The 127181-nt window shown below is 51.1% G+C and overlaps 3 protein-coding genes and 1 non-coding gene across 6 annotated transcripts; 2 read left to right on the plus strand and 2 right to left on the minus strand.

Annotated features, from left to right (window-relative positions):
• Positions 1-7525: 7525 nt before the first annotated feature.
• LOC144950558 (uncharacterized) lies at positions 7526-10987 on the plus strand. The gene is made up of 2 exons (XM_078880694.1): positions 7526-8065; positions 10904-10987. Exon 1 carries the CDS (start codon positions 7539-7541, stop codon positions 8031-8033), a length of 495 nt encoding a protein of 164 aa, XP_078736820.1. The 5' UTR covers positions 7526-7538; the 3' UTR covers positions 8034-8065; positions 10904-10987.
• Positions 10988-27820: 16833 nt separating this feature from the next.
• Positions 27821-67397, minus strand: LOC144950450 (zinc finger CCCH domain-containing protein 7A-like). 3 transcript variants are annotated; one of them, XM_078880565.1, is made up of 23 exons: positions 66878-67397; positions 65345-65384; positions 58397-58597; positions 54182-54340; positions 53878-53958; positions 52654-52710; positions 49786-49834; positions 48552-49159; positions 47920-48125; positions 46745-47118; positions 46175-46296; positions 44518-44839; positions 42899-43039; positions 39870-40150; positions 37829-37926; positions 35637-35818; positions 33905-33987; positions 33329-33462; positions 31310-31415; positions 30995-31103; positions 29735-29868; positions 29446-29606; positions 27821-28300 (listed from the first exon to the last, which is right to left on the minus strand). In XM_078880565.1, the coding sequence occupies exons 1-23, from the start codon at positions 66946-66948 to the stop codon at positions 28120-28122; spliced, it is 3900 nt and encodes a 1299-aa protein (XP_078736691.1). In that variant the 5' UTR covers positions 66949-67397; the 3' UTR covers positions 27821-28119. The 3 variants fall into 3 exon arrangements, with proteins under 3 accessions (XP_078736691.1, XP_078736690.1, XP_078736692.1); XM_078880564.1 differs by having other exon boundaries at positions 46175-46299; XM_078880566.1 differs by lacking the exon at positions 53878-53958 and having other exon boundaries at positions 46175-46299.
• A 16752-nt stretch (positions 67398-84149) lies between these two features.
• On the plus strand, positions 84150-110410 carry LOC144950525 (monocarboxylate transporter 6-like; the record flags this gene model as incomplete). Its single annotated transcript, XM_078880662.1, has 6 exons — positions 84150-84297; positions 90006-90269; positions 96904-97044; positions 99585-100518; positions 105901-106151; positions 108403-110410. Coding segments are annotated over 6 exons (1959 nt in total), but the record flags the coding sequence as incomplete, so codon positions are not given.
• A 9177-nt stretch (positions 110411-119587) lies between these two features.
• On the minus strand, positions 119588-119669 carry TRNAL-UAG (transfer RNA leucine (anticodon UAG)). The gene has a single exon. It is a non-coding gene; the product is annotated as a tRNA-Leu (tRNA).
• Between the last annotated feature and the right edge of the window lie 7512 nt (positions 119670-127181).

A 127181-nucleotide genomic window follows, 5' to 3' on the forward strand; every position in this document is an offset into this window, starting at 1 on the left:
TTGGGGTGCGACAGGGATGTCCTCTGGCTCCAACATTATTTCACATTTATTTCGACCATGTAGTCCGTGAAGCCTTTGACGGCTGTACCAGAGGAATTTCCATCTGGTACAGATACAATGGGAGGCTGATTGATGCCCGGGTGCGGTCAAGGGATAGCTCCCTATTGGTCAACCACGTTATGTATGCCAATGATCTGGTAATTGCCGCTCACTCAGAGGAGGAGTTGGGGGCGATGGGGCAGTTGTGGAGAGAGTGGAGAGTTTCCCATACCTGGGCAGTGTGCTTATGACTGGCTCCAGTTTAACAGCAGAGGTCTCACTCCGAATCAGTCGAGCGGCAATATCTTTTCATCGGTTGCGTGACGCTGTGTGAAAGCTACCTGGTCTGTCGCTCAGCACGAAGCTTCAAGTCTTCTCGGCCACGGTCATTCCCTCCCTTCTTAGGCGAGCCTGCCTACGATCCATCCTGGGTTTAACCAGGCTGGATTGTGTGAGGAGCTCACAAATCCTTTAAAGATCTGGGCAAAGTCCCATTGGCGAGCTCCTCTGGCAGGCAAGGCTGTGTTGGCTGGGTCATGTAGCCCGCATACCCAGTCACCGCATGCCTAAACAGTTTTTGTTCGGCCGGATTGAGGGGGCTAAACGGGCGCGGCACGGGCTAGAGAAGAGATGGAGTGATGTTGTACAGGAGGACGTGGAGCTGAGTGGACTTGCCGATGACTGGTACCAGCGGTGTCAAGGGTGGCCTCTGTGGAGGAGGCTCGTGAAGGACGCTGCTGCTGGGCAGTTGGAGGCAGTCGCCCTCCAACAACAACAGAGGGTGGAGCAGCGACGCTCACAACAACGAGCAGAGCGCCGGGTGGCTAAAGCACAGCAAGTTGGCATAGTAGGGGGCACAGGTGGTGCATCAGCCAGTCATCTCGGTCATCTTAGTCAGTCGACCCGTGGCACCTGCTGGGTCTGCCCCGTGACCTCCTGTCAGCGGGCGTTCGACACTTCACGTGGCCTCAAAGTGCACATAGCCTGGCACAAGCGTCGTGGTGACGTCACCGCCACTTAGTGGCGAATGGCGGTTGTTGTTGTTGTGAGTGTGTGTGTCAGTAGGAAGTGGTGGCGTAGCAGTTAGCGCGTTGAACTCCGAACCGAGCGACCACAGTTCGATTCCCGCTCATGGCCAACATCAGTGACGATTATCTGGGGCTCCCCTAGGTCGACTCAGCCTCAAATGAGCACCACCGGGGAGACAAAAGCGGCCGGGCGTGGTGCTGGCCACCGACCCCCCGCGTGTACTCGCAAAGAGCACTTGCTAAGGCTATACGGGGGATGTTTGTCTTGTGTTTGAGTGTGCGTTTGTTGCTGGTGTGCGGTCGTGTTGCCAGGGTGTGTGTGTGGCTTTGTGTGGGTGGCTTCGTGTGCGTGTGTGGCTTTGTGTGTGTGTGTACTCTTAGTTCTTTCGGTAAAGTCACGTAGGTAAAAAATTAAATTAAAGTTAATAAAAATAAAACAATAAAAATCACACAAGCTTGTGTTGCCTCCGAAACGTCGTAATTTTTATTGTTTTATTTTTGTTAATTTTTATTTCATTTTTTACCTAAGTGACTTTACCGAAAGAACTAAGAGTACACACATACAAGCTTGTGTTGCCTCCGAAACGTCGTGATTTTAATTGTTTTATTTTTATTAATTTTAATTTCATTTTTTACCTACGTGACTTTACCGAAAGAACTAAGAGTATGAATCCTTGCAGTCACGAAAGCTTCAAATCTAGAATTTGTGTGTGTGGCTTTGTGTGCGTGTGTGGCTTCGTGTGTGTGGCTTTGTGTGCGTGTGGCTTTGTGTGCGTGTGTGGCTTTGTGCGTGTGGCTTCGTGCGTGTGGCTTTGTGTGCGTGTGTGGCTTTGTGCGTGTGGCTGTGGCTCTGGTGCAGTGGTTTTCGTACCGCGCGCCACAAACACGAAGTTCAATCCCTGCTCAGGGCCAGCGTCAGTGAGCCGAGCCCCGACTTCCTGGTGGGGTGCAGAAAACATCATCCCTGGGGAGACAAAGGTGGCCGGGCGTGGTTCTGTCCACCCCACACCAACCCCCGTGTCTCTGTCTCCCCGTGTCTCCGTCTCCCCATGTCTCTGTCCGCGTGTCTCTCTGTCCCCGTGTCTCTCTCTCCCCCGTGTCTCTCTCTCCCCGTGTCTCTCTCTCCCCGTGTCTCTCTCTCCCCGTGTCTCTCTGTCCCCGTGTCTCTCTCTCCCCGTGTCTCTGTCTCCCCGTGTCTCTGTCTCCCCGTGTCTCTGTCTCCCCGTGTCTCTGTCTCCCCGTGTCTCTCTCTCCCCGTGTCTCTCTCTCCCCGTGTCTCTGTCTCCCCGTGTCTCTCTCTCCCTGTGTCTCTGTCCCCCCGTGTCTCTCTCTCCCCGTGTCTCTCTCTCCCCGTGTCTCTCTCTCTCCCCGTGTCTCTCCCAGTGTCTCCCCGTGTCCCCTTTATTCGCACACATCGCCACGAATGACGAAGTTGTGGGACTGCCAAAGACAAAGGTCGACCGTGTAGCCTCGCAAAGGCTGTTGGGACAAGTGCTCTCGGCCGTGCAGAAATCACGCCCGGCCGCGTGTGTCTCCCGAGTGCCCGACGTTTCGCACACCGCCGTGGCCAGGAATACAACTCGAGTGATAGCGCAGTGCGCCAATTGCAGCGCCACCGCTCCCCACAACCACCTCGATTCTCCACCACAGCAAGGCGCTCTCCACAAAGACAAAGATCCCCCACCCCCAGTGTAGCCTTCACAGACTTTTGGGACAAGTGTTTTAAGCGAGTAGCACCTGTTCACGGGGGGACAGAGACACAGGGAGAGAGAGAGACACGGGGAAACACGGGGAGAAAGAGACAGGGGGAGAGAGACACGGGGAGAGAGACACGGGGAGATAGAGACACGGGGAGAGAGAGACACGGGGAGAGAGAGACACGGGGAGACAGAGACACGGGGAGAGAGACATGGGGAGAGAGAGACACGGGGAGAGAGAGACACGGGGAGAGAGAGACACGGGGAGACAGAGACACGGGGAGAGAGAGACACGGGGAGAGAGAGACACGGGGAGACAGAGACACGGGGAGAGAGACATGGGGAGACAGAGACACGGGGAGAGAGAGACACGGGGAGACAGAGACACGGGGACACGAGGTGGATTGTTTGCCGTGTGATTAAGAACAGGTTCCCGCACTTACAGTTAAATAAATACACAACAAAGACAAATATCCCCCATATAGTCTCAACAGACTGTTGGGGCAAGCGCAGTTAGCGAGTAGCACCTATGAAGGCTGTAACGGCCACACGAGGGAGTGGGTGGCCAGCACCACGCCCGGCCGCCTTTGTCTCCCCCAGTGTTGTTTTTTTTACACACCGCACCTGGTATTCATTTTAAGGCTGAGTCGACCTAGGTTAAACAAATCGACACCGATGTTGCCTGTGAATGGGAAATGAATTCGAGCCTTGAATGGTTTCGTAGCGCAGTGGAGCGCTAACCACTGCGCCACCGCTCCCTCCCCCCACACAAAGATCCCCTATATAGCCGAAATAGACTTTTGGGACAAGTCTTGTTAGCGAGCTCCGATAAAGGGCCAACACGGCACACGAGGGGGTGGGTGGCCAGCACACAAACAGACAGGTACACACACACGTACACACACGTATACACACACACACGTATATACACACACACACGTATACACACACTCACGCGCACACACGTAGACACACACACACATGTAGACACGCACACGTACACACACACGTAGACACACACACATGTACACACACACTCACGCACGTACACACACACACGTACACACACACGTACACACACACACACGTATACACACACGTACACACACACACACACGTAGAAACACACACACGTAGACACACACACACATATAGACACACACACGTAAAAACACACACACAAGGAGACACACACACGTAGAAAATACACACACACACGTAGACACACACACACGTAGAAACACACACACGTAGACACACACACACGTAGACACACACACACGTAGACACACATACATAGACACACACACATACATAGACACACACACGTAGACACACACACACGTACACACACACGTAGACACACACACGTAGACACACACACACACACACGTAAAAACACACACACACACGTACACACACACGTACACACACACACACGTCGGCACACACACACGTAAAAACACACACACACACGTAGACACACACACACACGTAGAAACACACACAACATATAGACACACACGTAAAAACACACACACAGACACACACACGTAGAAACACACACAACATATAGACACACACACACACAGGTAGACACGCACGCTGCAGGGAGGCGTGTAACCGGTTTGGGTTGAATGCGCATCGCAGGGGCGTCATCACCGCCTCCAATTGCGCAAAAACACAACAAAGTTGTCAGCGCGGTACAGCGCGGAGCTCCAAGGATCCACCTCCACCGAGAGTGTGCCGGGACCTCTGGGATCTGGTCGAGCGGAACCTCTGGGAGTTGACCAGTTCATCTGGGAGTCGATCGGAACCTCTGGGAGTCGGCCAGTTCATCTGGGAGTCGATCGGAACCTCTGGGAGTCGACCAGTTCATCTGTGAGTCGATCGGAACCTCTGGGAGTCGACCAGTTCATCTGTGAGTCGATCGGAACCTCTGGGAGTTGACCAGTTCATCTGGAAGTCGATCGGAACCTCTGGGAGTCCACGAGTTCATCTGGGAGTCGATCGGAACCTCTGGGAGTCGACCAGTTAATCTGGGAGTCGATCGGAACCTCTGGGAGTCCACGAGTTCATCTGGGAGTGATCAAGGAACAGATCCCCGCCAGCATTGAGAGTCCACCACCATCGCCACTGAGGGTCCACCACCAGCAAGCACGGAAAGTCCACCGGTACGTAGAGACCAGCAGTACCTGCAAGGGTCCACCACCAGTGCCGAAAGTCCACCACCTCCACCACCGGTAGGTGCCCCAGCTCTCCCCTCTCACCGTCTCTCTTCTCTCCCCATCTCTCCCCCCTCACCATCACTCCCCCCTCACCATCTCTCTCCTCTCACCATCACTCCCCCCTCACCATCTCTCCCCTCTCACCATCTCTCCCCTCTCACCATCTCTCCCCTCTCACCATCACTCCCCCCTCATCATCTCTCCCCTCTCACCATCACTCCCCTCTCACCATCTCTCCCCTCTCACCATCACACCCCCCTCACCATCTCTCCCCTCTCACCATCACTCCCCTCTCACCATCTCTCCCCTCTCACCATCTCTCCCCTCTCACCATCACTCCCCCCTCACCATCTCTCCCCATCTCTCCCCCCTCACGATCACTCCCCCCTCACCATCTCTCTCCTCTCACCATCTCTCCCCTCTCACCATCACTCCCCCCTCATCATCTCTCCCCTCTCACCATCACTCCCCTCTCACCATCTCTCCCCTCTCACCATCTCACCCCTCTCACCATCTCTCCCCTCTCACCATCTCTCCCCTCTCACCATCTCTCCCCCCTCACCATCTCTCCCCCCTCACCATCACTCCCCTCTCACCATCTCCCCCCTCACCATCTCTCCCCTCTCACCATCTCACCCCTCTAACAATCTCTCCCCTCTCACCATCTCTCCCCCCTCACCATCTCTCCCCCCTCACCATCTCTCCCCCCTCACCATCACTCCCCTCTCACCATCTCTCCCCTCACCATCTCTCCCCTCTCATCACCCCCTCTCCCCCCTCTCACCATCACTTTCCTCTCACCATCTCTCCCCCCTCACCATCTCTCCCCCCTCACCATCTCTCCCCCCTCACCATCACTCCCCTCTCACCATCTCCCCCCTCACCATCACTCCCCTCTCACCATCTCTCCCCCCTCACCATCACTCCCCCCTCATCACCCCCTCTCCCCCCTCTCACCATCACTTTCCTCTCACCATCTCTCCCCTCTCACCATCTCTCCCCCCTCACCATCACTCCCCCCTCACCATCACTCCCCCCTCACCATCTCTCCCCCCTCACCATCACTCCCCTCTCACCATCTCCCCCCTCACCATCACTCCCCTCTCACCATCTCTCTCCTCACCATCTCTCCCCTCTCATCACCCCCTCTCCCCCCTCTCACCATCACTTTCCTCTCACCATCTCTCCCCTCTCACCATCTCTCCCCCCTCACCATCTCTCCCCCCTCACCATCTCTCCCCCCTCACCATCACTCCCCTCTCACCATCTCTCCCCCCTCACCATCACTCCCCTCTCACCATCTCTCCCCTCTCATCACCCCCTCTCCCCCCTTTCACCATCACTTTCCTCTCACCATCTCTCCCCTCTCACCATCTCTCCCCCCTCACCATCTCTCCCCCCTCACCATCTCTCCCCTCTCACCATCACTCCCATCTCACCATCTCTCCCCTCTCACCATCTCTCCCCTCTCACCATCTCTCCCCCCTCACCATCTCTCCCCCCTCACCATCTCACCCCTCTCACCATCTCTCCCCTCTCACCATCACTCCCATCTCACCATCTCTCCCCCCTCACCATCTCTTCCCCTCACCATCACTCCCCCCTCACCATCTCACCCCTCTCACCATCTCTCCCCTCTCACCATCTCTCCCCCCTCACCATCTCTCCCCCCTCACCATCACTCCCCTCTCACCATCTCTCCCCTCACCATCTCTCCCCTCTCATCACCCCCTCTCCCCCCTCTCACCATCTCTCCCCCCTCACCATCTCTCCCCCCTCACCATCTCTCCCCCCTCACCATCTCTCCCCTCTCACCATCTCTCCCCCCTCACCATCTCTCCCTTCTCATCACCCCCTCTCCCCCCTCTCACCATCTCTCCCCTCTCACCATCTCTCCCCCCTCACCATCTCTCCCCCCTCACCATCACTCCCCCCTCACCATCACTCCCCTCTCACCATCACTCCCCTCTCACCATCTCTCCCCTCTCATCACCCCCTCTCCCCCCTCTCACCATCTCTCCCCTCTCACCATCTCTCCCCTCTCACCATCTCTCCCCTCTCACCATCTCTCCCCTCTCACCATCTCTCCCCCCTCACCATCTCTCCCCCCTCACCATCTCTCCCCCCTCACCATCTCTCCCCCGTCACCATCACTCCCCTCACCATCACTCCCCTCACCATCTCTCCCCTCTCACCATCACTCCCCTCTCACCATCACTCCCCCCTCACCATCACTCCCCTCTCACCATCACTCCCCTCTCACCATCTCTCCCCTCTCACCATCTCTCCCCCCCTCACCATCACTACCCTCTCACCATCTCTCCCCCCTCACCATCACTCCCCTCTCATCACCCCCTCTCACTCCTCTCGTTAATTTCCAGGGAATCCGACGAATCTGGAAGCAGGCGAGTCGGTGGCCCTCCCAGATAGCGACTCGGAGAAGACGCCGGACAAACAACAACAAGACCCACCACCACCTCCACCACCACCAGTAGCAGCAGCCTGCCTCATTCTCCAGGAGTCGAACCGGGGTTGGCCAAGGTTCGATGGCCGAGTGTTCCAACCGCTCCTTGGGCCGTTGTGCCTGGGCCTTCGTGTTGGCCCTGGTGTTCGACGTGGTGGGCCTGGTGATGATCTTGGTGGGCATCTTCGCCAACACGGTCGCCTACTACGACTTCCTCATCTACACGGGGGCCATCATCGTCTTCCTGAGCATCATCTGGTGGCTCTTCTGGTTCATGGGCAACATCACGGCGACTGAGAGCAAATACGACCGCGTGGCCGTCACGTCCCGGTCGTTCTCGAGACCGTGGGTGCGCTCCAGCCGCAACCAGACCCACCAGCACAGCAAGCGCGCCCCCCCCAACCACCACCACGACGGCGGCCCCCCCAACGGGAGCCACCACAACCAAAGCTTCAGCAACGACGTCGCGGGCGTCAAGAACGGCGCGTTGCCCGCCGCGGTCGTGGCCAGCGGCGGGGGGCCGGTGCGTGGCTGGCAGCCGTGCGGGCAGGACGACACGGCGGCTACGGCGTTCTGAAGCGCCTGGCGCGGTGTGGTGGTGGGAGCAAGGTGAGAGATGGGGGGGGATGTGGAACGGGGGAGATGGGGGGATGGGGGGGTGGGGGACATGGGGGGAGATGGGGGGGGGAGACGGGTGGTGGGAGCAAGGTGAGCGAGATGGGGGGGGGGGCGGGGGAGATGGGGGGGGGGAATGGGGCGGGGATGGGGGGTGGGAGCAAGGTGAGCGAGATGGGGGGGGGCGGGGGAGATGGGGGGGGGAGATGGGGTGGGAGCAAGGTGAGCGAGATGGGGGGGACGGGGGAGATGGGGGGGAGATGGGGGCGAGGGGAGAGATGGGGGAGATGAGAGGGGAGAGAGATGGGGGTGGGAGATTGGGGGGGGGGGAGATGGGGGGGTGAAAGAGATATGGGGGGTGTGGAACGGGGGAGTTGGGGGGGGTGGGAGATGGCGGGGGGATATGGGGGGGGGGAGATGGGGGAGGGTGGGAGATGGAGGGTGGGAGACGGGGAGGGGGGAGATGGGGGCGAGGGGAGAGATGGGGGGAGATGGGAAACAGGGGAGATGGGGGGGGGAGATTTGTGGGGGGGGAGATTGGGGGGGGGGGGGGAGATTGGGGAGGGGTGTGGGGGGGATATGGGGGGGGGGCAACAGACCTCGCCACGCAACCCACCACGTGCCCAAATGTGTCAATCCGTGATTGATGGGCGAGGCGTCGTCCCTGCGCCTTGGGCAGACTGTCTCGTTCATCTCGGCTGTGTGAATTGAGTGATGTCGTCTTACAAAGGAGTGTTGTCGTATTGTGAGTGGAAGTTAATGGGCAATGAATCGGGGGGAAGGGGAGACATCCAGGGGGCTACGTGGAGCCCCAGAGATGTTCAGAGGAGGCTGAACGGGAGCCAAAAAATTAACCCGTAAAAACAAAGTTTTTCACTATAAATCCTTTATATGCGTGGCGGCTAGAGTCCTCTCGTCCTCTGGCTTGAGATGGCTGCCACCTATGGGTCAGATGATTGCCTGCCACCATTAAGCAATTGGTAGTTAAATATAATTTTTTTTTTCCTACAAAGTGTAACATTTTGGAAAAAAAAATTCACGAAAAGAAATTGTCACGCACAACGAGTCTGTGTGGAAAATGTCAGCTCGATTGGATCACGGGAAGTGGGTTAAAAAACGACCGAAAGATTTGCACGGTCGTAAGCAAGCAAGCGAACTTAATATAAAGGATTTAAAAATACAATTCTCACGACGTTTCGGCCACAACGCAAGCAGCCTTGTTTTGTGTTTCGTTTCTTGTCCTTCCCACGCACCTTCGACAAGCACGGTTGGCTACAAACGGTGCGAAAGAAATTCAACATTCATACACACACGTGACCCGGATGAGCACCCCATTTCCATCAATTATTTTCTACAGAGCAATTGGAGCATAAACCATCACGCAAACTCCGGTCACCCTTGCATTGGTAGCTTTTGGCTGGCCATGGAACAAAGACGGTCACTCTATCGCGCGCTTTCAGATGCGCTTCTGCGGCCGTCTGGAACGCGCTCTTCCTTACGATATTCGGAAGCCACTGGAGCTATGCACTTTTGAATCGCGTAGATTGACAAGTCATTTCTTTAGAACTTTAGTAGTGGGTTAAAAACGACCGAAAGATTTGCACGGTCGTAAGCGCGCAAGCAAGCACGCAAGCAAGTGAACTTAATATAAAGGATTTAAAAAGACTCGGGGGGGGGGGGGGGGAATACAGGGGCCGAGTGGGGGACACGTGGAGGGGGGAGATACAAGGGTGAGGGGTGGTGAGTTGGGGGAGATCCAGGAGACACGGGGAGACGTGGGTAGCCACTGACAAGGCCCTTGGGAACCACGGGGGGAGATTTATGTGGGACGCAGTGATTTTGGATTGCGTCAGAGGCGATGGGGAGTTCGGGAGGACACGGGGAGATTTGTCGATTGCGAAGACTGAGGGCGAGACACGGAGACACGGGGTGACTCGGGAAACACGGAGACACAGGGAGACACAGGGAGACACGGGGAGACTTGGGAAGCACGGGGAGACACGGGGAGACACAAAGACACGGGGAGATACGGTGAGACACGGGGATACACGTGTAAACACGGAAAGACACGGGGAGACACGAGGAGACATAGGGAGACACGGGGAGATGGGTGGAACCATGGAGACACGGGTTGAGACACAGGGGAGACTCGGGGTGAGACACGGGGAGACACGGGGAGACGGAGAGACACGGGGAGACACGGGGAGATGGGTGGAACCCTGGAGACACGGGGTGAGACACGGGGTGAGACACGGGGAGACACGGGGAGACACGGGTAAACACGGGGAGACACGGGGAGACAGGGGGAGACACGGTGAGACACGGTGAGACACGGGGATACACGTGGAAACACGGGGATACACGGGGAGACACGGGTAGATGGGTAGAACCATGGAGACACGGGGTGAGACACAGGGGAGACACGGGGAGACACGGGGAGACACGGGGAGACACGGTGAGACACGGGGAGACACGGAGAGACACAGGGAGACACGGGGAGACACGGGGAGACACAGGGAGACTCGGGGTGAGACACAGGGAGACACGGGGTGAGACACAGGGGAGACACAGGGAGACACAGGGATACACAGGGAGACACTGGAAGACTCGGGGTGAGACACAGGGAGACACGGGGTGAGACACAGGGGAGACACAGGGAGACACAGGGAGACACAGGGAGACACTGGAAGACTCGGGGTGAGACACAGGGAGACACGGGGTGAGACACAGGGAGACACGGAGACCCGTTCAGGTAGAGGGGCGCGGGTAGCGTGGAGCAGCAGCTCAGCGTCGTGAGCGGTTCGGCAGTGAAGGCGCGTGTCTCTTGTGCAGGGCTCGCTGCTCACCACGGAGCCAAGGACGACCAAGACACCTCACCCCTGCCACTCACCCCTGCCACTCACCCCTACCACTCACCCCTCCCACTCACACAAGACACTCACCCCTACCACTCACCCCTGCCACTCACCCCTACCACTCACCCCTACCACTCACCCTGCCACTCATCCCTACCACTCACCCCTGCCACTCACCCCTACCACTCACCCCTCCCACTCACACAAGACACTCACCCCTACCACTCACCCCTACCACTCACACAAGCCACTCACCCTTACCACTCACTCTTACCACTCACCCTTACCACTCACCCCTGCCACTCACCCCAGACACTCACCCCTACCACTCACACAAGCCACTCATCCCTGCCACTCACCCCTACCACTCACCCCTACCATTCAGCCTTACCACTCACCCCTGCCACTCACCCCTACCACTCACCCCTACCACTCACCCCTACCACTCACCCCTACCACTCATCCCTGCCACTCACCCCTACCACTCACCCCTACTACTCACCCCTACCACTTACCCCTACCACTCACCCCTACCACTCACCCCTACCACTCACCCCTACCACTCCCCCCTACCACTCACACAAGCCACTCACCTCAACCACTCACCCCACCCACACTCACCCCTACCACTCACCCCAACCACTCACCCCTACCACTCACCCCTACCACTCACCCCTACCACTCACCCCTACCACTCACCCCTACCACTCACCCCTACCACTCACCCCTACCACTCACCCCTACCACTCAGCCCCCTACTGCTCACCCCTACCACTCACACAAGCCACTCACACAAGCCACTCTCACAAGCCACTCATCCCTGCCACTTACTCTTGCCAACCATACCACTCACCCCTACCACTCACCCCTACCACTCACCTCTACCACTCACCCCTACCACTCACCCCCCTACTGCTCACCCCTACCACTCACCCCTACCACTCACCCCCCTACTGCTCACCCCCCTACTGCTCACCCCTGCTGCACACGTGGCCACTGGACACCGCCAAGGAGACAGGCTGATGATGAAGCTGCTGCTGCGAAAACGGCGGAGTGGGGGGGGGGGGCTACTGCCCCCCACACTCTCGGGGGGGGGCGGGGGGGGGGGGCTAGTGCCCCCCACACTCTCGGAGGGGTGGGGGGGGCGCCGTGGGTGTCGTCACCGGTTCGGATTCACTCCGGCGCGCTCGGTTATTTAAACTCGCGTCTCCTCGTGTTTGCGTGCTCCGTGAACCGCGCGGTGCCATTGACTCTGCTGTCCTCCACCTCGTGGTCATTGTGGTGAGGGTGATGATGATGACGACGGTGACAGCGGTGGAGGATGTTGCTGTTGTGGTCGTGGTGGAGCGGTAGGCGAAATGGTGGAGTGGTAGACGAAGTGGTAGAGGGGTGGAGTGGTGTAGGAGTGGTGGAGTGGTGGTGGAGTGGTAGGCGCGGTGGTGGAGTGGTAGACGAAGTGGTGGAGTGGTAGATTAAGTGGTGGAGTGGTGGGCGTGGTGGTGGAGTGATAGGCATAGTGATGGTGGAGTGGTAGGCGTGGTGGTGGCGGAGTGGTGGTGGAGTGGTGGTGGAGTGATAGGCGTAGTGGTGGTGGAGTGCTAGGCGTGGTGGTGGTGGAGTGGTGGTGGAGTGGTGGAGGAGTCGTGGAGTGGTGGGCATGGTGGTGGAGTGGTGGGCGTAGTGGTGGTGGAGTGGTAGGCGTGGTGGTGGCGTAGTGGTGGTGGAGTGGTGGTGGAGTGGTAGGCGTAGTGGTGGTGGAGTGGTAGGCGTAGTGGTGGTGGAGTGGTAGGCGTAGTGGTGGTGGAGTGGTGGTGGAGTGGTGGAGGAGTCGTGGAGTGGTGGGCATGGTGGTGGAGTGGTGGGCGTAGTGGTGGTGGAGTGGTAGGCGTAGTGGTGGTGGAGTGGTAGGCGTGGTGGTGGCGTAGTGGTGGTGGAGTGGTGGTGGAGTGGTAGGCGTAGTGGTGGTGGAGTGGTAGGCGTAGTGGTGGTGGAGTGGTGGAGGAGTCGTGGAGTGGTGGGCGTGGTGGTGGAGTGGTAGGCGTAGTGGTGGTGGAGTGATAGGCGTAGTGGTGGTGGAGTGGTGGGCGTAGTGGTAGACGCGACTCACCACACGAGTTTACAGGATAATGGCAATAGGCGCGATGCGCTACGGTTTTTTATGGGAGAGGGGGGGGGCTGGGGTGTTTATATTTGTGAGAGGGGGAGGTGGAGGGTCAGAGTTGACCGGACGGATCTCCGTGGGGCTCTGTGAAAAGTGGGGGGCGCCAGGGGGGGGGGCACTTTTGGGGTCCATGGCCAAACCCTCTGAGGTCGATCATCATCAATTGAGGGACATCCGATCAGAGATTTCATTTGAGCCGGAAATGTCCAGGGCTGAGTTCCGGAAAATATGCAACCGACCTCCATTCCCCCCACCCCCCGTTCCTATTCTAGAGCCCCCCCCCCCCCACTTCCCTAACCCCCTCTGTGCCCCTTTCCCAGCTCTCGGGTCCCCCAGGGGTAAGGGGCCGTCCATAAATGACGTCACGCACCTAGGGGGGGAGGGGGGGTCAGACATTTGTGACGATGTGTGACGAGAGGGGGGGGGGGGTTTGAGAAATGTGACGTCACATCAAAATGCGCAACTTTAAATAAATATAGACGACACGTTCTTACTTAATTAAATAGACTTTTTAATAAACGTTTTCTCCTACAACATCAGAGTGCAGCGCCACATTAAATACTCATTACAATGACAATAGTTTAAAGCGATTTGAAGCATGTTTTATTTTGGGGGGGGGGGCAAAGCTTTGTGACGTCATATTTGAGGGGGGGGGGGGCTGACTTCTGTGACGCCGTGTGACGAAAGATGCGTGACGTCATTTATGGACGGGCCCCTAAGGGGGTTCTGTTCGAGTCCCCGCCAGTGAAATGTATCTCGAGCCAAATGTGCATATTTTTTGTAGATATATTATTGTATGAATGCGCCCGTGTGTGTTTGTATGTATATATATGTTCGTGCACGCGGTTGTTTTAGCTCGTTGTGTAGGCGTTCTACTGACTGTGATGAGGAATTGTGAAAAGTTGCAAATCCAGCGACGGAATGCGAGTGACAACCCATCCACCCTGCTTGCCAGCTTCCTTGAGTCATCGGCCTAAATATAGACTTCTCTCTTGGGTACCCGCCCGGGGTGGCGACTGCTATCAGTGCTTTTCCGAAGTCCGCTTATCTCCAGATCTGATTTCTGTATGATAGCAAGGTGACCGTCGCAGCTTTTTGCACGAGAAATGATGTTTGCCGCGTCAAGGGCGGGCAGCCGAAGGGGGGGCTACACGCTTGATCGCGAATGTTAGAGCTGAAACGCACTTTGGGAATTATTTCCCCCGTGGTGGACAGACGTCTCTCTCTCTCTCTGTCTCTTCGTGTTACAAAGGGGAGAATGTGGCACACCTGTACACTGGCACACCTGTACATTGGCACACCTGTACACTGGCACACCTGTACACTGACACACCTGTACATTGGCACACCTGTACACTGGCACACCTGTACACTGGCACACCTGTACACTGACACACCTGTACACTGACACACCTGTACACTGACACACCTGTACATTGGCACACCTGTACACTGGCACACCTGTACACTGGCACACCTGTACACTGACACACCTGTACACTGACACACCTGTACATTGGCACACCTGTACACTGGCACACCTGTACACTGGCACACCTGTACACTGGCACACCTGTACACTGACACACCTGTACACTGACACACCTGTACACTGACACACCTGTACATTGGCACACCTGTACACTGGCACACCTGTACACTGGCACACCTGTACATTGGCACACCTGGACGATAACCCCAATTGTATAAGGACGATTATAAACGCACGGACGCGAAGCCGCATACGCACACCCCAACCGCCTACACTGCAGCTCCCCCACCCACCTGTACACACACTCGCGGACAATGACACACGCTGACACAGTGACACAATGGCGAGCGACACACACGCGCATGACGCGTTATAGACACAGGCTCGCACGGACCACACAGACACACGGACACACGGACCACACACACACATCACACAGACACACGGACCACACAGACACAGACACACACAGACAGACACACGGACCACACAGACACACAGACACACGGACCACACAGACACAGACACACACAGACACACACAGACAGACACACACAGACACACAGACACAGACACACACAGACACACAGACACACACAGACAGACACACGGATCACACACACACAGGCACACACACAGACACACACACAGACAGACACACGGACAGACACACGGACCACACAGACACAGACACACACAGACACACACACACAGACACACAGACACACACAGACAGACACACGGATCACACAGACACACACAGACACACACACAGACAGACACACGGATCACACAGACACACATACACACACAGACACACACACAGACCACACAGACACACAGACACACACACAGACACACAGACCACACAGACACACAGAGACACACACGCACGGAATGTCACCGGACCGGGCGGCCGGGGTGAACGGCTTCGTTTGCGCAAGCGTCACCCGGACCTTGGCCATGACAAACACGGCAAAGGCAAAGGTCCCCCGGGTAGCCTCGACCCGAATGTTGGGGGCAAAGTGCCGTTCGCGAGCAGCCCCGCGCCTTTTGAAGGCCAGGCGGCACGTCGCCACGTGGGTCAGCAAAGCACGCCCGGCCGCCTTTGTCTCCCTAGCTACTCGTTTGAAGCTTGGTGCAGGAGACCCCTTTGTGTGCAGGAGACCCCCTCGTGTGCAGGAGACCCCCTCGTGTGCAGGAGACCCCCCTCGTGTGCAGGAGACCCCCTCGTGTGCAGGAGACCCCCTGGTGTGGTGCTGGGTGGCCGTGAGCGGGACTCAAACTCGGGTGGCCAACCTCGTGGGGGCAGTGCACTAACCACTAGACCACCGCTCCCAAAACACCGCACACAGCTGCACTTTCTCATCCACCCCCCCTCACTCACTACCCACTAGACCCCCACCCCCATCGGGGGAACTGAGTCGTGGCTAATGGGGGGGGGTGGGGGGCTCTCATCACCCATTAAGCGCGTTCATTACTCGCGCTGCTGCGATGGGTTTACGGCGGCACGCGTGGCTGGAGAAGGATGCCCTCGTGTGCAGGAGACCCCCTCGTGTGCAGGAGACCCCCTCGTGTGCAGGAGATCCCTGGTGTGCAGGAGACCCCTCGTGTGCAGGAGACCCCTGGTGTGCAGGAGACCCCCTCGTGTGCAGGAGACGCCTGGTGTGCAGGAGACCCCTGGTGTGCAGGAGACCCCCTCGTGTGCAGGAGAGCCCTGGTGTGAAGGAGACCCCTGGTGTGCAGGAGACCCCTGGTGTGCAGGAGACCCCTGGTGTGCAGGAGGGGGCCTCACGTGCTCATTCGGTATAAACTTTGTGAGTGCGCTCCACGTGGTGTACCGAAATGCGCTGTGCGTCAAATCGCGAGTGTGCACTGCGTGGTGGGACCCCGATTGCCGCTCAAGACCAAATAACTTTGACGGCGATCGTCTCGAAACCGATCCTGAGCCCCTCCTTTAGGTCGACTCAACCTCATGCAATGTTTATATTTAAAGCTTTCGTGACTGCAGGGATTCATCTTCTTGGTTCTTTCGGTAAAGTCACGTAGAAGGGAAATAATAAAATAATACAAATTAAACATAATAAAATAATTCTCACGACGTTTCGGCCACAACGCAAGCAGCCGTCTTCAGGTGAAGAACAGGTCTGTCATGAAGACTCATTCAGACTGTCTTCTCGACAGACCTGTTCTTCACCTGAGGACGGCTGCTTGCGTTGTGGCCGAAACGTCGTGAGAATTATTTTATTATGTTTTATTTTTATCATTTTATTATTTCCCTTCTACGTGACTTTACCGAAAGAACCAATAAGACTCGTGCAATGTGTTAAACACCGCCACTCGGGGAGATAAAAGCGGCTCGGGCGTGGTGCTGCTGGCCACCCACCCCCTCGTGCGCCGTGCCGGCCTTCGTAGCTGCTACACGCGAACAGCACTTGCCCCAACGGCCCGTTAAAGGCTATACGGGGGGAGGAATCTTTGTCTTTGTGCTGCAATTACAAAGAGGTCGATGGAAAAACCAACAGGCGTGGGTGGCTACGGTGCCGGGCGACATGCAAATGCCGGGTGAGCTGTGGCGCTGTGTGAGCACGTGGGTTCTTGTTTACCCGTGGACCCCGTGGACCCCGTGGGCCCCGTGGGCCCCGCGGCTGACGAGACGGAGGGCGGAGTGGGTGGTCAGCTGAGTCGACCTGGCTTCACTGCTGCCGGCAGAGCGGTCAAGCGGCTCGATCGATGGCTCGATCGCTCGCTCGATCGATGGCTCGATCGCTCGCTCGATCGATGGCTCGCTCGATCGATGGCTCGATCGATCGCTCGATCGCTGGCTCAATCGCTCACTCGATCGATGGATCGCTCGCTGGATCGATCGATGGCTCGATCGGTTGATGGCTCGATCGCTCGATCGATCGATCGATGGCTCGATCGATCGAGCCATCAACCGATCGATCGCTCCACCCCCAACGAGCGAGCAGAGGTGGCCGAGGCGGTGATGAAAACCGAGAGACATCGACTCCGCTGACCTTCAACCCCCCCTCCCCAGCGTGACCCTCAACCCCCCCCCCCCCGCGTGACCCTAAACCCCCCCCCCCCGCGTGACCCTAAACCCCCCCCCCGCGTGACCCCTGTCACTGTCCGGCTGGGCGCGTCGATGGCGCGTGCACCCCACTCACCCCGTGTAGCCTCAACAGACTGTTGGGGAAAGTGCTGTTAGCGAGTTGCCACCTTTGAAGGCCGGCACCGTGACACACGACGGCGTGGGTGGCCAAGCACCACGCCCGGCAACCTTTGTCTCCCCCAGTAGCGATGTTTTTACGCACCTGGTACACATTTGAGGCCGAGTCGACCTAGGGGATGCGCAGGTTACCGGTTCAGATAATCGTCGGTGCTGTTGACCGTGAGCAGGAATCGCACACATGTATTGTCGGTGTGTGTATATATGTTGGACTTCTTTCGCACACGGTGAACATGAAGCTCGCGCAGTTACACGGGTCAACACAGCACGCGTGAACACACACACAGCACGCGTGAACACAGCACGCGTGAACACAGCACGCGTGAACACAGCACGCGTGAACACTTACACAGCACGCGTGAACACAGCACGCGTGAACACAGCACGCGTGAACACAGCACGCGTGAACACACACAGCGCGCGTGAACACACACAGCGCGCGTGAGCACTTACACAGCACGCGCGAACACTTGCACAGCACGCGTGAACACACAGCACGCGTGAACACTTACACAGCACGCGTGAACACACACACACAGCACGCGTGAACACACAGCACGCGTGAACACTTACACAGCACGCGTGAACACACACACACAGCACGCGTGAACACACATGCACGCACACAACACGCGTGAACACGCCTACAGGTGTTTATTCGGGTTTTTTTTAAACAACAGCTGGTTCGCCAGGATGGTCACATTTCTCTGCGTCTGTATCGTCGTGACGGGTCACGCGTATAGAGACCGCGCCTGCGTGCGTGGTGTCAGGGTCATGTTAAATAAAATAAAAAAAATTAGCCCTTAAAAACAACGTTTTTCACTATAAATCCTTTATATGCGTGGCATCGGTTTTATTTTATTATTCATTTCTGTTTTTCTTGAGTAAGAGTTTCATTTTTATCACATTGGTATTTTAAATTAAATATGAAAAAAAAAATTCCTAAAAAGTGGAAAATTTTGGAACAAACATTTTCACGAAAATAAATTGTCACGCACAACGAGTCTGTGTGGAAAATGTCAGCTCGATTGGATCACGGGAAGTGGGCTAAAAAACGACCGAAAGATTTGCACGGTCGTAAGCGCGCAAGCAAGCAAGTGAACTTAATATAAAGGATTTAACAAGTGAACTTAATATAAAGGATTTAAAAAAGCGAAGACCGCTCACGCGTCTGTGAGGTGTGCTGCTGCTGCTGTGTTCTCGGTTACCAATGTCCCAGCTACCGATGCAAAGTTCCCGACATTGACAGCAGCGACTCTGCACACGCGCTTGTACAGCCTTGGACAGACCTGTAGGGGCAAGTGCTGTTAGCGAGCACCTCTTACACACACACACACACACGAACAAAGACAAAGATCCCCCATATAGCTTTAACAAACTGTTGGGGCAAGTGCTGTTAGCGAGCAGCACCTATGAAGGCCGGAACGGCACACGAGGGGGTAGGTGGCCAACACCACGCCCGACCGCCTTTGTCTCCCTAGTGGCGATGTCAACACTTCGCACCGGGCTACTCGTTTGAAGCTTGGTGCAGGAGACCCCCAGAATGCAGGAGACCCCCTCGTGTGCAGGAGACCCCCTCGTGTGGTGCTGGGTGGCCGTGAGCGGGAATCGAACTCTGGTTGCCAACCTCGTGGGGCGGGCAGTGCACTAACCACTATACCACCGCTCCCCAAACACCGCACACAGCTGTACTTTCTCATCCCCCCTCCCTCACCCCCCACTAGACCCCCACCCCCATCGGGGGAACTGAGTCGTGGCTAATGGGGGGGGGGGGCTCTCAGCACCCATGAGACGCGTTCATTACTCGCGCTGCTGCGATGGGGATACGGTGTCACGCGTGGCTGGAGAAGGAGAGTTTCGTGTGCAGGAGTTCAAGTTCAAGTTCATTGATTAGGTGTAGCCATGTGAGCCATTCGGCTCTTGAATCGGGTGCAACCGCAACAAACAAAAAACTAAAACATGAACAAGAAAACATCTTAAAGTGAATATGTAACTGAGTGCAAACAGAAAATCCAAGAAAAGACAGCAAAATATTGCAGAAAAAAACACCGTACACCAACGCTGTGTGCAAAAATCCCAGTGGGATGCAAGTCAAACAACCAACAACCACAAGACAACTTAGATTAAGGCCCAGAGGTGGGACAAAGTCATTGTTATGCAAGTCCAAGTCGAGTCGCAAGTCATCAAATTCATGACTCGAGTCTGACTCGAGTCCAAGTCACATGACTCGAGTCCACATCTCATAGGTGGGACAAAGTCATTGTTATGCAAGTCCAAGTCGAGTCGCCAGTCATCAAATTCATGACTCGAGTCTGACTCGAGTCCAAGTCACATGACTCGAGTCCACACCTCTGTTAAGGCCATCAGTCTAACTCTGTACTACAACAAACAAACATGGCTAAACCAATACACTTTTCTAAATCACCTAAATAAAGCCACGAAACCAATGAAACAGTGATCATAGGAACTGTGACGGAATGTTCACAATACATGGCATATAAACAACATGTACCACCAAAACCCTGCAGCCATAGGGCCTCACGTACTCATTGGGCAGAGACTTTGTGAGTGTGCCCCACGTGTGCCGAGTGCGCTGTGCGGAACATCGCGAGTGTGCACTGCGTGGTGGGGAGTGGTGGCGCAGTGGTTAGCGCGCCGCAGCGCTCCGACACCGGCTACCCGCATTCGATTCCCGCTCAATACCAAATCACTTTGACGGCGATCGTCCGAAACCGATCCTGAGCCTCACCCTTTAGGTCGACTCAACCTTAAACGAGTACGCTATTTGTCGCGAAAACTCTTTGCGTGTTACGCTCCAAAAAACATTCTCGTTTTTCACAATAGCTAAAGGGATGGGGGGGGAGATCTTGATTTAAAGTTTTCGTGACTGCAGGAATCCATACTCTTTGGTTCTTTCGGTAAAGTGACGTCGGTAGAAAAAACAATAAAAGATCACGACGTTTCGATCGCCACACAAGCGATCTCTCCCAATCTCTCCCAACCGAAGACGATCGCTTGTGTGACGATCAAAACGTCGTGATTCATTTTTCTTTCTACCTACGTGACTTTATCGAAAGAACCAAAGAAGGTGGGTGGGGGGGGAGATTTTTTTTTCCTGAGTGACATCGCCACCTCGTGGAGGAGACTGATTGCCCCACGCCTCCGCTGATCAGGGAAGTAAGTCGGCCTCCTCTCGGCACTCGGGCTACGTACGACGAACGCGTGCATGAGCATTCATAGTTCTAGATTTGAAGCTCTCGTGACTGCAAGGATTCATAGTCTTAGGTTTTTTTCGGTAAAGTCACGTAGGTAAAAAATTAAAATTAATAAAAGTTAAATAAAATAAAAATCACGACGTTTCGGAGGCAACACAAGCTTCCGTCTTCAGGTGGAACCGTCACAGCCACGACAGCTGTATCAAGTAAATGAGAGATTGCAAGAGATACCACTCCGTATATATAATGGTTTATTTTACTTTGATTAATTTTAATTTTTTACCTACGTGACTTTACCGAAAAAACCTAAGAGTATGAACATTCATAGCTCTCAACCCCTGATCAGTACTTGCCCACCTCATTCCAGACCAGGCCAGGCCGTACAGGTCACCCCGTGCCCCTTAACACGTTCCTTCGGAGTGGGCAGGTAGGAACTTGGTTGGACAGCGCATTCGTGCACGACAGACAGACAAATAATCCCTGCTGGGCAGTGTGGAACCTGTTGTTCTTACCTGTATCAGTGTAGTGTGTCGTGTCGTGTATAGTGTAGTGTGTAGGTTAAGCGTTGAGTTTTATAAGGGCACCACGGGGTGACGGGCCCCTCCCCACCCCCTCCCCACCCCCTCCCCACCCCCTCCGTATTAAACATTAAACATTTGTATGTATGCTGAACTTCTTTTGCACAATACGTAGCCAACCGTGCTAATTGGAGGTGCGGGAGGTCAACAAACTAAACACACGAAGCAGTTCTAAAGAAACTTGTCAATCTACGCGATTCAAAAGTGCACAGCTCCAGTGGCTTCCGAATATCGTAAGGAAGAGCGCGTTACAGACGGCCGCAGAAGCGCATCTGAAAGCGCGCGATAGAGTAACCGTCTTTGTTCCATGGCCAGCCAAAAGCTGCCACTGCAAGGGTGATCCGGAGTTTGCGTGATGGTTTATGCTCCAATTGCTCTGTAGAAAATAATTGATGGAAATGGGGTGCTCATCCGGGTCACGTGTGTGTATGAATGTTGAATTTCTTTCGCACCGTTTGTAGCCAGCCGTGCTTGTCGAAGGTGCGTGGGAAGGACAAGAAACTAAACACAAAACAAGGCTGCTTGCGTTGTGGCCGAAACGTCGTGAGAATTGTATTTTTATATCCTTTATATTAAGTTCGCTTGCTTGCTTACGACCGTGCACATCTTTCGGTCGTTTTTTAACCCACTTCCCGTGATCCAATCGAGCTGACATTTTCCACACAGACTCGTTGTGCGTGACAATTAATGTTCGTGAAATTTTTTTTTCAAAATGTTACACTTTTTAGGACAAAAATAGTGTATATTTAATTACCAATTGCTTAATGGTGCAATGCAATCAGCCATCTCAAGCCAGAGGACGAGAGGACTCTAGCCGCCACGCATATAAAGGATTTATAGTGAAAAACTTTGTTTTTACGGGTTATATTTGTATTGTTTTATTTTTATTATTTTATTATGTCCCTTCTACGTGACTTTACCAAAAGAACCAAGAAGATGAATCCCCTGCAGTCACGAAAGCTTTGAATCGAAACAATACAAGAACACAAGCTTTCGCCATCAGCTTGTGTTGCCTCCGAAATGTCGCGATTTAATTTAGTTATTTTCATTTTATGTTTTCTGTATTTTTTTCACCTACGTGACTTTACCGAAATAACCAAAGAGTATGGATCCTTGCAGTCACGAAAACTTCAAATCTAGAACAAAACAAGAAACTGAACACGTGTGCCACTTTGGACCCATACTACAAACGGCACAAGCCAAAGTACCCAAGCACATTGCCCCTGGAAAGAGAGCAACCTTTAAAGAAGGGCAAATTCAAACGCATTTAATACAACTTGTATTTGTACAGATCTCAAAATTAAAAACACAAAAGATCCAACCACGAAGACGTCGCCTCCAGGTGTTGAGCGCGCGTAAAAACACAAGAGCTAACGAGATCGAATTAGAACCATCGTGTCGGCTTGACGTGTTTGCCGATGAGATGAATTTTCGTTTCAAATCGACGCTCACCCACCGCTCGCGTACAAAGAATTACGGAACCGACGACGACGAAGACGACGCGACATTACACGGTGACACCAAGTCTCATCGAAACCACCGCGCATCAGCTTGCGAACCATGCCCCCAAAAAATGCGAGCTAATAGTGGCCAAGCAAAAAAAGTGGACAGATACCTTTCGATTTAAAGCTTTCGTGACTGCAGGGATTCATCTTCTTGGTTCTTTCGGTAAAGTCACGTAGAAGGAAAATAATAAAATAATAAAAAGAAAACATAATAAAATACAATTCTCACGACGTTTCGGCCACAACGCAAGCAGCCGTCCTCAGGTGGAGAACAGGTCTGTCAAGTAGACAGAGTCTGAAGAGAACAGGTCTGTCAAGTAGACAGAGTCTGAAGACTGTCTACTTGACAGACCTGTTCTCCACCTGAGGACGGCTGCTTGCGTTGTGGCCGAAACATCGTGAGAATTATTTTATTATGTTTTATTTTTATTATTTTGTTATTTTCCTTCTACGTGACTTTACCGAAAGAACCAAGAAGATGGACAGACACCCTTTTGGAAATAAAGAGAAAAACAGCCCACGGGGAGCGCTCCCACACACACACACACCCCGATTCTCACGGGGCCAAACAAAAAAAACCTGCCCTCGACGTCGAGACATTTCAACCTCGCGCTCTCGCCGGGACCCCGTCGCGAACGAGACGTTCGATCACGCGGCGCGCGACGACGCAAATCGACGGCCACGCGTCTCAAGTTGGAAAGCACGAGGCCGGAAAGCAAAGGACGCGAACGTTTCGTGGAGTGCGACCATCGCCCACCGATGGACTTTCCGAAGTCCGTCGTAGTTTCTTTATTTATTTTTCGGACAGCAGCAAAGGGGTAAGTGGTGGAATTGGCTACACATTTACAAGACCACTTTTTTTAATAAAACAAATCCATGGCATCCGACGCGTTAACGGGTTGTTACCGCGTGTGGTTCGGCAAGTCTTGACGTCTTAAGCCCCCCCCCCCCCCGTGTTTTGCCGGGTGCTTCTGAAGAATTCGAACCAAAAAAAACTCAAATAGCTCCCCATCACATGGGGCCAAACGCAAGACGTCAAAAGCTTCACATTAGAGGTCGCAACCGGGTACCCGATACCCGTACCCTACCCGATACCGTATGCGACCCTGGTGCGGCCGGGTACGGGTAGGCCGTGAGTCACTGGTGAGTAACCGTTTGTCACTCATTTCGGGTAGGGTACGGGTAGGGAAACGGGTACCCGTACCCTGGTGCGGCCGGGTACGGGTAAGGAATCAAAACCCGTTTGCGACCTCTGCTTCACATGCTGCGAGCAGCCTTATTCAGTTCGCGGAGAAGCTCCCGGCATGTGGAGGAGATGCACAAACAAGGTGAGACATCGGAGTCTGGCTCAGAGCCAAGCAGGACCTGGGGGTGGGGGTGGCTACCGACACGTTCATTGTCACACCACAAGGGCCGCAGTGTCGCCACGTCACCCACACGATGCCCCCGTGCGTTGAAAACGAATTTCCTGCCATTTCCTGCCTAAAATAAAAAAAAATGCACTAACACATAGGATGGACTTTTTTTTACAATGTCTAATAGTGTATTGTATTACATTGCTGTTTTATTTTTTGACATTTTCGTTGTTTCATTGTATGTAATGGCAGAGATTAGGGATGAATGAAGTACAACCATAACCACAGTCATATAAACAGAAATCTATTTTATATCAATATATTGGGGGGGGGGGCATTTTGAGCATATTTGAATATGGGGGGGGGGGGTGTCGCCCCCAATATATATTATAATTACGGCCTTGCTGTAATTCCACAAACTGTGAAATTGACCCTTCATAATAATAAGTGTCTAGGAAAGCCCTGCAAAGTCGTAGGCCTTTCACGCAGGCTCGCTGCTGAGGACACGTTACCAAATTGTTTACCGGGTAACTTGCAGAGCGAGCTTGATGTAATGCAAGGGAATTGTTCGATGATATTGCATTGGCAGTGGTGCAGAAGCACAACAAAAAAACAAGAACATATTCGTCAATGACACTGTGGCCTTACAATCATATATGTAGGTCAAATGGGTGGAATTTTAGGCATGGCTCTTCTTCATAGCACATATCAATTATGGCCATTTCTCCTGTTGCTAGCTTTTTTTTAAAGGCCCGCATAATTATTGAAGAATGTTGAGAGGAGTGTAGGACGTGAGATAATCACACTTACACACGTGCCATACGACATTATACTGGTAGGAACCCACTGGTTCCACCAGCCCACAGGGGATTATTGTGTCCGTCCATCGTGCAGGGAGGGGCTGGGTGGGGAGGGGCTGGATGGGCTGGGTGGGGAGGGGTGGGGCTGGGTGGGGAGGGGTGGGGCTGGGTGGGGAGGGGCTGGTCACCCCGTGGTGCCCTTATAAAACTCAACGTTTAACCTACTCACGCCGGCTTGTGCCCGCCCTCACAGTCGGGCATATTTGCGGAATACACCACGCCGCCGTTGACCCTGCAGGCCATTGACCGAGCAACCCAACGTTCCTACCAGCGCAAAAGTGAAGCAATGCGTCGACTGAGTAAATGGAACAAACGTTTTAATGCGATGTTACCAGTAAAATTTACAAGCATGAAAAAAAACAGGAATAAAAAATATGCAACATCCGCCATCCCATATTTTTTTTTATGATATTAGACTTTTTTTTTTAACCTTCGACAGAATATTGTGTCGCCCCCATCTGTACGTTGCTTCTCCGGCACTTACACCAAAACAACAATGTTAAGGATAAGCAGAAGAAACCCAGAAATGTAGAGGGTTTTAATTAAAAGTTTGACCAAAACCCCCAACTTAAAAATGTATATTCGTGGATATTAACCACAAATAATAATGGCTCTTCACAAATCGCCCACAGTGCCTAACATGGTTTTCTCATATCGATGTGTATTTTGATGCAAATCAGATTTATACATTTAAGTGCACGTTCATATGAACTTGTCAGTTACGTGAAATCAGTGGTCTCATGGTAACAATTTCAAATGCTGACAAATTTGACATATGATACTTCCAAACCTGTCACAAACTTATTACAATTATGCAACAAAAATTTTCATAATTTAAAATAAACCCACACCACGGCACGGGAAGAAAAAGATGTTGTAACTTTGTCAGAAATACTGAACTGCACGCGTATTTCTTACGCTAATAACACGCACGCGTCATGCCGTGCGTACAGAGAACATCGTCGTCGGTACGTGGGCCAATATGCTCCAACGTTGCCGTTAAACACCCACGGCCCATAAAGCTGATGCACCCCCAATACACAATATAGGTGGAAATAAGAACACCTTAACAATGAGAAGAACGACGACAACAACCACCCAGACTACCGGCAACGAACTCTCGCAATGCACCTCACAGCTCGGTGGACACGTGAACGCCCAAGCGAAATGAGTGATGGGGATTTCTTTTTCTGCCCCCCCCCCCCCCCCCATTGCCAAGTTAGGAAAAAGCTGACAGCACGTACATTGCTGATAATCCACATTACGAGATATCAACATCAACAGTTGTTCAGATTTAAACAAAAATAGATCCCCTCCCCAAGAGACCTGACAATTTTTTTTTTCTTCCGGTGACATCAGTGAAGTGGCCACCCCCGCCCCCCACCCCACCTAGGCTAGAGGCCTGTCAACTACCGCCCACCAAAGCAGCGTGTGGTGCCAGGCATTTCATCCGAATGCCAGCTCTCTCTTTTTTTCTTTGCTCACCGACAGCAGCCTTCTTATTATCCGAAACTGCTCCGTCGACAAAGGCGGCTTTCTCCTCCTTCTGCTTGTCCGACTGGTGTCACGAGCAAGCGGAACGTGCACATATATGTCAACGCATATAATTCCCTGCACTTTGCTCAAGCGGTAATCTTTCAAACACGACAGCAAAGCCCGACAATAAACCTTTCGCGCAAAAAACTTGCCAGCTGAACGACCACCATCGACACGGAGCCTGTGCCATCGCCGTTCCGAACCTTAACCACCACAATTCCAACTGATTAGTCACCTGAAGTCAAAATATTTTTTTAATATTATTATATTTATTTTTTTACGAGCAAAAACGGTGCTCAATAACGGACTCATTGCGCAACTGCCCTGCAGAACCACTGTAATAACCCAGTTTTAATTCCCTTCTTGGGCTGGAGTCCCAACTGGGATTCAGAAATAAAACTGGAACAAAACAATTGTGAAAAATGTCTGCTTACGTAATGATTTTTTCTCTTGTTATCTGAAAATTAAACTAATCAGACGCGCCACCACCACCACCACCACCAATATCATCATCACCACCAACAACAATAACGACCACCTCGGTTGGAAAATAATAACACTGCCAATAATTGTGGTGCCACCACCACAACGTAGCAATGGGGTTACATTGGCCAGCGAACACCAACCCCTCAAGTTAATCAACAGGGTTCCACCCCCTCCCCCTTCCGGCAACCTTCCGCAATTTCCTGGTGTGGCTTTTCTCACGTTTAAGGACATCAAAGCTGTCCACCAGAATACCGATCGGCAGGACCACCGCGCGACAAAGCGCCACGCCATCGGCGGGCCCCGGGGCCTTTTGCCAACGCAAGCCGGCGAGACTCCCGGAACCCGCCCGCCAGTTTCGCAGATGGGACACGTACGCGCCTGCCAACAGGCGTGGGAAACCGGGTGGCTTTGGTGTTTTTTTTACGCCGCCTTCCACCCCACCCACCGCTCGCCTGCCCACTCGCCCACCCGCCCGCTCGCCCTCGTGGTTCCCCCGTTTCTCCAGCGCCGAGAGAATTGCCGGTGACACGGAGGGGGGGGCTCCTGCACGACGCGAGCGCGTCGCGATCGCCGCCGGACGTCCCCCGACACCAACGCGGGTTTTTCTCGTTCGTCTCCCAACGTGTTTGTCTCAACTTTTAAGTCAGTTAATAGTTTAACATTTTTTTGTTTTGCTTAAATTTTTTTTTTTCTTCCGCTTTTGTTATCGAACCATACATTAGCAAATAGCAACATTAATGTTGTACCACTGTTTGCGACAGGGACAGGAGGGTCTATTTAATGAGACAGGTGTACTTCCCAAAGTTGCTTTCGTTCAGGGGCAAGAGCCCCTGCTGGCGAGCCTCTTCCAGTTTTGCGCGGATCGCATCGCGACGCTCAATCCACTCGTCAAGTTCCTTGTCGCCGTGCGCGTACGCGCAACCGTCGTCTTTGCAGCCGCCGGCACTGCCGAGCCTGCCGGGAAAAAACAGAAACGCCGCGTCAGAATGTCACGCGACGCGCTTGGAAAAGGTGCCCCTAAGAAAACCCTCTCTCTTGGACCCGGTGTGAAGCTGAAATGGTTCGAAAGGAGGGCACGTGAACGAAGCATCGATTCATAGTAGTAGGTTTTTACCCTTTAAACTGGTACAAAACTGACACCTTTATACAAGGCATCATGTTTGCAATAACCGCAACACAAGCAGTCAAAATGCAAACAAAAAGAAAAGAATACTCTTAGTTCTTTCGGTAAAGTCACGTAGGTAAAAAATGAAATAAAAATTTATAAAAATACAAATAATTTTTGTTTCATTTTTTACCTACGTGACTTTACCGAAAGAACTAAGAGTATGCATCCTTGCAGTCACGAAAGCTTCAAATCTAAAAAAATAAAAGAACTCTGATAATGATATGCACTGTTTCTTTTTGTTTGCATTTTAACTGCTTGTGTTGTGGTTATTGCAAACATGATGCCTTGTATAAAAGTGTCAGTTTTGTACCAGTTTTAAAGGGTAAAAACCTACTACTATATTTTGCCACTGGTAAAGGAGGTCTCATAGTGAAGCATCGATTCCTCTGCTGAAAGCGAGATGCCGCGCTAACAAAACATGCTTTGTATCACACGTGTAAAAGTCACTTGCTCCTAATTTTTGCAACTGACATGCGAGCGGTTACACCTAAACAAACGGAGAGGAATTGTCCATCTAGCCACCTGCCTTATCTGCACGTCTGCCTGTTCGTCTAGCCATTTGTCTCGCCATTTAGCCGTATGTCTGCCTTACTGTCTTGCATGTACAGCCATCCGCCTAGCCGCCAATCTGTCTGTCCATCTCCCCACCTGCCCCGTCTATCCCAGGGGTCCCGGCAACCAAAAAACGACAACCATCAGAGAAGCCGTTTACTCCCCCGAATTCGGTAACAGACTCCACATTTCAAGAGCCGCAACGCACGCGCGAATAACGCCATGAAGCGGGCCCCACCCCCCCCCCCCCCCCTTTTTAAAGAGCCGCACGCGCCTCCGGAGGAGCAGGTCGCGGGGGCCGACCCCCCCCGGCCTAGCCGTCATGTCCGTCACCGCCCCCATCCAGCCCACCCGTCCATCCCCGTTGTTAGACACGTACCACCTCTCGCAGACAGCGAACTGTCCGGTGGGGAATCGGAACTTCCAGCGCTGCTCGTCCTCGAACACCTTCTCGCGGTGCTTCTCCGACGACATGTGCTGCCTCCACTGCTTGTCGCTGTTGCAGTTGCGCCCGCAGAGGCTGCAGTACTTGCCCGAGTTCTGCGCGATGTCACGCACACAGAGGTCACGGAGATTAACCCCGCCCGATGGGCCAACAGGCCGAGTCTCGGCGGAGTTGAGACACGAACGCGCGATCGCGGGGGGGGGGGGGAACTTGCGGCGTTCACCTCGGCATAGTCCGTGGGCATGCAGATGCGGGAGCTGCTCTCCTTGCCAGCGGGCGAAGTTCCATCCTCGGGGTCCTTGGCCGGCGTGCGGTTTCCCTCCAGCCACATCTTGTACACCTCGTCAATGTCGGTCACTGACACGGCGGGCACGCAAACCGAGACGCGGCCGTTGCTTCGGGAAAACTCGCTGGTTCACACTGGCCGATTCGTTGCCCGATCGATTGACTGGCCCACTGGTTTACTGGCTAACTTGCCTGGATGACTGACTGGTTCACTGGGTGATTAATTGCCCTGTTGGCCGACTCGTTCACTAGTTCACTGGCTAACTGCCTGGATGATTGACCGGTTCACTGGGTGATTAATTGCCCTGTTGACTGACTTGTCCACTGGTTCACTGGCTAACTGCCTGGATGACTGACCGGTTCACTGGCCGATTAATTGTCCTGTCGACTGACCGGAGCTGCCACCATAGGCTGGTACTCAGATACATCGTACGATTCTAAGGATCCATGATAATGCTATCGTCCTTTTTGCTAAATGACGTTATATTGTGATTTTTGTCGGTCACTTTTGATCTCTCAAATAATTCACTCATCAAATGAACAGCTATTATTCTCCACTCAAACAACGCTTTGCTGTTTGCCGGAGTAATTGACATGGTGATAATAATACCGTATCATCTCTCGCAATCACTGTTTAAAAACTTATTGCAATAAAGGACAGAGCGTGTGCGCGATAAGCCTTGGAGATTGTAAAGATCCGAAGGCTCACAGCAGGCTCGTGCCAAGTTAGCTAAAAGCCAAAAAAACTATGTCATCTTAACAGAAGTTTTTGGGTTAGACCACGTAAATATAAATGTGCAATCTGCGCAATAACAGCTTAACAGCTCATCGGATTCCTCCGGTGTCAATAAATATTCCCACCGTGACAATAAAGAAATAAGAACGCGGCAATGCACGGACGACGCTCTCGACAAAGGGTCATGAGACCGAGTTAAGTCTTACGAGGAGTCATGTTTGCATATGCAAACATGACTCCTCGTAAAAAAGGTGTCAGTTTTGTTGCCAGATAAAAGGGTAAAAAACCAATTATCATATTTTTTTACTGGCAAATGAGGTACCAATGGAGTTAAGTCTTCTCTGGGTGAACGCACCGCGTCGGCATTCGCTGCGTATAGTCGTACGGTGCGCCCCGGATGCTTCCTCGAGAGAGAGATGCGCGCGCGAGCGTGCGTCTCTCGTTGAGAGCGAGGATACTCACGGCAGTTGCTCTTCATGTACATCCACACCTCGCGCTCTTCCTCGCTGTGCGCAAAGTTGCAGTTGCCAATGTAGAAGCACTTTTTCCCATTGAGCACGTGCGCACAGACCTACGCCGAGGGCAACGCACGGAGGAGGGGAAGGGGGGGGGCACAATTCACACATTTTCAGCGTCCACCACCGAGTGACGGCATGCCTCTTGCCCCAAGTCCACCCGGCGACGACGTGAACCCACGCGCACATTCTCCGATCCAACGTGTTAACCCCTTCCCTCCTCCTCCCGCGCTGCGTACGCACGTGCGCACGTCCAACAAACCTCGTAGTGTGTTGGGGCGACACGCATGGAGGGCGGCGCTCGCACGGAGATCCACTTTTTGCGCTGCGGGGACATCGCCAGCAGAGCCCTGCGATCCTTCGTCCAGCTGGGCGAGGCACAGTTCACACAGGATCACAACATTTGTTTCTATACACTGCAGGAGGAGGAATCCGATGAGCTATGAAGAAGCTCTTTTGTCGCAGATGTCAAGTAGGGGGCACGGGGGGGGTCCAGGAAGTTGCAACCAAACAATGCAAAAGCCGACAGGAGTGCAAAATACAGGAGCGGTAAGAGAGTCACGAACATTTTAAAAATAAAAATGTAAGTATACAAGTCCAAATTTCAAAAGTAAATCAATTCCTGGCGATTTTTCAACAATAAATGCAAGCTTGGGCAAGGCTTCTAGATTTTAAGCTTTCGTGACTGCAAGGATTCATATTCTTAGGTTTTTTCGGTGAAGTCACGTAGGTAAAAAATTAAAATTAATAAAAGTAAAATAAAATAAAAATCACGACGTTTCGGAGGCAACACAAGCTTCCGTCTTCAGGTGGAACCGTCACAGCCACGACAGCTGTATCAAGTAAATGAGAGATTACAAGAGCTACCACTCCGTATATATAATGGTTGAAGAGGGGAAGGCAGCAAAAAAACTACAACAGTCCCAGACCACAGCAAGACAACAACACACAGTCCCCCCCCAATAAAATTGCTCTTTCAAATTGAACTATCGATACACAGGTAAGGTATTCAACTCACCCCAACCACCAGCAACAAACAATAACAAGAACACGGCAGGAGTACCAAGTACGGGAAAGGTAAGCAAAAATCACTAGAAAAATATACAGAAGCAAACTATTTTATTTTACTCGGTAAAGCCCGATAATAGTTTTTTTACCCTTCTATCTGGCAACAAAAATGACACAATTTTTTACAAGGAGTCATGTTTGCATAGACCACAATACCTGCAGTCGTAATGCAAACAAAAAACACAACTCTGATAATGTATGCACTGTCCTTGAAGTTGATTGGTCCACACCCGAGACAGCTTTCCTTAGAGCCTAGTCTCACATTATCAGAGTTGTGTTTTTTGTTTGCATTACGACTGCAGGTATTGTGGTCTATGCAAACATGACTCCTTGTAAAAAAAAGGTGTCAGTTTTGTTGCCAGATAAAAGGGTAAAAAAACTATTATCATATTTTTTCTTCTGGCAAATGAGGTTCCAATAGGTAAAGCCCACCGACCTATTCGCTTATTTTTCAAAACTGACCTGACCAGGCCCCCCCCTCTCGTCCCCAGAGCCTCCCACATTCACCCCACACCATCTCCTAAGCAGCACGGTGGCTGGGGCAACGATTGACAAATAGGCGAGTTGAAATGCCCACATGTGCAGCCCTGTTGTCAATTCACTGTCGAATGACAAGCCTCGCCACACCGTGCGCCGTTTCGTGACGGTTATTCTGTCTTTAATCTGGCAACAAAACGGACACCTTTTTTACGAGGAGTCATGTTTGCATAGACCACAATACCTGCAGTCATAATGCAAACAAAAAACATAACTGATAATGTATGCACTGTGAACAGTGCATACATTATCAGAGTTATGTGATGTTTTTTGTTTATGTTTTTTTTGCATTATGACTGCAGGTATTGTGGTCTATGGAAACATGACTCCTCGTAAAAAAAGGTGTCAGTTTTGTTGCCAGATAAAAAGTTAAAAAACAATTATCATATTTTTTACTGGCAAATGAGGTACCAATGGTGGTTATTCCGTCATTCGCTACCAAACTTGCCAGCGCGGGTTGGTTGGAAGAAGGGCAGCATAGAGACTGGAGCATAGTGCAGTATAATAATGGATTCTAATGGATTAACCCTCTGCTGAAAAGGTAGCCCCCCATCAGCCTATAACACACTTGCAAAATGCATCGATCCACACGGGCCAAGTGGCTTGCTGTTAGAAAAAACAAGCGCACAAATCTCAGCGATGAACGAGATACCAAATAAACAACGACGCTCGTCACCTGTGCCGTGCTTTGGCTTCGCAATATCTCAGGTTACGGTCTGCCTCCGAGACCTGGCCATTCTTCCAGCACTGGCTGCACACAAACTTCAGCTTGAGTTGCAGCTTTGTGGATGCAGGGGGCTTAGACATGCCCTGGAAAGATGGAACAGAACAGCACACAGGCCAAGGTGGTCAAGCGGAGCTTCAGCATGGCTTCACAAGAAGAGCATAGCCAAAAAAACACAATCTTTAAACTATAAACTTTTTTTTTTATTTTACCAGGTAAGCCACCCGGAGCTTATGTAGCTCTTTTCAGAAGTGACCTGGCCACAATTGATCGCACAACCAAGCGGCGGCTTATCGTCACGTGGAAATTTATAGCGGCCAAATACTCCAAACGCGTGTTGATGAACGGGGAGGGAAAAACCGGAGGACCCGTAGAAAAATACACGTGACCATGGGGAGAGGGACACGCAAACTCCAAATATACAGGCGTCAGGGTTGGGATGGAACTCACGACCTCCTGCATACGAGGCGAGGTAGTTAACATCTCCTAGCCACCGTGGCACCCCCTGCTTGTCCGCATGCTGCTTACCTGGTTGCCTGCATTGGGTCCTGGCGAGTCGAGCGACTGCAGGTATCGTTTTGACTCCTGAGTGATGTCCTCTTGACTCAAACCTGTGGGCAAACCAAACCACGGCTTCACGACGACGATGCAGAACAATGACGGCTTCTGGGCAGGAACATAATGTCCAATTAACTACAAGTTTCAAGTTACATACTTTTTACTGGTAGGAACCTCCTGGTTACACCAGCCCACAGGGGATTATTGTGTCTGTCCGTCCGTCGTGCATCCAAAAATGGGAGGGGTGGGCTGGGTGGAGAGGGGAGGGTGGGGAGGGGCTGGGTGGGGAGGGTGGGGCTGGGTGGGGGGTGGGAGGGGTGGGGCTGGGTGGAGAGGGGCTGGTCACCCCGTGGTGCCCTTATAAAACTCAACGTTTAACCTACTCACGCCGGCTTGTGCCCGCCCTCAGGTCGGGCATATTTGCGGAATACACCACGCCGCCATTGACCCTGGCCATTGACCGAGCAACCCAACGTTCCTACCAGCTCCCTCCGCAGGAATGTGTTTTTTACCACGTGACAACTCAAGAAACCAGGATTAGTATTCAGTTTAACACGTAGGCTTTCGCGACCAATATCATCCGTTATATAGGTTTTCATTTGGCGACAGACTGATTAAGCTAGTTGGAATTTCTGGCGAAACGTCGTACTCACATTCTAAATGTTGTGAAAAAGATTAATGTTGCGTCTTTGCTCTCCAATACACTGGTGTGCTGAACTAGTAACGAAATGGCCACTTTCTGTTTACGTGACAAACCTTACTAATTGGCTGTGTCGGGTGGTGGCGGGTTTAACGACACATTCATATTTACACGATCTAACCCAAAAAACCTCCATTAAGGAGGATGATTTTTTGCAAAGAGCGATTCGGACCATCAGTCTGCCAAGGGGGGAGTAGAGGGGGTTAAGGGTTTGTTGTTGCAACTTTCTTCAGCCCCGTGCCCTGACTGGTCACCCATGAGAAAGAGCTTCACAGCTCATCGGATTCCTCCTTCAATTTAAATGAAGATTCCGATTCTGGTTGACGACTGCTTAAGCGTGAGACCAAGTCAGTAATTCGCGGGCAGTTAAAAAATTTGGACAATCCACGACAGCCCATCGAACCGCACCGGGCACGAACCCGTCGCGCGCCCTACAAACTACAGAAACTTCGATAATTGGTTTTTTACCCTTTTATCTGGCAACAAAACTGACACCTTTTTTACGAGGAGTCATGTTTGCATAGACCGCAATACCTGCAGTCATAATGCAAACAAAAAACATAACTCTGATAATGTATGCACTGTCCTTGAAGTTGAAGGTGTCAGTTTTGTTGCCAGATGCATTTCCCATAAATATGCTAAATTCCTCTTGATATGCAAATTATTTTGTCAAGGCGCTCTTCCCCCCTCCATCCCAGCTTAAATAGACGCTCCAAGCGTGGTGGCGTTTCATTCAGACTTTCTTCTCGACAGACCTGTTCTCCACCTGAGGACGGCTGCTTGCGTTGTGGCCGAAACGTCGTGAGAATTATTTTATTATGTTATATTTTTATTTTTTTATTATTTCCCTTCTACGTGACTTTACCTAAAGAACCAAGAAGAAGGTAAAAAACCAATCATCATATTTTTCTACTGGCAAATGAGGTTCCAATGGTACAGAAACTTCGTCGTCAGTCCGGCGGTGCGCCACGGACGTCCCTCCCTCTCGCGGGCCACACCCACCGTTCTTGCTCTGCAGCACCCAAATCTTGAGCTCGATGATGTCGTGCGCGAAGTAGCAGCTGTCCTGCCGGTTGCAGCCAAAGCGCGTCTCGTGCCGGCACAGGTCAAACTGGCACATCTCGTGCAGCGGCCGGATCTTGAGGTGGCGAACCGACGTGCCACGCAGAATGTGCACCAGGCACCTGCGCACGCGAAATGGGGCGGGTGGGTTGGAGCACAGGGCAGTGTGACCACAACGGAGGCGAGTTCAACACCCGGTAGACTTTCGCGGCAAAAATTATCCATAGTAAAGCTTTTTTTTTGGTTAGATCGCATAAACATAAAGTGTCTTTAAACCCGCCACCATCCGACACAGCCAATTACATCTCCAATGTTGTGGGTTTACTCTCCAACACACCGGTGTGCTGAACTAGTAACGAAGTGGCATGTTTTAGTTACGTGGCAAACCTTACTAATTTGGTTGTGTCGGGTGGCAGCGGGTTTAACGACAAATTTATATTTACGGGATCTAACCCATAAACCTCTATTATGGGGGTGGCTTCAGTGACCAGAGTGCATAGTGCGTTTCACCTTCTGGCCCGATTATTTTTATTATTATTAAAGACCGCGATTGCCGGCGTTCACGCTTACAATTATTTCCAGATTACAAAATATCGCCCGGCAAATTACTTGCACGGAAAAAACACAAACACGGCGGCTTAAAGGGGGTTAAACAAATAACACGTGCGTTATGATCTCTACACCTGCATCTTATACATAACAGCTCCCGCAAAATCAGAGGACTTCCTGTGGGCCAACCCCACTCCGAATGCGCCACGGTGTCGAAGATGTTAACCGCCGCGCCTGGTATGCAGGAGGTCATAGATTAGATCTCGACACCCGCTGTATATTTGAAGTTTGCGTGTTCTCCCCGTGGCCGCCTGGACTTTTCTCCGGGTCCTCTGGTTTTTCCTTCCATGTTTAGAATCAACGTCACGCGTTGAGTATTTGGTTGCTATACATCTCCACGCGATGATGAGCCACTTCGTCGAGCTAGCATTTGCGATGGCTAGGCCGCTTCTGATAAAAAAAGCTAAGTAGCTCAGTGGAGCCTTCCCTGGTAAAATAACAAATTGTTTAATGAATGCCTCGCCTCTCCCCCCACCCGCCTTCCCGTGAAAACCGATGCCGCTGGTCCGTGTAGCTGCGTCAGGGATCTTCATCCCGATCATCACCTTCCCTCACCGTTTTGCCCTCCCCCCTCCCCTGTTGCTTTCCCATCCTTTCGTTGCTCATTTGCCATTCTTTCCTTTCCTATAAATCTTTTCTCTTTTTCCACACATCGTATATCGTTCAACAACAAAGATAGATAACTAATGCAAGGGCATCAAAAGTCTGCAATCAACCACACAAAGTACTTGTGGCAAAATATCCAAACAAATACGCTCTGATAATACGCATTGTTAATTTGACTGGCCTACACCAGAGCCAGCCTTCTTTATGACCTCGTCTCACTAGCGTTAGAATCAGAATACTTATTTATACTGGAGGAATCCGATGAGCTATGAAGCTCTTTTTCACAGATGTCCAGTAGACAACACCAAAAGTCAAACAGTACAGTATTGCCAGAGAGGGTGAAGCCTATTATTATTTTTGATTTTCTACTGGCAAAAAGGTCCCGTAGATGTCACATCTTTCGCTCTACTCCCGACATGCTAACCCTACTCCCTCCCTTTGATGCTGCTAATCCTGCATACTGCATAATGCACGGGCATAATATGACTTTGAAACCCCCCCCCCACCTCCTACGCATTCCACAAGTAGTGACTAATCCCATATCTGCATTTCCCATAAATATGCTAAATTCCTATTGATATGCAAATTCCTTTGTCAAGGCGCCCCTTCCCCCCTCCAACCCAGCTTAAATATACGCTGCCAAGCCTGGTGGTGCCCATTCAGACGCTGTCTTTCCGACAGACCTGTTCTTCACCTGAGGACGGCTGCTTGCATTGTGGCCGAAACGTCGTGAGAATTATTTCATTATGTTAAAATTTTATTATTTTATTATTTCCCTTCTACGTGACTTTACCGAAAGAACCAAGAAGACTACTCCCGACAGTTCGCCACGGGAACGAAAGTTGCCAGGCGATGACCGCGGCAAAGACTGTACAGGGCAGCAGGCTGTGTACGAGGGCGCGAGGAAAGCGACGTACTTTTTTTCATCGAAGATATGCGGCGGGTTGTGGGTGCAGTACTTGAGCGCTTCCTTGTTTCGCTTGCTTATCACCCGGGGCCTCTTGTCAAAGCATTCCTGGGAGAGGGGGTGTGCGGGTAGTGCAGGGCAGGCAGTGCGAGAGGTTAGAGGTCTTCGTGGATGGCCACGAATAAACTGGGTCGACATCGTCGCGCGTTCCGCCGCTCGACCAAACCCTGGAGCGAGGCGATACGGTGGTGGCGGTGGTGGCGGCGGCGGCACTGTTGAAAACAAACTTAATTTTCCCGGCGTCATTCACCATCGGCCAAGACAGAAGTGAAAACATTTGCACACGCAGGTAAAACTCGGTAGGAAACCCATTTCGGTGACTATGTACGTGTCGATGTATAACTTCTTCCGCACCGTACGTAGCCAACCATGCTAAGCGGAGGTGCAGGGGTAGGACAACAAACTAAACACAAAAAGCTGTTTTGAGGAATTGAGTTGTCGATTTAGATTGAAAAGTTGCATAGCTCCAGTGGCTTCCAAATATCGGAAGGAAGAGCGTTCCAGACGGTAGCAGAAATGCATCCGAAAGCATGCGATGCTGTGACCGCCTTTGTTCGATAGCACTGGTCAACAAAAAAAATATTTTTTTTTGGCCTGGACTTTTGCAGCTGTTTTAGACTAATTTCAGGGTGCCGATTCCAAATCTGATCTCAGATTTGCTCTATCACATCTCATTTTTATGCTACCGGCATACCCCATTTTCATTGATTTTACCCGAAATTAACTCCGTCACATTTGATTGTAAGTTGTTGCAAGTCAGTGACTGCTTTAGTGTTAAAATATGGTGCTGCATTTTTAGGATAGTGTGTTTATAATATCATTTTATGTAGATATCCACATTTATTTCATATTTTTCTTCTGCAGTTTTTATTGAAAATGCAATATTTGATATCTCAAAAACCTGATGTGATAGACAAAAACTGATGCTAGATTTGGAATCAACACCCCAAAATTACCTTAAAACCGTTGGAATACCTTATGCCAGAAAAAGTGTGTTGACCAGTGTAGTTAACCAAAAATAATCCGCAACAGGAGGGGGGGTGTTGTCATGGACTCACCCCACCCGTGATTCGATGAATTGTTGCGCCTGAAGGTCGTGGTTTAAATCAACAAATAAATTATCTTTCAATTGTGTTAACCATCTCGTTCGCATCATTTCCTTTTTCATGTCCAGATTTAGTTTTTAAAAATCGCGTCATTCATGCCGATTGCATCTCACAATCGCCGGGGGACCACTCACGGCAGCAGCGAGGCAGTGAAACGGCGCCAACAAGTACCCAAAAAGCTTTGCAAGGCCTCTACAGATTACAATGTCGTCAGTCAATGAATGAGCGTGTACATGTGGGAGGTAACCACAGCACCTGGTGATAACAAGGGGGCAATGCTGTACAAGTAACATGAGAATATTTATTTTCATGTTACCAAGTAAGGCCCACTGACCAAGCCAAAAATGATAGCTCAAGCCTTTGTGGTTGTCACGCGATGGACATTACTCTACGCATACTCTTAGGTTATTCGAGAAAAAATACGGAGGTAAAAAATAAATAATAAAAAATAATAATAGAAATAATAATAGAAATAGCTGTGACGGTCCCACCTGATGACGGAGACTTGTCTTGCCTCCGAAACGTCGTGATTTTTTATTTTATTTCTATTATTATTTATATGCTTTTTTACCTGCGTGACTTTACCAAAAAACCTAAGAGTATGAATCCTTGCAGTCACGAAAGCTTCAAATCTAGAATTACTCTCCGCATAGCAGGACGGCTGAAAATGCGCTGCTCCCTACTGCGTGAACCGCAAGAGGGGTTCACACACTTGAAGGAGATCTCCGCGGTAGCTCCGCACTCGCCAGTTCCGAGGGCCGTTCTCTCCAACACGACAACAACAAGACTCTCGGCGCGAGAGTTCCCAGCGGATCGTCTTTGGCGCGACACGACACTCAAGAGCCCAAAAAAAGCCCCCAAAACGCACCCCCTACACGCACTCACCTCACAGTAGAACATGAACATGCCACCGTGAGCACGCAGGAGTCCGGCCACCGAGAAGTCGCCGCCCTCACTGCCCTGAAGCGAGTTCTCTCCGCCGAAACCGCCGGTGCCACCGCCGGTGCCGCAGCCGGTGCCGCCGCCGCCGCCCCCGCCAAACGGGTCAAAGAGCAGGTTGCGGTTGAGCGTGCCCTTGCGCTCCTGCGTCCACACGTCAATCTCCTCCTGGCTGTACGCGAAGGTGCAGTGTCCCGCGAATCGGCACTCCTCCCCTTGCACGATGTCTGCGTGCGTGCGGCGGTGGGGGAGATGGAGAGGAGGGGTGTGAACGTACGGCGAGGAGAAGATGACGGTGGCGAGATGTTAGCTCCGTCGCCCGGTATTTAGGAGGTGGTGAGAGTTCGATCCTGACGCTAGTGACGCCGAATGTATATTTGGAGTTTGCGTGTCTCTCTATCTCTCTCTGTGGTCACGTGGACTTTTCTCCGGGTCCTACGGGTTTTCCCTCCACATTTAGAATGAACGTCGCGGGTTGAGAGTATTTGGCTGCTATGAATTTCCACACGCCAAGCCATTTCGTTGAGCTATCATTTGTGATAGCCATGTCACTTTTGGAAAAAAAGACCTAAATAGCTCAGTGGTAAAATAAAATTAGTTAATAGTTTTAGAGTTTTCAGTGCCCCGCCATGGAGTGCTGAACAAGCTGCGCGTTTAACCAAAGAGGTGAAGATGATGTTTCGGAGTAGCAGCTAATGTGCATCTTATGTTTTGACCACACATCAATAACAAAGTACAAAAGCTGCGTGTTGTTCAGACTTTCAACGAATTGAAGCTTCGTCAACTTAAATCACCAACGGTCCAAACTCAATTTGCCAAAATCACACGCGCCGAGCGTTTAACCAGGACGTTTCCCGCTTCCACATTTTTCTCGGTTGAAGTCGTTACTTCACAGGCGAGCTTGTTGAACGAGAACACTCGTTGCTGCACTGCCCGGCGCCGACCCCACACAGCACTGCCTCGCCGCCTATGACAACCTTAGTTGTGGTTCACCCATCCCAGGACTATGCAGGCTCATTCCAACTTATCTTCTGCGACCCGATGAGATCAAGCGTGTACTCCAGGGTGATTGGGACGGAGGTTAAGGGCGTTCAAGCCAGTCCCATTATTCGATGGGGTCAATTGGCTCAGATTTTCTCTCCCCATGTGCTTCTATTCTGAGCCTCTTCTCGAGTTACATCAATTATCCTTACACAAAGGACTCACATTCAAAGACACCCCCCTCCCCCGTATAGCCCTAATAGACTTTTAGGGCAAGTGCTATTAGAGAGTAGCACCTAAAAAGGGCAGTATGGCACACGAGGGGGTAGGGTGTGGCCAGCACCACGCTCGGCCACCTTCATCTCCATAGTGGCGATGTTTACGCACTGTACCAAGTACTCATTTTCAGGCTGAGTCGACCTAGGGGAGGCTCAAGACCAGTTCAGATAATTGTCACTGGTGTTGACCACGAGCGGGAATTGAACTCGGATCACCGGGTTTGTAGCGCAAAGCGCAAACCACTACACTGCCACTACGCACGTACAGACCCCATGGACCCACATACACTTACAAGATCAATTCTACTTCAAAAGATAACCACGGACTTCCTTAAGGATCCATAGTCTCACATACACTTCTATGATTCATGCACAGAGACCTGTAGACTTAAAACATTTTTCTAAGCCAGAAATCCCATAATTGGATGGGGTAGGGCTGCTCGGATTTTTGCTCTCAATTTACTTCCTCTCTGTCTCTTCACTACTCACATCCACTGTCGTCATATTACATTCCACCACATCCTTCCCTCTGACCCTGCGTCTCCCCCTATACCCCTTCTGCCCTGCATGAGCATAACAATTAAAACAAGAGCAAGTGAAGGCCCTTTTTGGCATCGCATACCACTGATGGCTTCAGGTCCTTGTAAATTGACGTGCGGGCCAATGCGTGTGTAAAATACTGGGGAGCGGCAGTGCAGCGGTTAGCGTGCGCAGCCCTACGAACCCGGCGACCCGAGTTCGATTCCCGCTCACGGCCACCAAACACCACTGACGATTATCTGAACTGGTCCTGAGCCTCCCTTAGGTCGACTCAGAACTCATCCGCTGCTGGCCTCTTCAACAAGGCCAGGGGCTCATACTGACTTTAATGCTCAAACTGATTTTAACACAATATCTGCACAATGACACCCTGCCATATTTGCACTATGTTACCCTATTTGCATTTTTGTAATTTTATATTATATATTATAGCTATTGTATATTATAGATTTTATTTTATTAAATTTTTACATACTTTAGCTCCTTAGTATTAGTTAGACTTGTACCTTTAGCATAGTTAGACTTGTAAACCCCGTTTAATTAAGATTACTATATGTTGAATGTATGCACCTTCCGGCCAAAGTAAATTCCTTGTCTGTGCGAACTTTCATGGTAAATAAAACCCTTTCTGATTCTGAAAATGAGGACCTGGTACGGTGTGTAAACATCGCCACAGGGGAGACAAAGGCGGCCGGGCGTGGTGCTGACCACCCAGACACTTCGCATGCCGTGCCGGGCCTTCATAAAGTGGTGCTACTCGTTAACAGCATTTGCCCCAACAGTCTGTTAAGGCTACACGAGGGGGGGGCGGGGAGATATTTTTTAATCCTTTATATTAAGTTCACTTGCTTACTTGCTTGCGCGCTTACGACTGTGCAAATCTTTCGGTCGTTTTTTAACCCACTTCCCGTGATCCAATCGAGCTGACATTTTGCACACAGACTCGTTGTGCGTGACAATTTATTTTCGTGAATTTTTTTCCCCAAAATTTTACACTTTTTAGGAATTTTTTTTTAAAATATTTAATTTAAAATCCCAATGTGATAAAAATGAAACTCTTACTCAAGAAAAACAGAAATGAATAATAAAATAAAACCGATGCCATGCATATAAAGGATTTATAGTGAAAAACTTAGTTTTTACGGGTTAATTTTTCCTTTGTGTAAAATGCACCACCTTTGCAAAGCATGTAGACTCCACTGTAGCTTTTCATGGGCCTAGGCCTCACTTTCTGCCACTGTCTGTTGGGCATGGACTTGAGTCGACACAGGAGGAAGTCCTTCTTGCACTTGTGCTCCGTGTTGCATGCCGAGCGATCTGCGTCACGCAAAGACAGGGCAAAACATTGTCGTCTGCAGTGGGTGTGCAAGCGTCAAATCACGAAAACGCTCGTGACGGTGAATTAACGATGCCCCAAATCGGGTGCCCATCGTTAAGCGGAAATTTCCATTGCTCGCTGCATTGTTCTTTCTGCTCTGCAGAAGGAAAACATTGCCATTATATATTCTGAAATTTAATATTGTTGTCAGTTTTAGGGCACTTGTTCGTGACGTATGTATGTTGAGTTTTACAAATTTGAGTTTAGAGTGTGTCCCTGGGATACGGAGCTAATACAGGATTTGAGTGCCCAGGCAAGTCCATTTTATGAACGGAAACTGGTTATTTCCATGAGGACAACATTTATTTCCATGACAACTTGCATTTCAATGTAATTCAATTGTCAATTTTACGTCATGAAAATAGATATACATGGAATAGGGAAAAAAATACACCAATGGAACCATCGAAAATCATGATGCACAATCCGATGCTCAAGCATTGGATTGTGCATAGTACAGCACTAGACCGGGAGACTGCCTGGAACGTGACCTTTCTGTTCGGCACGAGACACCGACGTTACGTTTTTGAGATTTGGGAGTGAGATTTACATTTTTTTGTCCAATTATTCTTATTATTTTTGGGGACTCCACCAAAATTCCATGATCTATGTGGGTCTCCACACACAACAACAACCGCCGTTCACCACGAAGTGGCGGTGACGTCACCACGGCACTTGTGCCACGCTAGGTGCACACTTTCAGGGCACGTGAAGTGTCGAAGGCCCGCTGACAGACCTAGCTGGTGCCATTGGCGGACTGAGATGATTGGCACATGCACCACCTCTGCTCCCCACCGTGCCAGTATGCTGAGTTTTAGCCGCACTGCGCTCAGCTCATTGCTGTGAACATTGCTCCTCTACCCTCTGTTGTTGCAGGAGAGCGACTGCCTCCAACTAACTTCCCAGCAGCGTCCTCCAGAGGCCGCTTTTGACAGTACCGGTAGGTATCAGGTGTCATCGGCAAGTCTAATCAACTCTACATCATTCATCTCTTCTCTCGACCGTGATGCACCCATTTAGCCCCATCTACCAGGCTGCACAGAAGCTGCTTGGGCATGCGGTAGTTGGGCATGCGGGTACAAGAGACAAAGATCTCCCGTATAGCCTTCACAGACTGTAGGGGAAAGTGCTATTAGCGAGCAACTATGAAAGCCGGAATGGCGCACGAGGGGGTGGGTGGCCAGCACCACGCCCGGTCACCTTCATCTCCCCTACAGCAATGTTTACACACCATACCAGGTACTCATTTTAAGGCTGAGTCAACCTCAAAGAGGCCCAGTACCAGTTCAGAAAGTTGTAACTGTCAGTTTCGTAGCGCAGCGCGCTAACCGCTACTCTCCCACTTCCCAGGCGCACACACACAAGCGCGCGCACACGGACACGCAGCACGGGGACTTGTTGGGACCGTTCTCTGTACCTGCTCCCAGGATGCACAGGTGGCAGGCCTGCCTGAACTCGTGCGTGCTCTCCAACGGGTTCCGAACGAGCGACAGAATCGACCCGTCCACCGCCGCCATCGATCCGTGGACGTCTGCCACCGCCGCCGCGTTCCTCTTCATGTGGGCACCGTCGGCCGCCGTCTCGGCCGGCTTCCTCTGCGGGCGGAAGGCGTCCCCGGGGGGGGCAGCCCCATCGGCCCGCTTGATCTTCGGGAAGAGTTCCGACGACGGTTCCGACTTCTTGGGCTGAGCGACGAGCGACGCAGGAGACCCCGCCGCGCTCGTTGGCCTCGCCAAGCCCTGCCGAGTCGCCGCCACCACCGTCACGCGGGGCGATTCAAAACGTTACGGACGCGGCCACGAAGGTGAGGCGGCGCGCACATTGGGTCGCTCGTTTTGGGTTTTAGATTTCGAAACCGTTTGCCGTTGTTCGGCTCAATGATAAAATCTCCCGTGGCCAAAATAGTACCAGGTGTTCGCTAAATGAATGGGCTCCAGGTTTTACGTAAAATTGTCTTGGTAATAACATCAAACAACCTAGCAGCAGGTTTTTTTTACAGAGCTGACTCTGATGATGAGCCCGTCAGTCAAAATTGGGCCAAAGTTTACCAGCTAAACCAATGGCTATCGAAAATATTTTGGTCGGAAAGTGAAAAAAATGTTACCTGGGCACAGTGGTTCACGCCTGCGATCCGACGAATCGGAAGCAAGGATCGTTGGATCAGACACAATTGTGAAATTCCCAAATCTGCTGGGCTGCGGTCAAGAATAGAACCCGGCATGGTGCGCAAAACCGCGGCGCCGCCGCTGCACCCAATCAACAATCTGGAAGGCTTCAAATGCTACTTCTCATCAGCAACGAGCGTGACCTCCCATTGACCCGTCTGGCACAGATTTGCCCCGATAAAACTTGCGTAATAATGTCTTGCACTGGTCTCGGCGGCAGCGTGTTCATTGTCAGCAGCTGTTGGGCCACTGGAGCTATGCACCATTGGAACCTCATTTGCCAGTAAAAAATATGATAATTGGTTTTTTACCCTTCTATCTGGCAACAAAACTGACACCTTTTTTACAAGGAGTCATGTTTGCATAGACCACAATACCTGCAGCCATAATGCAACAAAAAACATAACTCTGATAATATATGCACTGTCCTTGAAGTTGATTGGTCCACACCCGAGACAGCTTTCCTTAGAGCCTATTCTCACATGGGTTGGACCAGATGACGCCAAAAGGCGCACAACTCAAAGACAATGCACCATCAGAATATGAGAGCTCGGGGTAAGCATCTACACCATTGGAACCTCATTTGCCAGTAAAATATATAATTGGTTTATTACCCTTCTATCTGGCAACAAAACTGACACCTTTTTTACAAGGAGTCATGTTTGCATAGACCACAATACCTGCAGCCATAATGCAAACAAAAAACACAACTCTGATAATATATGCACTGTCCTTGGAGCTATGCACTTTAAAATCATCTAGATTGAAAACTAATTTTCTTTAGAACTGCTTATTGTGTTCAGTTTGTTGTCCTTCACCCGCAGCTGGCTACGTACGGCGCGTACGAAGTTCAACATATACGCAAAGACAAAATGTGAGGAGTGCAAACAGGGGAAGAATTGTCCTTACGCCGACGTTAATGGGTGGGTGCTTGGCACCAACGCTCGCTGCGCCAAAGGACGTTGCGGATCCCTGCACGCCAAACTCCTTTGGCAACTCCTTTGCCCGAGTTGCGGTCAGAGGATATGCACCTGCTGAAGAGAGACAAGAAAAATAACCCCCATTGTTGTGACCATCAACGCCAGCAAACAATCCGCAAGAGGTTTATTTGTGGGTTAGATCTCAGAAATAGAAAACGTGTCGTTAAACTCGCCACCACCCGACACAGCCAATTAGTAAGGTGTTTCACGTAAACAGAACGTGCCAATTCATTACTAGTACAGCAACATTAATCTTTTTTGTGAGTTTACTCTCCAACACACAACCGGTTTGGAATGACATCACTTCACTTTTCTACAACATATTCTTGGTTCTTTCGGTAAAGTCACGTAGAAGGGAAAGAATAAAATAATAAAAATATAAAACAATAATATTCTCACGACGTTTCGCATTAGGTGATGCGACGCCAACAGAACGATTTGAATAAAATTGGAAACAAAGGGAAAAATAAAATAAAAATAAAGCGGCACGCTCGCTCACCGTCCGTGAATGCATCCAGGGAATCAAGGCCTTGCTTGGGAACCCGCACTTCGTACACACTCCCCGCGTGCAGCATCGGCACGGCGGGCGTCGCCGCTGCCACCCCCGCCGCCGAGGCAACAGGGGAGCCTTTCGAAAGTGCCGCCCCCTCGTGACCACCGCCGGTGCCCGCAGCAGTAGCAGCAGCGACAGAAGCGGCGGCAGCAGCGGCACTCGCGCTGGGAGGGCCGTTGGTCATGAGCGGAACAGGACCCGCTGCGTGCATGGAGGACAGCCGAGTGGCGCCGGCGACGGTCGACGGCCGGACGCTGAACCCAGGGGGCACGCTGATCCCGGAGAGGCCCATCGCGTGGGGCAGCATCTGGAGACAAGCCCTGGTTCCACACACGCAAGCGGTGAAGAAACAACACGCTAACAAAGCCTCCGCAGGCTCTGGGATGAGTGCTGTTAGCGAGCGCCTATTAAGACCAGCACGACAATTGGTTTTTTACCCTTCTATCTGGCAACAAAACTGACACCTTTTTTTACAAGGAGTCATGTTTACATAGACCACAATACCTGCAGTCATAATGCAAACAAAAAACATAACTCTGATAACGTGCACATTATCAGAGTTATGTTTTTTGTTTGCATTATAATGTGCACATTATCAGAGTTATGTTTTTTGTTTGCATTATGACTGCAGGTATTGCGGTCTATGTAAACATGACTCCTTGTAAAAAAAAAGGTATCAGTTTTGTTGCCAGATAGAAGGGTAAAAAACCAATTATCATATTTTTACTGGCAAATGAGGTTCCAATGGTGTAAAACCAGCACGACACTCGAGTCGGTGATGTAGCAAGCACACTACCCCAGCCACCTTTGTCTCCCCATTGATGACGTTTCCACACCACACCCGGTACTCGTTTGATATTTGAACTGCCAGGAGCGGGGTTCAGATATTCGGCACCATTGACGTGCGTCCGGGAATCGAAGCGAGATCATCGGGTTAGGTATCGGTGCACTAATCACAGCACCACCACTTCCGATTTTGACAACACACCAAACAAAGATTCCTTTTGTAGCCAGCACAGGCTGGTGCCATTGGCGGGCAACTACACGCACCACTGAAAGTTTTATACGCTCACTCCGCGCTTAGAATTCCACGTGCACACGCGTCCCGAGACGGAGCCTACCCGTGCTGCAGAAACGGCAGCTGATTGCTGGACACGTGGAATGACGGCATGACCAGGATGGGCCGCTGGGGCCTATGAACGGCGCCCAGGGCGGACGGCCTGGCCTGCTGCAGCTCTGCGCCCGGCGGGAGCATTGGCGACACCACGCCGAGGCTCTGTTGGAAGGCGGGCGGAAGAGTCTGGTGCAGGATCGGCGCGGGATGCATCTGTTGGGTGAAAAGCGATGGTACCGCCGCCGCCACCACCACCGACAGGCAAGTGTTTGACGCGCCGGTGCCGAATCCCAACTCAAGTGGGAACCGTGTGGGCTCTCGTTGGTCGAGCTGTATTGGGTTTCTTAAGTGTCACTGGGTTGATTGGCACGATCTCAACGTCAGAATCAGAATCTTTATTTAGACCGTAGGAAAAATCCGAAGTGGCTACGAAGCTCTTTTTCACAGATGTCCCGGAGGCGCATGAGGTCAGCAAGTCACAACAACAACAAAAAATACAAAAAAAAGTTTGGAAGTCTCCAAGAAGCTTCCTGTACGCGGATCGAAACAACGGTTATCTGTGCCGAGCGAGATGCAGCACAACCCAAAGGCACATCGGCAGAGTTGCCGAGGATGGGAGGCCCGTCGTGTGAAGCCCACCTGCATCGCGTGCTGCGTCACGTAGGGCTCCTTCCCCATGAACCCGTCCGAGTTGTCCACGCCGCATCCGTCGCCGTGCAGCTGCATGGTGGAACCAGCCGCCGCCGCCTGCTGCTGCTGCTGCCGGTGCTCGGCCGGTGCTTCCGGCGCGACCGCGGCAAAAGCCGCCCTCTCCTCGGCGGCGCCACACGCCACCGCCGGCTCGGCCGCCAGGGACCCGGCCGGCAGCTCGTCTTCGGCGTGGGACAACTCGGAGCGCGGGTGGGCGCCGTTACCGTCGCCGTTACCGTCGCCGACGCTGCGGTCGCTGTCACCCTCGCTTTCGGCCGCGTCGCCAAACCGCTCGGCGGAGCCCTCCTCCGAGCCGTCCCCGAGCGAGGCGCCGTCGTACGGCTCGCACGCCGGCGCCTTGACGCCCTCGGCCGTGTCGGCGTACGCGCCGGCCACGCCGTTGGCAGCCGGGTGGGCGTCGTTGGCGGGCGCGTAGTCGGCGTAGGGGGACAGGCCCGACGAGACGGGCTCGGTCTGCGACGTGGCCTCAGTGTAGCCCGCGTCGGCGTGCCCTCTCTCGGCGACGTCGTCTTCATCCGTGTAGATGAGCGGGACATCTGGCGGGGGCGAGGGCAGGCTTAACGTGAAGCTGCGCTCGTTCGCGTGACGGTAAACTGTCGCATGTGAGCTTGCTTTGTTTAATATTAAAATATCATCATCATCACAATCATCATCCCCATACATGCCCTCTGTGTGTAGCTCAATTGTTTGCTTGATAAAATACTTTTGGAAATGAAAGAAAGATCATTATCATCATCATAAGCCATGATCAATCTCTTTGGGTCATCAATAAAGAGACCTTTTGTTGAACACCGCGTGTAAGCCAATCAGTTTCAAAGACAAGGCGTATATTATCAGAGCGCGTTTGTTTGCATGTTCACCACAAGTACTGTGTGGTTAATGCAGACTTGATTCCTTGCAAAAGGTATCTATTTAGTATTTGAACATCTTAACACTTCCTGTTGTATTTCTAGAAAGAGTAAAACCTAATCTTATTTTTCATACTATACTAAAAATTCCCATTTGTAAGGCCCATTTCATTCCAAGGATCCTAATGCCAGGCTTTTTATGGCAGACGGTCCTTCGGAAAACCATCAATCGCGTACCGCCACGCGCGGTGGCAAACCGGAAGAGCCGGAACAGCCAGAGCCGGAGAAGCGAGCACGGGGCGCCGAGGACTTACCCATGTCTATGTCATCTATCGTTCCCTCCTGAGGCATCTTGCTGGAAACCTGCGAAGGGGGGGGGCGGGCAACACGTGATCAGAGTGCCACCTTGTCAGATCTCATGAGCTGAGCAGAGCAGGGCTGGGGCCTGGTTTGTATTTCTATGTGTTCACGGTTGGCGAGCTTTGGCAAGGAAAGGTTTAAAAAATTAACCCGTTTAAACAAAGTTTTTCACTATAAATCCTTTATATGCGTGGCGGCTAGAGTCCTCTCGTCCTCTGGCTTGAGATGGCTGCCACCTATGGGTCAGATGATTGCCTGCCACCATTAAGCAATTGGTAATTAAATATATATTTTTTTCTCTAGAAAGTGTAAAGTTACGGAAATTTTTTTCACGAAAATAAATTGTCACGCACAACGAGTCTGTGTGCAAAATGTCAGCTCGATTGGATCACGGGAAGTGGGTTAAAAAACGACTGAAAGATTTGCACGGTCGTAAGCGCGCAAGCAAGCAAGCAAGTGAACTTAATATAAAGGATTTTAAAAAAAAAAGAATAAATGCCGGGCGACCGGCAACAAACGGCACTCACTGAAGGGTCTAAACGTTTCTTGAATCGAGCAAAGGGTGACGGGAACTCCGGGAGAGGGACAAATGGAACGGTGAAAGAAAAGGGGCAGAACAACAAAGTGTAGTGAACTTGCAAGAAGTGTGGTGGCCGGCCAGAGTGTGGCCGAACAGTATCAGTCTGTCTGGCAGGTTGAGTCCTCAACATGAAGGACTAAATATCGATTTAAAGCTTTCGTGACTGCAGGGATTCATATTCTTGGTTCTTTCGGTAAAGTCACGTAGAAGGGAAATAATAAAATAATAAAACAACAAAATTCTCACGACGTTTCGATTGCAACACAAGCAATCATCATCAGGTGTGATTGCTTGTGTTGCAATCGAAACGTCGTGAGAACTTTATTGTTTTATTATTTCCCATCTACGTGACTTTACCGAAAGAAGCAAGAATATGAAGGACTAAATTATTCAAGTTTACGGGTACGGTAACCTAAACACGATAAGTCGCCACGACAGGAAAGCGACTGACCACTTCAATACATGAATGGGAGGCTACCTTGGAACACCAGGAGTTGCAAAGTTTGGCAATGCGGTGACCAGGAGAAAGCATCGGAGCAATGAAACACATTCCTGCGGAGGGAGCTGGTAGTAACGTTGGGTTGTACGGTCAATGGCCAGGGTCAACGGCGGCGTGGTGTATTCCGCAAATATGCCCGACTGTGAGGGCGGGCACAAGCCGGCGTGAGTAGGTTAAACGTTGAGTTTTATAAGGGCACCACGGGGTGACCAGCCCCTCCCCAGCCAGCCCCAACCCTCCCATCCCCCACCCAGCCCCCACCCAGCCCCTCCCCACCCAGCCCCTCCCCATCCTCCCCACCCAGCCCCTCCCTGCACGACGGACACAATAATCCTCTGTAGGCTGGTGTAACCAGGAGGTTCCTACCAGTATTAACTATTAAATATATCTGTGGGAATCTCTAACAGCTGTGCACTTAGTGGGTTTTCTCCGTGTACACTCATTATTGGAATTGCCCAAAATATGTAAATAAATGCAGAAAGCCTCCTGAAGAAAAGGCTCGAGGAATCCGGTGAGCTACAAAGCTATTTTTTCAACATCCAGTAGGGATGGGTCAGAAAGTTACAACTTATGAACCCACGAGTAGATTTGGAGTTCGCACAATTCCTACAGCGCTAAGTTATCAAGAAGGTGGCTATGTTTCACAGATTCGCAGTCTGGAACGGGGATATGTGTTCCTGACGCAAAAACCGGAAGTGACGTCACTAAAATTACATCACTTCCGCCCTTATTCATATTCTTGGTTCTTTCGGTAAAGTCACGTAGAAGGGAAATAATAAAATAATAAAAATTTTACATTCTACGTGACTTTACCGAAAGAACCAAGAATTTGAATCCCTGCAGTCACGAAAGCTTTAAATTGAAATTTAACCGCCTCTATGGGGAGGGTTTCCACATAACTTTGAGCCTCCTCCCATCCAGCATATAAAATACGCTGCCAGGCTTAGCAGTGTTCATTAGGATGCTGTCTTTCCGACAGCTCTGTTCTTCACCTGAGGACGGCTGCATACGTTGTGGCCGAAACGTCGTGAGAATTATTTTATTGTTCTATTTTCATTATTTTATTATTTCCCTTCTACGTGACTTTACCGAAAAAACCAAGAAGATAAATCTCTGCAGTCACGAAAGCTTTGAATTGAAACTTCTGCCCTTTTCGCACCAAAAGTTGAGTCACGCGGCAAAGTGCGGCATCACATGGCCGTTAGCCCAAATAAATGTGAAATAAATAAATACGTAACAGAAAGGATTCAGAACCCCCGAAAGTGATCTAATCGCCTGGTATATAGGAGGTCGTGGGTTCGATCTCGACCCTGATGCCTTTATATTTGGACTTTGCACGTTCTCCCCGTGGTCGTGTGGCTTCTGCTCCGGGACCTCCGGTTTTTCGCTCCACATTTAGCAACATGCATTTACGAGTTTTTGGTAGCTATACATTTCCTCGTGATAAGCTACTTCGTTGAGCTAACATTTTGGGTCAGGTCGCTTCTGAAAAAGACCTAAATAGCTCAGTGGGACCTTCCCTGCTAAAATAAAAGTAATTAAGCGTAGCAAAGTAGATTAGGAATACCTGAAAATTTGACATCGGAAAATGTTCAATCCGAAAACTCATCCTCCGTCTGCAGCAGCTCTCTAAGTATGCTATGGGGAAAGGGAAATTCTTGGCACGCGTATGTGGCGGTGTCACTCGGTGAGGGTCGAGCGCTTTGGACCACCGTTCATTGTGAAAAATCCGAACTGCAATACCTCGCTGATGCTCCCGTTTCCAACGGTCGTGCTGATTCCATTGACAGGCGCAGTGTTCTGCAAGGGGGAAACAAAAAATAACGGGCACAATTCTTTGCACAGTCTCACGAAAATCCAACACCCAATCAAAGTGAGAACTCACGGGACCAGGATCGTCGCACGTGCAAGTGACCTGGGGCATTAGTCTGCCAGAAGGGGGCGATGATTGCTGCTGCTGTGTGTGTGTAATCTGTGGGGAGCGGTAGTGCGCTGTGCGCCACAAACCCGGCAACAGGAGTTCGATTCCCGCTCGCGGCCAACAGCAGTGACGATTATCTGAACCGGTTCTGGGCCTCCCCTAGGTCGACTCAGCCTCAACTGAGTACCTGGTGCGGTGTGTAAACATCGCCACTGGAAAGCCAAAGGCGGCCGGGCATGGTGCTGGCCATCCACCCACTCGTGTGCCGTTACGGCCCTCATAGGTGCTACTCGCTAACAGCACTTTCCCCAACAGTGTGTGAAGGCGAAATGGGGGGTGTTTGTGTGTAATCGCAATTGAGTAATCTGCTGTGTAATTTTCTAACTTGCTACGTTTCAGTCCACAATTACGGGAATACCCCGGTTCACGACGGGGGGATGGCGTCCCGTGAAAGGTGCGACCACGAATATGGAAATGATGCGAATCAAAGCGGTTTTCTCGCCCTACGAGACCTAAACAAAGACAACGGAGGATGTACGGGTGGACGCGCCGTGTTGACGCTCGCTTCCTCATCCGAGATGTGCCCACAACGTTCCATTAAAATGAAAAAAAAAATACTGTACTCAACACGAGTGTACAGCAGTAAACTTTAACACTGATTATACAGGGTACAATAAGATACAGAACACTATATAAAAAAAATCACCAAAATACTGCACGTAAATAATATATCGTATTCGACAGTAGGGTACACGTTACTTCATGCGCGACGCAAAGTGGTTTGTGTACAACACAGTCTTCCAATAAAATTGCACGTCCCAATTGAACTATTGATACACGGGTAAGGTACACACAACTTAACCGCCACCAGCGGCTAGGCTGCTGGCTACGTGCGACTTTCACGTGGTATTGTGCTGGCAGATCACCCTCGAATGTGAACCGACAAGACCGAATCACGCAGCAACCCCGGCCTAGGGCTACGTTGCCCAAGCGAGGCAAGGGTGCAGTGATGTTCCCAGCAAGCACGCGCGCAAGCACGCGCATACCTGCGTGCGGACGTAAGCCTTCCGCACCCGCAGTCCCAAAGAGACGGCGAGTTCTTGCACCAGCTTAAACACCTCCTGGTCCTGACGACGACAGCAGATGAGACCATCCACTCGGGTGAAACGTGCACACGCCCCCCGCGCGCCACTCGCTGTGGGCACGTGGTGGCGCACGCAAATCTACGCGGCTAAGCCCAACCCCCCTTGCCGCCAAAAGGCGCCGAATCGCAGGCGTCGCGACAACACACAAACACACAAACAGCTCCCGTGGTTTGTCATCGGCTACGCCGGCGCCATCGTCACTCACGTTGGAGATGATGCAGGAGCACTGCACGGCCACCTCGTAGGCCTCCTTGGGCTTGCCGATGGCCTTCAACGCCTTAGCTTTGCGGTACAGCGCCTTGTGGCTCATCTTGTTGCGGTGCAGCGCTTCCTCGCAGTCCAACAGGGCATCGTTGTACTGGGACTGCGGTGGAAATGAGACGGCGCTGGTTAGAACAAGCACTGGCAATAACAGCCGCTATTGTGCAGAGGTGTTTTTTCCCACGCCGTCTAGCAAGCGTATTAAGCAGTGGTCCTTGATCTTGACTGCAGCCTTGCACCCGTTTGGTTCTCAATCGTTAAAAAAAATGTATGTTAATCAATACAGGTTTGATTAAACAAAGTCGTTGAAATATAATACGACGTTTCGATTGCAACACAAGCAATCGTCATTAGGTAGAAAACAAACCTAGTAAACTTAGAAATACAATGCAATACAACACAAAGAGTCGGCTAACACAACAGTCAACACCCTACCTGGTTGATTACCCTCTTCCAAAGATTGCAAAATTTAAGAGACAAAACACAGACACCAAGACACGTAGACACACAAGCAGAGATAGACAACACAGAGGCACAGAAAGAGACACACAACCTAGACACACAGAGACTGAGTCTATTAAGTTTAAGAGGTTTTTTTTCTACATGATGACGACAGTTGAGTGAATCATTGGCAGGGGAGAATCGTACTTGTCCAGTGCTGTGCCAGGCACGGTGCACTATTTGGCTACGTGGAGTGACAATAGGTCATCACGTTGGGCACAATAAAATGAAGACCGTTTATAGCCTTGAAGAGTTCGCAGTAGGGGAAAGTCCTGACAAGACACCTATTTTGTCTGGCACAAGACACAATGTGATTTTGTGTGCACAGGACACACACACAGCCTTTAACTCAAACAATCATTATTATAATTTATTCCACTCATTTAACCAGGAAAGCACGAGACTCAGGACTCTTCTTCGAGAGGTTCAAGCCAAGTTTTGACACTGCGGTGCGACGATTGCCATGAATAGTCCAACAGAGTAATTTGCGGCATTTGTTTTTTATTTGGACCACGACCCCAGCACACAACGGCGCTTAATCTTATCGAAACGACGTCACCGTCCACTGAAAAGCAGTTAACACTCTCGCTGCCCCCCCCCCGAGCATTCATCGAAGAGGCCGCCCGATTGCGTCAGCAAACTGCCCCCCCCCCCCCGATAAAAAGGAGACCCCGGCCAGATTCATAGATCAGCTGGCACGAGTTGGCCGCACAACAGCCACAGCCGGGCACGTAGGCATCACGAGCTGGAACACGGAGGCGGTGGCACGGAATGCTAACCAAACGACACACCATGCACCGTCGGTCGGTCAGTTTATTTCGGGGTAAGGCCCATTGGATTTGAGAAACTCTTTAACAATGGCGACCCGGACAAAATGGCAAGCGCGTTGATACACGGGAAGGCTAGGGGGAAGATTTACAGGGATTTTATCCATACGAACAAAAGCTGGGACATTTTATTAACATGACCAATAAAGAACTGCTACCCAACGAGGAAAGCACACATACAAGCCTACATTACCCTGGACGGCACCTTTGGCTTCGCACATCTGGAATGTGGTTACGAGTTACACAGCCATACGTTTCCATTTTTAACAAGACTAGAGTTAATTTTTCCTTACAATTTTTTTTAACAAAAAAGGGGGCATTCGTAATTGGAAAGCTGCCCAGGTAGCGCCATTGTCAAGAGCGAGAAACTCATCAATGTGGTTCTCACGAATTGGAATCTAACTCGGCACAACTCCAGAAGAAAGGTGGGCAGGTGGGCACTGTATTTGGTCTGCAAGAGCTTTGATCATTCAGCGATTCTCTCGTTATTATTTAAACTACTGATTTCATTCTGGCACCATGAGACATACGGCATTGGAGACGCTGTATGAATAAAAATGCACGGCCTTCGCTCGCTAAATCACAAAATTGCTATCCGTAAAGTGACGAGAGATAAAGTGACGAGAGACAAAGTGACGAGAGAAAGTGACGAGAGACAAAGTGACGAGAGATAAAGTGACGAGAGATAAAGTGACGAGAGATAGTGACGAGAGATAAAGTGACGAGAGATAAAGTGACGGGAGATAAAATGACGAGAGATAAAGTTGTGAGAGATAAAGTGACGAGAAATAAAGTGATGAGAGATAAAGTTAATTTATAAAGTATTAATACGTAATAAAAACATTTTTATTTACTTTAAGTTTATTATAACCAATTTCTTCTCGAGTTATTATGATCATTGGTCATGTATTCAACAGCTTATTCACGGACAGCGTATCCGTGAACTTTGCCGTTCATGAGCAACTGTGGAACGCGTCCCTCGCGAACAACGGCCGAACGCCGAAATGCCCATCGAGTAATTCTCTGGTAACTTTTCAGCATTGGCATGTTTTCCCAACGCCAATTTAAACTATTTTAACTATTTTTTTTATTTCACCAGACTGTTAAAACAAGTACCCCCCCCCCCCACCGCGGCAAGCCAACAGTGGCCATCCCCGCTCACGGAAAAAGTGTGGCCTCCGCCAAGAGAATACGACTGTCGACCACTCGTTTATAGAGCCGCTTAAAGCGAGCACCCCCCCCCCCGCACGGACATTTCAGCAGGGAGAGGGGGGAGACAGTGCCACGAATACTGTTACATTTGATAAGCAACGAGCAAAGGGCACCTGCCGTTAGACTGTACCAAGGCAATACTGATATCCATCCTCGCTTGTTTGGACCCACAGACCAGCAGAGAAACCCGTAGACTAACCCGGAGACACGAACATTTGTTGACCCCCCCCCCTACCCCGCACCTCAGATTAAGCACGGTTGGCTACGTACGGTGCGAAATAAGTTCAACATACGTGCATATGTACAGTCACCGCAATGGGTTCCCTGCAGAGTTTCACCTGCGTGCACAAATGTTTTCACTTCCACTTTTCCAAGATCAGTATCGCTCGTGACGCCGGGGAAAAATCCGTTTCGTCTCAACAACGGCGCCACCGCCGTATCGACCCAGTTTATTATTTTTGGCCGCACCCGAAGACGTTTAATCTTAATTTGGAGCTTTCGTGACTGCAGGAATTACTCTGGTTCTTTCGGTAAAGTCACGTATAAAGATAAAATAATAAATTAAATACTAGCATACGACGTTTCGATTGCAACACAAGCAATCGTCATCAGGTATAAATGAAATAGAAACACAAATCTAGTATACTCAGAAATGGAATGTAATACAACAAAGAGTCGGATAACATAACGGTCAACAGAGAGTCGGATAACATAACAGTAAGTACATAAGTACGTACGCAAGCACGTACCCCGCTTCGATGAATCGTCACTTTCCTCGATCGCACAAATCGATTCGTGAATCGTTTTCGGTCTCGTTCGCGGTTGCCCGACTCGCGTGTTCTGCTCCCGTTTGTATTTGCCCGCGCCGTTTATATTTCACGCCCGTCTCGTGTGTAGCCTCATTCAATTGATCACCACATGCCAGATGTGCGAACCCAAGGGTGCCATCCACGGCTGAAGTAGGTTGCATGTGTGCTTTCCACGTTGGGTTAAAGTAGTAACTAATCGGCGCTTTGTTTACAAGACAAATCCCTTACTAATTGGCTGTCGGGTGGTGAAGGGATACGACACATTTATACTTGATTAGAAGCTTTCGTGACTGCAGGAATCCATACTCTTTGGTTCTTTCGGTAAAGTCTCGTGGGTAGAAATAAAATAAAAACAAATCACGACGTTTCGATCGCAACCTCTTGCCACAGTAGCTCTCGCCTGCTTCAGCATTTTTTCTTGCTGTGGCTGTTCCACCTGATGAAGATTGCTTGTGTTGCGATCGAAACGTCGTGATTTGTTTTATTTTATTTTATTTCTACCTACGTGACTTTACCGAAAGAACCAAAGAGTATACATTTATACTTACGCGATCTAACCCAAAAACCATTCATTCAATTTGCCTTAATAGAATATTATCCTACACGGTCGACAACCAACATCATAAATAATCGATTCTTAGGCGCAGGCCGTTGCAGGCACGCACACACACACGGCGAGCGTAAACGTTTGTGCCCCCCCCCCCCCCCTTACCGGAACATCTCTGCAAAATTAAAACGAAAAAAGGGCTTTATAACACAGCTCAATGGATACCTCCGGTGTAAAACAAAGTTCCACAAACGATCCCGCACCATTCCGAGGAGGCACGTGGCTCGGTTGACGTAGAGCTTCTCCACGACGCCCGATTCGCTGGGAAAGCCCTCGATGTCGTGCATGTAGGCGCACACGCCCAGCGCCTCCGAGTACATCTCGTGCGCGCGCAGCGCCTGCCCCTCGCGGTACAGCTGATTTCCCTCGTCCCGCAGGCCGCACACCAACCGGTGCAGGTAGCCCTGTGCAGCAGACGGGAAGAACGGGGAGGGGACAAGCGTTAGGACGGGTCGCGTGCATTCGCCCGTCAAATCCGCCGCCTGGCGATGCCCGAAAAGAGACCGGGGGGGGGGGGGGGGGGATATTAAATATTAATGAGAACCGACCGCCGTGCAGGATTTTTTTCGCGGGGGCTGAAGGCTGCGCGCCGTTTTTCGCCCAACTTTCTGGGCTACTGCAGGAAGTCCCATTTTCGAACACGCATCGAGCGGCAGGTCGGACATCGTACCGAACAACGCCTGGTACCACCCCTGAAAGCACGTGAGGAGGCTTTTGAGAGCCAACACTTACCAATTGTAGCCTTAGATTAATAGTTCAAGCATTGCCCTGCAACAGTTTTCGCCCTACGAATCACCTTCAATGCAGTACAGGGCATTTTTATTAGAGGCCTTTTTCAGTTGGCAGCTGGATGAGGGCCTGTTAAGACACGGGGGTTATTTGGCTAAACGTCCAGTACCATGCTGGTCACTGTGGGTTTGTGATGGACCGATTCAGATATAACGTGGAATTGATGTTATCAGTGGCTGGGGAACAAAAAGACTCGGGCTGCATAGCACTGTGCACGAACCACTGCGCCGCCTTGCACCGCCACTTGCCCAACTCCGCGAGCGATCTAACACAGTTTATTTCAAGATTATGTGATGGCAGGTAAAGCAGTAAATATATGGCCATGCTACAGACCCTATAATGGCTATAAACTCCAAACCAAGGGATCAATTGTTTAAAAAAATAAATTGAAGGTTAAACTTCATTTGCAAGGGAAGAAAAAAAATGTAACTGGCTTTGAACCGGTTGGCAACGACCTCTGAGAAGAAGATGACCTCTGAGGAGCCCAAATAGGTGAACAGTCCGTACTTCTCAATTTTATTTCTCTCATTCCGTGTGGGCAGTGCGGCTAAAAAACTGCAGGAGACGCAAGATGCGCTGGCAGTTCTGACCTGTGCTGGTGAAGACGTGCCCCCATTTTAATCCGCGCCCGAAAGCAGCGCGTCCTAAAGCAACGCGCCGTGACACCACTGGGTGCCCTACGCTGAATATTTATGAGTGGAAAGGCTTTTGAAAAAATTAAAATCTGCACGACGGAGTCTCTACAACCCAGAAATCTTCACAGGATAAACATATTATTCATATTTATTGGGGGGGGGGGGGGGGCAAAGAGAGGGGGGCGGGGTTAACCTCAGCAATATTTCTCAGTGGTCTTCAAAAATGAGGCCCGACCAAAGTTTACAATTCAATCACATGCATCACTGAGCGTTATACAGCCGTTATGTACTGTAGTTTGTCCCCGGTTTAATGTCGTCGCATTGTTCAAATCAACAGCAGCTCACACACTAATCTGCAGATGGCCTTGTGGCTTATTAGACAGGTACACTTACAGAAGTCTGAATGAGTGCAAGCGTATTTGCATTCATGCACGCGATCATTCATAAGATTCATAGGTTCAATCCATATTCAACACTTCACTGCGATGCAAAACTCAATGCAGCCGCCACAGAGAGGTATTGCGCTCTGGATCTTTTAAAATTTTCAAAAAGGATGGGTGCTTTTATTCCCATGCAGAATACAACAGATGCCCAAGGCTTTAAATAGCAAAGTCTGTGGATTTCACAGACATACTGCGGGTGCCACACGGAATACCGTACACATTAAGAAGATATCGATTTTTCTCAATGGGATTCCACCTGCTCCTTAATAATGAAAGAGAAAACCGATGCAATGATTGCAATCCAACGGTGACTTCACACTCACTCGCCAGAAATTAAACACAATGCCTTGATGGAGCATAAACCATCGTGCAAACTACGATGACTCTCGCAGCGGCTTTTGGCCAACCATCGAACAAAGACGGTCACCGCATCACGTGCTTTCAGATGCGCATCTGCGGCCGTCTGGAATGCTCTTCCTTGCGATATCAGTAAGCCACTGGGAGTTGTGTACTTTTAAACCTAGATTGAAAATGCATTTTTTTATAATTGCTTTTTGTGTTTAGTTTGTTGACCTTCCCACGCACCTCCGATTATCACGGTTGCCTACGTCCGGTGCGAAAGAAGTTCAACGTACATACATACACAAGAGGGCCACAGTCCAACATGGTTTCACGGTAAACACTGCTGCATTGCAATTTAAACGCATCAAATCACCTGCCTCCCATAAAAACAAGAGCTCATAACCAAAACGGCAAGGAGACGACAGAAGATAAAGGCGTTGATATTAAACATTGCCAAGGCATTTCATGAAACAAAACACCCTCCCACCCCCTGTTGCTGCAGCCTGTTCAACGATTCTCAGAACCGCAACAAAGGAACTGTGAGCCTGATGTCACAGGAGTCGAAAACCGATTACGCTAGACACCCGATTCATTCCAGCGAACCAATTTTTTAAATCTATTTCTCAGAGATCATAGCCAATTCCAGATGACACGAGAAGAGAAATCCAATGAAATCTGCTCGAGGATAAGGAAATCAACGCGCGTTCAACGCTAACGTTCGCCAAGAGCCACCAGCAGAGCAGACTGCATCAGCTGGTACTGACTGAAGATTAATTCCATTAGAGGTTTTTTTTGGGTTAGATCGCGTAAATATGAATGTGTCGTTAAACCTGCTACCACCCGACATAGCCAAATAGTAAGGGTTGTCACCTTATTAATTGGCTGTGTCGGGTGGTGGCGGGTTTAACGACACATTTATATTTACGCGATCTAACCCAAAATAAAACCTCTATTATGGATACTATTAGTCGCGAAAACCCAAGTGTTAAACTGAAGATAAATTAACGCAATGATGCACAGCCGCGTCCCGTAAGGACCGTAGGCGGGTGGTGGCGTGGTAACTTCACGGATTCCGAGGATTCCCGTGCCGTGGGTCGGCGCGAGCCGGTGGTCGCCGTCCACAAGCGCGGCTGTGGTGTCGGTGCAAGTTCACACAGGCGCGGCTCGAACGTTCGAAAAACCGACGCCGCTTGCGAAATGCTCTCGCATTGTCACGGCTATCTGCCAATATGATTTGCGCGCACAGAGCACGCATCCGTGCAGGCGTTTAGTGTAAATATATTTGCGAGCCGTGTCCCTCCAAAGCTCAGAGATCTTCCCACAAAGTTTAGAGGGACAGGTCCCAGAGATGCTTGCGAATAGCACATTTCGCCGATAATGATATTGGCCTACGGAAACCTATCTTTTGAATGAATTACCTGAAATAAATACATTAATAATCTATTAAATACATGGATATTACTATAAAAACACATCTATTTATCTCATCACTTTATCTCTCATCACTTTATCAAATCACTTTCTCTCTCTCTCGATGATGCAGCAGTCGTGCAGAGCTCCAGATGCGATTCACGGATAGCCAAATATCGCGGATAAGAAGTTTGTGAATAACGAGAGATTACTGCGTATCAAATCCCAAGAAGCACTGTGTGATTAAGCATTTCTAGAACGAACATTGTTTGAATCACAGTTTCTGAGTAGAGGCAAAACGGACACGAATTCCCAGTGGCCACCAACAAAAAAAGCACCCACGAAGGAGTAACGGATGAGAGTCACCACATTTATGAAAATAAATTAGGATAAGGTTTTCTCCTTTCCGGCAATAAAACAGGTGTTAAGATGTTCAAACACCAAATAGAAGCGTTTTTTCAGGGAATCAAGCCTGCATTAACCACACATACTGGTGGTGAACATGCAAACAAAAACATGCTCTGATAATATACGTGCATTGTCTTTGAAACCGATTGATCTACACCAAAGACAGACTTCTTTGGGGCCCAGTCTCACCAGTGTCAGACCAGAGAACGTCGAAAGGCGACCAGTACAAAGACAATGCCACTATCAGGGCATTCTTAGCTCTGGGTGAGCAGCTACAAAATGGGACCTATTTGCCATTATCAAAGTGTGAAAAAAAATAACAAGAATAGGTTTTACCCTTTCTGGCAATAAAACAGAGGACGACTGCTTGCGTTGTGGCCGAAACGTCGTGAGAATTTTATCTTATTATGTTTTATTATTTTATTATTTCCCTTCTACGTGACTTTACCGAAAGAACCAAGAAGATGAATCCATGCAGTCACGAAAGCTTTAAATCGAAAAATAAAACAGGTGTTAAAATGTTCAAGCTGTCTCTGTTAACACTAGAAGGCTTTCTCTGGTGTAGGCCAATTAGTTTCAAAGACAATGCATATATTATCAGAACATGTTTGTTTGCATGTTCGCAAGTACTGTGTGGTTAATGCAGACTTGATCTCCTTGCAAAAGGTTTATATTTGGTGTTTGACCATCTTAACACCTGTGTTATTGCCAGAGAGGGTAACACCTATTCTTGTTATTTTTTCAAAGGGTAAAAACCTATTCTTATTATTTTCTCAAAGGGTAAAACCTATTCTTATTATTCTTTTCATACTTTGATATTGGCAAAACAGGTCCCATTGTGGAGATGCTCACCCCGAGCTAAAAGTCAACACATTTCTTTGAATTGCGCAACGTGAGAAGAGCTTGGCGAAAAGAGAGAATCAGGCGGCATTCCGAAGTTGAGCATTGCGAGCAAAGAAGCTGAAAGCCTCATTAACAAACTGGGCTAACAACCCAAGCAGGCCGCTCCGAACAAAACAGGTATTTGCACTCTGACGTAAAGCCTGTTTAAACATAAAAAAATTAACCCGTAAAAACAAAGTTTTTCACTATAAATCCTTTATATGCGTGGCGGCTAGAGTCCTCTCGTCCTCTGGTTTGAGATGGCTGCCACCTATGGGTCAGATGATTGCATTGCACCATTAAGCAATTGATAATTAAATATATTTTTGTCCTAAAAAGTGTATAAAAATTTGGAAAAAATTTTTCACGAACATTGTCACGCGCAACGAGTCTGCGTGGAAAATGTCAGCTCGATTGGATCACGGGAAGTGGGTTAAAAAACGACCGAAAGATTTGCACGGTCGTAAGCGCGCAAGCAAGCAAGCGAACTTAATATAAAGGATTTTAAAAGTTGCCTCGTATAGTTCACGCGGGAGAGTCGTTTCCTCAAGAGAAAAGGCTCTCGACATTTTACCCCGTGTCCAGGTAGTTACGTGTTTTCGCCCGTGGACCAATGGTGCCCCCTCAATTAATTCGACTTTAAAAGGCGGCGGACATGGCACATTTGCCGCCCCTCGTCACTCAAGGTTGGCGCTTTCACGCCGCCGCCCAGAGGCAACCCTTTAGTGGCACGAGTCCGCACCGTCTGCCGTCACAGAGGGTGGTCAAACGATCCAGCGGCATCGGTCGAAAGACAGAAAAGGCCACGGGGGGTGCATCAATTGTTCCAATTTGTCAAACGTCAGAAGTTGCGCGCGCACATTATTTAATTGGGGCAAACCGCAGATAGCCTCATCGCGACCCCCCCCCCCCGTCCCCTACTGACGGACTATACCGACACGTGAGACGCGGTGCTTTTGTGATAGCCGGCGCGCGGTGCTAATAAGAAAGGTGCAAATACCTAATGCACAAATTAAATGAATGCATATGTTAACCTCCACAAACCCAAACTCTGCCCCCACTATGTGTCATGACCAACAGAGTGCTCAAGCATTTAACAAAAAAAAATCGTCCACACTGCATACCATTGTTTTTGTTTTAATGATTCTAATCAATGGGAAGATCTCTGCAAAATGACAGCGACATGCTGGCGAGCAAGACGGTCAACTTACCACTGCCTGTGGGTTCATGGCAGTTCTAGCCATCCCCACCTTGTACTTTTAAAGTTTGTGCCAACCCACTAATTATGCGGTCTCCATTATCATCGTCTGTTGCAACTTATCAAAAATGACCCACGTGATTACACAGCAATGCCCATAGATATTTAGATCGAATGACCAATAGTGAAAGTTAATGCTCAATTTTGCTCCATCTAACAACTTTCACATCACGAAATTCGTTTCAATCACAAATCAAGTTCAAAATTTATCAGCAATGTGGACTATTTGTAAGCAATCCATACAAGTCGGTGTCGACCATAAATATCTCACTGTCATGATCAAACTTTTCCATCATATGCACCGAGTGGCAGGCACACTATTTTCTATTTGCACAAGTTCCCTGTATAGCAAATGATGTTAGCAAGCACATATTTAAACTATTTAACACTTTCTATTTTACCGGGTAAGGCCCACTGAACTATGTACGTCATTTTCAGAAGCGACCTGACCACAAATGATAGCTCACCTTAGTGGCTTATCGCGTGGAAATTTATAGCAGCAGCACAACACTCTAAACGCACGTCGCTTCTAAATGTGGAGGGAAGAAACGGGAGAAAAATCCACGTCACCACCACGGTGAGTGAGACATGCAAAACTCCAAATATACACGCATTGTCAGGGTCGGTATCGAACCCACGACCTCCTGTATACCAGGCGAGGGAGTTAACGACTGTGGCCCAATACGGCCATGGTGGCCAATATTTCACACAATAAGGTGGCGTGCCCCCCCCCCCCCGCCGATTACACACAGCACCAGATGCTACCAAGACCAGCAAGGCAAACAAATCGGCACTGTGGCTAAGCACCACACCGGGCAAACAGAATCAGGCACTCATTTAAGGCAAATTTTTACCGAGAGTATCGTCAGTTTCGTAGCGCGACGCACTAATCGCAACACCACTGCTCCCCGTAGCAATGTGCTAACACACACACACACGCAGAACGCAACATTCGAATTGTGCCTACAACACAAGAGACAATACCTTATACTCTTCATCGGAACCAGCAAACGGCAGCGGAGACCTAAACATGGACAGACACACACCGGCATATTGCTTAGTCACAGAACGTGAAAGGCACCCGCAAGAAAGTGCCATCATCCAGTGACAATGTGGGAGCAGGTACATCCCATCATGGGATTGCTCGACGGGCATCTTAAGAAAAACCACCGATTGTAGTGGGTCTTTAAAGTTCACTTATAACACTACTTGTGTTTCTTCTGCCGGTATACTCGTTCTACCCGTAGCCACGACTGTCTATAAACCCATGGCAGTTTTGGCCAGTTAAGATAGTCACGCAAAATTATATATATTTTTAAGCCTATACCGGGACAAAGAAAACCTAGATTTAGGCAGAAGGCACACAGACCATTGACCCGAACCCTAAACGACTGCCAATAAAACCGCTGGAACAGGTTTTTTTTATGGCAAACAAGAACCGAAAAAGGTAAGAGGAACTTGTGTCGATTCTTCAAAAGGAAGTTGCAATGCAAATAAGACAACAAGTTTCAGTTTTGTCACTAAACAAGAGCAGTTTAAAGTTTACAAACTGCGCAATCGACTAATTAACAAAGTGAATACTCTATGAACACTCAAAACAGACTTAGTTAAACTGTGTACTTTTCATGCTGGTTTTAGCACCACGGGTATCAAGCTATGACGTGCATTTTCATGCACTCTAAAACGAGTTTCCCATTATATATATGAAAAAAAATCCTCTTGCAGAGTTCGCACCAAACAATTTACAATGTCGAAAGAAAATGTTACTACTGCACTTTATATTTAACAAAGTGGTGGCCATGCTCCCGACTGTACACAGGACGATTAATGAACTGCCAGATGTTTTCGTTAAGTGCATTTAACTTATATTCTTGGTTCTTTCGGTAAAGTCACGTAGAAGGGAAATAATAAAATAATATGAATATAAAACAATAAAAATTCTCACGACGTTTCGACTGCAACACAAGCAATCATTTAACTTGCCCAACGAGAAGGCATCAACATTTTTAATTGATCAGCAGCAGAGCATGATCAATAGGCCTGCTGGATTAAAGGGCTTTTCTCTCCCCAAGCTATCTCGTCAACATTCACGATCTCCGCTCAGGAACGGCAGGCATACACACACCACAACAACACTGTATGCGTCTAAATCGAAACCCAGGGAAACAAGACGTCAAGTTCACTTACAATCGGGGGGGGGGGGGGGTGAGGGGGGGAAATGTCCCCATACATTTTTAACGCGGCAATCAAGGTTCTAAAAAAACACCGCAAATCTCACGAGAGAGACAGCTAGAAACCTGTCCGATAATTAAATTAACACCTCAAATGCGTGGCCTGACAACCAAACCAAAGCCCCCCCACACACTCAAGCATTTCCAGTTAAAAGGCCTCAGCGGCGTTGCCAGGCCATATGCCACTACCACCACCATCAACCCCACAACGTTATCCCTTCCCTCATTTCCACGTGCAAAGATGATCGTGTTGTTGGTGTTGTTGTTGTGCACGGCGGCGTCTCACTGCAGAAATTCAAGGCCCTCTTTGATGGCCTTCTTTCTCGCCCGTCGATATCCACTCCCGTCCACCTCCATCTTCTTCCAGGTCGGCCAAACAACAACAAAAAATATTCGAACGCCGCCACGCACGATCGGACACTTTTGCACGGTCGAGCAAAGACCCGTGCCCTAACAACAACAGCAGTAGTATTATTATTACTAATTGATAATAATTATTTCACGGCCGCCGAGGTCGCTGGCGTTCGGCTACTTCGCCTGCCCCGGTCGCTAAGGCCCCACCACGCTGATCGCGGCCCGACGCATTTCGGCTCGAAATCTTGCGACGCGCCCGGCTTAAACGAAAACGGCTCGGAACGATGGTTCGGCCCCTTCAACGAACGCGCCGGGGCTGGCGATTATTTGTAGCGGCCGCCGAGGTTTCGAGGGGGCAAATTCGCCGACAACTTTTGCACTCGCGCCGCGGCTTCAGACGCGAAGCGGCCGCCTCCATCGCATACTGGCAACCTCTTCCTCCTTTCACCCCCACCACCACCGCCGTGAGGGCGGGGCCTACGTCAGAAAGTGGGCGGGGCAAACTACGAGTGCTGTCATTGGTTGAGACGACTCGGTGGGCGTGGCAGACGGCGGGGTGGGCGGGAATATTGGCGGGAATGGGAGTGGCTGGGGTCTAGGTGGGTGGGGTCTTGGGGGAGGATGGGGGGGGCTAGGTCTGGGTGGGCGGGGTCTTGGGGGAGGATGGGGGGGGCTAGGTCTGGGTGGGCGGGGTCTTGGGGGAGGATGGGGGGGGCTAGGTCTGGGTGGGCGGGGTCTTGGGGGAGGATGGGGGGGGCTAGGTCTGGGTGGGTGGGGTCTTGGGGGAGGATGGGGGGGGCTAGGTCTGGGTGGGCGGGGTCTTGTGGGAAGATGTGGGGGGGCTAGGTCTGGGTGGGCGGGGTCTTGGGGGAGGATGGGGGGGGGCTAGGTCTGGGTGGGCGGGGTCTTGTGGGAGGATGGGGGGGGGCTAGGTCTGGGTGGGCGGGGTCTTGGGGGAGGATGGGGGGGGGGGCTAGGTCTGGGTGGGCGGGGTCTTGTGGGAGGATGGGGGGGGGGCTAGGTCTGGGTGGGCGGGGTCTTGGGGGAGGATGGGGGGGGCTAGGTCTGGGTGGGCGGGGTCTTGGGGGAGGATGGGGGGGGCTAGGTCTGGGTGGGCGGGGTCTTGGGGGAGGATGGGGGGGGCTAGGTCTGGGTGGGCGGGGTCTTGGGGGAGGATGGGGGGGGCTAGGTCTGGGTGGGCGGGGTCTTGGGGGAGGATGGGGGGGGGGGCTAGGTCTGGGTGGGCGGGGTCTTGGGGGAGGATGGGGGGGGCTTGGTCTGGGTGGGTGGGGTCTTGGTGGAGAATGGGGGGGGCTAGGTCTGGGTGGGCGGGGTCTTGGTGGAGGATGGGGTGGGACTAGGTCTGGGTGGGCGGGGTCTTGGGGGAGAATGGGGGGGGACTAGGTCTGGGTGGGCGGGGTCTTGGGGGAGGATGGGGGGGGGGCTAGGTCTGGGTAGGCGGGGTCTTGGGGGAGGATGGGGGGGGCTAGGTCTGGGTGGGCGGGGTCTTGGGGGAGGATGGGGGGGGCTAGGTCTGGGTGGGCGGGGTCTTGGGGGAGGATGGGGGGGGCTAGGTCTGGGTGGGCGGGGTCTTGGGGGAGGATGGGGGGGGCTAGGTCTGGTGTGGGCGGGGTCTTGGGGGAGGATGGGGGGGGCTAGGTCTGGGTGGGTGGGGTCTTGGGGGAGGATGGGGGGGGCTAGGTCTGGGTGGGCGGGGTCTTGTGGGAAGATGTGGGGGGGCTAGGTCTGGGTGGGCGGGGTCTTGGGGGAGGATGGGGGGGGGCTAGGTCTGGGTGGGCGGGGTCTTGTGGGAGGATGGGGGGGGGCTAGGTCTGGGTGGGCGGGGTCTTGGGGGAGGATGGGGGGGGGGCTAGGTCTGGGTGGGCGGGGTCTTGTGGGAGGATGGGGGGGGGCTAGGTCTGGGTGGGCGGGGTCTTGGGGGAGGATGGGGGGGGCTAGGTCTGGGTGGGCGGGGTCTTGGGGGAGGATGGGGGGGGCTAGGTCTGGGTGGGCGGGGTCTTGGGGGAGGATGGGGGGGGCTAGGTCTGGGTGGGCGGGGTCTTGGGGGAGGATGGGGGGGGGGCTAGGTCTGGGTGGGCGGGGTCTTGGGGGAGGATGGGGGGGGCTTGGTCTGGGTGGGTGGGGTCTTGGTGGAGAATGGGGGGGCTAGGTCTGGGTGGGCGGGGTCTTGGTGGAGGATGGGGTGGGACTAGGTCTGGGTGGGCGGGGTCTTGGGGGAGAATGGGGGGGGCTAGGTCTGGGTGGGCGGGGTCTTGGGGGAGGATGGGGGGGGGGCTAGGTCTGGGTGGGCGGGGTCTTGGGGGAGGATGGGGGGGGCTTGGTCTGGGTGGGTGGGGTCTTGGTGGAGAATGGGGGGGCTAGGTCTGGGTGGGCGGGGTCTTGGTGGAGGATGGGGTGGGACTAGGTCTGGGTGGGCGGGGTCTTGGGGGAGAATGGGGGGGGACTAGGTCTGGGTGGGCGGGGTCTTGGGGGAGGATGGGGGGGGGGCTAGGTCTGGGTAGGCGGGGTCTTGGGGGAGGATGGGGGGGGGCTAGGTCTGGGTGGGCGGGGTCTTGGGGGAGGATGGGGGGGGGCTAGGTCTGGGTGGGTGGGGTCTTGGGGGAGGATGGGGGGGCTAGGTCTGGGTGGGCGGGGTCTTGGGGGAGGATGGGGGGGGCTAGGTCTGGGTGGGCGGGGTCTTGGGGGAGGATGGGGGTGGGGCTAGGTCTGGGTGAGCGGGGTTTAGGGGGGAATGGGCGGGGCTACGTCTTACTGGGCGTGGCCGACTGAAAGGGGGGGGGGGCTGAGGCCGAACCCGTGCAAAGCGCTGTAACGGGATTGGATTGCGCCCAATTTCTAGAGAAAAGCCCTCCATATTAGGCCGCCCCTGGACGCTGATTGGCTGACTTTCATTAACATAATTTATAATTAATTATGTGGAAGGTAAGGCCGCCCCTTCACGCTGATTGGCCTCCTTTATCAAGCAGCGCGCCGGGTTGTCAAAAGCGGATGTGACGTTTACGAAACGAGTCCGCAAAGGATTGTGAGAGGAAGTGACGTTCAGCGCTAAGCAACGAACCCTGGGCCCGCGCCTGAGTTCGATTCCCCGCGTCCGCGGCCACTAAACACCGGTGACGCTGATCCGAACCGGTCCTGGGAGCCCCCCTCCAACCCCTTAGGTCGACTCGGCCTCAAACGACGGCTGATTGTGTCATTGTCGCCAGCCGATACTTCGCCTTCGGTAACATGACGTCACTGAGACGGCTGTCGCGGGGTGAGCGCCGCCAAGCGGTCACCCCGCGCGGGCGGTGACGTCACGAGTTGGATGACGTCAGAAGGATTCCCCCCCCCACCACCACCCCTAACCCCACCCTCACGCCCCTTCACACTCCCACACCCCTACACCCCCACCCACTCTAAAAAAGACAACACGTTCTACTTAAATAGACTTTTTAATAAATGTTTTCTTCTACAACATCAGAGTGCAGCGCCACATTAAATACGCACTACAATGACAATAGTTTAAAGCGATTTGAAGCATATTCTATTTTGGGGGGGGGGGGGGCAGAGCTTTGTGACGTCATATTCGAGGGGGGGGGGGGTCTGACTTTTTGTGACGTCGTGTGACGAGGGGGAGGGGGTCAAACATCGTCCAAAATCGCGTGACGTCATTTATGGACGGCCCCCTATTTGAACGTCTTCCACCGTTTCGGTGCCAACAGCCCGAACACCACGCCTTCAAAGATCCCCCGTATCCCATTAACAGACTGTTGGGGCAAGTGCTGTTAGCGAGCACCTATGAAGGCCGGCACAGCACAGGAGGTGGTGGGTGACCAGCACCACGCCCGGCCTCCTCTCTCTCCCCAAGTGGCTATGTTTACACACAGCACCAGGTTCTCATTTGAGGCTGAGTCGACCGAGGGGAGGTCCCAGGATCGGTTCAGATAATCGTCACTGGGTGTTGGTCAATCTTAATTTGGAGCTTTCGTGACTGCAGGAATTACTCTTTGGTTATTTCGGTAAAGTCACGTGTAAAGATAAAATAATGAACAAAATAATTAAATATTTATTATTTACTTTTTTATTTTATCTTTATACGTGAGTGGGTGTTGGTTGTGAGCGGGAATCGAACTCGGTATGCCGGGGGTTACCAGCGTATCGCGCTAACCGCTGCACCACCGCTCCCCAGTGGCTCGCAGTACATCCGGTGACGGTACTTGCTATTATCCACCAGAGGGTGCCAGAAGCATTTCCTAATCTTCTTGGTTCTTTCGGTAAAGACACATAGAAGGGAAGTAATAAAATAATAAAAATAAAACATAAAATAATTCTCACGACGTTTCGGCTACAACGCAAGCAGCCGTCTTCAGGTGAAGAATGAGACACTGCCAAGTTTGGAGCTTATATATAAGCTGGGTTGGAGGTGGAAGAAGAGCGCCTTAACAAAGAATGTGTTCACCTGAAGACGGCTGCTTGCGTTGTAGCCGAAACGTCGTGAGAATTATTTTATTCTGTTTTATTATTTTATTACTTCCCTTCTACGTGACTTTACCGAAAGAACCAAGAAGATGAATCCCTGCAGTCACGAAAGCTTTAAATCGACATTTCCTAATCGTTACCAACGCCCCACACTTCAAGCAATACATCAGAGGTCCCCAACTCCCGGAACGCGGACCGCTACCGGTCCGTGGCCTGTTAGGAACCGGACCGCACAGCAGCAGGAGGTGAGAGAGTCCGCGCGTGGAACCCGGCCCCATTGTTTTATTATTGACCACTTCCGTCCGCGCCTCTTTCCCGCACTGCGCACTCGTCTCAGTCACGCAGTTTTACTGGTAGGAACCTCTTGGTTCCACCAGCCCACAGGGGATTATTGTGTACGTCCGTCCGTCGTGCATCCAAAAATGGGAGGGGTGGGGCTGGGTGGAGAGGGGAGGGTGGAGAGGGGCTGGGTTGGGAGGGAGGGGCTGGGTGGGGAGGGGAGGGTGGGGAGGGAGGGGCTGGGTGGGGAGGGGGAGGGTGGGGTGTGGGGGGTGGGAGGGGTGGGGCTGGGTGGGGAGGGGCTGGTCACCCCGTGGTGCCCTTATAAAACTCAACGTTTAACCTACTCACGCCGGCTTGTGCCCGCCCTCACAGTCGGGCATATTTGCGGAAGTTGCGCATTTTGATGTGACGTCACATTTCTCAACCCCCCCCCCCCCTCGTCACACATCGTCACAAATGACTGACCCCCCCCCCTAAGTGCGTGACGTCATTTATGGACGGCCCCTTAACGGTCCTTAATATCGAGTGAGTAAAAGATGCGGGGGGAAAAAGGGGAAGCCCTGCAATTCCCTTCTCACACCACTGCTGCCAGAAAGGCCTCCGACTGGCGTGAGCTCCGCATAGAGCACCTCTCGACGGTACATTGGCCTACTCTTCCACCAGGGTCAATTTGGAAGAGGCCGTAGCACCCCCACACCTCACCCCAAGGTCGTATATTGGGGGGGGGGGACACATCCCTCGCCCCCCCCCCATATTCAAATATGCTCAAAATTTCCCCCCCCAAAATGTTGCTATGAAATAGATTTCTGTTTATACGATTGTGGTTATGGTTGTACTTTATTAATCCCAAATCTCTGCCATTACATACAATGAAACAAGAAAAGGTAAAAAAAATAGAGCAATGTAATACAATACACTATTCGACATTATTGTAATAAATAAATTAAAAGTCCATCCTATGTGTTAGTGAATTTGTTTTATATTTTAGGCAGGAAATTCGTTTTCTAATTTAGGTTTTTTATGGGTGAGGGGGGGACCCCCCTGGAAGATTTAGTCCCCCCCAATGTCCACTCCATGGCTACGGCCTTGCTTTACCCCACAGCACGCAGCCCGTCGACCCACTCACTGCCGTGCACCCATTCGCAATGCTGGGTCGACGGCAGGCGGTAAGATTTCAGGAACGTTTCCATTACTTAAACTGCCGCGCCTGGAGATCGAACGGACGACTCCTGGGTTTACAAGCCCAGCGGTGTTGCACATTGCACCGTCACAGGTACATTTTTGGCGACAAGCTAAAATAATTGCAGCGTGTGTCTGCAAACGGGAACTTGTCGCGAGCATTGTGCGACTGAGAATTAACAGTGACTGATGTTATCAAACCCGAACATTTAGATTTATTTTAACTCACAACGACAAGGACACGTAGGCCAGTGGGAAGTTTTTTTTATTCCGGTTATGTAATGGTTTAGGTAACACGAGAGGACCAAGATAGAAAATCGGAGCCTACAGTGAGCAGCTCAAAGTCAAGCTGGCTTAGAATAGATTCCTTAAATCGAATCTATAAATCAAATCTCCAAAAACGGGCGCCAGTCAATCTCTTCTCCTGTGTTAAAGAAGTCGCACTCGCACGCGGACACATCATATCCATCCAGCTTTGAAGATTTCAGGATCACAGGGGCAAGCAATGTTGGTGAGCACCTATTAACGCTAGCATCCCACCCCAGTGGGTTAGTAGTGTGGATAGCACCGTGTTCGACCACCCTGTACCGTCAATTTCTCAAGAGCCCTGAAGAAAGGCATAGGTTTTGCCCTGAGCCTCAGAGATTTCATCGGACCTCAGAAGAGACCTCATCTGGCATTTTGCCCTGGCCCTCCAATATGTCGTTGGTCCGGCATTGCCAATGCTGCAGTTTAAACGCTGCATTCAGAACCGGCCCTAGACCTTTGGGGGCCCTAAGCAAAATTTGGTTGGAGGTCCCTTTGATGTATGATTTTTTTCACCCACTAGCTAGCAGTGACTCTAGGGGGCCCTCTGCTGGCCACGGGGCCCTTTGCAATTGCAAGGGTCGCTTAGTGGCTGGGCCGGCTCTGGCTGCATTAGATACTGTACCCGCTTTAGGAGACAGCGAAACACGATGATCACATATCACTTGCCGTTGTCGTTAGAACACAATTGAGAATTGAACCCAGGTCCACCAAGAATTTAAAGCACAGTGTGTCAACCACTGCACCTCCACACACTCCACACACAGCTTGCATCGCCCTTGTTGCATTTTTTTCCAGTTGAGCTGTATGTGGGTGTACGTATGTTGAACTTATTTCGCGCCGTACGTAGCCAACCGTGCTTATCGGAGGTGCGAGTCAATGATGCTCAGTAAGTGCCCCAACAACTGTACAGTACTCTGAAACTGAATTCCCTTCCCCACCACTGCCTCTTATCCATCATTGGGTCCGGGTTTGATAGTCCACGAAATTGGCTTTCGTGTGTCCGGGTCACAGCAACTGATTTATACCGATATCTTTCATGGGTTTTCGTGTTAAACGTTATGACAGCAGTGTACTGCGATAACAGACCTCGTCCCGAGTGATAAATGTCTGGGTTTTGATTATAGAGTGCACAGATTGGTGGACCTAATCTGTCCCCATCACCACCGGATGCCCCGAAGCATCAAGCCACATGCCCCATTGGCTGCTATCTAAACAGCTCGGGTTACCACTTGTCATAATTTTTCTAGGATTATTGATGTTGCTGTTCTGGGAAAGCTACGTGTTTCCAGCACATTAACAGTATTTGTTTTTTTTTCAGTTGCATAATAATAATAAACCACTGGATACAACGTGTTCTGCCTCACAACAGATATGGGGGTGTGTTTACACAGGAACTTCCTGATATGATGGTGTTGAGTTTGGTCACGTGACCATGACGTTACAATTTCGATTTAAAGCTTTCGTGACTGCAGGGATTCATCTTCTTGGTTCTTTCGGTAAAGTCATTCAGACGCTGTCTCCCCAACAGACCTGGTCTTCACCTGAGGACAGCTGCTTGCGTTGTGGCCGAAACGTCGTGAGAATTATTTTATAATGTTTTATTTTATTATTTTATTACTTCCCTTCTACGTGACTTTACCGAAAGAACCAAGAAAAAGGACGTTACAAGTTAAGGGTCTCTAAGCCACGAGGCCAGGCAGGGGTGTCGGCCATTGCAAAGAGTACAAAATGGAGGCAACACGTTCCTTCGGAGTGGGCAGGTAGGAACTTGGTTGGACAGCGCATTCGTGCACGACAGAAAGCTCGCGGTCACGTGATGCACTTCAACCAATCCGGGAGTGTACATGTTTGGTAGGGGCTATGCACGACAGACAAATAATCCCTGGTGGGCAGTGTTGAACTGTTGTTCCTACCTGTATAATTAGCGTCTCAGTGAAGACGGGTGCATCTGTTCATTGTGGGACTTTAAGAAGCATTGTCTGTAAGTTCGTTTATGTTCTTATAATACTGGGAATGCTGTTATAATGTTAGGATTGCCGTTATAATTCTGTGAATGCCTTTATAATGCTGTTAAATTGTTATGATAAATATGAGGCCTAGTTAACAACGAAGCCTGCCACTTGCATTATTGTTTATGTTATTTGTAGTTGGATGAGTCAAGCCAGACTTGGGCTCATGTAGTTTTAATGCATTCTTGAGAGCAAGGATGAAGAAGTATCTCATCCACAGTTCAGTGTTATGCGCAGTGCTGTACATTTGGGCTGCAGTATGGTGATTACACAAAGTGACCTGATTTAACACAGTAGCTTATTCTCTTGTTGTATATCTATTCAGTGCTAATGTAGGTGCCTGGCCCATCCAGGACCTATTATTGAGATTCATGTTATCTAAGACAATGTTATGATGCTGCAGTGTTCATTCATTGTATTGATATTGCAAGTATTAACAGATGCTATATTTTGTGCTGTGTTTTTACATCAGTTTTACCTCGTTCTATTCATTCAATACGTTGGAGTCGGATGTTCACCCTGGCTCTGAAAGTTTATTGAATGCGAGGTTAACTACTCGGATAGTGGTGCAATGCAGCGCACCTCGAGGCCGAGACACAATGAATGTACATGCAGTCAGCTTCCCTCTTCCCGGTATCGTGAGCTGTTCTTCCTCCAGTGATATGTCCTGGGTCTTTTTTCCCATTCAATCAGAGGTGGCAAACCTACACACAGCTAAATCTTCACTTGAAGCTTTCGTGACTGCAGGAATTAATATTCGTGGGTCTTTCGGTAAAGTCACGTAGATAGGTTCAAGGAAAATAACGATTGCTTGTGTTGCGATCGAAACGTCGTAGTTTTTTTGTTATTTTTGTTATTTTCTTTGAACCTATCTAAGTGACTTTACCGAAAGAGCCCAACAATATGGACTACACACAGCTGTTACTCAAGGCAAGGATCCGTGGAGAATATCGATCACTCGCGAGAAGGCGCAACATCCTCCGACTTCGCTCACAATCTGGGTGCCCTCATACTCAAGTGGCAGATACATTTTAGGAAGAATTATCCATACAGGAGGTCTGCGAAAATTAAAACGTCCCCATATCGACCGTTGTTGTTTTCACAGCAGTTGAAACAATGGGATAGTTTTTTCAGATGTCTGGTTGGCGGTGGAAGAGTAGACCAAAATACATTACAGAGGGGCTGTCTGGCCCAATGGAGTGACGCGTGCAATAAATTGCAGGGCTGCAGCTTAACTTTCAGACGACTAATAATTGTTTTTTTACCCTTCTATCTGGCAACAAAACTGACACCTTTTTTTTGTTGCCAGATAGAAGGGTAAAAAACCAATTATCATATTTTTTACTGCCAAATGAGGTTCCAATGGTTTCAGACGACTGTTACAAAAAATGAAGGTGCCTTTTTCTGTAGCCGGAGCCGTACCCAGGGTACACAGGGAATCGGGGCGACTGCCCCCACTCTCCCTAATCGCGCTTCTGCGTCACGGTCTCAGATGTAATACTTCCGGTTTAGTGTGCAGGCGTCGTGGGGGAGGGAGCTCACAGTGTGATTTGCCCCGTTGCCCCGCACCCTTCCTATGGATGGCCCTGCCTTTGACCTCACATGGAGGTCAAAGGCATAAAGGGAGGTCCTTTGACCTCCCTATATGCCGATGAACAGGGCACCACGGTGGCTTGATGTTAACTACCCTCGCCTGATATACAGGGGGTTGTGGGTTAGATCCCGACCCTGACCATTGTATATTTGGAGTTTGCATGTGTCTCTCCCCATGGTCACGTGGATTTTTCTCAGGGTCCTCCGGGTTTTCCCTCCACACTTAAAATGAATGTGACTATTTGGCTGCTAGACATTTCCACGTGATAAGCCACTTCTTGGAGCTATCATTTGTGGCCGGTTTTGAAAAAGAGCTATGCAGCGCAGTAGGGTTTACCTGGTGAAATAATACGATAATAATTTACAGTTTAGTTGATTAGCACGGTTGGCTACATATGGTGCGAAAGAAGTTTAATATACACACATCAGACATGGAGACCCACGAGGTCCCTCGACCAAACCATTTAGATCTGCAAACGACTGAATGTAAAAAAGTACTCGAATGTAAAGCCCTTTTGTCAATCCACTGCTGGATGAGAGCCCGAACTGAATCGACACAAATTTCGATTTAAAGCTTTCGTGACTGCAGGGATTCATCTTCTTGGTTCTTTCGGTAAAGTCACGTAGAAGGGAAGTAATAAAATAATAAAAATAAAACATAATAAATAATTTTCACGACGTTTCGGCTACAACGCAAGCAGCCGTCTTCTACGTGACTTTACCGAAAGAACCAAGAAGATGAATCGACACATTTATACTGAATAACTAAAAATATTTTTAGGGAAATAAATTTGTGGCCAGTTACGTGGGTACATTTAAAAACAGGGAACCCCACCCAAACCTCCCACGCCACTTCCTGCCTCTCGAAGGGCCATGTTCGTGCTTGTCAAGGAACGGAGCCAATAAGTGGATGTCAAAAATAATCGGGACACGTATGCACCTCTATGTACCGTGGATTATCGATTATCCGGCGGCTTCGGATTTAAAAAAACGCCGGACAATCACTAAATTAATCATTATTTTAAAATAGCTTATTTTTGCTCAACTTGAATGACATGTTTTTGGGTGTTGTGTACACGTGTAATGTAGGACTCCGGAGACAATACACTATGGAGGCACCTTATTTATTACTCAAAACTTGCACTTACACTCGCTAGCACATAGCACAACACTGACCGCTAGCAACGATGGCGCCAACTGACTAGATAGCTGGCTGACTACCTAGCAACGGCCACGTCGAGCGATGACAAAGACGGCAGCGACGACGGTGGCGATGAAGACGGCAGAAACGACGAGACGACCCCGACTCCCACGGACAGCCCAGAGCTCCCTCTCGCCCCCTTTTATGCTTCCAGCGGGGCCCGGCCCCGCCCTGGCCACGCCCCCCTTCTCGAACCTTCTTGCTGGTTCTGGGGGCTTATTCAAGATGGATCACCTTCCGTGACCCTTGGCCCAGTTCTTCTCCCTTCCATGACTCTTGCTCCAGTTCTTCCCCCTTTGTGGACACTGCCGTGTGTCCTGTCTCCCCTTGGGTGGGTGCACCCGCAATTGCTACTTCTGGCCGCCAGTCGGCGCTGCTACACTACACATGTTTTTTTGGTGTTTTAAATGTGTTTACAACATGAAAGTGGCATAAATAAAGATACAAATAGACAACAAATGTATATCCAACTTTAAAAAGTTACCGTATTTACTGTGCCGTATTTGCCACTCTAATCTCGAAGACTCTGCAGCATGGGGGTGATGTATAAACAGTAGTGCATTATTTTAATTGTTCAAGTTGTATGTAGAGTATAGTGTATCGTATATATTTGACACTTTGTCACACACGCCGATCTCGATCACAGTTCTTGGAGCGGTTTCACAGAATCGGGCACTGGGACCACCGGATAATGTTGGAAGCAGCCGGATAATATAAGCCATTATCAATTGTACGCTGAACTTCTTTCGCACCGTACTTAGGCAACCGTGCTAATCGGTGGTGCAGTGTTGAGTCTCTAGGCAGTGTTAGTCTAACGGTAGTGTTAGTGTATGGGTAGTGTTCGTCTATTGGTAGTGTTCGTCTATGGCAGGGGTGGGGAACGTCCGGCCCGTGGGCCGTGTAAGGCCCGCAAAATCATTTGGTTTTAGGACTTCCAAGGCAACCGCAGATAGGACTTGGAATTCAATAAATCTAGGAGCAAACCTGGAAAAGCAGTTGCGAGTAGCAACATCATCAATACCAGCTAACATCACACGCCTCGCCAAAGAGAAGCATTTCCAGCCATCACATTAGGGGTGAGTTGATTAAATGTTTGACCAAATATAACGGGCTCATTTTTAAGTTAATAATTTTGTATGGCCGGCGATTGATGTTATAAATATCCAAATGTCCCTTGGCAGAAAAAAGGTTCCCCGCCCCTGGTCTATGGGTAGTGTTAGTGTATGTGTAGTGTTCGTCTATGGGTAGTGTTAGTTTATGGGCTGTATGTTATATATGTATGTTGAACTTATTTCGCACCGTACGGAGCCAACCGTGCTATCGAGAGGCTAGCTAGCTCTTCAGCCGAATGTGATAAGCCAGGAATTTAACAAAAAAAACATTAAATAACAAGAACTGTTCCACTCGTGAAAGTGCACGTACCATGACGTATCACCTGTCTCAAAAAACACGCGTCAAGTGTTCCTGTTCAAATATGCCTTGGTGGCCAAGTGCATACAACTACGCCAAAGGGCAGAGGCGCAACCCTGCAATTGCTTGCTCGCGCTACCGCTGGCAGAAGGGCCCTCTCTTAGAGGGGGGCTCTAAATTTGGCCTCCTCTCGAGAGTCTGTTTGCCCTTCTCATCTACACACTGGTTCGGTACATTGGGGGAGGTGAAGGGGTTACCCACGCCGCTTTATTCCACCACAGGCGAGCTGCCTACACGGTCCAACTGTTGAGTTCTCATAAGCGCTGCGTGGACACAGGTGCCACATCGGGAGATCGAAAATGTTCGAGCCAGTGGAGGCCTCCTGGATTCTACTGTAAGGCCAAGTGTGAAAACGATAACCTGAGCTGTGGGTGCGTGTGTGTGCGTGCCGGTCATGTAGCCCGCATGCCCAGCCACCGCATGCCTAAACAGCTTTTGTTCGGCCGGATCGAGGGGGCTAAACGGGCGCGGCACGGGCTAGAGAAGAGATGGAGTGATGTGGTACAGGAGGATGTGGAGCTGAGTGGACTTGCCGATGACTGGTACCAGCGGTGTCAAGATCGGCCTAAGTGGAGGAGGCTCGTGAAGGACGCTACTGGGCAGTAGGAGGCAGTCGCCCTCCAACAACAACGGAAGGCGGAGGAGCGACGCTTACAACAACGAGCAGAGCGCCGGGTGGCTAAAGCACAGCAAGTTGGCACAGTAGGGGGCACAGGTGGTGCATCAGCCAGTCATCTCAGTCATCTCAGTCATCTCGGTCAGTCGACCCGTGGCACCTGGGTCTGCCCCGTCACCTGCCAGCGGGCGTTCGACGCTTCACGTGGCCTCAAGGTGCACATGGCCTGGCACAAGCGTCGTGGTGACGTCACCGCTACTTAGTGGCGAATGGCGGTTGTTGTTGTTGCCGGCTGTCATTTGAGTATCGTAGTGGTGGTTAACCAGGTAAAGCTCTTTTTCAAAAGCGATCTCGCCACAAATGATAGCTCAACGAAGTGGCTTATCATCACGTGGACATTGAAAGCAGCCAAACACTCGAAATGCGTGATGTTGATTATGAAAAATTCACACGTCCACAGGGAGAGACACACGCAAAATCCAAATATACAGCAGCAGACGTCAGGGTCAGGATCGAACCCACGAGCCCCCTGCATACCAGACGAGGTAGTTAACATCTAGCCACCGTGACTTGTTGCAGAGGTTCACGGTTCGAATCCAGTGGGCCACCCCGGTCATTACCGCGGGCGAAACGACCGTGATGATGCTTCACAACAAAGCTGTAGCCATGGAGTCAACATTGGGGGGGACCAAATCTTCCAGGGTGTCTGGAGGTCCAAACCCAGAAATAATATAAAAATTTGAACATTCATTTCCTGCCTAAAATATTAAAAAATTAACTAACACATGGAGTGGACTTTTTATTTTATTTTTTACAATAATGTCTAATAGTGTATTGTATTACATTGCTCTGTTTTTTCTTTTTTTACCATTTCTTGTTTCACTGTATGTAATGGCAGAGATTAGGGATTAATAAAGTACAACCATAACCACAATCATATAAACAGAAATCTACGCATTGATATATATGAAGACAAGTCCAGATATTGTGGCCAAGGTTTAGCAAATTGTTGTTTTTATTTACATAGCGAATGATTTTTTAATAGCAATATATTCGGGGGGGGGGGGGCATTTTGAGCATATTTGAATATTGGGGGGGTGATGTGGGGGGATGTCCCCCCCCTCTCCCCAATATATATGATAATTACGGCCTTGCTTCACAACAAAGCGGTTTATCACGTGAACATTTTTTTTCCCGCAGCCAAATAATAATCCGAAACCCGTGCGTCTCTCCTCCCCCGCCCCGAGTTAAATTCTCGGTTCACGGCGAACATCAGTGGCGACGATGCCCCGGGCTCAGGTCCCCCACCCCCACGAACCTCCCCGAGCTCGACTCGGCAGCCAGGTGCGTAACAGAAACAACAACAACAACAAACAGGCACCTGCCCAGGCCCGTGGCACGACAGCTCACACACCACCCCAGCCTGGCTTTAGAAGCCATCCAACGAAAGGTGGTTGGGTGGGTGGGTGGTTGGGTGGGTGGGGGTTGGGTGGATGGTGGTTGAGTGGGTGGTTGGGTGGGTGGTTGGTGGTTGGGTGGGTGGTGGGTGGATGGGTGGATGATTGGTTGGTGGGGTGGGTAGTGTGTGAGTGAGTGGGTAATGGTTGGGTGGGTGGTTGAGTGGGTGGTGCGTGCGTGTCATCCGACAATTTGGCAACGTGGGCACTCCGAACGCACACAGTTGGCGAGCCCCCAGCGGCAGCTTGCGTCAAGTAACTGGAGTGGTGGTGGCGGTGGGTGGGGGTTGGTGGTGGTGGTGGATGGGGGTTGGTGGTGGTGGGGGTTGGTGGTGGTGGGGGTTGGTGGTGGTGGGGGTTGGTGGTGGTGGGGGTTGGTGGTGGTGGGGGTTGGTGGTGGTGGGGGTTGGTGGTAGTGGGGGACCCCGCGTGTATTTATAGCGGGGCCGGCCTCGGCCAGGCGACTTCGTCGCAAGTTCAAGCGGGGCTCTGCGGTGGCGGGGGCGCTCTGCGGTGAAGCCCACGGCTGGTGGTGGTGGTAGTGGTGGTGGCTCCTTCTCATAGGAGGTGAGAGAACTCCCCAAGCCCCTCTCTGCCTGTCTCTCTCTGCCTGTCTCTCTCTCTGTGTGTTTGTCAGTCAACGTGTTATTGTTGTTGCTGCTGCTGTTCGTTGTTGCGCAGCGGTGGCGCTCGGGTTTGTGTTTAAGCTTCCCCTGTTCGGCGAGTTGCCCGGTATCGATCGATATCACCCCCCACCCACCCACAACAACAACAACTAATCTGGTTGTGGTGGTGGAGAGTTGTGCACCTTCCGATTACATGCAATCCACGGCCGACGATTTTTCCGAACCGGTCCTGGGCCGACTCCCTCCTAGGTCGACTCGGCCTTAAACCGGTGCGGTGTGGATCATGATGAGGATCATGATGAGGATCATGATACCAGGCAAGGGACCAGGGGTGTCTACGATGGATAACGAACCTCACTGTGGGCGCCCCGTTTGCTTCTATCGCGGCCTCTCTCGGCACTTGCCCCGCACGGCACGGGAGGTTACACGAGGTGGGAGCTTTGTCTTTGTAATGGTGCAGGTGGTGGTGGTTGTGGTTGTTGTTGTTGTGTGGTGAAGAAGCTGTGGCCTACGAATGCCCGGGGTTCGATTCCCACGCTCGAACTGGCGACCGGTTCCATTGAGCTTCCCCCCCCCCCAGGTCGACTCAGCCTTAAATAAAAACGAGTTACCCCCCCCACCCCCCCCGTGTTGTAAACCATCACCACTTGGGGGGGGGGTGTGGGAGAGACAAAGGCGGTCGGGGCCGTGGCGTTTGACCACCACCCCCTTGGGCCTCCCATCATCGATCGCTCCTCGCGAGCGGTTGTCAAGGGAACCGTTCGGGGTGGTGGTGGTTGTTGTGGTGGTTGTGGGTGTTGTGGTGGTGGTTGTGGTGGGGGAGCCGCTCGGGTTGGTGGTGGTTGTTGTTGTGGTGGTGGTGGGGGAGCCGCTCGGGGTGGTGGTTGTTGTTGTTGTGCTGGTGGTGGCTGTTGTGGTGGTTGTTGTGGTGGTGGTGGGGGAGCCGCTCGGGGTGGTGGTGGTTGTTGTGGTGGTGGTTGTGGTGGTGGTTGTTGTTGTGGTGGGGGAGCCGCTCGGGGTAGTAGTGGTGGTTGTTGTGGTGGTGGTGAGGGAGCCGCTCGGGGTGGTGGTGGTTGTGGTGGTGGTGGTTGTTGTTGTGGTGGTGGTGGTGGGGGAGCCGCTCGGGGAGGGCCCCGCTGATAACGGCGCCCTTGCCCGCGCAGGCTACCCGGGTATATGCGGGGAGCTTTGTCTTTGTCTGTAGCCAGGTGGTGGTGGTGGTGGTGGTTGTTGTTGTTGTTGTTGTGGTGGTGGTTGTTGTGGTTGTGGTAGTGGCGGCGATGCCCCCCGGTTCGATTGCCGCTCTTGATTAAATTGCCGGTTCCCGTGCCTCCGCCTAGGTCGACTCAGCCTTAAAAAACAAAACGCGAGTCCCCGGTGCGGCGTGTAAAGATCACCAGCACTTGGGGGTGGCGGGGGAGAGACAAAGGCGGCCCTCTCGGCCTTCGTAGATCGCTGCTCGCGAACAGCGCTCGCCTGCCCCCTTCACTGCCCCCTTCACTGCCCCGTTGACTGTCCCCTTCACTGCCCCCTTGACTGCCCTGTTGAGGGCCTCACGGAGGGGAGTTGCGGTCTCTGTTCCCTGGTACAGAGCAGATGTCCCGGGGGGGGCTGCAGTGCCCCCCACCCCCCACCACCATCACCCCCCCCCCACTACCCCCACCACCACACACCACCCACCACCACCCCCCACCATCACCTCCCCACTCACCACCATCACCCCCCACCCACCACCACCATCACCCCCCCCACCCACCACCATCACCCCCCACCCACCACCACCATCACCCCCCACCAACCACCACCATCACCCCCCCAACCACCACCATCACCCCCCCACCACCCACCACCATTACCCCCCCCCACCCACCACCATCACCCCACCCACCACCATCACCCCCCACCAACCCCCCCCCACCCACCACCACACCCCCACCCCCCCACCACTCCCCACCCACCACCACCACCCACCACCACCTCTATCATCGGCCGCTGCTGCTGCTGCCCCTGCCGCTGCTGCTCCTGCCGCTGCTGCCCCTGCTGCTGCTGCTGCCCGCGTTCTCTCTCTCTGTCTCGCGACGCCCGGGAACCATTGTTCAGTGGCGGCGGGAGGAGGAGCGGTGGCGCAACGGTTAGCGCACCCGCACGATAACATCTCACCACCACCACCACACCCCCTTCTCCATCCAGCCACCCCGGTCGCTGCCGGTCAATCATCTGGCACCCCCCCCCCCCCGTGGGTTCTTCAGCATTCACTGCTTTGCCATCCCCTACTCCCCCAGCACCACCGTGATGTATGAATGATGTGGCGATGCAGAGTTGGTGCAATGGTGCATGCATATTTTTTTGTTATTAAAAAAAAATAACCCCCTCGCCAGATACGTTGTCCTCTAAAGGAGCTCCTCCGTTGCCCGAAACGTCGCCTATTGTGTATATTTTTCGCCCTTTAAGGCCCGTAGCCAAAGGCCGTTGGGGGGGGGAGCCTTCATCCAGCAGTGGACTGTACAAGACCTTGCCTTGCACAGTCCGCTGTTGGATGTGCAAGGCCCTGCTTTTGCCTCATAAGTACAGAAAAATGGCTATTATTCCCCGCTAACTTTGCTTTTGTGACCAGGACAGTGATATTTTGAAATTTACCTATTTTCCAGAACATTCCAGATAGATTCAGTGCTGAGTATACTTGGAGTAACTTCTATAACATTCTAGAACTTTCCAGTAATATAAATAGTAGTATAAATACAGGGGCCTTAAGCCCACCAGTTCAGTTTAGTTCCAGCTGCCTAAGTGGATACATATCTGCATTTTTCTGAAATGGCATCAAGAGGCTGCAAGCATCCGGCAGACGCATTTTGCTATGTCTGCGGCCAATTAAGACGAGCGAAAAAGTGCTTTGTGGAAGCATCTGCTAAGATGTGTGAGGCCTACAAGGCATATTTCGGCATGCCTGTCGGGGATCAAGACAAATCCTGGGCACCTCATTCCACCTGCGAGCAATGAAAAAATAATCTGGAAGGTAAGATTAACAATTGTTGCTTGGAATTTTAGGTTATAAAATTTGTAAAAAAAATTTTTATTGTAAGTTAAAAAATTTTAAATGTTTTACAATTTTCAATGTTTTTGAAAAAATATATGATGGTACAGAGGGGAAAAGAGAGCCATGAAGTTTGCTATCCCAAGAATTTGGCGGGAACCCACTGACCACTCAAGCAACTGCTGCTTCTGCATGGCGGACCTTTCCAAACGTCGGACTGGCAAGAATGCACCTGCTATCACGTATCCAGACCTTCCTTCATCCATCGCCCCGGTGCCACACTGCCATGAGCTCCCCGTACCCACTCCTCCGGAGAGAGAGCAGCCGTCTTTAGAAGACAGCAGCAAGTCAGAGAGCGAGGAAGACGTAGATCCAGGTGACAATTTCAGAGGTGGAGCTGAGGAGAGAGACCCATGCTACCCCAACCAAAAAGACCTCAACGACTTGATCAGAGATCTTGGTCTCACCAAGTCCCAATGCCCGGCTTTTGACGTCGCGGCTAAAGCAGTGGAACTTGTTGGATGAAAGTGTGCAAGTCGCAGATCAGAGGAAGCGTCACCAACCTTTTTGCAGCTTCTTCACCCGTCAAGATGGGCTCTGCTTCTGTTCGAGGCTATCGGAATCGCCTGTAACCAGAATGAGTGGCTCCTCTTCATTGACAGCTCATCCAGGAGCCTCAAAGCCGTGCTGCTCCATAATGGTAACAAATACCCGTCTCTTCCCCTGGCTCACTCGGTGCACCTCAAAGAGGATTACAACAGCATCAAGATCTTGCTTGGACGCCTTGACGTATGATGAGTATGGCTGGGAGGTCATCGGAGACTTCAAAATCGTGTCATTTCTGATGGGTCTCCAAGGCGGTTTTACCAAGTTTCCCTGCTATCTTTGCCTTTGGGACAGCAGGGACACCAAGGCGCACTACCACAGGCGGGACTGGCCACAGCGGACTGAGTTCTCTGTGGGGAGGAACAACGTCAAGTGGGAGCCACTGGTGGACCCCGGAAGGTGCTGATGCCACCACTGCACATCAAATTGGGCCTTATGAAACAATTTGGTAGAGCTGTAGATAAGGAGTCGGCAGCCTTCAAGTACCTTCAATAATTATTCCCTAAGCTGTCTGAGGCAAAGTTCAAAGCCGGTGTCTTCATCAGACCACAGATAAAGAAGATCCTGGAGTGCAATGAATTCCCCAATAATCTCACTAGTAAGGAGAAAGCGGCTTGGAGCAGCTTTGTCGCAGTGGTTCGTGGCTTCCTGGGCAATCACAAAGTCAAAAACTATGTGGAGCTGGTTGAGACTCTGGTGAAGAACTACGGCACAATGGGCTGTAGGATGTCCCTCAAAGTCCATATCCTTGATGCTCATCTTGATAAATTCAAGGAGAACGTGGGAGCGTACTCGGAGGAGCAAGGCGAGCGCTTCCACCAGGATATACTGGACTTTGAACGCCGCTACCATGATGGTATAACGAGAACATGATGGGAGACTACTTTTGGGGGCTGATTCGTGAAAGTGGTTTACAGTATTATCGTAAATCTCGAAAAACTAGAAATACTACTCACTTCTAAATCTTTTGTAGTAATTTTTTAATTACTTTAGTATAAATATTTGTAAATTTTTATTCATGTTTTTTTCTTCTGACTTTATGTGAACGAAAAGACACAAATTCGCCCGTTTTCTCATTGAAAATAGGTACATTTAAAAATATCACTGTCCTGGTCACAAAAGCAAAGTTTGTGGGGAATAATCGCCGTTTTTATACTTTTGAGGCATAAGCAATTACGAAATAACACTACCCAGGAACAAAAATTGTCTTACATCGTGTAATTAGAGGGGTTTTTTTTGGTGGGTCAGATGGCGTAAATCGAAATGTTGTGTCGTTAAACCCGCCACCACCCGACCACAGGGCTTGTCACGTAAACACAAACGTGCCAATTCGTGACGCGAATGGCACGCACCAGCGCGCTGGAGAGTAAACCCACAGCGTTCCGTGAACTGCATTTTACTCTACACTCTCTCTATACAGGGTGTTTCAAAATGTTTTTAACACTTGTATGGGACTATCGTTTTTAATGGAAAAATAACGGATACTGCTATACTGTATCATGATAACAAATGTGATGTTAATAGCTTCAAAAGGTCAAAGGGTGTCCACTTGTTCGCCATCATTGTCAACGCGTGCCCCAAATCTTCTCCAGGTGATCTCCGGAGCCTAGAGGCACAACATTTCTCGTGCTTATTGTTGCAAATTCTCGGAAGTGTTAACGTTTTTTTGAAGCACCCTGTATTTAGCATGTTGGGGGTGGGTGGGAGGTCAAGTGTCACGATTTTTTGGGACGTACGTTCCACACAGTCGGTACCATCGCACGGTGGAGTTAAAAAAAAAAACTTTTTTAATTACTTGGGGGGACCAGTGGAGTCCAGAAAACGTGAACGCGAGCGGAGCGCTACAAATCGCGTGTTTGAACGTTTGGCAAACGTTGCTGTCGGTGATGTGGGTGCGGGGAGGAATGTTCTTTAAGAAAAAAAAAACCCACGTGTGGGACCTACTGGTGGCGAATATTCTCCCCGTGTGTTGTCAAGCCATTGGCCGGACGGCAGCGCCTTTTTAATATGACACCAAACCCGCATGACTAGCACGTTTGTCGGCTACGTAGGGTGCGAAAGAAGTTTGACCGTACTGCGCACGCATTTTAGCCGGGCGGTGGTGGGGGCATCCTCCTGTGGAGGCAGCAGCGAGGGTTGGTGGAACACGCAAAGACAAAGACCCACCCGTATAGCCTTAACAGGCTGTTGGGGCAAGTGCTGCTAGCGAGTAGATTTAAAGCTTTCGTGACTGCAGGGATTCATCTTCTTGGTTCTTTCGGCAAAGTCGCGTAGAAGGGAAATAATAAAATTTAAAAAAATAATAAAATACAATTCTTACGACGTTTCGGCCACAAAGCAAGCAGCCGTCCTCAGGTGAAGAACAGGTCTGTCGGAAAGACAGCGTCTGAATCAGAACAGGTCTGTCGGAAAGACAGTGTCTGATTCAGACACTGTCTTTCCGACAGACCTGTTCTGATGAGGACGGCTGCTTGCTTTGTGGCCGAAACGTCGTGAGAATTGTATTTAATTACGTTTTATTTTTTAGTATTTTATTATTTCCCTTCTACGTGACTTTACCGAAAGAACCAAGAAGGTGCGGAAGAAATTCAGCGAACACACGTATTAATACGTACGTGTTTAACTGACACGTATTCATACGTACGTGTTAAACCAGGGGTGTCCAAACTTTTTGCAAAGAGGGCCACATTTGATAAAGTGAAGATGCCCGGGGGCCAATAGTTCCTTTTGACATTGTTTTAACCACAAAAGTTAAGTGGAAATACACACTGTTATAAAACAATTTTCATTGTCACAATTACCTTTATTTTTCAAATGACAATGTAACCAAATATCAGCCACTCGGGCAGACGGCAACAACTCTAAAAACGCAATTCTGCCTTTCATTCAGTACGATAACATTGAACAAACTGTATAGAATACCTTAAATTTCCATGAGTTTTATGATGTATTTATTCTGACAGAGCTGGCGAGCCATAACTAACACATTATAAGACCGAAGCTGCGGGCCGTATGAAATCTGACCGCGGGCCGTGATTGGCCCACGGGCCGGACTTTGGACATGCCTGTGTTTAACTGACACGTATTAATACGTACGTGCTCCAATCCTTTGCGTTCCTCTTCGCTCTGCAAGCGCCTCTGTGTGTATTTTTAAGCGTGCATCTCTCCACGCCGCTTTGAGCGCTTTTCAGTCTCCGTAGAGTAACAAGAAAAAGAAACCCCCAAAACATTTTGACCCGACCGATGGCGCCCATTAACAACAAACGCCGCGGCGGATCAAGTATGCGCCCGGTAGTTTGTCGCTTTTTTATTTTTACGTTCAAAGTTTGAGGGGGGGGTGCCCCTCAACAGCAATAGCCGCTAGGGGCCCCCAATGAGTCCATCGCTGAGCATCGGGACCTGCGTTACGTAACCGAATATTATCGTCCGGGAACAAGCTGGCGCGTGTGCGCGGCGTGGTTCTGGGCCTCCGCTCCTAATAGGGCCACTTCGGCAGAGAAGCCCACGCGGTCCTTATGTCGTCGTGTTTTGGAAGTGACACCAAAACGAATGATTGGCCCGCTGCCGCGAGGATCGCAGAGTGGAGATTGTTTTTTGTTTGCACGCAGGATCAGCTTGTCGACCGCATCGCCACGATCGTTTCTTTTGTACTGAAAAGGGTTTCAACAGCGTGTTGCTGCGTTGTGTGTCGTCTGCCTGGTCACGTGGGTTCACGATCACGCTCTTGACAGGGACGCAATATGAATGAAATGTTCACATGAAGTTGGGTTGCTCGTAGAGAATTTCCCCCCTTTTTTTAACTGGGGGCAAATTCATCCAAGGGTTTTAACACCCAAAACTACAGACTATGGGTAGTGTTAGTGTATGGGCAGTGTTAGTGTATGAGCAGTGTGCGTCTATGGGCTGTATGTATGTTGAACTTCTTTCGCACCGTACGTAGCCAACCGTGCTAATTGGAGGTGCGATGTCCGGATCACCCGATATTTTCTCCATTTCTCTCCCCCCACCCTCCCCCGTGGGAGCAACGACAATCAGATTTGTTTGCTACGGTAGTTCAATGTCCGAAGTGCACGATAGACGGCACAATTAAAGGCAAGGCTGAGAATTTTAGATTTTTTAAAATTAGTTTTTTAAGAAAATTACAACGTTTAACCGATGACCACCCCCCCCCCCCACGCGTCCGTGACCCGTGCGGAACGCAGGCCGGCCAAGCCCGTCGGGGCCACCGCTCGCTCTTCGCCGGGACGCCATGGGGGCGGCCGGAGGGCCTGCAGGCCGCCCGGAGCCTCCCGACGGCGGCTGGGGCTGGGTGGTCCTGGGCGCCGTTTTCCTCACCATGAGCCTCTCGCTGCCCGTGCCCCAGTCGCTCGGCGTGTTCTTCGCCGTTCTGCAGGACGAGTTCGACGCCTCGTCCGGCGCCACGGCCTGGGTGCCCTCGTGCATGACGGCCATGCTGCACGCCGCCGGTGAGCGACGCCGCGCGGTGCGGCTGCCCCGTGCGTCCCGCGCGGGGATGCCGGATTTGCCGCGGCTCCAACCGGCGCATGCATTCGGGCGCAGATGTTAACTCCCTCGCCTGCTACGCAGGAGGTCGTGGGTTCCAACCCGACCCTGACGCCTGCTGCTGTGTATTTGGAGTATGCGTGTCTCTCATCATCATCATCATCACGGTGGCTATGAGATGTTAACTCCCTCGCCTGGTACGCAGGAGGTCGTGGGTTCCAACCCGATCCTGACGCCTGCTGCTGCTGTATATTTGGAGTTTGCATGTCTATCTCCCCGTGGTCGCGTGGGTTTACCTCCTGCGTGTTCCGGTTTTTCCCTCGATATTTAGAATCAACGTGCGTTTGGAGTATTTGGCTGCTATTAATTTCCACGTGATAAGCCACTTCGTTGAGCTCTCATTCGTGGCCAGATCTGATAAAGAAGCTATATAGCTCTGTGGGCCTTACTTGGCAAAATAAAAATAGTTTTTTAGTTTCTCCGGGAACTACTGAGTATCTCTATTCCGTGCCAACAGAAGTCTTAACGTCTGTTGTACGTACGTACATACAACTTCTTTCGCTCGGTGATAATCTGAGGTGCAGAGGAAGAACACGTTCCTGCGGAGGGAGTTGGTAGGAACGTTGGGTTGCTCGGGCAATGGCCAGGGTCAACGGCGGCGTGGTGTATTCGGCAAATATGCCCGACTGTGAGGGCGGGCACAAGCCGGCATGAGTAGGTTAAACGTTGAGTTTTATAAGGGCACCACGGGGTGACCAGCCCCTCCCCACCCTCCCCTCCCCACCCAGCCCCTCCCTGCATTATGGACACAATAATCCCCTGTGGGCTGGTGTAACCAGGAGGTTCCTACCAGTAACAACAAACTAAACACAAAAAAGCACTTTTCAAGAAATGTGTTTTTCAATCTAGAATTTTTTTTTCTTTTCTAAAAAGCCTTCCCGAGTCTCACGATCAATTCTCAGGAGGGGTCCCACCCACGTGTCCGCACTCGGGGGGAGCGACGTCGCTGCTGCCGTGCATGATCCCACACTGGGCCACTCTGCAAGCAATTTTGTGAGCATTGGGGTGCTTGGCCAACGCCAGTTACGCTGGCTCGCGTACGGTTTATATGTACGGTGCGAAAGAAGCTTAACATGGTACGCATGTCAAAAATTAAATACCCGCATCGCGCGGACAGAGGCCAAGGTGGGGATTAAAGAACCCGGTTTCGACTGCCGCGCCGGGAGATTGAATCGGCGACTCTGTGAATACGCCGAGTTGCTGTTCCCCGTACCGGTGTACAGTTCCCGTGAATAAACAGCCGTAGCTTTAAATTTCGATTTAAAGCTTTCGTGACTGCAGGGATTCATCTTCTTGGTTCTTTCGGTAAAGTCACGTAGAAGGGAAATATTAAAATAATAAAAATAAAACATAAAATAATTCTCACGACGTTTCGGCCACAACGCAAGCAGCCGTCTTCAGGTGGAGAACAGGTCTGTCGAGAAGAAGACGGCTGCTTGCGTTGTGGCCGAAACGTCGTGAGAATTATTTTATTATGTTTTATTTTTATTATTTTATTATTTTCCTTCTACGTGACTTAGCCGTAGCTTTGTCGGGCGGACTTTGCTTTTGCGAAGCAAGTGGCGTCTGAAGTGAATAACCACCGTTATCGGATCGGCCCCCTCTGCCTTGCATTGTGAAATGCGTGTGACGACACGCGGTGAGCAACGAAAACTATGCCCCCTCCAAAGCGGCGTGCAATAAAGGGAAAGGTCAAACACGACTCGAATAATTCACCGTAGCCAATCCTTATTTGAAACAAATTTTGTAACACCATTGGAACCTCATTTGCCAGTAAAAAATATGATAATTGGTTTTTTACCCTTCCATCTGGCAACAAAACTGACACCTTTTTTTTTACAATGATGATCATCATGATAAAGGCGGGACTGACCCAAGGAGAGCCAGCTCTCAGTAACTCCATACGTGGCCCGTCTGTTTACTCTCGCCCGTCAGTCAATGAGAGCGACCGCCTTCTTTTGGCGTCATCTGGTCCAACACCATGTGAGACTAGGCTCTAAGGAAAGCTGTCTCGGGTGTGGACCAATCAACTTCAAGGACAGTGCATACATTATCAGAGTTATGTTTTTTGTTTGCATTATGACTGCAGGTATTGTGGTCTATGCAAACATGACTCCTTGTAAAAAAAGGTGTCAGTTTTGTTGCCAGATGGAAGGGTAAAAAACCAATTATCAAATTTTGTAACTTTAAAATTATTTAATTTTACCAGGTAAGGCCCACTGAGCCGATACGGCTCTTTTTCAGAAGCGACCTGCTCATCGCAAATGATGGCCCAATGAAGTGGCTTATCAGCGTGCGCAAATTTCTAGCAGCCAAATGCTCTGAACGCGTTATCGATTCCAAATGTGGAGGGGAAAAACTGGAGGACCCGGAGAAAATTCCAAGCCCAAATATACAGAGATCAGAGTCTGGATCGAACCCACGACCTCCTGCATACCAGGCGAGGTAGTTAACATCTCCTAGCCACTGTGATGCCCAGGGAGCAATAGCGGTTCTTTCTGCAAGGCCGGTGACCAATCGACAACGATAACCACGGCAACACCAAGGTTACAATTCCAGACATGAACCCATGACCTCCCGCATACAAGGCGCCGTAGTTAACATCTCGACTGGCCACGGCAACACAAAGTTGGAACTTCAGAGGCGTCAAAAAAGCTGAACGGGGAAGTGCATTTTTATCGCGTTGCCACATCTTGTTTCGCGGCGGATGGCAGCCACGGAGGCTTTTGGAAATACTTTTTTTCTCCTAATCGATGGTATCCAGAGATTCATACTCTTAGGCTTTTTCGGTAAAGTCACGTAGCTAAAAAATAAAAAATAAATTATTTTTATTTTTTAGTATAAGTATGAATCCTTGCAGTCACGAAAGCTTCAAATCTAGAACGTATCCAGAGAGGCAATGGTCTGATGGACTACAACATACGTTGTGGGGGCGACGGGACGGGGGAGAGGGGGGTGACGGAGTCGGTAGTAGGGGGGACGATTATTGGTGCCGTGTGTTATCCCAATTGCGGCAGTTGCGGTGTCAATTTCGGGGTTGGCAAATTTGCACGGACGCCGACACACTCAACTAAACCATTTTTTTTTTACCAGCTGAGACACCACTGAGCTCTGGTTACATCAGCCCACAGGAGATTATTGTGTCCGTCCGTCCGTCGTGCATCCAAAAATGGGAGGGGTGGGGCTGGGTGGGGAGGGGTGGGGCTGGGTGGGGAGGGGAGGGGCTGGGTGGGGAGGGGCTGGGTGGGGAGGGGCTGGGTGGGCAGGGGCTGGGTGGGCAGGGGCTGGGTGGGCAGGGGCTGGGTGGGCAGGGGCTGGGTGGGCAGGGGCTGGGTGGGCAGGGGCTGGGTGGGCAGGGGTGGGGAGGGGCTGGTCACCCCGTGGTGCCCTTAAACGTTTAACCTACTCACGCCGGCTTGTGCCCGCCCTCACAGTCGGCCATATTCGCGGAATACACCACGCCGCCGTTGACCCTGGTCATTGACCGAGCAACCCAACGTTCTTACCAGCTCCCTCCGCAGGAATGTGTTTCAGAGGCGACCTGGCCACAAATGACAGCTCAACGAAGTTGCTCGCCATCACGTGGAAATTTACAGCAGCCAAACATTCTAAACGCGTGACGTTGATTATAAATGACTAATGACGTCAAGGAGTTCGGGAACGTCCACTGTGAGACATCGTTACGGTCGTTGCGCCGGCAGTAATGACCAGGGCGGCCGCTGTAATCGAACCGTGAACCTTTGCAACACGTCACGGTGGCTAGGAGATGTTAACTACCTCGCCTGGTATACAGGAGGTTATGGATCCAATCCTGACTCTGATGCCTGCTGTATAATTGGAGCTTGCAGCGTCTCCCTCTCTCGCCCCGTGGCCACGTGGATTTTTCTCCGGGCCCTCCGGTTTTTTCCCTACACACATTTAGAATCGACGTGCGTTTCGAGTGGCTGCTGTACATTTCCACGTGATAAGCCACTCCGTTGAGCTATCATTTGTGATTGCCAGGTTGCTTCTGACAAAGAGCTACATAGCTCTGTGGGGCCTTACCTGGTCAAATATAAATCGTTTTAATCTGCAGGAATTCATATTCTTTGGGTCTTTCGGTTAAAGTCACGTAGATAGGTTCAAAGAAAATAACCAAAAACTACGACGTTTCGATCGCAACACAAGCGGTCGTCATCAGGAAAAGGGGGGTTAGCTTCTCAAGACAAACTGTTTCTATCTTCTTGGTTCTTTCGGTAAAGTCACGCTGCTAATCCTGCATAATGCACGAGCATAATATGACTTTGAAACCTTCCCGCCCACCTCCTACGCATTCCACAAGTAGTGACTAATCCCATATCTGCATTTCCCATAAATATGCTAAATTCCTCTTGATATGCAAATTTCTTTGTCAAGGCGCTCTTCCCCCTCCAACCCAGCTTAAATATACGCTGCCAAGCCTGGTGGTGTTCATTCAGACGCTGTCTTTCCGACAGACCTGTTCTTTACCTGAGGACGGCTGCTTGCGTTGTGGCCGAAACGTCGTGAGAATTTCATTTTATTATGTTTTCTTTTTATTATTTTATGATGTTTTCTTTTTATTATTTTATTATTTCCCTTCTACGTGACTTTACCGAAAGAACCAAAAAGATGAATCCCTGCAGTCACGGAAGCTTTAAATCGAAATTTAAACTGTTTATATGTTAACGTGAGAGATGAGCGTGTTAACGGCAGATGGCCGAGCAGCAACTTCGAGGCTGGCGCGCGAAGGTGGCTGTGTTAGTGTGAGAAATTTAACCTGTTAATGTAAAAAAATCAGGGAGCCGAAAATAACTGCTAACATCGGAAGGTGGTAGGATGGGAACATTACAGCCAGATATGACTTGAACTGGTTAATAACGTCCTTCCAACGATTGCTCAGTTTGTACCCATCTTCTCGGTTGAAATTGTGTCCGCGTCTATATATCTGGATGGCTTCATGAACGATCCTTTGTTGATAGCCAGTGGGTTTGCAGAGTACCTTCGTCTTTGAGAAATCAATTTCGCGTGAGCCCACTGCTTTAAAACATTGATCAGCCACGGCCGAGGTATTGGTCCTACCGTGTTTCAGATCTGCCTTGTGTTCACGAACACGGTCCGAGACATGTCGCTTAGTTTCCCCAATGTCACTACTGCCGCAGACACAGCTTAGTTTGTAGACGCCGGGGTATTGCATGTCAGGGAATCACATCCTTCACAGATGAACCGAAGTGGCTTTACCGAAAGACCCAAAGAATATAAATAGTTTAGTTTAACGTGCATATCATGGACGTCAAAACGTAAAGAACGGGCCCACATTCAATTTTCAAGCGGCGAGAACCGACCCCAGCCTGTGAGATTCACCACAACGGGACAGGATTCATTCTAGCGCCGTGTTGCTGTACTGCACTGAATTCTGGGTCCCACAGTGTGTGTGCAATAGTCCAGCGGTCAGCGAACTGCGCTACAAACTCGGCGACCCGAGTTCGATTCCCACTCACGACCAACGCCAGTGGTAGCGATTATCTCAATCTGGTCCTGGGCCTCCCTAAGGTCGACTCAGCCTCAATGAGTACCTGGTGCGGTGTGTAAACATCGCCACTGAGGAGTCAAAGGCGGCCGGGCGTGGTGTTGGCTACCCACCCTCTCGTGTGCCGTTCCGGCCTTCATAGGCGCTCGCTAACAGCACTTGCCCCAACAGTCTGTTAAGGCTATACGGGGGATCTTTGTCTTGCCTATGACACCAGGCAACACGACACCGCCGTTTGCTTAGCAGGAAAGTCAAACCGGTCTGGGGGTGGGTGGGTGGGTGGGCGGGTGGCCTGCTAACTCAAATATTGCCGAGTGAGCTGATGGGCAAAAATATTATGTAATTTTATTATCGCCAGTTTAAACAGAGGCCCCTGCTGCAATGCTTTATCGGACTTTTTTACGGTGCCGTGGTGGTGGTGTCATTGTTTGCGCACTGGATTTGAGCTCGACTTGCCGCCGTTTCGGTTCCAACTATCGGCCGTTACGGCGGTTGACCCAATGATGTTAAGTTTCGATTTAAAGCTTTCGTGACTGCAGGGGTTCATATTCTTGGTTCTTTCGGTAAAGTCACGTAGAAGGGAAATCATAAAATAATAAAGTATAGTTTAATTGTTTTATTTTTTATTATTTTATTATTTGCCTTCTATGCGACTTTACCGAAAGAACCAAGCTTACCAACGATGTTAGTATCTAAAATACCCTCGGCAGTAGCCTCTGTCCTCCCGGCACTGTGAATGGGTGGAACCGGTCGACCGGCAGGTTTCGTTCGGCGGAGTAAAGCGTGGGGTACTTCCACATCTTCCACGTCGTCTGGCCAGGAGGAGGAGGTATCTCAAAACGAGGAGGTGCCGGCGATGTTTGCGTCTCGAACGAGGTGTTTCTTTCTGGAATCGTACGAGTACGCACGTCGAACTTGTTTCGCGCCCTCCGTCCCCGACCGCGCTAATCGGAGGTGCGGGGAGTGGAGGCTGACGAGCGAGAGGGCTCGGTGGCTCGTGCCGCACGCAGGCCCCATCTCGAGCGCGCTGGCCGGACGGATCGGCTGCCGCTCGACGGTGATGCTGGGCGGCCTGCTCACGAGCGTGGGCCTCATCTTCGCGTCGCTCAGCGGCTCCATCGGATACCTCTACGCTGCCGCCATCGTCAGCGGTCAGCTCGCTCGCCCGCACGCTCGCCTGCACACTCGCCCACGCGCTCGCCCGTGCTCGCCACCACGTGCTCACCTGCTCCCTCGCCCACACGCTCACTCGCCCACACGCTCACCCGCTCCCCTGCACGCTCACCCGCACACTCGCCCGCGCTCGCCACCACGTGCTCACCCGCTCCCTCACCCACACGCTCACTCGCCCACACGCTCACTCGCCCACACGCTCACCCGCACACTCGCCCGCGCGCAGTCACTCGTGCGCTCACCGGCGCGCTCGCCACCACGTGCTCACCCGCACGCGCTCACCACCACACGCTCACCACCACACGTTCACCACCACACGCTCACCCGCGCGTTCACCCACGCCCTCACCCCCACGCGCTCACCACCACACGCTCGACCGCGCGCTCAATCGGCCTCGCCTGAAGCCGTCACGACGCCACGTGCAAGAGCACGACAACCGGTTATCGCCGCGCAGTTTATGGGCACGAGGGGCTTGGACTTGCGACCCCCTCGCAAAACGCGCCAGGGTCTGCTGGCGCAGCGACGTGGCGGTTGCGCAACCTCGGTGCGGGCCAGCGTTGCCCAACAGCTGGGCCAGCCCGCGCTCTCCCTCTCCCCGGCACTGCCGTCAAAAACGCGCGATTCTCAATTAGCGGGTTCGCCAAGTTCAAATCGCGATCGCTGCCCAACGATTTAACTATTCTAACTGTTTGCATTTCACTAGCTAAGGCCCCCCCCCGCTGAGCTGTGTCGCTCCTTTTCACCAGCGACCTGGCCGTCAGAAATGAACGCTCAAGGAAGTGGCTTATTGCATGTCCATTTAGAGCAGTCGCCAAATACTCTTGAACGCACGTTTCTAAAACTGGTGCTCGTTTTACTGACCCGCGCGGGATGTTTGGTGGGCCTAGTTGCGGCGCCATCGTGGTGAGATGTTTACTACTTCGCCTGGTATACAGGAGGTCGTGGGTTTCAACTGGACCCTGACGCCTGCTGCTGTATATTTGTAGTTTGCGTCTCTCTCCGTGGTGAGATGTTAACTACCTCGTCTGGTATACAGGAGGTCGTGGGTTTCAACTCGACCCTGACGCCTGCTGCTGTATATTTGTAGTTTGTGTCTCTCTCCGTGGTGAGATGTTAACTACCTCGCCTGGTGTACAGGAGGTCGTGGGTTTCAACTGAACCCTGACGCCTGCTGCTGTATATTTGTAGTTTGCGTCTCTCCCCGTGGTGAGATGTTAACTACCTCGCCTGGTATACAGGAGGTCGTGGGTTTCAACTCGACCCTGACGCCTGCTGCTGTATATTTGGAGTTTGTGTCTCTCTCTACCCCGTGGTCGCGTGGATCTTTCTCCGGTCCCCCGGAATTTCCCTCCACATTTCGAATCGACATGGCGCCTTCCGGCGTATAAGGCCCGCCGTCTTCCGTTCAGCTTATCATTTGTGACGGCCGTGTCGCTCAGTGCGGGGGCCTTAACCCGCCGAAGTAAAAAAATGTAATAGTTCACTTGATAGTTTTATTGGGTACGGGCGAGAGGAGGAAGCGCCTCTCATTGTGACGTGCGCTCCGCACTTTGCCCAGCTGCGAGCGACTGTAACGCGAACGGCGCTCAGAAGTCGAAACGTCGCACAGGGGCCGCGCTCCTCACACAACGGGGCGTCGTGTTTCCAGAGCTATTACAGCCGGGGGGATGGGGTGGGGGGCTGCGGTGGGCGGCTGGCATCAGCGGGGCGTGGAGGCGCTCCCTCCCCGCCAGAACATCTCTAACGATTACCGCAGCATCTGGGGGGCTGGCACTTAGCTTGGCATCGGCGATGTTTACCCGTCAAGCCACTGGCCGGCGGGAGCATGGCCGTTGTCCAGGGTGCCTCGAGAAAATGTTTTTAACACTTCGGAGAATTTTCAACGATGCCACGAGAAATGTGCTGACACTGGGCTCTGGAGACCACCTGGAGAAGATTCCAGGCACGCGCTGACAACGATGACGAACAAGTGGAGACTCTGACTTTTTGAAGCTATTAACATCACATTTGTTATCATGTTACAGAGTTTTATCTCTTTCTTTTTCCAAACGATAGTCCCATGTAAGCGTTAACATCTTTTTGAAGCACCCTGTATTACGTACGTGTAGCCGTTGAACTTCTTTCGCGCTGTACGTCACCAATCGTGCTAATCGGAGGTGATGCGATGAAGGAAATGGGGCCATATCCCCCCCCCCGCCACCACCCCCACCCGCTATCTCCGCCCTCTTAATAGCCCAGCAGCTCGGCCCGGAACTCCGGCCGTGGGGCCTGGTGCAGTAGCACTGCCGACACACTTGATAGATAAGCCACCGCCACTCCCTCTAAATACCACTCATTGCAAAACGATTCATATTACCAGACGACAACAAAATTTACGCGGCAATAAGTTTTGTATTTGGGGGGGGGGGGGCATTTAGATCTCGGGGTCGGTGCCGCGCGGGGTCTGCCGCCGCCGGCCGCCTCCTCGATGCCGCTGTTTGACCGCCGCCGATTAAAAATCCGTCTGCTTACCGCACAGGCCTGGGCATTTGCCTGTGCTTCCAGCCGGCGCTCACCATCCTGGGCCACTACTTCCTCCGCCGGCGCTCGCTGGCGAACGGCGTGGCGTCGTCGGGCACGGCGGTCGGCATTTGCCTGCTGCCGCTCGTGGCGCAGGCCCTGCTGTCGAGGTACGGCTGGCGCGGGGCCTTCCTCATCATGGGCTCGCTGATACTCAACTGCTGCGTGTGCGCTGCGCTCATGCGGCCCGTGGCCGCCGTCGTCGCCGCCGGCGCCGTCGCCGGCGCCGCGACACCCTCCGAGGACGCTCGCCGGAAGAGCGGCCGCAGAGAGACGGGCTTGTGCTGCTCCGCGGCAGACGAGGCGGAGACGCTGGTGCGCAACGGCGGCGGCGTGCCCGATGGCCAGCGGGCCGCCCCCGGCACGAACCTGAACGGCGGCTCGTGCGGCTGCGGCGGAGCCGGCGGTTTAACCGACGCCACGTCGGGCACCGGCGGCAAGGAGCTCGTCGTGCCGCAGCTGAACGACGACGGGACCCGCGGCACCCACGGCCCCGCGCCGCCGGACTTGACTTTGCGGTGTGGCGGCGGCGGGGCGGACGACGCGGCGCGCCTTGCCCCGGCGAACGGGCACGGCCGCGCTCCCGCAGACGCGCCGATCGGCGGGGAGGGATCGCCGGGCGGCCGCGAGCGGTCGACGGCCCGCCGGCGCCTGGCCCGCGCCGCCGCCCGGGCCAACCTGGACCTGTTTGGCAACCCGCTGTACAGCATCTTCGTGTTCGGCACCACGCTCATGGTGCTGGGCTTCTTCGTGCCGGTCATCTTCCTGGTGCCGTACGCCCAGTCCATCGGCATGAGCGACGAAGAGGCGGCCGCCCTCCTCTCCATCAACGGCCTCATCAACATCTTCGGGCGCCCCGTGGCCGGCTGGGTGGGCGGCACCAAGATGTTCAGGTGACGGTCGGGGGGGCGGTGGGGGCGATCGCCGGTTGTCGAATACGGTCCGGTGTCGGTGGCGTTCGTGCGGGGACATTGCGGTGGGTGTCGGCGTCCGCGAGCGATCGTCTTTGCCCGATTGAGCGACTCGTGGTCGTCGTTTGTACTTCAAATTTCTGGACCATGACGCCAGCCTCCTCTCCTCCGAGCGATGGCACGGGATCTTTATAAAACGTCCGCTGTGACGTATGTCGGAGTTAACGGCGCACCCGTAGTAGCAGCAGCCTCGAGACTCGCTGGAGAGTTTCCTGGATAAGCAAAGGGCATCGTTATTATTCATTTATTTAGAGTGTTTGGCCGCCATAAATTTCCACGTGATGATAAGACGCTTCGATGGGCTAGCGTTTGTGGCCAGGTGGCTTCTGAAAAAGAGGGATACAGCACATCAATGGGGCCTTAACCTGGTCAAATAAAAAATAGTTTTAGTAGCAACTAATGTGTGGAGGCAGGGAGTGCCTTCGCTTTCTAACCCGTGTATATGAAGCTCTTTTTCACAGATGTGCAGTAGGGGCACGGGGTCAGAACGTTGCAATGACAAACAAAAACACGATAGGAGTGAAAAGTATAGGAAAGGTGAGCAAATCACCAAAAATCTATACAAATAAAACTGAATAATTTTAACTTACCAGATAAAGCCCACTCATTGGGACGCTGTCTTTCCGACAGCTCTGTTCTTCCACCTGAGGGACGGCTGCTTGTGTTGTGGCCGAAACGTCGTGAGAATTTCATTTTATTATGTAAAATTTTTATTATTTTATTATTTCCCTTCTACGTGACTTTACCGAAAGAACCAAGAATATATAAAGCCCCACTGAGCTCTTCGGTTTTTTTTCAGAAGCAACCTGGCCACAAAGGAGAGCTCAACAAAGTCGCTTATTAAAGGCCGACATGGCACAAGAGGATTTGGTGTGGCCAGCATCACGCACGGCCACCTTTGACTCCTCCAGATGTTCACACACCGCAACACGGTGATAAAACTAAGCGATGTTCATCCTACCACTGAGCTATTTAGTTTGATTTTCCTCCAGGCCTTTCCTGGCAAAAATGAAAACATTTTAGTTTCTCGTTATTGTTTGGCGAAACCCGACCGTACACATTCTCTGCGATGCGCGTTTACAGCCGGACGAGCCCGACTTAAAACAACGACGCGTCCGCCGATGATTTACGGTTCAGCCACGTCACCTCTTCTCTGGCCGACATGCAGGGCACCCGTCATTTAATTCCGCGGGAGGGGGAGGGGTGGTTAGAACAACCCGGCGCTGATCAAGACCCGCGGGACGATTTCGCAATTTTTCCCCAAAATCTGCGCGATGACCCCGACCGGGGTGACGCTGGCTTGGCCCTGCCGAACTCGAGCGCCGATCCCGCACGGCATCGTGCGGACTGCAGGAGGAGGAATCCGAAGGGCTGTGAAGCTCTTTTTGCACGGATGTGCCAAGTTACAACGGCGAAAACAAAACGCGAAACGCGACGCAATCGGAGTGCAAAGTCGAGGAGATGGCAAGCGAGTCGCTGGGTGTGCAGTAGAAGCCCTCTTGACGACGGTGATTGGTTCCACGATTCGCTCGTTAAGCGAGCATAGGAGATGCACTCTAAAGGTTTAATGCTTTCCGAGAGCATTGAAAGTTATCCGCTTTTCACCCAAAAGACGCACGTTATAATGCTTGAACGATGGCTATTCATACATTAAGATACTAACAACATTATGACGTTTCGATAACGCGAGACCATCGGGCAGGAGCACGCGAGCCGCCGTGCCACGCGCGTGCCGCTAGGCACGAGGCAATAACTCTGCCCAGGCACGTGACCACGCTATGCAAAGGGTCAGGACTGAATGTCCTTTACTTTATGAACGGGTTGGTTCTTGATAATTGTTTTTTTACCCTTCTATCTGGCAACAAAACTGACACTTTTTTTACAAGGAGTCAAGTTTGCATAGACCACAATACCTGCAGTCATAATGCAAACAAAAAACATAACTCTGATAATGTATGCACTGTCCTTGAAGTTGATTGGTCCACACCCGAGACAGCTTTCCTTAGAGCCTAGTCTCACATGGTGTTGGACCAGATGACGCCAAAAGAAGGCGGTCGCTCTCATTGACTGACGGGCGAGAGTAAACAGACGGGCCACGTATGGAGTTACTGAGAGCTGGCTCTCTTTGGGTCAGTCCCGCCTTTATCATGATGATCATCATCAGCCATGGTCAATCACTGCTGGGATGAAGGCCTCCCCAACGCCGTGCCATGTCATCCCTTTGCCGTTGCGCCAACGTACGTGCTCGTCACGCTGTGTGTGTACGGTTAATGAATGCATACTACTATAATGAGCCCAGAATGTGTGTGTCCCGCACGTGACGTCACTCCACATGAGGCCCACCCCCCTGCGTGACGTCACTCCACATGAGGCCCACCCCCCTGCGTGACGTCACTCCACATGAGGCCCACCCCCCCCCGCGTGACGTCACTTCACATGAGGCTCACCCCCCCTGCGTGACGTCACTTCACATGAGGCCTACCCCCCCCATGTGACGTCACTCCACAGGCTCACACCCCCCCCCCCCCCACATTAATATTCATGCCCGCGTGGAAATTTACACAAACGCACAAGAAGGTCGCGCACTCCACATGCCCCACCCCTCCCCTCATGAATATTCATGAGCGGGTGACGTCACTCCACATGCTGCACCCATCCACAATAACCATGAGGGGGTGACGTCACTCCACATGGGGCAACTCTTCCCCCCCCCCCCCCTCATTAATAATCATGAACTGAACGGGCAAAAAGCTTAGTTACTTAATATTTACTGTACCTACAACAACAGCCCGTCGTGAACAGGGGCTTTATGGAGGCACTACACTACTATACACTACATGATACACCACACTACTATACACTACACTATACACTACACGATACACTACACTACTATACACTACACTATACACTACACGATACATTACACGATACACTACACGATACACTACATGATACACTACACTACTATACACTACACGATACACCACACTACTATACACTACACTATACATTACACGATACACTACACGATACACTACACTACTATACACTACACTATACATTACACGATACACTACACGATACACTACATGATACACTACACTAGTATACACTACACGATACACTACACTAGTATACACTACACTATACACTACACGATACACTACACTACTATACACTACACTATACACTACTATACACTACACTAGTATACACTACACTACTATACACTACACTATACACTACACTAGTATACACTATACACTATACTACTATACACTACACTATACACTACACTATACACTACACTACTATACACTACTATACACTATATTATACACTACACATTGGGCTCTGTGGAGGCCCGTAGTTCAGCGATTAAACGTGGGAGTGGTCGTTAAGAGGGGGGTCTACTGTAAATGAATAATAAATCAAGTCCTATTTATCAGAAATTGTGGCAAGGCAGCAAACACAACGACTACAAATAGTTCCCCAGACATGACCACATTGACACCCACACAGCCTTGTGGGTAGCAGAAGTCCCCCGACAATGTCGCCTTCCTGGGGCAGGCATTTCCTGCCCCACCACACCTTGAGACGCACACACGAGTCAAACAAAGGTGACGAATCTTCCCCGTCGGATCAGCGGTCCCATTCGAGAGTCCTCGCCGCCCCGACAGAATGTGTTGTTGGCACCACGCGGCGATGCGACGCAGCCGCTATGCGCATCCCAAGTGTCCCGAAGTGACGAAGGGACGCCCACAGCATGTCGAGACGCATCAAGTTTAAAGTTCATTGATTAGGTATAGCCCTGTGAGCCATTCGGCTCTTGAATCGGGTGCAACCGCAACAAACAAAAAAACATGAACAAGAAAACATCTTAAAGTGACTATGTGCAAACAGAAAATTCAAGAAAAGACAGCAAAATATTGCAGAAAAAGCACCGTACACCAACGCTGTGTGCAAAAATCCCAGTAGGATGCAAGTCAAACAACAACAACAACCACAAGACAACTTGGATTAAGGCCATCAGTCTAACTCTGTACTACAACAAACAAACATGGCTAAACCGAAAAACTTTTCGAAAATCACCAAAATAAAGCCATAAAAGTGTCTCGGAAGTCCCCCACGGCGTGTCTGGATGCGACTTAAGAGACCCCCCCCCCCCACAATCTACCACGGTGTTTTCCACTCCGCGTGTTTTGTCCCGACCGGCAAGGCGACGTGAACGCCGCTTGTGCCCGCGGCAGGGCCGGTGACGCAACACCGAGTCGGGAGCCGGTCGTCGTGCAGGCCTCGTGTCATTCCAGAACGAGTGGGGAACTCTTTGCCCCCAGTGAAGTTGGGGGGCGGAGGTGGAGGGGGAACGTCGTGGGAGTTTCCCACCCTCTCTCTCCCTGCGTTGCTTGACTGTCAAACCAATGTTTTATTATTCTTGGTTCTTTCGGTAAAGTCACGTAGAAGGGAAACAATAAAACATTGAATTTTGATTTAAAGCTTTCGTGACTGCAGGGATTCATATTCTTGGTTCTTTCGGTAAAGTCACGTAGAAGGGAAACAATAAAATAATATTTTTAATATTTTTAGAATTTTATTCTTTCCCTTCTACATGACTTTACCGAAAGAACCAAGAATATGAATCTCTGCAGTCACGAAAGCTTGAAAATGCAATGTTTTATTGTTTCCCTTCTACGTGACTTTACCGAAAGAACCAAGAATACGAATCCCTGCAGTCACGAAAGCTTTAAATCAAAATTCAATGTTTTATTGTCGAGTGCTGGAATGTGGCCACATTAGATGCGGAAACCGGGATTAACGTGATTGTTATTTCTTGTGCAGTCGTTGGTGACCCGGGGCGCCGCGGTGGCGGGATGTTAACTACCTCGCCTGGTACGCAGGAGGTCGTGGGTTCGATCCCGACCCTGACGCCGGCTGTATTTTTGAAGTTTTCCCCGTTTCTCTTCCCGTGGTCCCGAGTTTTCTCGGGTCCTCCGGTTTTTCCTTCCACATTTAGAATCAGCTTCACACGTTTTCGAGTATTCGGCCGCGAAATATTTCCACACGGCGATGATGATGATGACGATAAGCCACTTCGTTGAGCTATCATTTGCGATGGCCAACTCACTTCTGATTAAGACCTACACAGCTCAGCGAGGCCTTACCTCGTAAAATACAGTGAAATCGTCGGGCCTCGATCGCGATTTGAACTCCAGCCGTGTCACGAATGTCAACTCCCACTGCTGCACATGAGCTGAACCTCGGCGCTCTCTGACCCCGTTCCCCCCCCCCCATCGCACGCAGGGGCCGCAGCGTGTACCTGTACAGCGGCGCCGCCTTCCTGAGCGGCGCCAACAACCTGCTGTGCGGCCTCCTGCGTGGCCGAGGGGCGCTGCTGGCGTTCTGCGTGTGCCACGGCCTCACGTGCAGCGTCGTCGGCGGCGTGGTCTTCACCGTCATCGCCGAGTCCATCCCCGCCGGGCGCTTCGCCGCCGCGCTAGGCCTCTTCACCGTGCTGGAGAGCGTCTCCTTCCTCGTGGGCCCGCCGGCCGCCGGTGAGGTCCCGTCCGCCCCCCGCCCCCGCCCGCGCCCCACACCACCGGAGCAATCGGTCGTTCGCCTGCGGTCCTCCGTTGCCGCCCCGCGGCCGCTGCATCCGCGGAGAGAGCGACGGGGATCGCATCGGAGCGAACGTGTTGGATTGCCGGCCGGTCGCTGCCAAGGACGACCTGTTCGCAACTGGTTGCAGTGACACGGGTGTCCCTTGTAGCCTTTCTTCAGAAAGGCTTTTTGAGTTTAGTTTGTTGTCCTTCACACCCCTCCCCGCCGCACCCCCGCCGCACCCCCGACTAACACGGTGCGAAAGAAGTTCCAACGTGCTTGCGTAATCGATGCAGTTGCTTGTGCCGCAGGCTGCATCGTTCAGGTGTGGACCCAGCCTAACGCACGCACGCACCCGCAGGGAAAACGGTTCCCCACGTGTGGCCAGCATCGTCTGTTGTGGCAAGGGCTGTTTGCGAGCGCCTATTAATGCCGGCACGACGCACAAGGAGGCGGTGTGGCCAACATCTGCAAAAAAGACAAAGATTTATCAGACTATTGGGGCAAGTGCTGTTAGCGAGCACCTAATGAAGGCCCGCACGGCACACGAGGGGGTGGGTGGCCAGCACCACGCCCGGCCGCCTTTGTCTCCCCAGTGGCGATGTTAACACACCGCATCAGGTACTCATTTGAGGCTGAGTCGACCTAGGGGAGGCCCAAGACCGGTTCGGATAATCGTCACCGGTGTTGACCGCGAGCGGGAATCGAACTCGGGTCGCCAGGTTCGTAGTGCGGTGCGCTGACGCAACACCGCCGCTCTCCATACACACGCGTACGCATACACGCATGCACACACACACACGCGCATACACACACGCGCATACACACACGCGCGCGCACACCAAAATTGCGCAAGGAAATAAACTAAAAATTGAAACAGCGCGTGGGCGGGACCATAAATCACTGCTGTCGCAACCTTGGGAGATTGCTGAGGCCTCTATCCAGCAGTGGATTGATCATGGTTGTTGACAAACGATGATGACGACGACGACTGCTCAGCTCCCCCCCCCCCCTTCCGGGCTGTCTACGATCAGGCCTCCCACGACGTCTCCCTAACACCTGTACTGTGGTCACCAAAATTCCATCTTACCGCCACTTTTAATGAGCCCATTCTTCATCTCGAACCGCGCTGCCTTACGCGCAATCCTTTGATGGCGCGGCTGTTGCGAGCGCCGCAAAGCACCTGGGCCAACCGGCGGGGCGCGTAGGCCTCGGCAAGGTAAGGTAATCTACCCTTTTTACCGGGTAAAAGGGTGAAGGTAAAGGGTAAAGGTGTCGACATGCCAAGGGGTAAGGTAAAGGTAAGCTCGTTGCTTTTTACCTTTTACCTTACCTGCTAAAGGGTAAAAGGTCAGGGTAGAGTGATTTTATTGTGGTAAGGTAAAAGGTAGGGTAAAGGTGGGCTCGTTGTTTTTAACTTTTACCTTACCTTGCCGAGGCCTAGGGGCGGGCGAGTGGGCGGGTGCAACTCGCACGTTTCGATAACGCGAGACCCATCGGGCAGGAGCACGCAAGCCACCGTGCCACGCGCGTGCCGCTAGACACGAGGCAATAACTCTACCCAGGCACGTGACCACGCTATGCAAAGGGGCAGGACTGAATGTCCTTTACTTTATGAACGGGTTGGTTCTTGCTAAAAGAAGGCGGTCGCTCTCATTGACTGACGGGCGAGAGTAAACAGACGGGCCACGTATGGAGTTACTGAGAGCGGACTCGCCTTGGGTCAGTCCCGCCTTTATCATGATGATCATCATCATCATCATCAGCCATGGTCAATCCACTGCTGAGACGAAGGCCTCTCCAACGCTGTGCCATGTTATCCCTTTGCCGTTGCGCTAACGTACACGCACGTCACGCCGTGTGTGCACGCCATCGGTTTTCCTTCCAATTACAATTTTAGCGTACGTCATCCGGGCAGAATCGGAAGAAAAAAACTTTAATAAAACAACCCGCATCGGTACGTTTTCGGGTCGAAAGACGCACCCCGACGCTCCCACAAGGCCACGCGGGAGGGGCGTGTGGCACAATTTGGCGCCGGCTGTCGTAGAGTGCCGGCGGTCGTGTCGCCCACGGTTCTCCGATCGGCGCGTTCCGAGATTCGTCGGAGAACGGGGGACACCCCACCGACGCGAACGGGCAAGGGTTCAACTCCCGGGGTGACTGCGAGCGCGTCCCTTGAGCGTGTTTTGTCCCGCCCCCCCGCAGGCTTCCTGGTGGACTACACGGGCACGTACAGCGTCGTGTTCCTCACCTGCGGCGTCATCGTCATGGTCTCCACGCTGTTCATGGGCGTCGCGACGTACTTCGTGCGACGCCGCAACGCCGCCGCCGCCGCGTCCGGCCGCCCCCCCGCCGGGAAGGAGCCGGTCACGTGCGCCGGCGCGGTGCCGGACGCCGACCGCAAAGAGAAGGAGGCCGTCGTTTGAGGGCAAAGAGAAGAGAGAAGGAGGCCGTCGTTTGAGGGCGCACCCACGGTCGCCGGCTAGCGACCGGCGTTCGGGCGGGAAGCTCGTTACACGCGCCAAGCGCTCCTTGCCACGAGCGAGAACCGCCAGTGCCTCTCGTCAGGGAGCATGAAGCACCGTCACGCGAGCCCCGGTCATCCTGGCCAGCCCGTCGAACGAAGACGGGCGCTGCGTCGTGCACTTTCAGACGCTCTTCGTTCTTCGAACGCGCTCTTCATACCGATATTAGGAAGCCACTGGAGCAATGTTGTTTTAGATCATCATCTTGATTGATGAACTTTTTGAGATCTGCTTTTTTGTGTTTAGTTTGTTGTCCTTCCCCCCCCTGCACCGCAGATTAACACGGTTGGCTACGTACGGTGTGAAGGAAGTTCAACCACACTTACAACTGGGAGGTTTGGTGACCGGCCGAGACCTGAAATCCGGTTAAGGGGCACCACGTGAGAGGTTTTTGGTTTCGGTTCGAAAACCTCTCCGTCCAAAGCGAACCTTGACGTGCCTCCCTGCTCTGGCACGGAGTGAGAACGCGATCGGGGGGTGGGGGCGGTAGGGGGGGGGGGTGGCCCCAGAGAGCCGTTGGTGGAAATTCCACGTTCCCATGGTGGAAACGAGTCTCGTTCCATGACAGGACGGCCCCTACCGCCGCCCCCCCCCCCCCCCCCCCCCCCCCCGCGTTGAGCTGCTGAAGGATGTCGGGCCGGGCTGAACCTCAATCGTGGACTTCAATTCGGAACGTTCGTAGCTGTCCGGCACGCACCGTGGGAATGCTGTGGGGGGGGGGGGGGGCACAATCACATCTCACGGTGGCTATGAGATGTTAACTACCTCGCCTGGTATGCAGGGAGTCGTGGGTTTGAACCCGATCCTGGCGCCTGCTGCTGTATATTTGGAGTTTGCGTCTCTTTCTCTCTCCCCGTGGCCACGTAGACTTTTCTCTGGGTCCTCCGGTTCTTTCTTCCAGATTTAGAATCGAAATGCGTGTTAGAGTATTTTGCTGCTATAAATCTCCACGTGATAAGCAACTCCGTTGGGCTGTCATTCGTGAGGTCGCTTCTGAAAAAAGAGCTGTATAGCTCCAGTGGGGCCTTACCTGGTAAAATAACGATTTTTTATTTTTTTTAGCAACGGAGAAAATGCACGGCACAGGTGTGTCTTTATGAATCTAGAACCCCATTTAAAAAGCGTGAGAATTGTAAGACCGGACATCGCGAAAGAGTCGGCCAAAAATTTTCTTCAAGAGAGTGCTCCGTAGAGCTCCCTCGAGCGGAGGCCCCTTGCCGCCAGCGGCGGCGAGAGCGAGAGAAATTGCAGAGCTGCGCCTTCAACTTTAAAATGCGCACAGTGCAGTCACGCGGAGAAGTGTGGGCAATGGTTAGCATCCGTAATAGAGGTTTTTTGGGGGTTAGATCGCGTAAATATAAACGCGTCGTTAAACCCGCCAACACTCGGACACGGACAATTGCTAAGGTTTGTCACGTGAACGAAACGTGCCAATTCGTTGCTAGTTCAGCACACCGGTTCGTTGGAGAGTAAACCCACAATGCGTCGTAGTCCGGGGCGGGTGGTGCGAACCAGACCCTGATTACGAAGTCACGGGGCAGCTGGCCTGAGCGATGGAATCGAGCAGGGCGCAATGTGCTTCGTCATGAGGGCGCACGCAAGGTCGCGCGGCCACCGTCCGCATGAGCCGGTTATCGCCGGCGAGCCTGCCAAGCGGTCCGCGTGGCTGTGGACACAGGCGGCCCACATGCCCGCGGGGGGAGCGGGGGGGGGAGAGGCGGTAGTGTAGTGACGGTTCACGTTTTAAGTGACGTTTTCTTGAACGGGGTGAGAACTCAAGAAGCCACGATTCCTCTCACAATTGCCAAGAGTGACCCGGAGCCATCGGTCTGCCAGTCGAGGGCGGGCGGGTGGGTGGGATGAGTGTGTGTATGATGCGATGCTGCTGTGTAATCCCAGTCGAGTAATTTTGCGGTTGTTTAAGAGTTCGAAATTGGCAAATTTAGAATCGTGATCTTTATTTTATCCCGGAGAAATCCGATGAGCTGTGAAGCTACTTTTTTTTTTGTCACAGATGTCCTCTAAAATGTGGAACCTGACTCCGTCGGGGGGACCTTTAGCGCGCACGGCGGAGCGGGTGGCACGTAGTGCTCGTGTGGTTAATGCACCCGCAGTACCAATCGTCACGCGAGTTCGATTCCTTGTCAGTTCGGTGGTGAATATCGGAATCGTTCCGGTACGTGTACAAGGTCAACTAAACCTTGAAAACTAGGGGCGCTGGGGTGAACAGATGTTAACTACCTCGCCTGGTATGCAAGAGGTCGTGGGTTCGATCCCAACCCTGACGCCTGCTGCTGTATATTTGGAGTTTGCGTGGTCGTGGGATTTTTCTCCGGGTCCTCCGGTTTGTCCCTCTGCATTTAGAAACATCACGCGTTTAGAGTATTTGGTCGCGATACATTTCCACGTGGTGATGATGATGATGAGCCACTTCGTTGAGCTATCATTCGTGAAAGCCAGGTCGCTACTGACAAAGAGCTATGTTGTAGCTCAGTTGAGTTTTTGTTCTTTTAGCATTATGTTGCGGGTGTGTAAGCATCTGCAATGGGGAGACAAAGGTGGCCGGGCGTGATGCTGGCCACACCAATTCCTCTTGTGCCATACCGGCCTGAATAAGTGCTCACTAACAGGACTTGCCCCAATGGCCTGTACGGCTATGCGGGTGGTATTAACACTTGATACAGCTAATCTGGCTGTGACGGTCCCACCTGATGACGGAGACTTGTGTTGCCTCCGAAACGTCGTGATTTTTGTTTTTATTTTATTTTACTTTCTACGTGACTTTACCGAAAAAACCTAAGAAGATGATTCCTTGCAGTCACGAAAGCTTCAAATCTAGAATTTATCGTGAAATCCGCGCGCTTGCCAATGCCACTCTTCAGACATATCATGGGTGATGCTGCACCACGTTGTGGCTTGCACAATCAATGGCACTCGCCCGATTCCCGGACTCTATGGAGATGTCTTTCGGAAATGTTATTATTGTTTTTTAAACGACTGAAATATTTTGTAAACGGCGCTTTTACATGGTACGAAACACTAAAGCAATACTGTATCGGACTTGTAGCGATGTCCACGCGTGTTAAAGAATAACCCCCTCCCCGCCCCGACTCAACTTTGCACAAAAGGAAACCAATACTGCACTGCCAATCACTGAGATTCCCGCTGTGAAAAGGGATTGCCAGTTCAGTTCTCCGTCCCAATGGAAGTGTTCAACTTGACATGGGGGAGGGGGGGGGGCAATAAAGTCACGTAGGTAAAAACCTACATGACTACCGAAAAAAACTTAAAGTATGGATCCTTGCAGTCACGAAAACTTCAAATCTAGAATTAGGACCTCTCCTTTCTCCCGCTGTACGGCGACGGGGGTAGTCGATCGTCGGTGTTTATCTGTCCGCGTCGAGGTTTTGATGAGCGAACCGTGGCGGGGGGCTTCAGGAGTCTCCTGAAATCCCAGGTGGCCAGGTGGGGGAGAGGTCAGCGTGCTGATCTTTGCAACGGCTGCCGTGAGCCCTGGTCGCCGATGGCTGCAACAGTAACAAGCCCTATGAGATATCTCCTTTACCGGTGGCAAAATATAGTAGTAGATTTTTACCCTTTAAACTGGTTCAAAAACTGACACCTTTATACAAGGCATCATGTTTGCAATAACCACAACACAAGCAGTCAAAATGCAAACAAAAAGAAACAACTCTGATAATGATATGCACTGTCCTTGAAATTGATTGGTCCACACCCGAGACAGCTTTCTTTAGAGCCTAGTCTCCATTGGTGTTGGACCAGTTGACGCCAAAAGGCGTTGTTTCTTTTTGTTTGCATTTTGACTGCTTGTGTTGTGGTTATTGTAAACATGATGCCTTGTATAAAGGTGTCAGTGTTTGTACTAGTTTAAAGGGTAAAAACCTACTACAATAACAAGCCCGTCGAAATTAATTTTGGCGAAGAAAATGCCAGCTCTGTCACGCGACGCACATTATTACTGCCTTGCGCGCAGCCGGGGTTGGAGAGTGCTGCTTACCACTCTGTGTGGACCAGAGGTCAGCTGATTGAGGGCACCTCAGAAGTAGCTCTGTGGTGTCCGCCTCTCACCGGCGGTTCTCTGCTCCGTGCGAGAATTCCGCAATGGATTATCCGTCGTCTCGTGCGGTGGACGCCAGGAGCGCAGTTGGGATGAAGTCGGGGTGAAAAATCACGATTTAATAACAAGCGCCTGGAACGCGTTTGGCCTGGCGCCACGGCTCGCCGCTGCCGGGCCTCGAGGTCGCAGCTCCCGTCGCTGATCGCTCTGGGACGGATGTGATGCACGTAACATCGTAATGTCACAGCATTGTGATGTCGCACTTCGTTACACGCAAAGTGTGCTCGTCGCAAACGAACCACAATTACCTTGGCTGATCTCGTCAAGGAGCGATCGACCATCATCACGTGAACTCCGCTCATCCTCGCAGCAGCAGCAGCGGCGGAGGCTTTTGGCTCGGCCGTCGAACAAAGACTGAGGTCACCCACCGCGTCGTTGCGCGGCGCTTTCAGATGCGCTTCTGCGGCCGTCTGGAACGCTCTTCCCAAGGAAGCCACCGGGAGCTGTGCACTTTAAAATCGTCGACATTGAGAACCTACTTTTTTAGAGCTGCTTGTTGTTGTTGTGTTTAGCTTGTTGTCCTCCCCCCCCCCACCGCCCCGCACCTGCGATTAGCCATGACCGGCCACGCGCGGTGTTCGACACCCGGACAAGTTGACGACCGTCGCCACGTTAAACAAATCACACATCGCACCGCGACAAAGCCACCGATGTGCCGAGGTGACCCCGGCTCACGGCACTTGGCCGACTCACCCTGACTCGGGGGGGGGGGGCAGCGAAGTAAGCCGCACACCCCCCCCCCCCCCCCAGATTCGGCACGGTGGCACAATGACTTCTCTGTACGGTGTTGCGGTGCTTAATCTCCTTTTAATTGACGTTTTGTGCAAACGGCCTTGTAGGCCCCCCCCCCCCCGTACACCGCTGCTGCACCGAGCGGCCGCTGTTGTTTCTTGTTGTTGTTGGTTGTTGTTTTCATACTCTTTAGTTCTTTCGGTAAAGTCACGTAGGTAACAAATGAAAAAAAAATTAATAAAAAATCAAATAATAAAAATCTTTTTTATTATTTTTATTTTATTTTAATTTCATTTTTATTAATTTCTATTTTATTTTTACCTACGTGACTTTACCGAAAAAGTAAGAGTATGAATCCTTGCAGTCACGAAAGCTTCACATCTAGAATTGTTGTTTTCACTCCACGCGCCAGACACTGGCAATGGGGGTGAAATCTCTTCAAATCCACCACCCACCCACAACCCCACAACGCCTCTCGTCCATCCAGCGGTACGATCGGCAGGTCACGAGAGGTGGGATTAAAGTGCGGGCAGGTCACGAGAGGTGGGATTAAAGTGCGGGCAGGTCACGTGAGGTGGGGTTAAAGTGTGGGCAGGTCACGTGGGGTGGGGTTAAAGTGTGGGCAGGTCACGTGGGGTGGGTTAAAGTGTGGGCAGGTCACGTGGGGCGGGTTAAAGTGTGGGCAAGTCACGTGGGGCGGGTTAAAGTGTGGGCAGGTCATGTGAGGTGGGGTTAAAGTGTGGGCAGGTCACGTGAGGTGGGGTTAAAGTGTGGGCAAGTCACGTGGGGTGGGTTAAAGTGTGGGCAGGTCACGTGGGGCGGGTTAAAGTGTGGGCAAGTCACGTGGGGTGGGTTAAAGTGTGGGCAGGTCACGTGGGGCGGGTTAAAGTGTGGGCAGGTCACGTGGGGTGGGGTTAAAGTGTGGGCAGGTCACGTGGGGTGGGTTAAAGTGTGGGCAGGTCACGTGGGGTGGGGTTAAAGTGTGGGCAGGTCACGTGGGGTGGGTTAAAGTGTGGGCAGGTCACGTGGGGTGGGGTTAAAGTGTGGGCAGGTCACGTGGGGTGGGGTAAAATATGGGTATCCCCCCGCCACCGTCCCCGCCACCGTCCCCGCCACCGTCCCACCTCACCCCACCTCACCCCACCTCTTCCACACGAGGTCTGGCTAGCTTAGAAGAGAAGGCTAAAATAATCTCTCTCCTCTCTCTTTCGTGAACGGCCTCTGTCGGGCGCGGCGCAAAAAACGAGGCATTCGCAGGGCTGCACCTTTAACTTTCTACCTTGTGTCCCTGTGGCCCCGTGCCACAGTTTACATTCGTGCATCGGCGCGTGTTTTTTTTTTACGTGAATTCAAGACAAACAAGTATAACCCGTAAAAACAAAGTTTTTCACTATAAATCCTTTATATGCGTGGCGGCTAGAGTCCTCTCGTCCTCTGGCTTGAGATGGCTGCCACCTATGGGTCAGATGATTGCATTGCACCATTAAGCAATTGGTAATTAAATATAATATTTTTGTCCTAAAAAGTGTACAATTTTGGAAAATAATTTTCACGAACATTAATTGTCACGCACAACGAGTCTGTGTGGAAAATGTCAGCTCGATTGGATCACGGGAAGTGGGTTAAAAAACGACCGAAAGATTTGCACGGTCGTAAGCAAGCAAGCAAGCAAGTGAACTTAATATAAAGGATTTAAAAAAAGGTGTTGACCTGTAATGTGAACACCGTCCTGTGACTTTTGATTCCCCGACGCTGAATTTGACGGTGGAAGTGCTCAAACAGAGTCGTATTTGCTCGCCCCGCTGTATTGCGAGCCGCTTACCGATGTGGCATTTTTGCCCGAAATCATATTTAACCTTCGAATGAATTCCGAGTTTCGGGTGCGCGGAATGAAATGCGTACGTCGCTCCCAAAAAGAACACAAGAATACTTTAGCGAGGAATCACGTTCCGCGTCAATCGCACGCGGTGCCTGTGGTGAACATGCAAACACAAACATGCTCTGACAATTCTAGATTTGAAGTTTTCGTGACTGCAAGGATCCATACCCTTTGGTTCTTTCGGTAAAGTCACGTAGGTGAAAAACATAAAAAAACATTAAAATAAGAATCAAATAAAAATAGAAATGACTAAATTAAATCACGACGTTTCGATTGCAACACAAGCAATCATCATCAGGTGTGGAAATGGCTAAATTAAATCACGACGTTTCGATTGCAACACAAGTAATCATGATCAGGTGTGATATCCACACTTGTGTTGCAATCGAAACGTCGTGATTTAATTTAGTTATGTTTTTATTTTATTTTATTCTTTTTTCACCTAAAGTCACCTACGTGACTTACGAAAGAGCCAATGAGTATGCTTTGACAATATGCTGTTACTTGAATTGTCTTTGAAACCGATTTGGCCTCGACCAGAGGTCGCAAACGGGTTTTGATTCCTTACCCGTACCCGGCCGCACCAGGGTCGCAAATGGGTACCCGGCCGGGTACGGGTACGGGTACCCGTTCCCTACCCGTACCCTACCCGAAATGAGTGACAAACGGTGACTCACCAGTGACTCACGGCCTACCCGTACCCGGCCGCACCAGGGTCGCAAACGGGTACCCGTACCCGGCCGGGTACGGGTAGCCGGGTATCGGGTAGGGTACGGGTATCGGGCACCCGGTTGCGACCTCTGGCCTCGACCGAAGACAGCCTTCTCGATGGCCTCGTCTCTCCACCACTGTTAGACAGGAGGACGACGACAACGCCGAAAGGCAAACAGCGGTTTGAACATCTCAACACCGATTTAAAGCTTTCGTGACTGCAGGGATTCATCTTCTTTGTCCTTTCGGTAAAGTCACATAGAAGGGAAATATTTATTTTTATTTTATAGTTTTATTTTTAGTATTTTATTATTTCCCTTCTACGTGACTTTACCGAAAGAACCAAGAAAGATCTTAACACCGGTTTCATTGGCAGAAAGGGGCAAAACGTATCTTATTTTTTTTGACACTGGCAAAAAGGTAATTGTGCGTGAACTCTGATTTCGCGAAGTGTCCTTCTAGATGGTAAGGAACAAAAAAAAAGTGTCCGATTTTTAACCGCGTTATATCACTTTAATTTAAAGAGCGCTGCACTATACAAAACGTATTTTTGAAATGACTTGTTTTGTACTTTTTACAAACAATGCGGTCAATGTGTTTGTATTTGCACATACGTCACTGGAAGTTCCTGAATTGTTTCGAGAATGTCATAAAAAATGCCTTTGTCGGCATCACAAACTCTCGTTTCAGAAGTGTTCCTTGCTACATCAACATCCGCATGGCCCCCCTTGACGTGGTGACCGAGGGATAGGGTGGGGGGGGGGTTTGGGTTAGATCGCGGAAATATAAATGTGTCGTGAAACCCGCCACCATCCGGCACAGCCAATTAGTAAACAGAAGGTGGCCAATTCGTTACTGGTACAGCACACATGATGTGTTGGAGAGTAAATAAGTAATCTCGAATTTAAGCTTTAGTGACTCTTTCTTTCGGTAAAGTCACCGTATGTAGAAATAAAATAAAATTTTAAATAGAATTAAAATAGACGGTTCGAACGCAACACAAGGTTTCGTGACTGCAGAATAAAATTACATTTAAAATAAAATAAAAAATACAAATAGACGGTTCGAACTCAACACAAGCTTTCGTGACTGCAGAATAAAATAACATTTAAAATAAAATAAAATTTAAAATAAAAATAGACGTTTCAAACGCAACACAAGCTTTCGTGACTGCAGCATAAAATAACATTTAAAATAAAAATAGACGTTTCAAACGCAACACAAGCGCTCATCATCCAGGTGGGCGCTTGTGTTGCGTTCGAAACGTCTATTTTAACTTTTATTTTAAATTTTATTTTACTTCTACATACGTGACTTTACCGAAAGACCCAAGAATAAGTACTCTGATTGTAAATGTCGTGGATTAAATAAGTAAAGACATCTGCGTAGGTCAGAGAGCGTACATGTGAATGTTGTGTCGTCAAACCCGCCACCACCCGACAGCCAATTTGTTAAAGTTGCGTCACGTAAACAGAACGTGCCGATAAGTTTGATCACTTGTGCATTCCGTGCCAAATCCGTTACCACTTCAGTACTGCTACTGAAAAGTCGTAACTAATTGCAACGATTTGTTTAAGCGACAAGATCCTTGCTACTTGGCCGTGCCGGGTGGTGGCGGGTTCACAACACATTTATATTCATTGTGGATCATTCATCAAGAGGGGGTAAACCTCCAGGAGACAAACACAAGTTGAGAATAATAATTGAGTTTTTTTTTTTTGGGGGGGGGGGGGGGTGAGATTGTGTAAATATATAAATGTGTCGTTAAAACCCGCCACCACCCGACACAGCCAACTAGTAAGGGCTGTCACGTAAACAACGTGGACAATTCGTCACGAGTACATCACTAACTGGTTGTGATGAGAATCACTGGCTTACGACTAGGCATCGGCAAGGTAAGGTAAAAGGTCAAAACAACGAGCCTACCTTTACCCTACCCTTACCACAATACAATCACTCTACCCTGACCTTTTACCCTTGAGCAAGCTAAGGTAAAAGGTCAAAAGCAACGAGCCTACCTTTATTTTACCTTTTACCCTTACCACAATACAATCACTCTACCCTGATCTTTTACCCTTGAGCAAGTTAAGGTAAAAGGTCAAAAGCAACGAACCTACCTTTACCCTACCTTTTACCCTTACCCCATTACAAATTGCCCGATTACAGGGTAATTACTGGGGTACTACTACACATGAACAAGGTTTATAACAGGTAAATTCTTGGTAGAGTGCTTTATTCATATAGAATAATCTCCATGATTCCAATTTTAAATGAAGGCCACGGACTGCGCCACGGAGCTTTTAGCGAGCGGTAAACAAGGTATTTACCGGGTAATACTTCGCGCTACCTTTACCCTACTTTTTACCTTACCCCTTGGCATGTCGAAACCTTTACCTTTACCCTTTTACCCGGTAAAAAGGGTAAAACACATTCCTGCGGAGGGAGCTGGTAGGAACGTTGGGTTGCTCGGTCAATGGCCAGGGTCAACGGCGGCGTGGTGTATTCCGCAAATATGCCCGACTGTGAGGGCGGGCACAAGCCGGCGTGAGAAGGTTAAACGTTGAGTTTTATAAGGGCACCACGGGTGACCAGCCCCTCCCCACCCAGCCCCCACCCAGCCCCTCCCTCCCCACCCAGCCCCTCCCCACCCACCCCCCACCCAGCCCCCACCCTCCCCACCTAGCCCCTCCCCACCCACCCAGCCCCACCCCTCCCACCCCCCACCCAGCCCCACCCTCCCCACCCAGCCCCTCCCCACCCACCCAGCCCCACCCCTCCCACCCCCCACCCAGCCCCACCCTCCCCACCCAGCCCCTCCCCACCCACCTAGCCCCACCCCTCCCACCCCCCACCCAGCCCCACCCTCCACAACCAGCCCCTCCCCACTCACCCAGCCCCACCCCTCCCACCCCCCATCCAGCCCCACCCCTCCCACCCCCCCACCCAGCCCCACCCTCCCCACCCAGCCCCACCCTCCCCACCCAGCCCCTCCCAGCACGACGGACGGACACAATAATCCCCTGTGGGCTGGTGTAACCAGGTGGTTCCTACCAGAATTACCTTCCCTTGGCGAGGCCTACTGCTGACTCCAGCGGTGTGACAGCGTCCCCTGGTGGACTCTTCATGTAGCTGCAACGCCCTGCAACGCGCAAAGTGAACAATGTCCAACAGGCCCAACCACGCGTTAGAGGCCTCTCTCCCCATCTCGCCCGGTTGACTTGCCCGCAGGAAACAACAATAACAGCCAAAAATATAAACGTATATTTAACAACAGAAACACACACACACGCACAACGACGCGGTTTTCACCGAAAGCGGCGCTCATAAATAGACAAAGATTAAAAAAAACGAAGCACGGATTGTGGGAGGAGGAAAAAAGGAAATAAAAAATAATGCTAAAAGTGATGGCAGCGGTGGGATTCGAACCCACGCCTCCGGAGAGACTGGAGCCTAAATCCAGCGCCTTAGACCGCTCGGCCACGCTACCCGATGCTTAAGGCCGTAGCAGCAATGAGTACTTGAGTCTCACCGATGGACACTCGCTGCTACATCTCCACGTTTAGAAGCTTAAGACGCTCCAGGAAAGAGCAAGACGTACAAACCTCCCTCACCACCATCACAGCCCCCTCACACCACGATGCGTTTGTTGCCCGCGCGCGGTTAGTGATACGGAATGAGACTCGCTCGAGCCGCGTCGAGCGAAACGTCGGACAACACGCAGCGGTCTGCCTCGTGGCAGGAGGCTCCGCTTGGGGTTGCAACCGCAGCGGCCGCCCTGGTTAATCATTAACCTGCTGTCTGTTAGCCGTTAACACAGGCACGCGCGTAAGTGGTAGTAGTAGTAGTGCTTTCGTTAACAATATTATTCACAATAAGAGTTTTTTTTTAAATAAATGTGTGTCGTTAAACCCGCCACCACCCGACACAGCCAATTAGTAAGGGTTTGTGTCACGTAAGGGGCCGTCCATAAATGACGTCACGCACCTAGGGGGGGGGGTCAGACATTTGTGGCGATGTGTGACGAGGGGGGGGGGGTGAGAAATGTGACGTCACATCAAAATGCGCAACTTTAAATAAATATAGACAACACGTTCTACTTAATTAAATATACTTTTAAATAACTGTTTTCTCCTACAACATTAGAGTGCAGCGCCACATTAAATACGCACTACAATGACAATAGTTTAAAGCGATTTGAAGCATGTTTTATTTTCAAAATGGAATTTTTTTTGGGGGGGTGGGGGGCAGAGCTTTGTGACGTCATTTTTAGGGGGGGGGGGGATCTGACTTTTTGTGACGCCGTGTGACGAGGGGGGGGGGTCAAAAATCGTCCAAAATCGCGTGACGTCATTTATGGACGCCCCCTTATTACAGGGCACAACGCACGCGAGACGCGACACAGCAGCAGCAGCGCGCAAGCAAAAGTCCCGGCAGTGTCCGCTAGAGGGCGCTGCACTCTTTCTATGATTTATTTTTAACTTAAAAAAATAAAATATTTTTTCTATTCTTTATTTTCTTATTTTTAACAAAAAAGTAAATAAAACATATTATTACTTTTATTTTTTTTATTTTTTACTAAAAAAATAAAAATAAATAATAAATAGAATATTGAAATTTCTATTATTTTTATTATTTATTTTTATTTTTACCTACGTGACTTTACCGAAAAAACCTAAGAGTATGAATCATTGCAGTCACGAAAGCTTCAAATCTATAATATTATATTCTTGGTTATTTCGGTAAAGTCACGTAGAAGGGAAATAATAAAGTAATAAACGTCGTGAGAATGTTATTGTTTATATATATAAACAAAATATTTCCGTTCTACGTGATGGAGGGCCACGACACATTTATACTAACGCGATCTCACCCAAACAACATTTATTGTGAATAATATTGGTCGCGAATGCCTGCAACGTGTTCAACCGATTGGGAATAAAGTTCATCGTCGATTATCAAGGTTAAATACTGGTAGTAACCTCCTGGTTACACCAGCCCACAGGGAATTATTCTGTCCGTCCGTCGTGCATCCAAAAATGGGAGGGGTGGGGCTGGGTGGAGAGGGGAGGGTGGGGAGGGGCTGGGTGGGGAGGGTCGGGCTGGGTGGGGAGGGGAGGGTGGAGAGGGGCTGGGTGGGGAGGGAAGGGGCTGGGTGGGGAGGGTGGGGCTGGGTGGGGGATGGGAGGGGTGGGGCTGGGTGGGGAGGGGCTGGGTGGGGAGGGTGGGGCTGGGTGGGGGGTGGGAGGGGTGGGGCTGGGTGGGGAGGGGCTGGTCACCCCGTGGTGCCCTTATTTGCGGAATACACCACGCCGCCGTTGACCCTGGCCATTGACCGAGCAACCCAACGTTCCTACCAGCTCCCTCCGCAGGAATATGTTTTGGATGGGGATGGTTTCATTTTATTTGCATGAGCCTGGGTGATTTTGGTTATTTCGGTAAAGTCACGTAGGTAAAATAATAATAAATAAAAATTAAAGATAAAAATAAATAAAATAAAATCACGACGTTTCGATTGCAACACAATCAATCATCAGGTGTGAACACCACAGCAAGAACATTTATACAGTATAATGATGAGTATGTAATGATGATTGCTTGTGTTGCAATCGAAACGTCGTGATTGAATTGTATTTATTTTTATCTTTTATTTTTTTTTCATTTCTAATTTTCTTTCACCTACGTGACTTTACCGAAAGACCAACAGTATGGATTCTTGCAGTCACGAAAACTTCAAATCCAGAATCTGGGTGATTTGTTTACCTTAATTGTACTTTGGAGCCGGCCATAAATGACGTCACGCACCTGGGGGGGGGGGGGTTAGACATTTGTGACGATGTGTGACAATGGGGGGGGGGGGGGGTTGAGAAATGTGACGTTACATCAAAATGCGCAACTTTAAATAAATATAGACAACACGTTCTACTTAAATAGACTCTTTAATAAATGTTTTCTCCTACTATTGCAGCGCCGCATTAATTACGCACTACAATGACAATAGTTTAAAGCGATTTTAAGCATGTTTAATTTTTTGGGGGGGGGGGCGGGGGCAGAGCTTTGTGACGTCATATTTGAGGGGGGGTCTGACTTCTTGTGACGCCGTGTGACGAAGGGGGGGGGGGGGTCAAAAATCGTCCAAAATCGCGTGACGTCATTTATGGACGCCCCCTTGCCCTGTATTAAACTACAACGTTGGTTCAGGCTTCTGTCCATGATGACCTCTGGATATATATTATTTGAGCTACGTTAGCTCTTTTTTTTCAGAGGAGAGCTTGGCCATCACAAGTGATGGCTCAACGAAGGTGAATTATGGTCACCACGTGGAAACATAAACGCGTGTCGTTGAACCCGCCACCACCCGACACAGCCAATCAGTGAATATCGTGTCGCGCAAAAACGAAACGTGGCCAATTCGTTACCTGCACGACAACAACCGGCTTTTATCGTCGGTAAAAGAGCGAGAGAGAGACTTTTGACTTTTAAACAACTTGTATTGCCGCCAGCAACAACAGCACTGGAGGCGATTTCGATATGAAATACACAAAGTCACCAGCAACACAAATTAAAATAAACGCGACAAATCCACGCGCTGTGGCGCTAAAAGCACCGCGCACAACACGAAAGAAAAGTCACGTGGTGGTGGTGGTTGTGGTCATCGCGCACGCCACGGTGACGAGCGAGCGCTTCAGAAGGTGAACACCACGAGGGTGCCGTCCACGCTGCTACAGAGAGGGGCTTGTCCGGCTCCCCAGCGTTCGAAGAAGACGCTCCGCACATCACCGGCATGTGTGTTGTACATGGCGTGCTCCAGCCGGAGCCGCGCCTTGAGCAGGCTTCTGAACACTGGATGCACAGAGCAGCCAGCGACATGGAGTAGGAAGAGAGGGGGTAGAGAGAGAGAGGGGGGACAGAGAGGGGGGTAGAAAGAGAGAGGGATGGGGTAAGGAGAGCAGAGCGAGAAATATGAGGACGGCTGCTTGCGTTGTGGCCGAAACGTCGTGAGAATTGCATTTTATTATGTTTTATTTTTATTATTTTATTATTTCCCTTCTACGTGACTTTACCGAAAAAACCAAGAAGAAGTGAAATATTTTGTAAAATATTTCATTTAAAAAGGGGGAGGGGGGGGGTACATGAAGCAAAGCATTAAAAAAAACGAAATGATGAACGAAGCAAAGTGCCGACTACACCGAGCATCTTCTTGTTTCCTCTGATCGTAAAACAATACAACAGAGTGAACTCACGTGGTGTCAATCGCCGGGCTGGTTACCACACCGTGTCAACCCCCACGGCTTAACCCGGTCGTCTTGTACAGGGACATTGAGTTGTCATGTCCATACGGCGTACAGCCGTTTCAATACGGGCAACAACACAAAACTGAATTTGTGTATATTGTTTGTGGTTCTCCCTTGTGATGGGACTTTGTAGGATGAACGTCGACACACACAGAGACCAATAGACTCACACAGAGACCCATAGACTCACACAGAGATCCATAGACTCACACAGAGACCCATAGACTCACACAGAGATCCATAGACTCACACAGAGACACATAGACTCACACAAAGACACATAGACTCACACAGAGATCCATAGACTCACACAGAGACACATAGACTCACACAAAGACACATAGACTCACACAGAGACCCATAGACTCACACAGAGACCCATAGACTCACACAGAGACCCATAGACTCACGCAGAGACCCATAGACTCACACAGAGACCCATAGACTCACACTTAGACCCATAGACTCACACAGAGACCCATAAACTCACACAGAGACCCATAGACTAACACAGAGACCCATAGACTCACACAGAGACCCATAAGCTTGATGTCCTTCCCCCGCACCTCCGGTTAGCCACGCTTGCCTACGTACGGTGCGAAAGAAGTTCAACAAGCACACAATAGTTCATTTGGCGGGGCGAGTTTTCCCTTGCACGCACGTGGCTGGCTACTCGATTGCGGTGTGGTCAGTGGTTCGTTTCCGTGCCCACGGTTCGGGAGCTCTGGGGGGGGGGGGCGGGGGGGGGGCCCTGCTGCCCCCTCCTGCTGCTGTTGCTGATCCACTGCCCCCCCCCCAACGGTGGGGCAGATTTTTGTCATCACGGATGGGGTGGGGGGGGGGTTGGAGGAGGGGACGCAAACATGACGGGGATGGGTAGGAGAGAGAGAGGGAGGGAGGCAGTAGAACTGCGAGAGGGGCTGGGTGCAGATGCAGCACTTGTCGTAGTAAACAAAAATTACGTAGAAAACAGGGGGAACATAAACATAGACTAGGGAGGGGGGGTAGAGAGAGAGGGGGTAGAGAGAGGGGGTAGAAGGGGGGTAGAGAGAGGGGGTAGAGGGGGGGTAGAGAGAGAGGGGGGGGGAAGAGAGAGGGGGTAGAGAGAGGGGGGGCGGGTGGAGAGAGGGGGGTAGAGAGAGGGGGTAGAGAGAGAGGGGGGTAGAGAGAGGGGGTAGAGAGAGAGGGGGGTAGAGAGAGAGGGTAGAGAGAGAGGGGGGTAGAGAGAGAGGGTAGAGGGAGGAAGAGAGAAAGAGGGGGGGGTAGAGAGAGAGGGGGGGAAGAGACAGGGGGTAGAGAGAGAGGGGGGGGGTAGAGAGAGGGGGGTAGAGAGAGGGGGTAGAGAGAGAGAGGGGGTAGAGAGAGAGGGTAGAGAGAAGAGGGGTAGAGAGAGAGAGGGGGTAGAGTGGGGGGGTAGAGAGAGAGGGGGGGGGTAGAAAGAGGGGGTAGAAAGAGGGGGTAGAGGGGGGGGTAGAGAGAGGGGGTAGAGAGGGGGGGGGGTAGAGAGAGAGAGGGGGGTAGAGATAGAGGGAAGGGGTAAGATGAAGGAGCAGAGCTTGACATTTTTCGTAAAATCTTTCATTTAAACACGAGGGAGGGGGGACGACATAAAGCAAAGCATTGACAAAAAAAACCGAAATGATGAACGAAGCAAAGTTCCGACTACACCGAGCATCTTCTTGTTTCCTCTGATCGTAAAAAAAATAGAGACTTTGAGATAGGGATAGAAGGAGTGGGAGAGTGTGGAAATAAGACATGCTTCAAATCGCTTTAGACTTTTGTCATTGTGGTGCGTGTTTGATGTGGCGGCGCTGCGCTCTGTTTTTGTAGGTAGAAAACATTTATTAAAAAGTCTAATTAATAAAAAAAGAGAGAGAGTGGGAGATAGGGATAGAGGGAGAGAGTGATAGATAGATAGTGTCAGATAGAGAGAGAGATAAAAAAAGAATAAAAAAACGAAAATAAAAAAATAAAAAGATAGAGTGGGCGTAATCTCTGTAAAGGAGGGGCCGGGTTTGCAAAAGGCGGTCTTGCGTGAATTTTTTTTGGGCACGTCACAGACGCGTGTAGAGGGCAGAGCGAGAGGGAGGGAGGGAGGGGAGAGAGCGAGAGGGAGGGAGGGAGAGAGAGAGGGAGGCGAGGTGAGAGGCGGAGTTGAATTTTCATTTCGCTCTGCGCTGCCGATGTGGGTGAGGAGGAGGATGATGACGACGAGTCGTCTGGGTGGATGTGGATTGGAACGCGTGCCGGGAAGACGCAGAGCTGCGTGCTGCTAAGGCTACTCACTACTACTACAACTGCTGCTGCTGCTGCTGATACTACAACTGCTGCTGCTGCTCCGGCTGGATGTATACACTGAGAGAACGTCTCGGCAAGCCGCACGGTTCGAGAGGAGGGAGCGAAAACACGACAACAACATTGACCAGCAGCGGCAGCGGATAACACGCTGCGGGGCAGAAGAAGAAGATCCAGACGCGATTTCTCTTCTTTGGGATTATTATCATCGAAGTGGCGATGCGTGGACTGCAGGCGCCTTCCGGCTGATGTGTGTCGCTGTGTGCGCGCACCATCACACACACCACCACCATCACACACACCACCATCATCACACAAACCACCACCATCATCACACACACCACCACCAACATCATCACGCACACCATCATCGCCATCGCGCAGACGTGAGCGGACGCTGATCACAGCGAGCATCGCAACGCGTTCGCCGGACATCATCACCATCATCACGCTCGGCACGACATCACCATCATCACGCTCGGCACGACATCACCATCATCACGCTCGGCACGACATCACCATCATCACGCTCGGCACAAACATCACCATCATCACGCGCAGCGAGTGGGAGCGCACAGCGCATCGCGTGACACCACCAGCAGCAGCAGCATCACGACGCCACGCGCGCACGCAGAGACCACATCACACCCGCAGCACACACACCACACACACCACACACACACACCACACACACACACCACACACACACACAAACACAAACCACACACAAACCACACACGAAACACACACACACACAAACCACACACACACCACACACACACACCCGCAGCACACACACACAAACCACACACACACCACACACACACACACACCACACACACACACACAAACCACACACACAAACCACACACACACCCCACACACACACACACAAACACAAACCACACACAAACCACACACGAAACACACACACACACAAACCACACACACACACGTGTACATACCACATCATACCCGCAGCACACACCACACACGCGTAAATACCACATCACACACGCATCATATCACACACATGCACCAAACTAACCATACACACCAGCTACCACCAAAGACAAAGACCCCCCTATAGCCTTCACAGATCGTCGTGGCGGCGGGCAAGTGCTGCTAGCGGAGAATCTAATCGCACACAACCCACCCCCACACACACACAGAGCTAACCACCCACATAGTCACCCACCCACCAACACACCCACCAACACATCCACCCACACAGTCACCCACCAACCAACACAGTCACCCAGCCACCCACACAGTCACCCACCCACCAACCCACCCACACAGCCACACACCCACCCACACAGCCACACACCCACCCACCCACACACCCACCAACACAGCCACCAACACACCCACCCACACACCCATCCACACACCTACCAACACACCCACCC

The sequence above is a fragment of the Lampetra fluviatilis genome, chromosome 58, assembly GCF_964198595.1.
Source record: "Lampetra fluviatilis chromosome 58, kcLamFluv1.1, whole genome shotgun sequence".
In the NCBI taxonomy this organism is placed as follows: Eukaryota; Metazoa; Chordata; class Hyperoartia; order Petromyzontiformes; family Petromyzontidae; genus Lampetra; species Lampetra fluviatilis.

Excerpts from the sequence above, each read along its gene's own strand:
- LOC144950558 (XM_078880694.1), top strand. The coding sequence starts at position 7,539 with ATGGCCGAGTGTTCCAACCGCTCCTTGGGCCGTTGTGCCTGGGCCTTC.
- LOC144950450 (XM_078880564.1), bottom strand. The coding sequence starts at position 66,948 with ATGGAGGTGGACGGGAGTGGATATCGACGGGCGAGAAAGAAGGCCATC. Across the intron at positions 65,385-66,877 it reads GAGGGCCTTGAATTTCTGCA|GTCTCCGCTGCCGTTTGCTG; the intron begins GTGAGACGCCGC and ends GTCCATGTTTAG. Across the intron at positions 29,607-29,734 it reads TGCCCACGGACTATGCCGAG|AACTCGGGCAAGTACTGCAG; the intron begins GTGAACGCCGCA and ends GACATCGCGCAG.